The sequence below is a fragment of the Schistocerca serialis genome, chromosome 3 (genome assembly GCF_023864345.2).
Source record: "Schistocerca serialis cubense isolate TAMUIC-IGC-003099 chromosome 3, iqSchSeri2.2, whole genome shotgun sequence".
NCBI classification, from domain to species: domain Eukaryota; kingdom Metazoa; phylum Arthropoda; class Insecta; order Orthoptera; family Acrididae; genus Schistocerca; species Schistocerca serialis.
The window spans coordinates 831,226,387-831,349,511 of NC_064640.1; the positions used below are offsets into that span (position 1 = coordinate 831,226,387).

At 41.5% G+C, this 123,125-nt stretch overlaps 1 protein-coding gene across 1 annotated transcript; it reads left to right on the plus strand.

Annotated features, from left to right (window-relative positions):
- Window positions 1-14,457: 14,457 nt before the first annotated feature.
- On the plus strand, window positions 14,458-84,407 carry LOC126469597 (ras-related protein Rab-31). Its single transcript, XM_050096718.1, has 5 exons — window positions 14,458-14,610; window positions 43,443-43,570; window positions 43,739-43,871; window positions 80,709-80,864; window positions 83,968-84,407. Exons 1-5 carry the CDS (start codon window positions 14,568-14,570, stop codon window positions 84,201-84,203), a joined length of 696 nt encoding a protein of 231 aa, XP_049952675.1. The 5' UTR covers window positions 14,458-14,567; the 3' UTR covers window positions 84,204-84,407.
- Window positions 84,408-123,125: the final 38,718 nt, after the last annotated feature.

Consider the following 123,125-nt stretch of genomic DNA (forward strand, 5'->3'; position numbering starts at 1 on the left):
TTCAAGCATTACAATAATCTGTCTTTCATCTCGAAGTTACTTCTGATCTCTTTTCGAGTGCGACTACCTCTCTCAGTAACATATTTTGCTTCTCTGTTTTGTCTCGTATCAACACTAATAGCTTGTCATACGATGCAGAACTCATCAGAACATAATTTATGAAATCCTTCAGGTTCGTGAGTCCGATTTAAGTCGCTAAATTAACGTGTGACCAGTCGCTCCTTTTTTCAACCAGTCTCGGACCCATTTTTCTCTTTTTCGTTGTTTTCTTTTGCTTGCTAGCTACAGCTAATATAATTGCAGCATGCGCTTTCTTTGGGTGCCGACACCTAAACCTTGTAAAAACTCTTTGTCAACTGACAATTTTTGTCAATGTTATTGAAAGTATGCGGTCGCTTTCAATACACTGAAAGTTTGACAAACTAGTATTGTCATAAAATACTGAGTATTTTGATGTATATTAAGTATGTAGGTGTGCGAAATATGCAAGCCTATACAGCTTTTATCCAGTGTGCTACTACCTAGGTATGTAAAATGCATGTCACTCACACCACATTATCGCAGAATGTAAACAGAAAATAGTATTTATTATCTGAATATATTCTTGTAGGGCAGATATAAGTGCTTCACAGGGTTCCATAAAAATTTTGCTGATTGTGTTTGCTGACATTACAGCAATAAATTTCAAATACTCAAATGATCTCCCTGTCGCTAGGAATCTCAAAGTCACTCCCGGTCTCTCTTCGACTGAAACTGCCTCCCTCATTAACGTATTTCTCTTCTCTATCTTATCTCGGGAAAGGACGCATCCGAAAATAGTTCATGATGTCTATCAGGTCTGTGGTTCTGAATTCACTTAGTAAATTCACATGTGACCAGTTGCTCCCTTTTTTCAACCATTCCCTGACCAATTTTCTCTTTATCGATGCTTTCTGTTGCTTGTAAACTATAGATAATACACTCCTGGAAATTGAAATAAGAACACCGTGAATTCATTGTCCCAGGAAGGGGAAACTTTATTGACACATTCCTGGGGTCAGATACATCACATGATCACACTGACAGAACCACAGGCACATAGACACAGGCAACAGAGCATGCACAATGTCGGCACTAGTACAGTGTATATCAACCTTTCGCAGCAATGCAGGCTGCTATTCTCCCATGGAGACGATCGTAGAGATGCTGGATGTAGTCCTGTGGAACGGCTTGCCATGCCATTTCCACCTGGCGCCTCAGTTGGACCAGCGTTCGTGCTGGACGTGCGGACCGCGTGAGACGACGCTTCATCCAGTCCCAAACATGCTCAATGGGGGACAGATCCGGAGATCTTGCTGGCCAAGGTAGTTGACTTACACCTTCTAGAGCACGTTGGGTGGCACGGGATACATGCGGACGTGCATTGTCCTGTTGGAACAGCAAGTTCCCTTGCCGGTCTAGGAATGGTAGAACGATGGGATCGATGACGGTTGGATGTACCGTGAACTATTCAGTGTCCCCTCGACGATCACCAGTGGTGTACGGCCAGTGTAAGAGATCGCTCCCCACACCATGATGCCGGGTGTTGGCCCTGTGTGCCTCGGTCGTATGCAGTCCTGATTGTGGCGCTCACCTGCACGGCGCCAAACACGCATACGACCATCATTGGCACCAAGGCAGAAGCGACTCTCATCGCTGAAGACGACACGTCTCCATTCGTCCCTCCATTCACGCCTGTCGCGACACCACTGGAGGCGGGCTGCACGATGTTGGGGCGTGAGCGGAAGATGGCCTAACGGTGTGCGGGACCGTAGCCCAGCTTCATGGAGACGGTTGCGAATGGTCCTCGCCGATACCCCAGGAGCAACAGTGTCCCTAATTTGCTGGGAAGTGGCGGTGCGGTCCCCTACGGCACTGCGTAGGATCCTACGGTCTTGGCGTGCATCCGTGCGTCGCTGCGGTCCGGTCCCAGGTCGACGGGCACGTGCACCTTCCGCCGACCACTGGCGACAACATCGATGTACTGTGGAGACCTCACGCCCCACGTGTTGAGCAATTCGGCGGTACGTCCACCCGGCCTCCCGCATGCCCACTATACGCCCTCGCTCAAAGTCCGTCAACTGCACATACGGTTCACGTCCACGCTGTCGCGGCATGCTACCAGTGTTAAAGACTGCGATGGAGCTCCGTATGCCACGGCAAACTGGCTGACACTGACGGCGGCGATGCACAAATGCTGCGCAAGTAGCGCCATTCGACGGCCAACACCGCGGTTCCTGGTGTGTCCGCTGTGCCGTGCGTGTGATCATTGCTTGTACAGCCCTCTCGCAGTGTCCAGAGCAAGTATGGTGGGTCTGACACACCGGTGTCAATGTGTTCTTTTTTCCATTTCCAGGAGTGTATAATTGCAGCACACGCATTCTTACGAGCATTCGACATCTAACCCTCGTGAAATCGCGTTTCCAGCTGACACATTTTGCCAATATTATTGGTGGAGTAAGACCGCTTCGATATATTGATGATTTGTAAAACTCGTATTGTCAATACATATTGAACGTGTGCAGGCCCAGTTAATAGCTGCAGTGAAGTAATTTGGTCAAAGAAGTTTGACGAAATGCTTGACAAAGTTTATTGTCAAAGAGCTACTGTGTAATGTGGGCCACACACTGACGTGCATTTAGGCCTGTATTTGGCGTTTGCCATGTCACATGCCATAATGATGACACAGAGAAGGGTTACCGAGGTGCATCTAGTGTCTCGCTGATGACAGTGTGAATTTGCTTTGAAGCTGCTGATTCTCTTCACCTGCTAGAATGGCTGTCGACACGTGCCTTTATTTGTATATTCATCACGAGAGAAACTGTGACTGCGCTCCTTTCAAAGATGTACTTTGGCTGTAGCACCTGGATGAGGCCATATTGGATTTCATAAAAATCATATTTGGTGTGTTTTATATCACAATCAATTTATAATTTATTTCCAGTAAATAAATGCTGTTACAAAATACTAGCACACTGAGGACCTCTCAAAAAGGTACAATTTTTTGATACTGAATGCATAAGCAGCATTCAAAGGTTTCAGTAATCACATGATACAAAACAAAGCCACTGATTGTTAGTAACCACTGTTGTGTAGCGGGTGAGTAGACACAGTTACAATGCTTGTGCGGAAATTTTGGTTCACGTCCTGCCATCCGCAAAAATTTTGATATTCAGCTTCACGTTTCTGACAGCTTCTGTGACCAGTGGCGGATTTAAAAATTTTGGGCCCCTAGGCACACCATATTATATGCGCCCCTCCCTCCCCGCCCCCCCCCCCAAAAAACATATTTTAAATAATAACTATTACCTGATCACTTGACGATTGCCGTTTTGGGTGGGAGTGCTGTGAGCTGTTGCCGTACTCCGCTATTCGTTGTTCCGAAGGACGCGTCAGCGGTCTAGTCACGCTCTTAATCAAAATGTAATGTGGTTCCTGAACAGTACTTGGTGTACGACAGTGAATAAAACAAACTTAGAATTGCATTGTGTTAACACATTCTTCTGTCGAAAGACAATAGAAACGAACACAGGAAAAATAAATTTTCTTTTATGGCCTAAAAATTCAGTAGAGCGATTAGGAGACAACGGATTTTTGTTATACATTCACTATTAATATGTGTTTTACACGAAACCGTTGAAAATGAAAATAAAAAAGTTGTGTTACGATCTAAAAATTGAAGCGAACGTGTCATACATTGGAAATTAATGCGTACTTTTAAAGAGATGCGTTCAAAATTCAAATATAACTGTCGTTTTACGATATAATAACTTGAATGTGTAGCAGATAAAAAAAAGTGAATCTATAGGAAGGCATAAGAAATGAAAATGAAATAGGGATTTCGATGCACGAACTAATAACTAAACACAGACAAACAAACACAGAACTGGATTTGCTATTACATAATTTTGCAGACTAGTGTGGAAAAGTCAAATTTGTTTTATAATCTAATAGTTAATGTATAAAGCATTTTGGTCTGTCTAGTTAGATGCTGCATAATAAGTGTACACAATACCTTTAATCCATGTAAGGGCGGAACATTTTTGTACTGCAGCTACTGTTCTCACCATAGCTCTTTCCTACGGTATTACCAAAGCTTTTGCGTATTTATCGACAGAACTGAACGACGTTATTTACTAACAGTTTTTCGTCTGAGCGTACTCTCCGGTAACGTATATGTCCGCAATAACTATACATTCAGCAAACATCAACAATACGCATCAGTTGCAATACACTACAGTATCAGTATGAGTTGACTGTACAGCGCCGAGCGGCTTGGGTCATTTGGGTATTGTTCAGTATTGTCGGGCGCCTTCGGCCACGTCTGCACGTAAAAGAGGTTTAGTTCCGCTTTCTGCCATCGGCAATTGTAAAACAAACAGATAATACATAGCTTGTAAATCCAATGAATCTTCCGTAAGTTATAATAAAAATCACATTATAATATTAAATTTTTTAAAACTAATATGAATAAATAAACAAACTCATCAGTCAGCAAAGTTTGCGTCTGGCTTTGAATGGCAGAAAACTCGTTGATCATATCTTCATAGCTCACACGGTTATCAGTTAGGAGGTCGGCTTCGATGTGAAGAATGGGCAATGCGTTCAATCTCTCCTCAGACATCGTATGACGTAGGTACGATTACAGTCTTTTAAGAGCCGGAAACGAGCGTTCTGCTGAACAAGTTGTAAGTGCCATACATAGAAGTACTCGTATTCTAAGAGCAATGTCAACAACATTCGGAAACACGGACTGTAACCTCCCTTTTCGTAAAAATTTACTCATTTCGACTGGTATAACACTAGTCTCAAAAGATTTCCAAAGTTCCGCGAGATGTACACTTTCATTAGGGAAAGAGGGCTCTAAATCTGTCATATGACGCTAGGAGTTTTGCTGCACGTTCACCAATATCGTCAGGTGAACGGTTCTTAAGGTTACTGAAAACTGTGAAGGAGTCCAGCAGTGTCCTACAGCTTTCCTTCCTCCTCACTAATTCGACGTACAAGTTGTCGAATACTGGAAAAAATGTTTCGAATCTAAATTTTTCTCTTCCAGTCAGAAAAACTTCTTCAGAGTCCGCTTCTTCGTCATCATGAAGATTGCGTTTTCGTGATCTTTTATAGGTACATTCAGAGTCTATATAAGTCACCATCTCCATGGATTTATTTTCATAATAGTCGAACATGCCACGAACAGATGCAATAAATTCAACAAGGGATTCATATAATTCATACGCTATTTTAGTTTCAATATTTACACTTTGCAATTTCAGATTTACACTATTGAATCCCTGGAGTATGTCCTTCCAAACTGTCATCATGAATACTGTTTATAGTCTGCTGAGTTGATTCAAAAAAGCTGAAGCCTCATTTCGCAGAAGTGGTTTTTCAAACGTATTATTGGCAATATGTGTGAGGGCATTGATAACGCCCTTCCAGTTTTCATATAGACTTACACACGCTTCCTCTCGTGCTGGTCAACATGTTTTTGATAAACTTTTTACCATTTTTCTTCCTGGCTTCATAAAAGAAGAAGTTTATCCCAATGCTGTGTGGAAGCAGAGAAAAAATTGTAAAGGTTTTGCACTACATTGAAATATGAACATGCTTCCTGACAATAGCTTGCAGCACTAGTGCCGACTAAATTCAAAGAATGTGCTGCACAAGGCACATAATGCCCTTTCGGATTTCGTTCTTTAATGTATGCCTGCAAACCTGTGTAGCTTCCTGACATATTGCTTGCATTGTCATATGACTGGCCTCTACTGTCAGTAATATCAATGGAATTTGTAGACAGGACTTTTAGCAAGACCTCAGCTAAGTTTCTGGGTTTGGTAAAAACAGAAGGAAACGTTCAACAGGCTCACCATTCTCGTTCACATATCCTAATATGAAAGATAATCTGTGAAATGTCAGCCGTAAAATCTACTATTATAGAGAAATATTTGGCCTCTGTATTCCTTCAGAAAGAAGCTCTATTATTTCATCACAGATTGTTGAAGAAAGATAACTTTTATGTCCCCCCCCCCCCCCCTGGATTTCCATATCGTTCAATGTACTCTGCGAGAAAAGGATCAAACTCGGCTATAAGTTCAAGAGACCTATAAATTGACCATTATGTAGTGAATGGAATCTTTCAACGTGTCCACGTAGGGGAAGTCCACGACTTGTTAGCTTCTTCACTACTGCAAACACCCTTTTCAACACAGTGCGCCAGTACAATTTTTCTGTCTCAACATATGACTCAAAATGTTACGAGTGACAACTCAGAATTTTTGTGTTCAAGTGAATTCTCATGATGAGATAAAACATTAGAAAAATTTTTATGGGGTCTGCAATACCATTAGGAGCAGTCGCGGCTTTACCTCCGAACAATTTACATGGTGCACAAAAAATGCAAAGTTGATTCCCCATTTAAAAGTTTACGCTAAAATACATTTTTTGTTCAAATATCTGGTTTTATCGCCTATTGATCTTCTTGAATTAGAAAAATCACCGGTGCAATTTTGATTAATGCCACGTAGTAGGAGAATGTCGATTGTTCATTCATTGACACACCATTCTGCAGGATCATCACTAACGAGATTATTTCTTTTTGTCATGTCTGAATCGACACTTAGTTTTTCGTGAAACTCGAAATCAGGAACAGTTTGCTTTTCTTCATTTTTAACTTTTTTCCGTCTGGATTTATTTCTTTTACAACGGCTGTAGTGCCAGAAATATCATCCATACTACCTGAACTCTAAGTCGAACCAGCAACATTTTTTGCAAAAAATTGATATACTCTGCCAAGCCTTTTTAGAGCATTGGCTTCTCGTTCTCGATAATTTCCGAAATGCCACCCAACTTCATTTTGCATGTTTGCTTTTTTCACCGTTACTCATGTTAAGGCACTTACAAAATTGTCAACCAACAGCCAAAACAAAAGAAAAAAATTGTAAAAGGAAAGAAAGAAAGGCCGTGTCCAGTTCCAATCGTACTACACCACACATGAGCACAAAGCTTTTTATTTTAAACATGGCACACTAGCTCAAAGATTTTTCCTTTAAACACAGAGTTATGAACTGACCAACTCGAATCACTCGACGTAACTGTGCTATGAATTCATCTCGTAAAGAAATTGGGGCAGTCCCTTTTTTGGCTTCTGTTTCTCGCGTCGCCGGAATTTAACTGGGACGCAAATATTTTCTGAATATTCTTGACACTGTCTTTCTAATTTAAAAAGCAAATAATTTTTGCAATTTCTTGCAGTGAGGTGTGTTGGATCGACTCTTATTCCATTAATTCTTGTAACATTTTGGCGGTTTCTGTGGACAGAGAAGAAAGACTACAAAGTTTAAGTAGTCTTCTTGGCAGTTGATGTTGTGTTGCAGTTGATGCAGTGTGAACACTGCTGTTATGTCTACACGCAAATGCACCTTTTGCTCCAACATAATATATAAATATCCTTTCCTCGAAGAAAAAATCTTAATAAGAAGTTTAATATAAAATTTGCAATGCCATGTACTATTCGATTAAACAGAATGGGAACTTCGGTATCTTGCAGGCTGCAGCACACTAAATGAGACAAACGAAGGTTGGTTTCTTCTTCTTTTTTTGCCTAGTAAAGTAAACAAATAAATAAAATTTTTAAATTGTCGTGAAGTGTATTTCATACATTATTAGATATTCTGCTTATGTTCTTTGAGTGTAAATGTGTTTAAAAATGTAAAACATTCCTAGTATCAACATGTTTTGCTAAATGGGTGTCATTAAATCAAAGCTCAGATATTGAAGACCACAGAGCTTTCCCATTAATTACAGTAACGGAGGGATGACTTGATACTGCCCCGTAGTTTCTAAAAGAAATTTAAGTACAGTCAGCTTTTACATACTGAGCCGACACATGTTACAGTATTTAAGACTCTGCTGATTAGTTTATCACAGCTTTTCAGGGGTCCCGGTATTTTCACGGGGAAAATATGGAAGGGTTAAGTAGAAACCAACAACATTATCTGAATAATAACGTTTCAAACATTGTATTGTAGATTGCCGTCCTGACAGCTTACTTCAAAATATTTTGAACAATCGTGAAGATGATAACAGATTTCCAATCAGTCACCAAGTAAACTATGTATATTTCCAAGCTTGTATTGTCGAATTTCGTTCTCAAGGCTTATATAAACTGGCTAGTTGTTTAACAATATTACAAATTTTTGTCGTTTGTAAGCGCACTTATTTTCAAATGTAAAAGGTTAAAATGAGTATAGAGCAAAAAGTGCCGTCCCCATAAGGTGCTGCCCCTAGGCCCGTGCCTAATGGGACTATATGTAAAGCTGCCACTGTCTGTGACTTGTAATTATCAATCATTTAGAAATTAAGCATGAAACACGGAAGTGAGGGTGAATATTAAAAACACATTGATTATGTGGTAAATACAAACTACCACACATTGTCAGAACAAAAAACATAAACAAGACTGACATACGTGAGAAAGAATTGAAAAATGACTTAGTCTCACTGTCAGCCACCTATAAAGCATAAAAGAAAATTTACAAGCTAGTTATTTTAGGAGACTTCTTTCTCAAACAAGAACATCTTCAAGTTAAGCACATACATGTACGAAATAATTCTAGTAATGATGCAGCTAGTTGTTTAAGTTACTTTCCTGGCACTGGATTGTAATTTTTTGTGCATAATATTAGAACATTCTTCACACAAGCATCACATTTATTTGGCAGTTGGGGAGCTTCTCCATACATGACTTTTGTAGTAAATGTCGTTACATAAATAACTAGTATGTAATCAATAAAATTTTCCTTTGTTTGTAACCGCACTGTCAATATGTCAGACTACCGACGTTTCGATCACTATTGCAAGTGATATTCTTCAGGATGTTTTTGTTTACTGCTTTGTGGCCAATAGCGACCCCATCTCATGCTAGGGGAAGGGGGTGCTGAATGAGTATGTTTTTTTCCCTTTATAGAATTTTGATTCCCATGCAAAGGGGGGGAGGGTGGCCTGGCAGCAGATTAATATGCCGTCTTCAGCCTACAAGAGAGTTAAAAAAACGTAATCAGAAGATAACACACAATAAAAACAGGCAATAAAACGGTGACATTTAAAACCTGCAAAATGGCAAAAAATTGTGGAAGTTAAAACATAAAAACACATGGTTGACGATGCTAATTAAGACACACAGTAAGTAGACAGACACAATTAAAAAACGTGGCGACAGTCTGGTTTCTGTTTGCAACAATTAAAAAAGTGGATGCATAACGCTGAACACTCACATAAACACTGCACTATAGAGTAGACATGAAGATGACACACCACAGCCTAAGGCCAATGTGGGGAGGGGGTTGAGTACCTGGACAGATGAGGGGGAAAAGGGGGGAAGAGAGGAAAAAGCAAAAAGGGGGGAGCTGATGGAGGGAGAGGACACATAAAAAGGGGGCAGGGTGGATGTGAGAAGGAGTGGGAAAGGCAGAGGAGGGGAAAGCAAAAGGACTCGGGGGAGAGAATGGGGACAAAGAGAGGGTAGTCAGGGAAAACACGATGGAAGGAGTGGGTCAAGAGGGAGCCCGGGAAAAGGACAGAGGTAGGGAGGGGGAGATGAGGATCAGAGTTGATAGGAGGGATTAATGGGGGGAGAGAGGGCATCATCTAGGAGGTAGAGTTGATAGAAGCCACCTTGGGAAAGGAGATGAAGGGTGTAAAGGTGGAGAGTGTGTGGGATGCAACAGTGAAGGCACGGCAGTGGGCATGGGTTGGAGAGGAGAGGAGCAACCAGGGGATGGGTGGGTTCAAGTCTGTGGGAGGTGTAGAGGACTTGGATATGTTCAAGGAAAAGGGGCAGATGGGGGAACGGAATCAGGTCATAGAGGATTCATGTGGTGGATGGGAAGCATACATGGAAGGTGAGGCGGAGTGCATGGTACTCGAGGATCTGGAGGGACTTATAGAATTTGAGGGGGGCAGATATCCAGATGGGACTGGCATAACAGAGGATGGGACGGATCAAGGATTTGTAGGTGTGGAGGATGGTAGAGGGGTTCAACTCCCATATCCAACCAGAGAGGAGATTACGGCGACAGAGGCAGTTGTGGGCTTTGGATTGGATAGAGCAGAGATGAGGATCCAGGAGAGGTGACGGTCAATGATGAGTTCAAGGTAGGTGAGGGTGGAGGAAAGGCGGACAGGACAGGCACAAGTGGTAAGGGAAAAATCTAAGAGCCAGAAGGAGTGAGTGGTAGGAACTACAATGATTGCCTGGGTCTTCAAAGGACTGATTTTTAGGAGCTACTGGTTATACGATGTGACAAAAAGGTCAAGGTGATTCTGGAGAAGGCGTTGTGACTGTTGAAGGGTAGGAGTGAGGGTAAGGAAGGTGGTGTCATCGGCATACTGCATTAGATGGACTGGAGGGAGGGAGTTGGGGCATATCTGCTGTGTACAGGATGTAGAGGAGAGGAGAAAGGAGAGAGGACAGAGCCCTGGGGTACACCCATGGAGGGGTAGAAGGAGAAGGATGGCCTGTGGGGGCATGGCTGGGTGGTGAGGGTGGATGGCTCTGGTAGGGATATGGGTAGCTATAGCATCAGTCAAGGTCTGGTGGAGGAAGGTAGCAGCTTGGGAGATGTTGATGGGAGATTGGAGGGTAGGGTTGTGGCGTTCGAGCTGGGTGTGTATGGAGTCCTGGTAGGTATCATAGTTTGCGTGGAAGTAATTGTGGACAACCTTAGGAGGAATCTCAGGGCAAGAAGCAGGGTGGGGATGGTGACCATCAGAGATAATAAGAAGGATGGTGCTTGGTCACTGCCAATTAGGTCAAGGACTTCTGCAGTGATGCACCCAAGAAGGTTGGGACAGGCTAGGATCACATCAGAAGTGGTGTTGGATTCAGTTGGATGTGTTGGGGGAGGGGAACCAGGTCTTCCTGAAGGGTGGTGATAAAACGATACCACCACTGGAGATCAGCAGGCTGTGTATATTGAGGTCTGCAGCTACCACATACGTGGTCAATGTGGTCCAGGAAATTGTATGAGATGGGGATGCAATGGCAGTTGTAGATGGTGGCACATGTGACGATAATGGTGGGGAAGAAGAGGCTGAGGGTGAGATGCTCGGCGGGATTGTTAAGGAGAGGTTGGAGCCGAACAGGCAGGTGTATAAGGTAGCTGATAGCAACCCCACCATGTGTTAGGGGGTATCGGTTATTGGTGTGGTGGAGGGTGTAAGGGGCTGAGGAGACTGAGAGACAGGGTTGCAGGAACGTTTCATTTAGGATGAGGCATCTACGAAGTGTTGATTGAGGGTGTGGTGGAAGAGGAGTTTGTGGATGGGCAGGGAGCAGATATTATGGTAAATGATACTGTAATGTTGTCGGGTCATGGTAAGGGAGATTTAGATGAGGGTGGTGAGGGGGGTAAAGGTGAAGTAGGCCTGGTTGTGGGAGTAGATGGCATAGATGGTGAGGTGAAAGATGGAACGGGCAGCAAGGACGATTTGAGAAAGGGTGTGGGGGCATAGGAAGGGGTGGATGTTTTGTAGGACAATTTTGATGAAGCAGATGATGTCCTCTACAGTAGAGGCAGGGCAGAGCGAGTTGTTGAGGTGGATGGTATCATCTACAGAGCGGATGGGGACAATGAGCTCTGGGGTGACAGGAGGAGGATTACAGGAGGGGGGGGGGGGGGAGTCGAGGTTGGGGCAGTTCTTCAGGAAGTGGGAATCTTTGCAGTGGGAACAGGTAGGGGGCCTCTTGCAAGCAGCAGTGACATGGTCGTTATACTTAAGGCAGAGTTTGCAGCGATAGGATTGGAGGGGGGAACGGGAGGGGTCAACTTTGTGGCGTCTATTATACATGAGGGCTCTCTCTGTAAGGAGGCGGTCGATGGAGGAGGAGGATTCCGACAATAGTTGCATAAGGTAAGTTGGCACAGCATCACTAAAGATTCAATGGGCTGAGTGGATTTCAATGTCGGGATGGGAATTGAGTTCTGCCAACACCTCAGCCTCCGTGATCATGGCAGTGAAGGTTGGCAGACGGCAGGGAGGTTGAAGCTGTCAGGGAGAGGAGGTGTGTTGTAGGGGATAAGGCTGGCCTGTGGGCCAAATTGGATACGTGGGGTTTTGGAGAGGAGAACCACATTCTTGCAAGGAATGAGAAGGGAGATAGGGGCATTGGGGAAGCATTTACAGATGATAAGGGTGAAGGTGCAGGCATCGAGGAACTGAGGGTCAGTATTGGAGAGGATGAAGGTCTGGGTTGAAGGAGATGTAGGAGTGGGGGATGAGGTCGCGTCCATGGGGGTGGGTGTGTCATGGGGATCAGGGGTTTTCTTTGTGGAGAGGGTGGGGACAGGGTCAACATTAGGGCGTTTAGTAGCTTTCTTGGACAGGAAACGTTGGGAAGGGGGCTGGGGGATGGGTTGGAAGGGGAGGTGTTGGGGGGCAGGTACACCCTGAGAGGCAGGTGATGCAGCGGGTGGGGGCATGGGTGTGGCAGAAACTGTGGCGTGGCAGGCTGAGATCCGTGCTGGCTGGGCGGCTGAAGTAAGTGGTGCAGTGAGTGGTGGAAATTCTGAAGATGGTGACAGCTAAGGGTGAAGGAGAGTCGAGAGAGGTGACAGCTGAAAACGGCACAGGTAGGGGAGACTGTGAGGGAAGGGAGAACAGGCTGATGAGCTCCATGTGATGGTGGTTGCAGCAACTGAGGGGGAGGTGAAAATGGTGAAGGTGGTAGGGTGGGCCATGGTGGTAGTGAGCAAGTGGGGGGAGGGGTGAAGATAGTGATGGTGGTGATGGCGACAGCAACGGTGACAGGGGCAGGGACGAGTAACAGGGGCAGCAGCAAGGACAGTGGCGGGGACAGAAGACTATGGTGATGACGGCAGCAGCAGGTGCGACGATGAGGCAGCCCTCAGCGAGGGGATGGGGGGCAGCGGCGACTCGAACAGGGCAGGGTGGCAGCCACCCCAACAGATGGTGAAGACGGTCTGGCGAATCCCTCCGGACAGCAGCTTTACAATGATGGTAACAGGGGTGACCCGGTATCCTTGGCTTGGAAGCGAGGGGATCCAGTCCTCGAGATGCTGAATGAGAAAATTTCGTTTCTTATATACCTGCAGACGTGGGTGTTATCTGTTAAAGATGAACGAAAAGGATGTTAGAAGTTCTTTATTGGTGTTTTTATTATTTCTTCTCATTGGTAGAGACCCGACGTTTTGATTGGTGTTTGCATTACTACTTGTGATTAGTGGAAATTGATGAGTGGGTAACCAGGCAGCGGTTGTCACGTGGCGTTGTTTTCCTGCAGTCTAGCGCCGGCTGAAGTGCGCCAGTACTCTTTGTACCTTCCGCCGCCGCTGCTGTCTCCCGAACTCCTGTGTGTATTGCTTCACGTGAGCTGTCGTCCCGTAATGCTGTTATTGTTGGCACCCAACACGTCGGAAGTCGATACTCGCCTTCTCTGTTCATGTTAGCGGATCGCCTGGCTATTTCTATTGCCTCTCTAACCTTCCCCCTGAAAGTAAGAGGTTGTTTCACCAGCACACGAGCTTCGCCAAAATCAATCTGTTTGCCGTACCAATCCTGGTGTTCCGCCACCACTGACTTGGTGTCTTATCATAGTTGGATATATCTTTCGTGTTCAGATAACCATGTGCTAATGGGTCCTCCCTTCTCGCCTACGTGCACTAATCCGCATTCGCACCTGATTTCGGGAACTCGTGCAGCATGTAGTTTGGTAACTGCATCTTTTGTTGTGTGAAGGGAATCTCTTATTCTGCTGCTGCTTCGGAAAATCGGCTTGATGCCTGCTCAGTGGAGAATTTTGTCCACCCGTTCAGTGACATCTTGAACATATGGTAATAGAGCGATGTTTTGTGCTTCCTTCTGCTCTCCCCTATAGCCTTCATTCTTCGCCATAGTTTTATCTGCTAGTTTCAGTCTATAACCATCAGCACCAAAAATGGACTTGAGGTTGTGTAGTTCACCCTTCACACGTTTCTTATCGCTTATTCTGTGAGCACTTTTGGCTAAAGTGTGCAGGGCGGTTTTCTTCTGCGTAGGGTAATGATGCTTTATTTCGTCTGCTAGGATGACAGTCACGACGATAGCTTGACAACAGAGACATCTATCGTTATCTTCAAGCAAACCAAAGTATATATTTGAAAGGAGTGAGTCACGGTACCTCTCGCGATATAAAGGCACATGCTGTGGGCATACTGACCCCAGAGAGACCTATCGGTTTATGCACGACCAAACTCACATGCTATGCTAGTAATCCGAATACCCGATGCTAGTCTGCCCCGAAATGTATCTCACATCGCTGTCTCACACAAGGAGGTTACAATTCTAATAACATTGTGAATTATTATCGCTGGCTCATGGATTATCGTTGATGCGTATCAACTAGCAACTTTGACATTGACTTGTTTACCAGTAGCGGCAAGACTGTGCCCGTATGTCAAATTTGTTGTGTATGTCAAAATGTAATTGCGTTGTACAGCTGTTATCAATTAACAATAACCAGAGGTTGAAGGGCAGTGTGTCAGCTTTCCAAAATGAAAACCATCGAGGCGAAAATCGTGGTTTTGGGCGCTCAAGGTAACATGATATAGCCTTGTGCTTATGTAAGACAGTGGGATAAGAGCATTAATGCCTGAAATGTCTTTGGAATTTTCTCGAAGTCCGTGATATTCGTATTACCCGCGACATATGTTAACTAACTGCACAGCTACTAATAGATGACTCGTTTCTTCGTGGTTAGAAATTAGAAATACTTGTTGCAGTTAAACTGTACGTTGGCCACTATAAGAATATATGGAACTGATTGTTAAATTTATCATATATAAATCTGAGACATTTCATTGTTCGTGCGTTTGCTGATACAGTAACCATCAAATCGTACCACATTTTGACGTAACTACCGTTTGCACGTAGATTGAGATTCATGGAACTAACCTTGAGAGCAATAATTTGATAGTATTCCCTCATCTCGCTTCTTCATCTTTTAGGATTTCGTAGATATTTTCTTTTGCTGATCTTCCAGTACACTGTACCTTGTGTGTTTCGTTTCTTTCAGTTGTTCATGACATGCGAATTGTCCCCACTTTCTTTTCTGTGGCATTGTGGAGAACTAATGGTGTGATGTAACTGCCAACAAAGCTAAATACTATGCCAGCTATTATTATTTCCTGTTGTACAAGATTTCAGTTTTAATGTGATAGCTATGTGTACAGGAAGTATATAAGTTCATTTGGCTTTTTATCCAAACTCCATATGGACTGAGGGGCACACTTCCCAACTGGGAGAATTTTGTAAGCTTCTGGGTGTAATCAGTGAAAAGTACTGAGAGAGGTGGCACACTTATTGGGACAAACGTGTCATATTCAGGAGGACAATGGTTCAAAGCTGCATATGGGCATCTAGGTTTTTCGTGAGTTCCCTAAATCACTCCAGTAGAATGCCAGGATAGTTCCCTTGAAGGGGCATGGACGATTTCCTTCCACATCCTTGAACCATTAAGAGCTGGTGCTCAGTCTCTATTAATGTCAATGAGATGTTGAATCCTGATCTTCCTTTCTTCATGACAGGTGCCTATGACTCTCACCTGAGGAATCTAAGGATAACAACAAACAGGTTGAGCTATGTTGGTGCATATACTAGGGGAGCTGACAGGTCCTGTCTTCCTGTTCTGTGTGAAATATATGTGCCAAGTTTGGAGACCATCCCTTACAATATGCTATCGTTCCTTATGCCAAGGCCTATGTTGATAGTGCTATTAGTGCCATTGTTTATACAATTCATGATTATTCATGCCACTATTGATAGGTTGTTTAAAATCAAAGCATGCAGCACCGCTGTTCAGGAAGAATGTATAATAATTCTTGATGTAACAGGTACAGAAATTAGTAGCCAGGCATGTAACCACTATTTTAGCTGGCAACTTTACAAGCCCTGGTTTATTTTACCTGTTGTACCAAGATTACACTATTAAAGTTGTCTTTATTTTTAAGTAAATATTATTTTATTAGTACAGATTCACAGATCCAAGTAAGGAAATGCGTTTTTGAGCAAGTAGTGAACAATATCATGCAACCTGTCAGTTATGCTATGTGACACTGTTAACAGCTTTTCGTGAGCTCTGCATCTTCATTACAACTATAATGCTATGTAATAACACATATTTTAAGTATCAAAAATATTGGAGCCTCCATGGAAATATGAGGGTTTTGGACAGGGACATTGTTATTAATGCCATGAAACAGAACTTATTGGTCAGTGGTTGGAAAATAGGGTGTTTTTCAGCAGGGACATAAAGTACAGAATGTGGAATGTATAGAAAATAGTTTGCCATGACACATTTATTGTCTTATCAACTCAAAAACTGTCAACTTCCAGTGTGACTTACAGGTTAGTGTGTCATCCCAAGCTTCATTTCAAAAAAAATTAGGGATATAAGTGGTCAGAGTGAGATGACAGTAAGCAAACTTTGCCACATCCCTCTGCTGCTTTGTAACTTCTCCTACAGTGTCTTCAGTTTTTTTACTGCGTACATTCACATGTATGACATTGAATTGGCTCTAATGCAGAAATTTCTGGAGAAAATAGGGAAACGCAAAGAGATGCTGATCATCTGCTCTGATTTCATTGGTGCTGTAGAAGTAATAACATAAACAAAACAGAGAGAATAATTCTGAGCTTTTGAGACCATTTTTTTAATTTATGGACCAAATGGGTATGGGTTGGTGGGTAAGTGTCAGATTAAAAATCCAAACATACAGGATTGGATCTCCAGTCCTTTTTTGGATTTTTTCAATTTTTTTGTGTCTAGTATAGCTTTTTCATCTTTGGCAATGATTTATAATATTAAAAATGCCAAGTGGCATCATGGTTTGAAATCCACAGTAAACTGTAGATCTGCCTTTATAGAATATTCCATAATCTTTTGGGTGTGCATCCAGGACAGTAACATTTCATCTTGCAATTTTTGGCTGTTGACCATACAGCTGTCCTCAAGGTGCCTCACCTCAAAGATTACTGTACGATTGACACATGAAATTTCAGGCGATGAAATATTGTTGTTCTGTATGTATAACCAAAAGATCATTGAATAAGGCAAAGATCACTTCAAAGTGGACCACACCTAGTAAAGCACTTTTGCTTCTGAGGCAACCTTTGTGGTGATAACAATTTTACATTTATAAGAGTAAGGGGTATCATTCAGGTGAGCATGAGGATATTTAAGGGTACAAAGAAGAAATGTTTTATCGCCACTGGATACTAACGATGTGAATACTGATTGTGCTGACGTGCCGCCCCCAAACCCTCCTGACACACACACACACACACACACACACACACACACACACACACACACACACACACACACACAGCAAAAACTGGAACAAGAAAATATGTCTGCTAAACTTCATACCCCAACCATGTCTAACTTGTGGAATCAGATATTGGCGTGATGCTCTAGTCTAGCTCAAAATGTGTCATTTCCCATGGACACAGTTTTGTTTTGCAGGAAGACCACTCCAAAGTGTGTGTTTATCATATGTCACTTTTGGGATACTAAATTTTAAGATTGTTTTATTTGCTGAGTAGGTCAGTTCCATATTTACTTAGGGATATAACTCGATTTAGCTGGAAGAGGAATACATGTAGTCCTTATATAATCAGGCCACCTTTATAAATAACCGAAGAGAGATTTTACTGTGTGTAAAGGCTTTAGTTTTAGATTTGAAATTAGACACATAATGCAACAGAGAGACCTCTCCTCCTGCAGCCCTCCCAATAAGTTACTGAAGTTTGTGTATCCAGTAGCTGCCACACTGTATTTTTGCTCCGTAAATGCTCAGTGGAGTCACTCAGTTTGTCATTACATATTCATCATTGGATTCATAAAAAACCCCGTTTGTGTTGGAGTGCCTATCAGTAATCAGTGTGTACAAGAGATGAGAATAAATAATGGATTGGTTTTTATATGCACCCTTTTTGCTATTGCAGTCAGTGGGATGCTACCTGTTGCCACTGATTCGTGGTTTTCATTCCTCTCTTTCATAAACCCATGTAATGCATTTCTGTAAGACAGGTCTTCAGGACTGGACAGAATCCATAACCTGATGTACAAGCATATTTGCAAAGAGTTAAATTATACACATTCTTGTGAACTGCATTCCTAAATGACTGCAAAGAGAATATCCTTGAAATAGGAAGCTAATTTAATCATTTCTGTCTTGAATGGGATTTGTTTTATGGGTGTTGAATACTAGTCTGCCTTGCAAATAGCTGTAAAATCTTACTCATGTAAAACACTACTTGGCACCACCACATCTACGTAGTGTTTGTGTTGGAGTGCCTATCAGTAATCAGTGTGTACAAGAGATCAGAATACATAATGGATTGGTTTTTATATGCACCCTTTTTGCCATTGCAGTCAGTGGGATGCTACCTGCTACCTGTTGTCACTTATTCGTGGTTTTCAGTCCCCTAAGCTCAGGACCGTATATCCTCATCCTGAAATGAATTTAGATCATAATTCTGACTTGTTGATCAATTCCAGTCCCTGTCTCTTCTACTTGATAATGTGTATAGGTGTCACACATTCAGTAGCTGAAAAATTACTGTTACAGTTAATGCTCTCCAGTTCCTCTGTAGTCACATGTGCGGACCTGATTGCACAATTATTTTATATTTTTAAAAATTTTTTAACTTATCCTGACTAGATTACAAGGGAAATATTGACCTTGCTGACACCATGCATATGCTTTGATTTGATATCATGAAATTAGCAGTCATAAACTGCTCACTTAAATACAGTATGCAGAAAATATGTGCTGCAACAAGAAATCACATTTGTTGGCTTCACTAATTCACAACCAGACTGCATTATTTCATTCTAACATATATGTCAGTCTGTGTGAGAGATCAGTGTCCCAATCCCTACATTTCCAAAAATTAGTGCCTAAGGAAGCAAAATAAATATTTAAAGTATTCTGTTTTGGCTCTGTGCATGTACAATGTCACTCACTGCATCGTTATATCTGTTCATGTCTGGTATCAGTAAGTTCACTGCACATGTTACAGATGTACATTATGTACATCTGCGTAGATACTCCACAAGCCAGCATGAGGTGCATTGTGGAGGGCACCCTGTAGATGGAAGCATGTAAACGTGTAACACTTTTTCTCTCTCTCAGTTTAATATAGGGTTAGACGAAACACTTTGTCAAAAAAAAAAAAAACAGTATACAATAATAAAGGATCAGCTGAACCTGCTGACAACAGATGTCAGCTTCGTCCCATAACATAATCAGGTGACATATGACATCGTGTGTACACAAACAAAAAGAGAACATAAGACTAACAATAATTCTTTTCCATCTATATTACTTTTTGGAATGTAGGTTATGTGGCATACTGATCTGTAATGCAGCGTGAGGTCTACGTTGCACTAATAGTTGACAGTTTAGTTTAGTTGAGTTGAAGTGGTATCAAACACTTCAGTTAATTCAAAATAAACAGCTTGTTTCTATTGAGGTATGTTAGATCACTGTTAAATGAGGTCAGGGTTTTGTGGTTCTAGGTCTGCTTGCAGCTGTTTGTCACTGGCAAGAGGACAGTCATAGTTATGTGAAAAAGAGTGGCTCAAATCAAGTAAAATAAACTTTGAATGTATGTGTAAACTGACCACTCAACAGTGGCATGTTTCCATCCAATCATTCAGACAAATTAAGATAATTTTCTTTAGTTTAGCCTCATATGAATCGTAACCCTTTCACACATGACTATTCCCTACATCATGAAGACACTGTATTGTAACATAGTTGTTTGTATACTGACCTGAGTATATTCAATGGTTTGACTGGAGATATGCGCTCTATTTTGAGCAACAGTTGGGTGAATATACCACAGGTTTTAAAATTTGGTGGGGAAATATGACTTACTCTCGCATACATAAAAATTCTATGTGTGGATTGCACTTTAATTCTTCAAATGGTTAACACATTTCGGCAGACTGCCATCATCAGGTATGTCGTAAGACAAAAGGGAATAAACATGGGATACACATTACGGAAATACGGAAGCGTCCGATCCCGCCCGTCTGCTTTGACCCATGACGTCACAAATATGGCGGAAATGACCATAAACAATGATTCCAACATGGCGCGTATGAAGTCGATACATACACATTAGGAGGACGAAAATACATCGAAAAACAAAGACACACACTTTCCACAAAAAGCCTGACGACACTAACAGGACAAGTGCGGGAAAATGGGGTGTTTTTGGGTGGGGGCAAACTAAATACAAACAAATTTTAGACACCCACGCCTATACAAAACGACGAAAAACACCGAAATCACAAAACTCCCCAAATACCACTAAACACAGTAATCATCTGGAATCGGACACTTCCCTTGACCTATATAGCTCAACAGCAGTTCCCAATCCCATAAATTAGGATCAAACACTTCACTTGGCCTATATAGCACAAAAACATCTCCCGATACCAATATCACACAGCCACACATTGGGATCGAACACTTCCCTTGACGTGTGTACTGTTAATTTTATCCGCCATATCCATTCCTGAACAAAACCAACAACCGATTAATTTCATTAAAATTACCACACGATCTACAGTGAACAACACTAAATTAACCTTCACACAAAATCGTTAACTCACTGAAACGAATTCCACTACAAACACAGCCGACACTCGAACAATTCTGGATACTGAGCAAAAGCAAATTGAGCCTATTACACCACACAAATGAAAGCCTTGAACATACCACCAGAGAGCACAACTAACCACAACACGACATCTACAAACACGCCACACTCACAAGCCAAACTCCGCACTGTCATGACGTCACACACGACAACACCTGTACGTCACGGGTCAAAGCAGACGCATGGGATCGGACGCTTCTGTCGACCCCACATTACTTCACATATTATAAGAAAGAAGCTATACTCACTGACTGATGAAAGACACTTGCAATGTACATACGTGACATGTGCACACCGAAAAATTGTATTATGTCTAGTAGTACACGGTCATACCAGGTATAAGAACATGCTGGCGGTAATGATGTCACAGATGAGATATTAAACTGTACATTGTGTTTGTAACACAGGGAAAGTGCACTATAATTTGAATATAAGACGCTCAAACAGAAGTAAAATACAATTTTCATCAAAATATATTTTAAGTTCGTGTTTCCAAACTTCAGTAAACAATAAATAATACATCCGTATAGATTAATTCATATACATGTACTTAGACTTTGTAAAAAGTTGACAAATGAATTTATGTATGGATTAAATAACATGAGACACCTTTACAATAAAGAAATAAAACGTTTTTCGTACAAAACAAAATATCTGTACTTCTGTACTGCACTGAGCCCTTGAGTCAAATTGAGGCGCTACTCACAAGTGTAGGTAACGGTTAGTTTCCTTTTTTCACCCTTAATTTTATTTTGACACTGTCTACTAAATACAACTTTCCTTGTTAAAATGTGTTTGGTTTCCCCTCCGTGCTTTTAATGTCTCTTATTTTGTTTCATTTTGTATGACATTTCATTTTGTATGTTCATAGTAAAGCTGTCTCATATTTGTGTAATCCTTATGTAAACTAATGTTTAAAGTTTTGTGTCTATGAATATATCCATATCAATGTGTTACTTATTGTTTAATAAGTATGTAAAATCAAATGTAAAATACATATTTAATCTAATTTGTATTTTACTTATGTTTTAGCTTGTTAATCTTGTAATAAAATATAGTGCACTTTTATGTGTTAAGAGTGCCACCTATGACTTTGTTATGGCAAATGTGCGCCTGTACTCTGTATGATCATTTTCTGTTTTATGTAATATGATGTACTGATTTTTTGAAAGTTTTTGGTATACTGTAAGTTTCTCTCATCAGTTAGTGAGTACATCTTCTTTTTAGTGATATGCGAAATAATGTTTATTCTGTGTTTTTTGTTTTTTATGACAGACCTGATGATGGCAGTCTGCTGAAGCATGTAATCCATTTGAAGAAATAAGATATAATCTAGACAAACATGTTTGTGTCAGTGCATCATGGTCGCTGATCTGTTGATAGGCTTCCTGTCTTCCGCCTTATTCCCATATCATTGGGGCTCACTCCTTACTATTTTTTTTCATACTGGCAGTCAGCCTGCCACATGTCTGTGGAAAGCTACAATGCTTTTATCCAGTTAATCTTTATTTCATGTAGTACTCTTTCTCTCATCCCCCTCCCTCCCTCCCTTCCCCCAAGATTCAAATTATAACATACTATTCAAAAAATTACTAATGTATTTCTGTGGTACCCTACCACAGTAACATTATTTGTAAGGGAAGGCTTCTTTCATCAATTCACAGACTACATAAGCCACATTCAGCGAGGGCTCTAATAACAAAGCAGTTGTGTGCCCTAAATTATCATATATCCAAAAGGATGCTAGTGCAGTGTTACAAAAGTGCTTTACAATGAAAGAAAATTACACTGAAGAGCTAAAGGTGCAGCTGCCTAATATCGTGTAGGGCCCCCGCGAGCACACAGAAGAGCCTCAACACGTGGCATGGACTTCACTATTGTGTGAATTACTGCTGTCAGGAACTGACACCATGAATCCGACAGGGTTGTCAATAAATCCATATGAGTACAAGGGGGTGGAGATGTCTTCTGAACAACGTGTTGCAAGACATCCCAGATATGCTCAATAATGTTCGTGTCTGGGGAGTTTGGTAGCCAGTGGAAGTTTTTAAACTCAGAAATGTGGTCCTGGAGCCACTCTGTAGCAATTCTGGTTGCATTGGCCTGCTTTAATTGCCCAAGTTGGACAGAATACACAATGGGCATGAATGGATGCAGGTGATCAGACAGGATGCTAACGTACGTATCACCTCTCAGTCATATCTAGATGTTTCAGGGGTCCCATATCACTCCAACTGCACTCGCCCTACCCCATTACAGAGCCTCCACCAACTTGAACAGTCTCCTGCTGACATGCAGTGTCCATCAGTTTGTGAGGTTGTCTCCATACCCATACATGTCCATCTGCTCAATACAATTTGAAATGAGACTCATCTGACCCGGCAACATTTCTCCAGTCATCAGCAGGGATTAGTTCTTGCTCCACTTTAGCCTCTACATTTGCAGAAATGCCAGAAACAAAGTTAAACAGTCAGAAGAAATCCTGTTGAGGGACCGAGATGTATTGGGAAAGTACACTGGTGTGCAAAACTTGTGAACAAAAGTAACTTTTGCATGTTGTCTCTGCCAAGTAACAGAGTAACATAGCTCTATGAAACTTGGACTTACACAGAAGAACTGCCTCAGTATATCACAGAAACTGATAGAAATACGCAATGAGATGAATATAAATGACCCTTTCATTAAAAAAAAAAAAAAAAAGAAGAAGGTAACTACACTTAAGTGATGAGGCAAGACATGGTTCTTAATAGGGTGAGAGTCCACTACAGGTAGAAGCACATGGTTTGCTTCATGCTACCATGTTGACCACAAAGTTAGCAAGGAGTTCTTGTGGCAGGGCATTCCATTCCTCCATCAACATGGTTGACAGGTTGACAACTGCTGGATGGACATTGGTGCATGTGGACGTGCTATAGCATATCTCCCAATGCATACAAACATGCTCAGTGGGATTGAAGTCAGGAAAATGGGCTGACCAGCCACAAAAATGAAGTCAGGCCTAAATGTGACCCTGAAAAGATGCACATGTTCAAAGATTTGGCTGTCAGTATGCCCATGCAACATTATGCTTCCCCTCACCATAACACCTGCACCAACAAAACAATGTTCCTGGGTGTATTAAGTGTTCACACTTCTTGCAATATGAAGGTATATGCAGAATCACTACTCAGACTGAATATGCTCTCATCCGAGGACATGAGACGTCACTCCTTGAGAGCCCAGTCCATTTGTCCGTAGCACATTTGCAAACAATGGTACGCAACATACTGGTCACTGGGTGAAGGAACCACCCCGTGCAGTTACCATGTCACTGTGGAGTGAGAGATTGCATGCCTTGCGGTCCTGTTGAATGTGGTCGCAGTTGCACCCACTGTTCCACGTGCCTTGCACAACATAGCAGTCATCTCCTCCCAGGGATTTGCCACTATTTGGCAAGTTCGTGCTTGGCTACCACAGGGCCCCAACCATTGTAGCACTTTTTCCCTTCCGTGCTGCATGTCTATCTTCTTGCTATTCTTTTTCCCCTCCCTTGGGGAAAGGTGTCTGGGATATTATTGGAAATGTTCTGCATTCTGTTGCTGACCTGCAAACAGTCTCAACTTTCTTTTTTTCCTTTCTTTGCTTCCCTTCTCCTCTCATTCCTCCGCTTCGGTGTTTGAGGATCCTCTTCTTTCTTCTTCCTCGCTTTGCTCTCCTGAATGCCGACCTACTTGTCTAACATGAGAAAGATAACTGGGTAACACGTAATTCCCAGCCCCGGGTCAACAGGTAGCGTTCACATATACCCTCTGGTACAGGCCAGGCCCAGGGAGGGGTGATTGCCTCAGCTGTAACCTTCCCAGATTGCCCATTGGTCCCTTTGTCAGGTGATCTGGAGGTGTGAACAATCGCGTAAGGTGGGTGTGACCCCTTGTATAGAGGACCCCCAGTTGGAAGGAGCATGCCGTTGGAGATGCTGGCAATCGTGGGGGATTTCCTCATGATGAGTCACTCATCCTCTCCATCGATGTCGATGAAACGAAAACATATGAGGCTACCAACTTGAAGACGCTTCCCACTGCACCACGGTTCCTTGTGGTATCACGTACTGAAGACGGCCAGTCCTTCGGCACGTGAAGTACTCCCAGTCCTTTCTTATTCAGAAAGGTGTTGATGCCATTGCTGGCCCTGTGAAATCCTACTCTCATTTACAGAATGGCACTTTGATTTTGGAGACGACTTCTGATGCTCAAGCACAACTACTACTTGCTGCCTCGCTTCTCTACGGCTACCCTGTTTGTGTCGAGGCACATAGAACTTTGAATTCTTCCTGTGGTGTAATTTACACCAGGCTGCTTGACGGTCTAAGCGAGGCTGAAATACAACCCTACCTCTCTGATCAGGGTGTCACTGTCGTTCGTCTCATGTAAAAGGTCGATTCCTCCTTGGTGCCTCACCTGTGACAGGGTGATGCTGCTGTCCAAGATTAAAGCAGGCTACCAAATCATCACAGTCTGGCCATACACTCTGAATCTGATGTGTTGTTACCATTGTCATCGGTTCAATCACACTAGAGCGTCTTGTTGACACCCGGGCAAATGCGTAACCTGCGGCAGGTATGCACATGAGGGCAATGTCTGCTGCCTCCTTCCCGTTGTATCAACTGCAATGGCACCCATGCTGTTCCTCCCAGGATTGCCCCGTGTATCTAGATGAGCGAGTTGTTAAAGAGATTCTGGGAAAGGAAAAAGTGCCTTACCCAGTAGCTTGCAAGGTACTGGCTAATCACAAACCCTGTGTTCTCCCGTCTGCCACTTATAGTTCAGTTCTTGTTACCTCTCGCTCCATGAGGGACATGGGTACGCAGACATGTGACCTCAAATTTGGCTCTGAGGTTGTGAAGTCGTCTAGTGTCAAGGTGGCATCACCATCCCCCCGTCCCACTGTGCAACAAACTGTCAAACTCTCGCCTCAAGGGGTGAAGCTACCCACTACACAACTGGCAGGCAGGAAAGGCCAGAAGAATTACTCCCGAGAAGACTTCCTCTGTCCCTCCAGCCAAACACCACCCAAGTCTTCCTCTACCCAGAAGGGCTTTAAGAAGCTCGCTGAAGACAAACGGTCTTTCCCTTCACCAACTCGAAGTTCCTGCTCGACGGTGTCGCCACGTGGTCGCTTAGCCTGGCCGGCCTCTCTCTCGCCGGTACGCACCACCAACTGTTTTTCGTTGTTGGACTCCACCGACTGACTGCACAAGCATGCCAGTGCTTGTGTGGATCATCATCCTGCTACTGTGACCTGTAGTAGCGACTCTGCACTGGCTGTCCCTCAGGGGACACTGAGTTGACACCTACATCTCTTCCTCCTCATGACTGCCCTCCAATGGAACGTTTGCGGCCTTCGGTCCCACAAAGAGGATTTATGGCTGCTTCTAGCATCCCATCGTCCCCTTGTACTTTGCCTTCAGGAAACGAAATTGTGCCCTCAAGACTGCTTTGAGCTTCCACATTACTTACTGATTCATTTTGACCTTCCCCTGAGGTCGGCATCCCATCTCATGGGGGCAGCATGCTGCTTGTACGGGATGACCTTCATAGTCAACCCATCTCCGTGAATACCTCTCTTCAAGCTGTTGCCATTCGCCTCTTCCTTCCCCACCTGACTTTCTCCTTCTGTGCCATTTATGTACCCCCGTCCTTCGATGTCACCAGGTCCAACTTACTTCGGCTTATTGGGCAGCTACCTCCACTGTTTTTGCTACTCGGTGACTTTAATGTGCATCATCCCCTTTGGGGTTCTCCCAGGACCTGCCAGAGAGGTGCCCTCTTGGCTGACATTCTAAACCAACTCAACCTCTTCTGCCTTAAAACTGGTGCACCCACTTTCCTTTCTGACTCCTCACACACCTATTCCCATTTGGACCTATCCTTTTGCACTGCTCAGCTTGACCATCGTCTTGAGTCGTCCGTTCTTTCTGATGCCTACTCAAGCGACCATTTCCTGTGTGCTTTCTGTCTGCTAACTCCTACCTCATCCCCATGCATGCCCAAGTGGTAGCTTACTAAGGCTGACTGGCAGCTTTACTCCTGCCTGGCAACCTTTGCAGAACAAGATTTCCTCAGTTGTGATGACCAGGTGGACTATTTCACAAACGCTATCCTTACTGCTGCAGGAAGTTCCATTCCTCATTGCCACGTCGTGTTCCAGTCCCTTGGTGGAGCCCCCTGCAGGTTTGGGGGTGGGAATAGGCCCGCGGTATTCTTGCCTGTCGTAAGAGGCAACTAAAAGGAGTCTCAAATGTTTCGGCCTATACGTGATGGTCCCCTCTCAGGTTTGACCTCCATATTTTCAAATTCTTCTGAAGAGCGAGCCAATTGGGGAAGGGCGCCTTACATGGTGCATTGTGTCCATCGTGCATTGAGACCTTTAGCCAGCTTTCTCGTCGTCTCATTGCCATCCTGCTCGTTCTCCATCTGTTGGTCGAGGATACATTCCTGGGTGCGATTTCCACCATGCACTTTGCAGTGTTGCTTTTTGCGGAGACGACGACCATAGACTTCCTTGCACCTAATATCGAGCACGGTAGCCAGTTCGTTGTGGTGAGGCCGCCATGTACCCTGTTGGTTGTAGCCCCCTGAAAACACAGGGATCGCTCTGCTGATGCCTGCACCGTTAACTCCCCATGTATGCCAAGGAGTAGATGCCTATCTCCATGGGGCATCGGGACTCCCGGCAATGGCCATCCTGCCAGGTGGCCATTGCTGAGGCTAGGTGGCGCCTGTGGGGAGGGCCCTTGGTTGGAGTGGGTGGCATCAGGGCAGATGACCCGCAATGAAGCGTAGTACAGCATCTCTTGCTGGTGGCCATCCGCCAGCAGTCTCTGAGTGTTCTTGGGCTCAATTCAATGCTCAGAAATATGATCCCAAATCTTTCCCCTCCCTGGCCACACTGTGGGAGGAGTGTAAGGTTCAGGATGACAGTGACACTTATTCGCCCCGGTTCCTAGTTTGTACGAGAGCTGACGGGGAGTCTTTCATGTCAAAATAGCCTCAATTCTTTGTAGAGCATTTAGAGAACAAGTTTGGGGTGGTGGAAGGCTTGTCCAAAATGCGCTCTGGGTTAGTATTAATAAAAACGGTGTCCTCTGCCCAGTCACGAAGGTTACTTGCTTGTGACAAGTTGGGAGGTGTTTCAGTTACCATCACACCCCATAAGAGTTTAAATCTTGTCCAGGGTATTGTTTTCCATAGGGACCTTCTTTTGCAGTCTGATGACGAGCTGTGCGCCAATTAAAACATCGAGGTGTTCATTACGTCCAACGTGTTCATCGGGGTCCGAAGGATAATCAGATTGCTACTGGTGCCTTCATCTTGGTCTTCGAGGGTGATACATTACCAGAGAAGGTCAAGGTGATGATCTACCGCTGTGATGTCAAGCGCTATATCCCTCCCCCAATGCAGTGCTTTAAGTGCTGGAAGTTTCACCATATGTCTTCCCGCTGTACTTCCAGCCTCACATGTCAAGATTGTGGATGCCGATCACATCCCAGTACTCTATGTGCCCCGCCTCCCATCTGTGTAAACTGCGGAGACCATCATTCACCTTGCTCGCCAGACTGCAGGATCTTACAGAAAGAATGGAAAATCATGGAATATAAGACCCTGGACTGACGGACCTATACTGAGGCTAAGAGGAAATATGAACAGCTCCATCCTGTGAGAATGACTTCCTCATATGCTGCCGCTACGACAACTGTGATAGCCCCCTCAGTTCAGCGAATTCCAGTTAGCTCACCGCGCCCCCCACCCCACCCCTCCCCCCCGCCCTCCCCTCCCACCCACCCACCCACCCACCCACCCACCCACCCACCCATCGGTGACGTCTGTCTTCACTTCTAAGCTGGAGAAGTGTCCAAATTCTTCGGATCCTCTCGCTTGCAAGGGATCCCTTGGGTCCCTCCCTTCCCAGATTTCCAGGATGTCGCTCGGCAGTGGCATAAGTGCCCACAAGAAGCTGGTTGTAGGGCTTCGTGATCCTCTTCCGTTCCAGAAACTGAACCAGTGAAGCCCTCCCAGCCAGTGAAATCCAAGGAGCAGCGAGAAAAGTCTAAGAAGAAGACTTCTAAGACGAAGGAACTTGCGGTGGCACCCACCCCACCGCAACCAGAAGCTCTGCGTTTGAGGGTGAGGTAGAGATTCTGGCATCTGCTGAGTACCTAGATCTTGCCGGACTCTGACACAATGGATGTCACTCACACAAGTACTCAATCGGTGGCAGCAGGTGACCCAGCGGCATAATCTGCCTCCTCAGTCCCTTCACGCCTTTCTCGGTCATGGACACTGTCATTCTCCAGTGGAACTGCAGTGGTTTTTTCCATCAACCTGCTGAGCTCTGACAACTTCTCAGCCTTCACCCTTTCCTCTGCATTGCTCTTCAGGAAACTTGGTTTCCGGCGATGGGAACCCCCGCCCTCCGTGGCTATCAGGGTTATTATAGGAACCAGGCAGCTTATGAGAGGGTATCTGGTGGCCTCTGCATCTACGTCCTTCACTCCCTTTACAGCGAGTCTGTCCCTGTACACACACCTTTAGAGGCTGTCGCTGTTCAGGTGTGGACGCCTCAGGCTGTTACTGTCTGCAGTCTCTATCTTCCACTGGATGGTGATGTCCCGCAGCATGTCCTGGCTGCACTGATAGCCCAATTGCCACCATGTGTTTTGTGGGGTGGATCACTGGCAATAGGCTAAGGCAGCATCGTTGAGCAAGTATTGGCCCAGCTCGACCTTTCTCTTTTAAATAATGGTGCCTTCACACATTTCAGTGTGGCACATGGCACGTACTCAGCCATCGACCTTTCGATCTGCAGCCCTAACCTATTACCATCTATCCAATGGAGTGTGCGTGACAACTTGTGCGGTAGTGACCACTTTCTGTCGCTTCCACGGCATCACTCTCCTGGGCGCCCCTGCAGATAGGCTACGAATAAGGCTGACTGGGACTTGTTCACCTCCATTGCCACTATTGAGCCTCTTTCCAATGATGCCATTGATGCGGTGGTTCATTCGGTCACGACCGATATCATTACTGCCACAGAATCTGCCATTCCCTGTTCTTCTGTGTCCCTTCGGCGGAGGACTGTGCCTTGGTGGTCGTCCGAGATCACTGAGGCAATTAAAGATCGCAGGCGGGCTCTCCAGTATCACAAGCAGCATCCCTCATTGAAACACCTCATTTGCCAATGCTAGCAGGAGTGCTGGGAAAGGTATGTCTCCACCATTGGCCTCCATACCTCTCCATCACAGGTTTGGGCCAAGATTAGGCGACTCTATGGCTATTGGACCCCCGTCAGTGTACCTGTGCTTTCACTGAATGGAGCAGTCTGTACTGACTCCGATACAATTGCAAACCACTTAGGGGAGCATTTTGCTCATAGCTCCGCTTCTGCAAATTACCCACTGGCCTTCTGCTACCTGAAAGTGCGGTTGGAACGTTGGAGCCTTTCATTTCACATGCGCCACCCTGAATCGTACAATGCTCCATTCAGTGAGTGAGAATTCCAAAGTGCCCTAGCCACTTGCCCTGGTACGGCTCCCGGGCCAGATCGCATCCACTATCAGATCTCAAACACCTCTCGGTGGACTGCCAGTGACGCCTCCTAGACCTTTTCAACCGTATCTGGGTTGAGGGTGAATTCTCATCGCAATAGTGAGAAAGCATCGTAATCCTCATGTTGAAACCTGGCAAGAACCCACTGGAGGTGGACAGCTACCGCCCCATTAGCCTCACCAACGTTCTTTGCAAGTTGCTGAAATGCATGGTGAGCTGGAGGTTGAGTTGGCTACTTGAGTCTTGGGGCCTTCTGGCTCCATCTTAGGGTGGTTCCGTAAGGGCCGTTCCGTCACCAATAATCTGGTGTGCCTGGAGACTGTCATCTGTATGGCCTTTGCCCACTGTCAGCATCTGGTTGCCGTCTTTTTTGACATGCTGAAGGCATACGAAAGGCGCAGTCTTCGGCTGTTGCGCATGGCTTCCAGTTTTCGGCTGCCAAGACCTGTGTTACGCATTTCTGCCGGTGACGCACTGTTCACCCTGAACCGACGCTTTATCTTGATGGCGAACCTCTTGCTGTGGTGGAAACACATTGGTTTTTGATACCTGGTTGACTTGGCTGCCTCATATTCGGCAGCTTAAACAAACGTGCTCGCGGCATCTTAATGCTCTTCATTGCTTGAGTCACACCAGCTGGGGTGCTGATCGGTCTATCCTTCTACATTCGTATCGGGCGTTAATTCAGTCCCATGTAGATTATGGGCGCCTGGCTTATGGTTCGGCATCCCCTTCCGCATTGTGGTTGCTGGACCCCATCCTTCACAGCGGGATCTGTTTCGCCATGGAGCTTTCCAGACAAGCCCTGTCAACAGCGTACTTGTGGAGGCAGGTGTCCCTCCATTGCGGTTCTGGCGCCAACGATTACTGGCCACTTATGCTACACATGTTTGTAGCTTGCCCAGGCATCTCAATTATCGTCTCCTGTTCCCTCAGTCGGTTGTCCATCTTCTGGAATGGCGGCCCCGGTCAGGGTGTACAATCGCAGTTTGCGTCTGAGCCCTTCTCTTTGGGCTTGAGGTTTTCCATCTTCCACTTCTTTTCTGGGCCCCTCTGTGTATACCCCTGTGGTGTGTGCCCCGCCCATGCCTTCGGCTTGATTTGGCCCAGAGCCCGAAGGACTCAGTCCCTCCTGAGGCCCTCCGCCACTGCTTTCTATCAATCCTTGCCGCGTTTCAAGGCTCTGACATTGTCTATACTTACGGTTCGATGGTTGCTGGTCATGTTGGTTATGCTCTTACTCTGGGGAATCATTATGAACAACTCATTGCCGGCTGGCTACAGTGTTTTCACTGCTGAGCTGGTCGCCATCTCTCGCGCTGTAGAGTATATCCGCTCCTGCGCAGGTGAGTCCTTCGTTATCTGTATTGATTCCCTGAGTGGCTTACAAGCTATCGACCAGTGTTTCCCTCGCTCTCGTCTGGTGATGGCTATCCAGGGGTCCCTCCATACTCTTGCCCATTGCGGCCGCTCTGTGGTCTTTGTGTGGACCCCAGGTCATGTAAGCATCCCGGGAAATGAACGTGTTGACACGCTGGCCAAACAGGCTGTCAGTGCACCAGCCTTGGAGACTGGCTCTTCAGAGAGTGACCTCAGGTCAGTTTTGCAGCAGAAGATACTTCGCACCTGGGGTGAAGAATGGCATGCCCTTCCTTCACCCAACAAACTTCGGGCCATCAAGGAGACTACCGGTGCATGGCGCTCCTCCATGCGGGTCTCTCCCTAGGACACTGTTGTCCTCTGCCGGCTGTGCATTGGCCACACCTGGATGATGTACAGCTATTTATTGTGCCCCGAGGACCCACCTTTATGTCGCTGCGGGCAGCTTTGACTGTGATCCACATCTTGTTGGAATGCCCACATTTAACTCTGCTCAGGCAGACATTTGCACTGTCTGATTCGCTTCCTGCACCTTTCACAGAGGACGTTGCGATGGCAGATTTAGTTCTGAGTTTTATTTGTACGGGGGGGGGGTTATTGCTTGATCTAAGTGTTTATCCTTTTTGTGTGTTGAGTCTGGCCTTTGGCCTACGATTTTAGACTGGGGTTTTTAGTGCGTTTCTTGGTGGCTGGCTTTTCCTTTTTTATTTCTATGGTCGGCCAACCACTGCCACACTCTGTGTGATTTCAATTCCTTTTGTCTGGTCTCTGTCTGTGTCTTTCTTGTCCTGCGTCATCTCTTGTCATCTCCATTGCTTGTTTTTATTCCTTGCGGGTGTTTCAAGTTAATGGAAAAAGGGACCTATGGCCCTAGTAGTTTGGTCCCTTCATTCCCACAAACCAACCAACCGACCCTTGGTGGACTGAGGCATGCCACAACGCAATTTGCGCACAGAGACATGCTCTCTGCATTTTTAACTGCCACCCTACACTAGAAAACTGCATTCATTATAAATAGATGCTTGCAAAGTGTCGTCGAGTTCTTCGGGATAGCAAAAGATCTAGTTGGATTTCGTTCTCTAGTTCTTTCAACAATTCCACACCTTCCTCTGTTGTGTGGGCCAACCTCCAACAGCTCTCTGGAACGAAGATCCATTCCCCCATTTCCGGCCTGACAGTAGGTGCCGATATCATCGTGGATCCTGTTGCTATCTCCAACACCTTGGGCCGCCATTTTGCGGAAGTTTAGATTCCTTCCCACTATCACCCTGTCTGTATACATAGGAAATGAGTGGAGGAGGCTTGGGTGATACCCTTCTCTTCTCTGAATCGTGAGTGCTACAATGCCGCCTTCACTATGAGGGAGCTAGATCATGCTCTCAGTTCATCCTGGTCCTCCACCCCAGGGCCAGATGCTATCCACATTCAGATGTTGCAGCACCTCTCTCTTGCAGGCAAGCACTTTCTGCTTAATGCATACAACTGCATCTGGGCTGAGCGCACATCTCCTGGATACTGGCATGAAGCCACAGTCATACCCATGCCTAAGCCTGGTAAGGACAAAAACCTTCCTTCTAGCTACTGCCCCATCTCTCTTACCTGCTTTGTTTGCAAGATGATGGAACATATGATTCATGCCCAGCTGATGTGGTGGCTCAAATCTCGCCATTTACTCATGAATGCACAGTGTGGATTTCGAGTGCGGCGTTCTGCAGTTGACCATCTTGCTACTTTGTCTACCCATGTCCTGAACGGTTTTCTGTGGAAATCCCTGGCTGTGGCTGTTTTTCAATTTGGAGAAGGCCCACGACACCTGCTGTAGAACTAGTATTCTTCATACTCTTTACACGTGGGGCTTCCGTGGGCACCTGCCCTATTTTCTTTGGGCATTTTTACAAGACGGAGTTTTCAAGGTGCGTGTGGGTTGTGCTTTGTCAGACACCTTTATTCAGGAAAATGGTGTGCCTCAGGGTTCCATCCTGAGCACCATCCTCATTGCTATTGCCATTAGCCCTATCATGGCCTGTCTCCCACTGGGCGTCTCCGCCTCCCTTTTTGTCGATGATTTTGCGTTTATTGCAGTTCTCCACAGACCTGTCTCACTGAGCACCATCTTCAGTGCTGTCTTGATCATCTTCACTCCTGGAGCATCGCCAACGGCTTTCGCTCTTCCAATGACAAAACCGTCTGTATGAATTTCTGGTGTCGCAAATGATTTCTCCCACCATCTCTACATCTTGGGCCTGTTGCCCTTCTGTTCATTGACACTACGAAATTCCTGGGTCTCTTGCTTGATAGGAAACACTCTTGGTCCTCCCATGTCTCTTACCTGGCAGCCCGCTGTAAACAGTCCCTCAATGTCCTACGTGTTCTCAATGGTACTTCTTGGGGTGCCGATAGAACCACCCTCCTCCATTTGTACCGGTCCCTTGTCTGTTCGAAACTCGACTATGGGTGCTTTGTTTATGCATCTGCATACCCACCCCTTCATGCCATCTCAACACTATCCATCATCGCAATGTCCGTTGGGCCACGGGTGCCTTTTACACCAGCCTGGTTGAGAGTCTGTATGCTGAAGCTGCTGAACTACCATTGTCCTACCGCTGTGACTTCCTCCTCAGCAGATATGCATGCCGTTTGTCTGTCATGCGTGGCCACCCTTCCCATGCCTCCTTCTTTGATGATTCCTTAGATCATCAATATGTGGCTCATCCCTCTTCCCTGTTACCTCCTGGCGTCCACTTTCGCCACTTGCTACGGCGGCTTAACTTCACACTGCCTGCAACTTTCCCCTTGGGTGTGAACCCTTCACCACCTTGGCTTTGTGAAGCGGCCCATGTTAACCTTGACCTTCATTTGCTTCCTAAGGACACTACTGTAGCCTCGGTCTATCGCCTCCAGTTTCATGACCTTCACATGGAACTTAGCGGTAGTACCTTTGTATACACTGATGGCTCTCGGACTGACTGTGGGATTTGGTGTTCATTTGTCACTGGAACCAGTGTCTTTTGATATCGGCTTCCGGCCCACTTCTTATTAATTACAGCCGAGCTTTTTGCCTTGTATCAGGCCATGGAGTACATCTGGCAACACAGCCTTCCCAATTGTGGCCTCTGCTCAGACTCACTCAGCAAAAGGTGGTGTCACTTTGGCACCGCCAATGGTCCTCCCTTCACGGGAATAAGCTTTGGCTTATTAAGCCTCTCCAGGTGCCTTGGACAACCTCAACTCAGCCCTCCCTCCGAGAGGAGATTATTTTAACTCGGCTGCATATTGGGCACTGCCTTTTTAGCCATCGTCATTTGCTCAGTTGCGCCCAAATTTTAACTGTCTGCCACTACCTGCTGGAATGCCCTTTTTTTTTTTTTTTACTAATGTATGTTCCATCTTGGGTTTCCCATCTGATTTATCAGCTGTTTTAACAAGTGACACCCATGCTGTCGCCCACATTTTCCTTTTTATCCGCCGAAGCAATATGGTGAAGGCCATTTAATTTTTAGTTTTAGATCTCCATTTTTGTATAGTGTCATTTTTAGCCCTTTTTCCACATGCCTTGTTTAGATGTATCCTATTCTTTCCATTGGGACTGACGCATAGTCATTTCCCTTGTCTCTGTTTGTGTTCTGTAGTTTCGACTTCGGCATGTATGGCCTCAGTTGTTTTTCGCGCCCTAAAACAAAACAAACGAACCATAGCAGTCATCTGCTACTGTAGTTGACCAAGGTCAACTGCCTCGGGTTACTTTCATCACACATTGCTCTTCTTCCAGTCTCCTAATGATTCTTTCCTGTTTGAAGTCGTCCACATGTTGTTTCTGGGCCATTTTGTAACGAAGAACACCAGCACAGTGCACTATAACTGCACGCTGATTGACACACACTGTCTTTTCCCATTTGCCCCCTGCGGGTCTGGCGGTTAGAATAGGCCAGAGGTATACCTGCATGTCATAAGAGGTGACTAAAAGGAGTCTCACACAATTCGGCCTTTATGTGATGGCACCCTGTCATGTTTGACCTTCATCTTTCTAAATTTTTCCGAAGAGCAAGCCAATTGGGAAAAGGTGCCTTACATGGTGCATTGTGTCCATTGTGCATTGAGATCTTTAGCCCAGTTTCTCATCGTGGCATTGCAGTCCGGCTCATTCTCCCACTCTTGGGTGAGGACACCTTCCTGGGTGTGTTTTCCATCATGCACTATGCAGTGTCGCTTTGTGCGCCGATGATGACCGTGGACTTTGTAGCACCTCATATGCAGCATGGTAGGCATTCCGTTGTGATGTGACCTCCATGTACCCTGTTGGTTGTAGCCCCATGGCAACACAAGGATCGCTTTGCTGATGCCTGCGCTGTTAACTACCTACATATGCCATGGAGTAGATGCCCATCTCCCTGAGGCAGCGAGACTCCTGGCAATGGCCATCCTGCCACGTGGCCCTCACTGAGGGTGGGTGATGCCTGTGGGGAGGGCACCTGGTCGGAGTGGGTGGCATTAGTGTGGATGACCCACCATAAAGCGTAGTACGTCATCTCTTGCTGGTGGTGTGCCGCAAGCAGTCTCTAAGTGGGCAAAGTATAACTCCAATGCTAAGAAATATGACCCCAAATCGTTCCCCTCCATGGCCACATCATGGGAGGAACACCAGGCTAAGGATGACAGTGTAGCTTATTCGCCCAGATACCTCGTATATACGAGAGTTGATGGGAAATCTTTCATGTCCATGAAGCCTCAGTTTTTTGTGGAGCATTTGGAGGACATGTTTGGGGAAGTAGAGGGCTTGTCCAAAATACGTTCTGGGGATGTTTCTGTTACCATCACGCCCCATAAGAGATTAAATATGGTCCAGGGTATTATATTCACAGGGACCTTCTTTTGCAGTCTGACGATGAGCTGCACGCCAGTATAGAGCAGCGAGGTGTTCATTTGGTCCAGCAGGGTCCAAAGGATGATGTGGTTGCCACTGGTGCCTTTGTCTTGACCTTCGAGGGTGACACATTGCCCGAGAAGGTCAAGGTGATGGTCTACCGCTGTGACGTCAAGCCATATATCCCTCCCCCGAAGTGGTGATTTAAGTGCGGGAAGTTCGGCCATGTCTTCCTGCTATACATCCAGCATCACATGTCGAGATTGTGGATGTCCATCACATCCAAATACTCCATGTACCCCGCCTCCCATCTGTGTCAACTGTGGAGGGCATCACTCGCCTTGCTCGCTAGACTGCAGGATTTTACAGTGAGAAAAGAAAATAATGGAATACAAGACCCTGGACCGACTGACCTACACTACAGCTAAGAGGAAATTTGAGTGCCTACATCCTGTGGTCACCCCATCAGTTCCTCACATTCCTGTCGCCTCTCAGAACCAGAAGACTATACCTGCCCCCTTGATGGTGGGGGGGGGGGGGGGAGGGGGGGCACTTCCCTCCCTGTTGCTCCTGCACCACCTACTTCTGGAGCAACATCACACCTCCCCCCCCCCCCCCCCCCCCCTCAGCCGTCAGGGATATCAATCTCCACTTCTGTGCCAGAGAAGTGTAAGTCTTCTTCGGCTCCTCTTGCTAGCAAGGGGTCCCTTGAGTCACTCCCTTCCCAGGTTTCTGCTAGTGAGAAAGTTGACACCCACTAGTGGCTGAAGTTCCTAAAAACAGCTGATCATAGGGCTTCACACTCATCCTCAGCCCTGGAGACTGAATCAGTGAAGTCCTCCAGCCAGGGAAACCCAAGGAGCAACAAGTGAAATCCAAAAATAATGTCCCCAAGACCAAGGGAATTGCAGTGCCACCCACACCACCGCTACCTACAAGCTCTGCATCTGCGGATGATGTGGAGAGTCAGGCATCTGCTGAAGACCTAGATCTTGCCAGACCCTCAGACTCAATGGATATAGAATGCTCAGGCGAATAGTCGGTAGCAGCAAGTGACCCCGAGGCATAAACTACCTCACTGAATGTTCTACGCCTTCCCAGTCTCACGATGACTTCATACTCCAGTGGAATTGTGGCGGTTTTTTCCACTGTCTGCCTGAGTTACAACTGTTAAGCTTTACACCTGCTTTCTGCACTGCCCTTTGTGGCTATAAAGGGTACTACAGGAACCGCAGCAACTATAATAGTGTCAGGTGGAGTTTGCCTTTGTCCTAAACTCAGTATGTAGTGAAATTGTGCCCCTTCACACCCCTCTTAAAACTGTGGCTGTCAGAATAAGGGCGACATAGGAAATAATTGTCTGCAATTTATATCTTCCTTCAGGTGGTGCAGTATCCCTGAATGAATTAACTGCACTGCTTGATCAACTCCGTAAATCTTTCCTACTTTTGAGAGATTTTAACACCCATAACCCCTTGTTGGGTGGCACCGTGCTTACTGGCCGAGGCAGAGGTGTTGAAACTTTACTGTATCAGTTCAACCTCTGCCTCTTAAGTACTGGGGCTGCCACACATTTCAGTGTGGCTCATGGTTGTTACTTGGCCATTGATTTATCAATTTGCAGCCCAGAACTTCTCCCATCTATTCACTGGAGAGCACATGACGACCTGTATGGTAGTGACCACTTCCCCATCTTCCTGTCACTGCCCTGGCATCAGGCCCATGGACGCCTTTCCAGAAAGGCTTAAAACAAGGCGAACTAGGAAACATTCACCTCTGCTGCCACTGTTGAATCTCCCGCAAATGGAAACATTGATATGATGATTGAGCAGTTGACTACAACAATTGTTTCTATGGCAGAAAACACGATCCCTCACTCTTTAGTGTGCCCCTAGCGAAAGGCATCCCTTGATGGTCGCTGGAAGTCGCTGAAGCAATTACGGAGTATTGGCGAGCTCTACAGCGGCATAAGCGGCACCCTTCCCTGGAGCACCTCACCTCATAGCCTTAAAACGGTTGCATGCCCGCGTATGCCAGCTTATCAAATGATGGAAGCAGGAGTGTTGGGAGAGATAAGTCTCAACCATTGAGTGCCATATGTCACCTTACCAAGTCTGGGCAAAAGATAAAATGTGTTTTTGGGTACCAGACCCCAACAGGTGTTCCTGGTGTTAACATAAATGGCGCGTTTTCTACCGACACAAACGTGATTGCCGATCACTTTGCTAAGCACTATGCTCGAGCCTCTGTGTCAGAGAATTACCCCCCCCCCCTCCTCCTCCTCCTCCTCCTCCTCCTCCTCCTCCTCCTCCTCCAGCCTTTCGCACTCTCAAATGGCGGCTGGATGGGAAAGTCATCTCATTTACTACATGCCACAGTGAATCCTATAACGCTCCATTTGGATGGAGCTCCTCAGTGCCCTTGCACATTGCCCCGACACAGCTCCTGGGCCAGATTGGATCCACAGTCGGATGATTAAACATCTCTCATCTGATTACGAGGTGACATCTCCTTGTCATCTTCAACCAGATCTGGTGCAATGGGGTCTTTCCATCGCAGTGATGGGAGAGCACCATCATTCCGGTGCTCAAACCTGGTAAAAACCCACTTGATGTTGATAGCTACTGGCCCATCAGCCACACTAATGTTCTTTGTAAGCTGCTAGAACATATGGTGTGTTGGCGGTTGGGTTGGGTCCTGGAGTCACGTGGCCTACTGGCTCCATTTAGAGCGGCTTCCGCCAGGGTCACTCTACCACTCATAATCTTGTGTCCCTCGAGTCTGCCATCTGAACAGCCTTTTCCAGATGCTAACACCTGGTTGCCATCGTTTTTGATTTACGAAAAGCGTGTGACACCACCTGGCGACATCATATCCTTGCCACATTGTACAAGTGGTGTGTCTGAGGCCTGCTCCCGATTTTTATCCAAAATTTCCTGTCACTTTGTACTTTTCATGCCCAAGTTGGCGCCTCCCATAGTCTCCCCCCCCCCCCCCTCTCCCCCCATATCCAAGATAATGGTGTCTTGCAGGGCTCTGTATTGAGTGTGTGTGTCTTTTTAGTGGCCATTAATGGTCTAGCAGCATCTGCAGGGCTGTCCATCGACCTTCTCTGTATACAGACGTCTTCTACATATTGTACTGCTCTACAAGTACTGGTGTTGCTGAACAGCGCCTACAGGGAGCCATCCACAAGGTGCAGTCATGGGCTCAAGCCCATGGTTTCCTGTGTTCGGTTGCAAAGTCATGTGTTATGCACTTCTGTTGGTGTCGTACCGTTCATCCAAAACCAGAACTTTACCTTAATGACGATCCACTCACTGTAGTGGAGACATACCCATTCTTAGGTGATGACCCACCTCAGTGTTGGTGCAGCACCCAGCTGCCAGTGGCCCATATCTTGGTGAGCTGACCTTCTTTGGCTGCCCTGCGACGGACTCTTCAGTTACCGGACTCATTGCCATTAATTTTAGCTGACAAAGCCTCATCGGCTAATTTAGGTTTACGTTTTATACGTGATGGTGGGTTTTATCATTCTATATAAATTTTATTGCCTGTCCTTTGTCCCTTTGTGTTCTGCACTCTAATGCTTTTAGGGTGGATGTTTTAATGTGTCTCAAAGTGGATGGCTTTTCCTTTTTATTCTCATGGTCAGCCAGCCATAGTCATCCGCTCTCTTGTTTTTACCTCTTCTACCTGTTTCTTGCTTCTCTCTCTAGTTTTCTTTTCCTGTTTTGTCCATAGCAGTTTTGGTTGTCCTTCTGTCGTTCTTCTGGTTCTTCCTTTCTCCTGTTATTGTGCTGTATGTCTCCTTTCTTTTCTTCTTTCCCTTGGGTAATTACTTGAAAGGAACAAGGGACCGATGACCTCTCAGTTTGGTCCCCTTCCCCCTCCCTCCCCCCATTTTTAAACCAACCAATCTTTTCCCTTTCCTGCAACTGCCTCATGTTATAGGGTTAGTCCCATTTGGCACTACAGTTACGCTGACCTTGCACCACGTGATGTCCAACTTTCTGTGCATGACTGAGAGACCTCTGTCAACATGCTCCCACATTTTCATTCATTTCTACCAAGTTGTTTGTATGTTATGTTACTTTATCTCATTCTTAAATTTTGCAGTGCAATGTACTTTCACAAATGGAGACTCATGTCGAACACCATCAAAATGAAGGTTTCCCTTTTGCATCTAAACAATAAACTCACCAGAGGAAAATTCAACATACAGTTTTAAAACACTATACTTAGAATAAAAACACCAAAGTACCTGGGAGTAACCCTTGTAGAATTCTTTCAGAGAGCATCTAACAAAAACAGCCAAAAATTTGGAAACAAGAAACATCATCATTCAAAAGCTGTGTAGTACAACTTGGGGAGCATCTGCATTACGTCTATGTTCTTCTTTTCTGGGTCTTTTCTCAGCTGCTGAATATTGTGCACCAGTTTGGCTAAACAACTCCTGTGCACAAAAGATAGGTGTCCAACTAAAGAACACCAGGAGAATAATTGCTGGTGTTACGAAGTCAACATCTACAGAATTGTTGCCAGCACTAAGCCACATTCCAGCCCCTAAACTAAAACACATAAATGCTTTCACAAATGAGCACCAAAAGATAATGGGTAGCAAAATCTATCAAGATGTCGATGAATTGGGCCATAAGACTCTGCTCTAGATGATCACTGACAATAACAGCAAGGGGCACTGTTGAATATATGTTCAGCATTACTAATGCACAGACTCAAGAATGGACGGGGCAACAAAGTGATAATATGCTGTGTAACACCCAAAAACCACTTGCATTTGACTTGCCTCATAAAACATTAATACTAAACAGAATTACAAGCCAACATAGCAGATATGCATATTTTTTACACAAATAGGGTAAGCAATCATTCCCACTTTGTGATTGTGAAGAACCACAGACCATCACAGAAGAATGCTGCACCAGATCATACAATGGTAGAACAGAAGACTTCTCACTAGCAACTCCAAAGTCGATAGAGTGCATAAATGCCCTAGATGTTTATAAGCTTTTAAATGGTATATGTTGTGCTCTTCAGTCGTATCCATTTTTTCCCCTGTGTTTCAGAAAGCCATACAATAAATAAAATAAATAATTGTCGTCTTCCAAGTGATGAGAGGTCACTTTTCAGACAGTCCCCAGCTGGAGGCAGCACCAGGACAAGCAGTGTTGGCACTGGCAGGGGTTAAGGGTTGAGGAAGAAGGCTGTGGATATTCTCAAATCTGGCTTGGAGCAGTGATGTTTTTTGCCTTATATCAAACATTGATATTGCCACACATTCTCTCAAAATTTGCTACCTGTGTTCATGGCACATGGTAACAGTAAGATTTTTTGAGAGAGAGAGAAGACGTGTCTTAATGCATGATTTCATGTTTTGTAATGGCACCATTGGCCATGCTGTTGAGTAGCGTAAACAACCACCACCATTGAAATTTTGTTCTGCTGTCCTCCCATCGCACACTATTCAGTAGTATGTGGCTGACGATCACAAGCAGCCACATCTCTATCTGAATCCACCTTCGAAAGCAGTTCTCAGGAGAAAGCTGCTGATATTTTAAGAATATGGTGAGAAAATTACAACTCACTTTTGATATGATTGCCACACCTACAGGATCTGACACACTGTATGTCCTATGGTCTGTTAGCCATAGGTCATGAAGAAAAGACAGTGCTTGGTTTGTTTCAGTTCCAAATGTGTTTCATGCAACCACAGCTTGATTATGGACATACGGTTCAGCGAAGTCTAAACATTAAGTTGGCTGAGTGAGCATTTAGCATCAGCTCTGTGCACACACTTGCTACTGAGTACAGTGATCCATCATTTGCTGTGAGATTCACAATTTGAATTTGAACTGAGCCTACGAATACCGGACATAAGCTTTCGACTCATAACATAACAATGATGTGACGCCATACCTAGACAGGCAGACAGAGAACAGAACAGTGAAAATATTTTTATTTTGCATCTAGATTATTTTTTTAGGCCATAGATTTTGGTGACAGTTTGATTTGTAGCATAGCCTATGTCTGGGTTAGCCTGAAAGATAACAGGTTGGTTTTGAGTTGGCAAAGCCAACAAATGTGAATACGGAATCATGATCTGTAGTGAGACAAACTTTTCTGTGTAGCTGAGGTGTAGGTTTGGTGGAAAGGTGACAGTCTGGTTGCGAGCTGGCAAAGTAGTGTTGAAGGCTTCAGTGAAAGCCAGTATGCTGCCTGCCTGACACTATTGCTTACTGACCAAGTGATCCTCAGGAAAACTGAACCAGTTTTGGTGTTCCTTCTTCCAGCTGTTGACATGAAGTTATTTTAACGTGCTTTCCAATAGAGATTTTTACTATAGCATAAGAGTTCCATATCCAGCAAGAAGACAAACCAGTGTCTGATACATAGATCATATGGACTTCCATATTAAACATTTTAATAACCTATATATTAAATCTTGGCTAGAGAAAACTTATGATTTACTGCTAGACGTGTCCTCTCTTTTACACGACATTGATATAAACGTGATTTGTTTTTAAGATTTTGTCCTGTCCATTGCCTCTAATGTGCTAGGAAATTTTAATGTTGTCTCAGGATGCCTAGCTCATTCTTTATTTGCCATTAATATTAGCCACATGGTCATTTTAAAATATTTTAGCAGTTCCAGAACCTTACTCAAGCCAATTTTAGATAGAACAACTGAATTTTTTCTATCATTTTTTTTTTAAATTTGCTTTATTACTGTGAGGGATGGGTGCAGAATGGATTAACCTCAAAAATATTTTGCCAAGGGCACCAACAACAGCTTTGCCAAGCACCTTAATTGCACAGTAATGTAATAATATATTTTTATGTTCCAGGTGTAGGTAAGACTAGTATGGTTGTCAGATATATTGGTAAAATGTTCAGCCATCATATCAGCCCAACAATTGGAGCATCATTCTTCACATGCAAAATAAATATTGAAGATACAAGAGTAAAGCTGCAGGTATTTATTTAAAATTCAACAATGCATACATCTTTTTTCTCAGTTTTCTAAATGTATTGAGACACAACAAATACTCCACAAACATTTTTGCAGATTTTAAACCTTTCACAGCTGCTAAAAGTTTTACTTTCTTAATTTAATTACATATTTGTTTCCCACTCTGTCAAGGTTTGGGACACTGCTGGTCAAGAGAGATTCAGATCCATGGCACCCATGTACTACCGCAATGCGAATGCTGCCCTCCTTGTGTTTGACATCACACAATATGACTCTTTCTTGTCTGTCAAATCATGGGTGAAAGGTAATTTAAACAATATAATAGAAAATATGCATTTAACTATAATATATGCATACTTCACATCACAAAATTTGAGCAGCAGGATATGTGGGTCTCACTGAATTAACTTTGCACGCAGTGCCAATATATCAGCATGGCAGTGCACACCCTTATACTAACTGACTTTGGATGTCTTCAACCTACCAACCTATGTTCATTTAATACCATCATTGTCCAAATTTTGCTCATGAAAGGAGTTTTGCTTCTGTTTCAATAAACACCTGTCAGTACTCATACAGACCTCACAATTAAAGAGTAAACTGGAAAGTTGAAGGGGGGAGGCACTGTCATGAGTGATAACATGCTAGTGGTTATAGGGTTCAGAAAAGACACTCTTTTAGGGTAGGGAGGACAGGAAGAAAACAAAGTTTTAAGAGAGGTTAGGATTGAGACAAACCTTCAGTTTGAGAAAGAAACTAAAAAACATAATTCTAGCTTATTACATCAGCATAAACAGGTGTTGGTTGAGAATTTTCAACAATCAGCATAAATTTCAACACTACCCAATTTTAACTGTCAATGTGAAATGTCAGCTATCTTTATGCATCAACATATTTGAGGACTGAGAAATAAAATTAATGAATTAATTATCTGCATAGATGAATTAGTCCTCAAACCCAGCTGACATAATCTGCCTCTATGTACATCATGCGACCACTGGTGTAGAACTTTTAAGTGGTACAGGATTTAGGTTAGCATCTCACTTTTGTAGAGCAGAAATGGAGAAAGGAAGAGTTGCCACATTCATCAGTAACGGTCATAAATTTAAGAACATAGAAAGATAAGTTTTGCCTAGAACAGCATATGGAAGCATGTGCAACAGAAGTAGAATTTCATAAAAAATCCTTCATAACATTAAGTGTATATTGAGCACTTGCAAGTAACTTAAATCTGTTCATAAACCACCTTGAAGCTGTACTGGCCCATTTAACAACCAGAAACAAAGAAATAGTGGTTGCTAGTGACTTCAGTGTAGATTTCCTTAAAGACTCTCCCAATAAGAACTTATCTGAGTGAGTAACACTATCATTCAACTTAATTCCCACTGTAAAGTTCCCAACTAGGGCAGCCAATTGCTGACAAACAGCCATTGATAATATCTTTATAGAAAAGTACAATGAACAAAATTAGATTACAAAACCAATAGTCAATGGCCTCTCAGACCATGACATGCAGTTCCTTCTGTTAAATGTTAATGCTGAAAATGGTATAAAATCTGTTAAATCTGAACTCAAGAGGGTAATCAATAAGCCAGAAATTGATTATTTTAGGACACTCCTCAGAGACATTCACTGGAGTGATGGTTACAGTGCTCATGGCATAAATGGAAAATATAACACTTTTGCTAATAAAGTGCATACCTTATTCAAACACAAAGAAGCCGTAAATTACTCAAGGAATAGAGGTGTTTGGTAAAACAAAAAGAAAACTATCTGTCAATCTGAAACAGTTCTGACGTTGATGCTATAGCACATTCCAAGAAATACTGCAAACTATTAAAGACTGTAATACGGATATCAAAGCAAATATATTAGATTGAAAAGATAAGTCATTCCAGATAACAAAGACAATATGGGATATAGTGAAGGAGGAGACCGCTAGAACCAGACATGAAGAGGGGCAAATTTCATTAAGAATAAATGATATATTGGTGACAGGTCTGTATAGTGTTGCAGAACATTTTAACAAACATTTCATAATTGTTATTGAAAAGATGGGATTGTCAGGTTCTGTATATGCTGCCTTGGGATACCTCAGACCAGACATTTCAAGTAACTTTCATAATATGACTTAGACCCTCACTACCCCAGCAGAAGTAATGTCCATCATAAAATCTTAAAAATCGAAAACATCTAATAGGTATGATGAAATATCAGCAAAGTTAATTAACAAATGTGATTCTGTGTTAAGTGACATATTAAGCTATCTGTGTAACCAGTCATTTATCAGTGGAATATTTCCTGAATGGTTGAAATACGCTGAAGTTAAGCCACTGTTTGAGAAGGGAGATAAAGATATAGCATCAAATTTCTATCCAATTTCACTTTTGCCAGCATTCTCAAAAATTTTAGAAAAGGTAATGTACAGTCAGCTTTATAACCATATTATCACAAAGAACATACTGTCAAAGTCACAGTTCGGATTCCTAGAGAGTTGTGAAGTTGAGAAGGCTATCTACACTTACAGTGAAAATGTACTTAATTCATTAGACAAAAAATTGCAGGCAACTGGTATATTTTGCGGTCTGTCAAAGGCATTTGACTGTGTAAATCACAATATCCTTTTAAGTAAATTAGAATATTATGGTGTAACAGGAAATGCAGCAAAATGTTTCAAATCTTATATCTCTGGTAGGAAACAAAGGATGTTATTAGGAAAGAGACCTGTATTAAGCTATCAGGCATCATCCAAATCATCCAACTGGGAACTAATTACATGTGGGGTCCTACAAGGTTCCATCTTAGGGCCCTTACCTTTTCTTGTGAATATCAGTGACTTTTCATCAGTAACATTACCAGATGCCAAGTTTTTTTTTAATACAAACACTGTAATAAATAGCCAATCAAGTGTAGTCTTGGAAAGATTGAGTAATAAAATATTTGTGGACATTAATCACTGGTTCCTAGCTAATTCTTTGTCACTAAACTTTGAAAAAAACACACTACATGCAGTTCAGAACTCGTAAGGGGTGTCCCACGAGTATGTGTCTAACGTATGACGACAAGCAGATAGAAGTAGTGGACAGTGTTAAATTCTTGGGATTACATCTTGATAATAAATTCAACTGGGAAGAGCACACCACAGACCTGCTGAAGCATCTAAACATATTTCTATTTGCAATGTGAATTCTGTCAGACATAGGGGATACTTTCACTGTATAATGTCATGTGGTATTATTTTTTTGGGGTAATTCATCAAGACAGGCTAAAGTTTATCGGCTCAGTTCATGGTATCAATACTAGAAATAAGAATAATCTTCAGAAGGATTTAAAGTCACTTACTCTTGTACAAAAAGGTGTGCATTATTCAGGAACACACATTTTCAATAATTTGCCAGCAGCCATAAAAAGCTTAACAACCAATGAAATCCAGTTTAAGAGAAGACTAGAGGATTTATTGGTGGCCAACTCTTTCTACTCCATTGATGAATATTTCTCAGTAGAACCTCGCGCGCGCGCTCGTGTGTGTGTGTGTGTGTGTGTGTGTGTGTGTGTGTGTGTGTGTGTGTGTGTGTGTGTGTGTGTAAATTTTTAAAAATTTAAGTTCAGTGCATTAATGCAATCTTAGTAAATGAGTGTTGGAAAATGATCCTTTCATATAGTGTTCATTAAAAAGATAGATAGATAGAGAGAGAGAGAGAGAGAGAGAGAGAGAGAGAGAGACGATCATTCCACTTGGGACCAGTGGAAGATACATTAGCTTATTTGTTTTAGTTGTAAATATTTGTCATGTATTATTGTTTTCTGACATGCTCTACATCCTGGAGGTCCTCCTCATTACGGATCAATTGGAATGAAAGTTAATCTAATCTAATCTGTCATTGAGACTGTCCAGCTTCTTTCAGCAGTTGCTTCTGAAACACCAGTCTTACGCATGTTGTTTCTTCATTTTGATTAAATTTATTTTTAATTATTGTGTTGAAATTTCTTTGTTTTCTTTCATAACAATTGCTGTAAATTGTGAGACATCCTAAAATTATAGTAAGTGAATGTGAACATTAACACAAGTGAAGCAATGCACAATATGTAACTCATCAATTAAGAAACAACGTTGCAAAATCACCAGAGCCTTTTGTAATGAATATTTGTTTCCAGATAACAAGTTTTGGTCTAGAAACCATCACCACCACATGCATATACCTAAAAATACATCAGAAGCATTGTTTGGCAAATTATTTCGGTGAACTACGGTGTGTGACACATCTGAACATTTTCAAAGATATATAAAATGTACATGCTACAAAATTCATTATTGTCGTATTTGTGCATGATGTGAACAAAATTTCTCAAATTTTTCATAAAACAGACATGAAAAAATATTTCCAAACAGAATATAAGCTGCACATGAACGCTACACTTTAGCAATAAAACCACACTTTTCAACAGAGGAGATGTATAAATTGTTCAGTGTGGAGATCATACTTGTCACTGTATTGGTCAAACAGAACAAAAAATTGGAATTAGGTATGATTAGCAGTGTAGGGCAGGTAGTGGCCAATGCATCTGGACATACATAATGTTTATTTGCCTCATTAAATCTGTTTGTTCACATGCTCTTGGGGGACTGGTCTTACTAGCAGTTGTATCACACCATATCCCATATCAACTGGTGTGAAATAAATATGTGCAACCACCAGTGAGGTCCTACAAGACAACTATCAATGTACTGACATCTGCATCTGCGTCAACTAATTTACAAAATAAGGATGGCACAAGGAAAACATGAGCTAACTCTGATTGTAGTAAATCATTTTAAGACAGAGCATTAGACTTTACAATGAGTATTACATATTCACATACCAAATAACCTTTTGTCACCTTCTGTGCCTCCCACTACTGCTGCCACCTCCACCACCACAATCACACTGTTTGGGCTTTGCACAAAAACACACTACTTACACTTCATTTGGGGCAAACTGCTGTCCTCTCCCATAGCTCGAGTAGTTTACAACAACAAAATTCTTAAGAAGTGCATGAGAGAGCAGCACATGTAAAATGATCACATTCATTTGTCATTACTTTTTCTTCTTTACTTTGCTGTAGATGATTCCTGTGTTCCACCATTTTTTTCTTCTGTATATGAGAACAGTATCATCGTAAATAAGTCATTTATGTATTTGGGTTGTCATATTCTCAGCCTTCTACTCTTAAGATTGTGGTAACAATTTATTATCCCATGGTGAGTATAACAAGAAGAAAAAGTTAAGAGCTGTTATTTCATATATTTTTATCTTCATTCAAAGATGTATTTATTGAGTTTATAATTGCCATATTGTATATGCTTGGAATAGTAGTGTCCTCTCCTGCAGGCCTGGGGGTTAGAATAGGCCCGAGGTATTCCTGCTTGTCGTAAGAGGCGACTAAAAGGAGTGTCACACCTTTCGCCTTTTATGTGATGGCCCCCTCTAGGGTTTGACCTCAATTTTTCAAAATTTTCCTGAAGAGCAAGCCAATTGGCGAAGGGTGCCTTACATGGTGCATTGTGTCCATCGTGCATTGAGATCTTTAGCCCAGTTTCTCGTCGTGGCATTGCATTCCCACTCATCCTCCATCTCTTGAGTGAGGACACCTTCCTGGGTGCGTTTTCCTCCACCCACTATACAGTGTTGTTTCCTACGCGGACGAGAACCATGGACTTCTTAGCACCTCATATCCAGCATGGTAGCCAGTCCTTTGCGATGTGGCAGCCAGGTACCCTGTCGGTTATAGCCCCCTGACAACACAGGGATCGCTCTGCTGATGCCTGTGCCATTAACTCCCCATGTATGCCAAGGAGTAGAAGCCCATCACCTTGGGGCATTGGGACTCCTGTCAATGGCCATCCTGCCAGGTGGCCTTTGTTGCAGCTGGGTGGCACCCATGGGGAGGGCACCTGGTCGGAGTGGGTGCCATCAGGGCGGATGACGCGTGATGAAGTGTACCACGTCATCACTTGCTGGTGAACAAACGCCAGCAGTCTCTAAGCGTTCAAAGTCTCAGTACAAAGTAAGGAAGTATGATTGTAAATCGTTCCCCTCCCTGACCACACTATGGGAGGAATGCCAGGCTAAGGATGACAGCGAATCTTATTCACCCCAGTACCTCATATGTATGAGAGCTGATGGGGCTCCTTAGTCTTGACGAAGCCTCAGTTTTTTTGTAGTGCATTTAGAGGATGAGTTTGGGGAGGTGGAGGGCTTGTCCAAACTGCAGTGAGGGTCAGTCTTGATAAAAACGGCATCCTCTGCCCAGTCATGGGCATTACTCGCTTGTGACACACTGGGGGATGTTTTTGTTACCATCACGCCTCATAATAGTGTAAATATGGTCCAGGGTATTATATTTACAGGGACCTTCTTTTGCAGTCTGAGTTGCACGCCAACTTCGAGCAATGAGGAGTTCATTTCATCCAGCGCGTCCATCGGGATCTGAAGGATAATCAGGATGCCACCAGTGCTTTCATCTTGACCTTCGACGGTGACACATTATCCTGGAAGGTCAAGGTGATGGTCTACCACTGTGTTGTCAAGCCATATATCTCTCTCCCAATGCTGTGCTTTAAGTGCTGGAAGCTCAGCAGTATGTCTTCCCACTATACTTCCAGCATCACATGTCGAGATTGTGGATGTCCATCACATACCAATACTCCATGTGACCTGCCTCTGCTGGAGAGCATCATTCCTCTTTCTCACCAGACTGCAGCATTTTACAGCAAGAAAAGAAAATCATGGAATAAAAGACCCTGGACCGACTGACGTACACTGAGGCCAAGAGGAAATTTGTGTGCCTACATCCTGTGGCTATGACCTCCTTCTATACCTCTGCTACAAGAGCAATTGTAGCACCATCTGTTCTGTGAGTTCCAGTCAGCTCTCAGAGATGGAAGACTACACCTGTCCCCTTGATGGTGGGGGGCACTTGTCTCCCTGTTGCTCCCGCACCACCTACCTCGGGAGCACTCCCAACCATTGGGGACACCAGTCCCCACTTCTGAGCCGGAAAAGTGTAAGTCTTCTTTGGCTCCTCTCGATAGGAAGGGGTCCCTTGGGTCTCTCCCTTCCCAGGTTTCTGCTAGTGGGAAAGATGACACCTGCCAGTAGCTGAAGTGCCCAACAGCAGCTGCTCGTAGAGCTTCACATTCATCCTCAATGCCGAAGACTGAATCAGTGAAGTCCTCCCAGCCAGAGAAACCCAAGGATCAGTGAGAGAAATCCAGAAAAAAGACCCCCAAGACCAAGAGAATTGTGGTGACACCTACACCACCACTACCTACAAGCTCTGCGTCTGAGGATGAGGTGAAGATTCTGGCATCTGTTGAGGACCTAGATCTTGCCAGACCCTCAGAGACAATGGATGTAGCCTGTTCAGGAAATAAGTCGGTGGCAGCAAGAGACAGAGGTGTAGACTACCTCATTGAGTGCTTCATGATTTCCCAGTCTCACGATCACGTCATCCTCCAGTGAAATTGCGGCAGTTTTTTCCACCACGTGGCTGAGCTATGGCAACTGTTAAGCTTTACACCTGCTTTCTGCATTCCCCTCCAGGAAACCTGGTTCCCGGCAATGCAGACCCTTGCGCTTCATGGCTACACGGGATACTACAAGAACCGTAGCGAATATAATAGTGTCAGGTGGAGTTTGCGTTTATGTCCTGAACTCGGTATGTAGTGAACCTGGGCCCGTTCAAAATCCTCTTGAAGCTGTGGCTGTCAGGATACGGATGACCCAGGAGATCACTATCTGCAGTGTATATCTCCCTCCAGATGTTGCGGTACCCCTGAATGTATTGGCTGCACTGATTGATCAACTCCCTAAACTTTTCCTACTTTTGGGAGATTTTAACCCCTTGTGGGGTAGCACCATGCTTACTGGCCGTGGCAGAGATGTCAAAACTTTACTGCCTCACTTCCTCTGCCTCTTAATTACTGCGGCCACCACACATTTCAATGTCCATTGATTTATCAGTTTGCAGCCCAGAACTTCTCCCATCTATCCACTGGAGATCAGGTGATGACCTGTGTGGTAGTGACCACTTCCCCATCTTCCTGTCACTCCCCCAGCATGATACCCACGGACGCCTACCCAGATGGGCTTTAAACAAGGCAGACTGGGTAGCCTTCACCACTGCTGTCACCATCGAATCTCTCCCGCGTGGTGTCATCAATGTTGTGATTGAGCAGGTATGTACAACAATAATTTCTGTGGTGGAAAATGCAATCCCTCTTTCTCTAGGGTGCCCCTGGCGAAAGACAGTCCCTTGGTGGTCGCTGGAAGTTGCTGAGGCAGTTAAAGAGCATCGGTGAGCTCTGCAGTGACATAAGTGGCACCCTTCCCTAGAGCACCTAATAGCCTTTAAGTGGCTCCATGCCCACGTTCACCTGCGTATAAAATGATGGAAACAGTAGTGTTGGGAGAGGTATGTGTCTACCATTGGGTGCCATATGTCACCTTCCCAAGTCTGGACAAAGATCAGACATCCTTTTGGGTACCAGACCACAACAGGTGTCCCTGGTGTTAACATCCATGGTGTTCTCTCTACCGACACAAACGCGATTGCCGAGCACTTTACTGAGCACTATGCTCGAGCCTCTGCGTCAGAGAACTACCCCCTAGCCTTTCGCACCCTCAAATGGCGGATGGAAAGGAATGTCCTCTCGTTCACTACAGGCCACAGTGAACCATATAATGCCCCATCTACAGAGTGGGAGCTCCTCAGTGCCCTTGCAGATTGCCCCGACACGGCTCCTGGGCCAGATCGGATCTACAGTCAGATGATTAAACATCTCTTGTCAGATTACAAGCAACATCTCCTCATCACCTTCAACCGGATCTTTTGCGATGGCATCTTTCCATCCCAATGGTGGAAGAGCACCTTCATTCCAGTGCTAAAACCCGATAAAAATCTGCTTGGTGTGAATAGCTACCAGCCCATCACCCTCACAAACGTTGTCTGTAAGCTGCTGGAGCGAATGGTGTCGGTGGTTGGGTTGGGTCCTGGAGTCGTGGCCTACTGGCTCCACTTCAGGGCGGCTTCCGCCAGTGTCGTTCTACCACTGATAGTCTTGTGTCCCTCGAGTCTGCCATCCAAACAGCCTTTTCCAGCCACCAACGTGTGGTTGCCATATTTTTTTACTTATGTAAGACATATGACACGGCCTGACGACATCATATCCTTGCCATACTGAATGAGTGGGGTCTCCGGGGTCCGCTCCCGATTTTTATCCAAAACTTCTTGTCACTCCGTACTTTCCATGTCCAAGTTGTTGCCTTTCATAGTTCCCCTCATATGGCATTCCACAGGGTTCCATATTGAGTGTATCTCTATATTTAGCGGCCATCAACGGCCTAGCAGCAGCTGTAGGGCCATCAGTCTCCCCTTCTCTATATGCGGATGACTTCTGCCTTTCGTGTTGCTCCTCTAGTACTGGTGTTGCTGAGCGGCACCTACAGAGAGCCATTCACAAGGTGCAGTCATGGGCTCTAGCCCATGGCTTCCAGTTTTCAGCCGCGAAGTATTGTGTCATGCACTTTTGTCGGCATTGTACTGTTCATCTGGACCCCGAACTTAATCTTAATGGCTATTCACTCACTGTAGTGGAAACGTATTGAATCTTATGACTGGTTTTCGTTTTTGATGCCCGATTGATGTGGCTACCTCACTGTCGTCAGCTTAAGGGGGAGTTCTGACAGCACCTCAATGCTCTCTGCTGCCTGTGCAACACCAATTGGGGTGCAGATAGCTCTACACTGCTGCAGCTCGATAGAGCCCTTGTTCAATCCAGCCTTTACCATAGGAGTCTGGTTTACAGTTTGGTGGTGCCCTCAGCATTGCGTTTCCTCAACCCAGTGCACCACTGTGGTGTTCGCCTAGCGATGGGAGCTTTTAGAACGAGTCCGGTGACCAGCATCATGGAGGCTGGAGTCCCTCCATTGTGGATCCAACGTGCACAACTGCTCGCCAGTTATGTTGCACACATTAATAGTTCTCCTGAGAATCTGAAGTACCATGTTCTTGTCCCACCCACGGCAGTTCATCTCCCGCAACAGCAGCCCAGGTCAGGGCTCCCGATTGCGGTTTGCATGCGCTCCTTTCTCTCGGAACTGGAGTCCATCCCTTTACCACCTCTACTTGAGGTCCATTCACGTACACCTCCATGGTTTACACCTCAGCCTAAACTTCGTCTGGACCTTTTGCATGGCTCTAAGGACTTAGTTAACCCTGCTGCCCTCCACTGTCACTTCCTCTTGATTCTTGACGTGTTCCGGGGTTCTGAAGTTTTTACACCAACGGCTCAATGGCTGAAGGTAATATTGGCTTCACCTATGTCCACAGAGGCCACATTGGACAGCATTTCTTGTCCGCTGGCTGCAGTGTATTCACTGCAGAGCTTGTGGTCTTATCTCGTGCACGTCAGTCCATTCGTTCCTGTTCTGGTGAGTCATTTCTTCCTTGTTCTGACTCCCTTAGTAGCTTACAAGCTGTCGACCAGTGCTATCCTTGCCATTATTTGGTAGCGAACATCCAGGAGTCCATCTCTGCCCTGAAATGGTGCAGTCGTTCAGTGGTGTTTGTGTGGATCCCAGGACACTTTGGAATCCCAGGCAACAAACTTGCTGACAGGCTGGCCAAACAGGCTACGCAGAAACCTGTCCTGGAGATGGGCATCTCTGAAACTGACCTACGTTCTGTCTTATGCCGCATGGTTTTTCTGCTTTGGGAGATGGAGTGGCATAACAGTATGCACAACAAACTGTGTGTCATGAAGGAGACTGTGAATGTGTAGAAGTCTTCCCTGCAGGGTTCTCGCAGGGAAGCAGTTGTCCTTTGTCGACTCCGCATCGGCTATAGGTGGCTCACACATGGTTACCTCCACCATCGTGAGGGCCCACCTCAGTGTCGCTGTGGCTCCCAAATGACAGTCGTCCAGCTCTGGCTGGACTGCCCACTTTAAGCCGCTCTGCGGTGGACTTTTAATTTTCCCAGCACCCTACCTTCAGTGTTGGGTGACAATGCCTCAACAGCAGCTTTATTTTCACGTTTTGTTTGTGGAGGTGGGTTTTTATCGTTTGATGCGAGTTTCAGCACATGCCCCTTGTCCCTCTGTGTCCTCCACCCTAGGGCTTTTAGGGTAGAGGTTTTAAGGTTTTAACGTGTTACATAATGGCTGGCTTCTCCTTTTTTTATTCTTACGGTCGGCTAGCCATAGTAATTTCCTCTCCCTGTTTCTTGCATCTCTCTCTGGTTTTCTTGACCTGTTTCGTCCATTGTAGTGTTTGTTGTCCTTCTGTCGTTCTTCAGGTTCTCCCTTTCTCCTGTTATTGTGCCGTACATCTTCTTTGTTTTCTTCTTTCCCTTAGGTAATTGTTCTTCTACTGGGAACAAGGGACCGATGACCTCACAGTTTGGTCTACATCTACATGGTTACACTGCGGCTCACACTTAAGTGCCTGGCAAATGGCTTATCAAACCATTTTCATACTACTTCTCTACCATTCCACTCTCCAATGGTGCATGGGAAAAAGGAACACCTAAATCTTTCCCTTCAAGCTCTGATTTCTCTTATTTTATTATGATGATCATTTCTCCCTACGTAGGTGGGTGTCAACAAAATATTTTCGCATTCGGAAGAGAAAGTTGGTGATCGAAATTTTGTAAATAGATCTCGCCGCAAAGAAAACCACCATTGTTTCAGTGACTGCCACCCAACTCGCGTATCATGTCAGTGACACTCTCACCCCTATTGCACAATAACACGAAATGAGCTGCCCTTCTTTGCACTTTTTCGACGTCCTCAGTCAGTCCCACCCCGTAAGGATCCCATACCACTCAGCAATATTCCAGCAGAGGACAGACAAGTGTAATGTAGACTGTCTCTTTAGTGGGTTTGTCACATCTTCTAAGTGTTTTGCCAACAAAGCACAGTCTTTGTTTCGCCTTCTCCACAATATTATCTATGTGGTCTTTCCAATTTAAGTTGCTCATAATTATAATTCCTAGGTATTTAGTCTTATTGACAGCCCTTAGATTTATGTGATTTATCGTATACCCAAAATTTGTTGGATTTCTTTTAGTACCCATGTGGATGACCTTGCAGTTTTCTTTGTTTAGTGCCAGTTGCCATTTTTTGCACAATACAGAAATTCTCTCTAGATCATTTTGTAATTGTAATTGATGGTCTGATGATTTTAGTAGACAGTAAATTACTGCATCATTTGGAAACAATCTAAAGGGGCTGCTCAGATTATCACCTAGATCATTTATATAAATGAGGAACAGCAGAGGGCCTATGACTCTACCTTGCGGAATGCCAGATATCACTTCTGTTCTATTCGATGATTTACTGTCTATCACTACGAATTATGACCTCTCTGAGAGGAAATCATGAATCCAGTCACACAACTGAGACGATACTCCATACGCACGCAATTTGATTAATAGTCGCTTGTGAGGAACAGTATCAAAAGCCTTCTGGAAATCTGCACTCATGCTCAAAAATTAAGGATAATTGCAGAATGTGGTGCCATGCAACATGGCACTACACAAAACTGGTGCGGATAGCATAGGCACATAGGGAACACACATGACACAGATCTGTAAGTCCACAGTATTGGTGATAAGTTAAGAAAACTATCCCGAAACATGTGGGCTACAAAACGCCACTGTTTTCTGCACATGTACCCCGACATCGATATGGGATATGATCATCATGCACACATACACAGGCCGCAAAACTTGTTGGCATACTCTAGATGAGGTGGTCGAGCAGCTGCTGGGGTATAGCCTCCCATTCTTGCACCAGTGCCTGTCGGAGCTCCTGAAGTGTCCTAGGGGTTTGAAGACGTGCAGCGATAAGTTGACCAAGAGCATCCCAGACGTGCTCGATAGTGTTTAGGTCGGGAGAATAGGTGGGCCACTCCATTCGACCTGATATCTTCTGTATCAAGGTACTCTTTCATGATGGCAGCTCAGCGGGGCCACGTGTTATCATCCATCAGGAGGAAGGTGGGACCCACTGCACTCCTGGAAAGGTGGACATATTGGTGCAAAATGACGTCCCGACACATCTGACCTGTTACAGTTCCTCTGTCAAAAACATGCAGGGGTGTATGTGCACCAATCAAAATCTCACCCCACACCATCAAACCACGACCTCCATACAGGTCCCTTTCAAGGATATTAAGGATTTGGCATCTGGTTCCTGGTTCATGCCACATGAAAACTCGTCAAGAATCTGTTCAGACTATACCTGGACTTGTCCGTGAACATAACCTGGGACCACTGTTCCAATGACTATGTACCGTGTTCTTGACACCAGGCTTTACGGGCTCTCCTGTGACCAGGGGTCAGCGGAATGCAGGGCGAATAAACCATGTCTGGTCTGTTGTCTGTAGACTGTGTGTCTGGAAACAACTGTTCCAGTGGCTGCGGTAAGGTCCCGAGCAAGGCTATCTGCAGTACTCTGTGGCCGTCTGCAGACACTGGTGGTGAGATATCGGTCTTCTCGTGGTGTTGTACACTGTGGACGTCCCGTACTGTAGCGCCTGGACACGTTTCCTGTCTGCTGGAATTTTTGCCATAATCTTGAGATCACACTTTGTGGTACACGGAGGCCCCATGCTACGAACTGCTGTGTTTGACCAGCCTCCAGTCGCTCTAGTATTCTACCCCTCATAACGTCATCAATATGTGTTCTTTGAGCCATTTTCAACACACAGTCACCGTTTGCACGTCTGAAAATGTCTGCGCACTTACTCACTGCACTGTACTCTGACATGCACCAACACACCTCTGCGTATGTGGACTGCTGCCAGCACCACCGTGCGACGACCACAAGTCAAATTTCTTTCGTGAAGGAATTACAGAAAACTGTATTTAACTTTAGTGGCACCATCATCAGTAACATTTCCATCGCTATCGCGCAGTGGCTGTATTGACTGTTTTTTGCCACTGGTGTACTTTACATACGACCAGAATATCTTTGAGTTTTCTACCATATTTTGAGACAATGTTTCATTGTGGAAACTATTAAAAGCATCTCGCATTGACGTCCGCACTAAATTTTGAGCTTCCGTGAAACTTAGCCAGTCTTGGGGATTTTGCGTTCTTCTGAATGTAACATGCTTTTTTCGTTGCTTCTGCAACAGTGTTCTGACGTGTTTTGTGTACCATGGTGGATCAGTCCCGTCTCTTATTAACTTATGTGGTATGAATCTATCTACTGCTGTTGATATTGTACTTGAACCATATCTGGTCTACACTTACATAATTAGCTTGGAAGAAATGGAGACTCTCTCTTAGGAAGGCATCAGGTGAATTTTTATCTGCTGTTTTAAATAGATATATTTTGCATTTATTTTTCAGTTGTTTTGGTTGATATGGATTTGAGCCTCATTACAATGACCTTGTGTTCACTAATCCCTGTATCCGTCATGACGCTCTCTATTAGATCAGGATTCTTTGTGGCTAAGAGGTCAAGTTTGCTTTTGCAACCATTTACAATTTGTGTGGGCCCATGAACTAATTGTTCAAAGCAATTCTCAGAGAAAGCATTTAGTACAGTTTCGAAAGATGTTTTCCATCTACCACCGGCTTTGAACATGTATTGTTGTCAACAAATCGAGGGTAGATTGAAGTCTCCACCAATTATAACTGTATGAGTGGGGTACTTATTTGTAATGAGATTCAAGTTTTCTTTGAAGTGTTCAGCTATTATATCATCTGAGTTGGGGTCAGTAGGAGGAGCCAATTATTACTCTGGTACGGCTGTTGAGTATAACCTCTACCCATAGTAATTCGCAGGAACTATTCATTTCAACTTCACTACAAGATAAACTACTACCAACAGACACACACAAACACACCACCACCTACTTTATTTAATCTATCCTTTCTGAACACAGTTTGTGTCTAAAAAAATTTCAGCAGAATTTATCTCTGGCTTTAGCCAGCTTTCTGTTCCTGTAATGATTTCAGCTTCAGTGCTTTCTATCAGCGCTTGAAGCTCTGGTACTTTTCCAACACAGCTACGACAATTTACGACTGCAATACCATCTGGAGCTCTTTTTGATCTTTCCCAAGACTGTCTAACCTAAAAACCAGTCCATGCCACGTGTCCCTGCTACCCGTGTAGCCGCCTCCTGTGTGTAGTGGACACATGACATATTTAGCGGAACCCGAAACCCCACCACCCTATGGCGCAAGTCAAGGAATCCCCCCTTTCTAAACAAACAAACAAACCAACCAATCCACCTTCCAGTGATGTCATGAGTCACAGCAGAAGGGTGGAATCAGAACTTCTGGTACCGACGCTTGTCAATGATTTGTATTTACTTTGACATAATCGGATGAGAAAGGGGTCAGTCAGGATCAAACTGTGAGCTCCCTTTGCTGCAGCCACTAGAAGGATAACATCAAGGGTGAGTCAAATGAAAACCTTAAATTTGTAATAACAAATCAAAATTTCGCGCTGTTATCCTGTAAGTTGGCAAGCATGCTGCAAACAGCGTGCAGAATGGCCTGTAGGTGGCAGCATAGTGCAGATGCACACATACCATCGCAGTATCAGTATAAACATGGCCGCCCCACTTGTGACTTGCACCAGGGAAGAATGGCGTTCTGTTATTCAGTTTTTGCATAGTGAAGGTGTGAAACCTATTGAAATTTATCAACGAATGAAGGGTCAGTACGGTGATGGATGTTTGTCACAGCAGCAAGTCTATGAATGGAGTAGGAAGTTACAAATGGTGTGACTTCAGTGGAAGATGCTCCTCGTCCAGGTCAGGCACAACGAATTGTGACTCCACAGAACATTGCAGCAGTTGAAGCCATAGTGAAGGAAAACTGCTAAGTGACACTGAATGACATTGCAGCATGTTTACAGATTAGTCATGGGTCAGCACACCACATTGTGCATGATGTGCTCCAGTTTCACAAAGTATCTGCAAGATGGATGCCACAGCAGCTGACTCCTGAAATGAGAGAATGACATGTTGATGCTTGTGAAGAACTTCTTCAGCACTTTGAACGAGAAGGTGATGGCTTTCTTGCAAGAATCATTACTGGGGTCGAAACCTGGGTTCACTTCTACCAACCGGAAATGAAGAGAGTGAGCAAGGAATGGCGCAAATCCTCGTCACCAAAACCAAAGAAGTTCTGAACAGAACCATCAGCAGGGAAGGTTATGCTTACTCTCTTTTGGGATGAGAAAGACGTCACTTTGGAGCATTACATGCCTAGAGGGACCACTGTCACCAGTGCATCATACACAGTTCTCCTAAAAAATCATCTGCGGCCTGCAATCAAATCAAAGCGACGTGGATGGCTGTCAGCAGGTGTCCTTTTGCAACAATCGCAGACCTGCATTTTGAGTGTCTTTCTCATCCACCATACTCACCAGACCTTGCCCCCAAGTGATTTCCATATGTTTGGACCACTCAAAGGCACAATGGGCGGAAAGTAGTTCTGTTCTGATGAAGAGGTACACCACACGGTGCATGAGTGGTTGCGCGGACTACCAAAAGAATTTTTTTCTAAAGGAATTTATGCACTTGGTAAGTGGTGGAGGACTTGCATTGAGTGTGGGGGAGATTATGTTGAAAAGTGATACAGCTTTGTACCACTTCTGCACAATAAATAATATTTAAAACAATATTTAAGGTTTTCATTTGACTCACACTCGTAATACTGTGCATATGCTTATCTGCCCGAATAGCTATGCATCTTAGTGTGCAGCTTTTGGGATTCTAGAAGGCATTCCAGTCCCCGATTGACTGTGCCCAGTAGATTAACAGCAAGGACACCTAGCCACCCTCTGGCCCTAACATTGCCAAATCCAAACAGTTAACATGCTAACCCAATGAAGATATGGAATAATGCCCAGGAAAAAGAAGAGTGTGCGCATGCCTTACGAAGGGGAGATATATGCGAGATGTGACTACATTACAGTCAGAGAGAGATGAACCCCTGGCAGCTGGTAATGCTTTCAGCCGTGAAGCATAAATGACTTGGTGAAAACAATAGTCACCTATAGAGCAGCAACTACACTGAGGCATTTCCACAGAGATGTGTACAAAATAATTAAGTTAGAGAGATCCGCTTCAGTTATAGTAATATTTTTTCAAACCATGACCGGTTTTGAGATTTTAATATTCCATCTTCAGTTTTATGGAATTACAGTATGTGGTAACACATAATGCGCAGTCAGGCCAGTCAGTGGCTTCTACACCATTACACACTGTTGGCGCATGCACCACAATGCATTTCCAGATCTCCTGTGTAGCCCTCCACACAGTAGTGGTTGGCATTCCTACCATGCAGCTGCCCGACAGTGGACAGTTTCTGCCAACATGCAATGACTGGAGCTCTTGCACTGGCTGGCCCGACTGCATGTTATGTGTTACCAATTACTGTAATTTCATATGCCTGAAGATGGGATTTTAAAATCCTGGATCCAGTCATGGTTTGAATAAATATTACAATTACTAAAGCGGATCCCTCTAAATTAATTATCATGCCTCTCAGTCACAGGTGTCGTACATAACAAACCTTGTGTATACAGAATAGTGTTAGGTGGTTGGTTGAGGTAGACAGGCGAAGCAGCTGTGCCGAGCCCACTGCAACTCTCGGGGGCCTTCTTTAGCTGACTCTACTATACATGCATGTACAGCTCACAGCTTTTAATGTGTAAACTTTCACATCCAGAAACTTCACACTCATTAATATATTTCAGGCAGTTATGTTGTGGTCAGATGAATTTTTTTACTTAAACTCAGTGCTTAATGAGGTGTTCGAACAGTTGAATTGGATTTTTTTCCTTCTGATATTGCAGAACTATTTAAATATTGTCTCACGACCATGTGCTTCAAGTGAACATACGGATAGCGTGGCTAAGGGGAGCCACCTTAAGCCAGGTGATAACAAATTGCTTTATGGAAAAAGTCAAAGAACAAGCATTAGGCACCCTTGTGATGTTCGGATGCTGGAATAGATCTGTGGTTATCTCTTGCCTGTCTTAAGAGACAACTAAAAGGAGTCTTGTATGTAATGAAACTTTCTTGTTGATGTCTTGGCCTTTATTAGGACACACATCAGTTTTAGCTCATTTCACAATCCTTCCTGCAACTTTTCTTCATGATTACTTATGGCCCCATTTTAGTGTTTGAATTCCACCTTTCAAAATTTCTCAGAAGTGTGAGGCATTTAAGGAAGGACTCCTTATGTAATGCATAATCTGTCCACTGTGCGCTGTGATCTTCTGCACTTCCTATTGAGAGTATTGGTTGTATTTTTGCACCCAAAATGCAGCATAGCAGCCAATCTATCATCTAGAGTCATCCTGTACCCTCAAAATTGTAGCACTCTGACAGTGCAGGATTTGATAGCTGAGCTGTAACCTCACCATGTGTGTCAAGAATTAGGTGCCTGTCTAATCAGGCCACTGGAACTTTAAGTTCAGTGGCTGAGTGGCACCTGTGGGGAGTGCATCAGATCAGAGTTTGTGGCATCAGGATGAATGATCGACAATGAAACTGATCCAAGAAAGATTTTAATCCAGAGACTTACAGCCTCATGGTGTTTCTGTCTTTGGCCACACTATGGGATGAAAGTCAGGCAGGGAGTAATGGGGGTGGACAGTTTGCCTAGTTCTTGGTATGCTCCAGAACTCTCAAACAGTATTTTGCAACAACAAAGTACTGTTTTCTCATTGAAAATATTGAGAATTGGATTGGAGAAGATGCTGTAATAGAAAAGCCAAAAAATGGATCTTTGTTGACGCAACATTGAATGCTAACCAATCACCGGCAGCACTTCAAGTCTGTGACAAGCTCAGTGAAACACTAGTTACCATCTTTCCTCACAACAAACTCCACAGGATTCAAGGTATCATCCTCTATTGGGATCTGACACTCCAGAATTGTGTGGTGGTCATTTTATTAGTCACATCCAGAGAGTACCTAAGGATGGTAGGGTGGACACACGAGCTTCCTTCCTAGCCTTTGATGGAAATGTTTTGCCTGACAAAGTTAAGGTCATGGTGTATAGGTTGATGTCAGACCTTATTTTCCTCCTGCTATGAGATGTTTTAGGTGCCAGAGGTTTGGACACATGTCCTCCCACTGCACCAATGAGGCTACTTGTGGGGCAAGTGGAAGGTAATGCATGAGGGCTGCACTTGAGAACAAATCCTTCCTCATTCGCCAACATGTTCTGTCTTAAAGAGCAAGAAGAAAATCCAGGAATATAAGAGACTTGATTGCTGTCTTGCCAAGATACTAAGGAAAAGTTTGAATGACTCCATCTGATCGGTATAATGTCTAACTTTGCAAGTATTATGCCAAAATCCACACCTAACAAGATGACAAGGTCTCAAACTGCAACTCCTGTCCCTAGCCACATGTCAGTTCCCGTTTTTCAGTTAGGGTAGGGGACATTAGCTCCCAATACCCCTAAACCCACAGCAGCAGTGGTAACAACCCCATTAGTGCAGCAGAAGATGCCTTATCCTCCTCTGACATCATCAGAGCACCTGTCAAGGTGCCTCCCTCTCCCCACAAAATAGACCAGTAGTCTATCACGAACCAGTGGTTGATGGAACCTGAGGCTGTGTGGGTGTACAAAACAGCTGTTCTCATCTGTCTCAGAAGTCAAGACAGGAAAATCCTCATAGACATAGAAACCTCACAGGGGCAAGGATAAGTCAAAAGTGAAGACTCCCACATTCTGATGGAACATGAGTCAGCAGCAAAGTAATGCCTGCTTCAATTTGCTGTTGGCTGCTTTCTCAGATCCCTGTCTGACATTCCTTCAGTGGAACCTGGTTGAACTCTGTCAATTAATGGCTATTTACTGTGCAGTTGGTGTGACACTTCAGGAAACTCGGGTCTTAGAAATCCAACACCCTATGATTTTCAGCTACAGACCCTACAGTGAAAATCACATTTATGCGTAGAAAGCACCTGGAGGAGTCTGCACGCTCATACGCTCACACTATTAGTGAGCAGGTGCTGCTGACCACTGCAAAGCTGTGGCTGTTTGTGTCTGCCTGTCAGTTAGGTTAACAGTCTGTAATATCTGTTTACTCCCAGACAGATCTAGACCCTATCACGAGTTGGTGGAGTCGGTAGAACAGCTGCCTCGATCTTTCTTCCTACTGGGGGACTTCAGTGCTCACAGTCCTCTGTGGGGGCAGTGAAACTACATCTAGCAGGTGCCAAGTAATAAAGCAATTAATTTCAGAACTGGAGGTCTGCCTACTTAACAATGGCACTGCAGTACATTTCAGTACAGTCCATGGAACATACCAAGCCATAGATCTGTCTGCAGCCCTAGCATCTTCACCCTTCATTCAATGGTCCACCTGTGGCGACGTCTGCAACAGTGACCACTTTACTATTACTCAGACACATGACCAATGGAACATGCACCACGTTGGCCCTTTTGGACAGCCAACGGGCAAGCTTTCACGTCCAAAGCAACTTTTGAAACCACTTGAGAGAAGGATATCGAAGGAGTGGTACAAAATACTATTGACACAATTATGCATCCTGCAGAACCTATGGTACCCTGTTCTATCCTGCCAGTAACCTGTGCCATAATGTATGAAGAAATAGCTGCAGCTATCAGAGAGCATCGAAGGGCAATCAAGTGACAACCTTCTGCAGAACATTTAATAGCATTGAAGAGACTTTGGGTGCAGGCATGGTTTTTAATACAAAAGCACACCCATCATCTCAGGTATGGACTAAATGCCTCCACATTTTTGGCCACCCATTGTACCCAGTCATTCCTGACATCTCTCTCAATGGCAACATTTCTGCAGATCCCATAATCATTGTTGAATGTTTGGTGGCACACTTTGCCAAAGTGTCCTCGTGCAGTAACTACCATCCTAACTTCTGGAAGTTCCTAGCAGAGTAAAACTACTTATTGTCCTGTGCACATGGCCTTGAAGCATATAATGTTTCATTAGTGGATGGAAGTTCCATATGACCTTAGCAGTATGTGTCAACACAGCCCCTGGACCCAATAAAGTACATTATCAAATTCTTAAACACATTAGCAACAACAGCATAAAACACATCCTTCAATTTTTCAGTCTAATTTTGCAGGAAGGGGATTCCCCCCCCCCATGCACACACACACACACACACACACACACACACACCCTTCCTCAATGGCAGGAGAGTATTATTATCCCTATTCTGAAACCAGGAAAAAGACCCTCAGATCCTGACTAATCGTCAACCTGTCTCTCTAAGGAATGGACTGTGTAGATTATTCAAAAGGATGGTCAACCAGTGACTGTGTTCATGCCTGGAAACCAGAGGGCCTTATTGCAATTTCATAATGTCTTTAGGACACTCTGCTCCCCCACAGACCAATTGATTCATCTATAATCTCCAGAGCACAATGCTTTCACACATTGCGAACATCTGCTTGCTGTGTTCTTTGCCTTGCAGAAGGCATACAATAGCATGTAGCACAGACCACATGGCTCTGGACTTTATCCTGCCTGGGCTACAGCTGCATTGCTTACGGGTTGGCAGCTCCATCAGTACTGAGCATGTTATACCCTGTACAGTGCAGTGGTTTGTGGTTGGCAAATGGGGCTTTCCGTACAAGCCATGTTGACAATCTATTGGGGAAAGCTGATATCCCACCATTGAGGATTCGATGCTAGCAATGTTTGGAGAACTATGTGGTCACAATCTGTCAATGCCTACCTGTCGTGGTTGTTCAAACCTTGTTTCACAACCAACAATCCAGACTGCTTACTAGTTTCCCAAAAATGTGTTGGCAGATAGGGTATGGTTAGAAGCTCTATGCTAGGACCCATAATTGCCCACTCTTTTCTGAATTCGTAGTGTTCCCTCTCAGCACTCGTTGTGGTATGTACCCTGTTCTGTGTGTCAGATGGACCTCTTTCATGGCCCTAGAAAAATGCTGATCTCACCATTTAAATATGCCTGTTCTGTTTGGTTCTCCACGATTACTCAAATTCAACATGTATCTACATGAATGAATTGAAAGTCAGTGACAGGGTCAGATTTGCTTTTGCACATGCAAGGGGCTGTAAGAAGTGTTCTCTGCCAAGTGCATGCAGTGTATACACTACAGAGTTTGGTTGCTCTGCAGCACTTTAAAACTCCCACCACAAGACTCCCTGGTTTGTAGCAATTCGATGAGCTGCTGACAAGGCATACCTCACGAGGTAATCGTCCAACCTGATATTTCGAAACCCGCCCTGAAATTTTCTATGTGGAATACAATGAAAGAAATGCACTGGCAAAATTTTAGCTGCTAAAACATACTGCAATAAGTTTTTAAAAATTGTTCAAGTTACTCATTTTTGTTCCACAAGGAACCACTTATGACAGTGGTTTGTTCAGCCCTTCCTGCCTAGTGTGTGATCAACCATGATGAGAACATAGTGCTAATGTATCTGGACTGACACAAGAGAATTTGAAGCACCCAAATCGTTCAAAAATGGCATATATCATTAATGTTTTAAATAAGAGGGAGCCGTATTGACATCTTATCTGTTGCATATGTAATTCTTACAAAAGTGACTAGCAGAGGAAAATAAATTGAGGCAGTGTTTGATGTTACATTACAGGCAACTTCTATCAATTCACTTTAATTTATTGAAATGACATATTTCTTACACACAAATCATTTTATAACAATTCTGGTAGCACAGTTCTTATGATCATTTTTGTATGATGTATATTTTAATAACAATGAAACAGTTCCTTGTTTATTCCCCATAGTAATCACAATAAAGTGAATTGTCATTTGAATGATGAAAATATTTTCCTTACACCAGGCACATCACAGTAAGTACTAATTTTATTTAGACAGAATTGTGATGGATCAAGAAATGGTCCTGGCCATTGATCTGCTTATTGTGCTGTATAACAAGCATATGTAAAGCAGTTGGTAAAATGTACCAACGCAAATGACAGAAATTGAAAGATAATGTCCTCTTGATAAACCTCAAATAATGTTGAGCATTCGGAAATCATATTGTCAGACAGTTTCCTTAAAAATACTTTCCACAGTCAAAAGAAATCCTTATATAGTCACATTGGTTGTTCTGGGTGGAATCTGAAAAAAATCATCAGTCATTTTGGCATCCTGAAGGACAGAGGTATCGTTATGTCCAGGCCAAGAGTCCAACAAAAGCAATGAATAAATTTCTGCAGCTTGTTAGAAACAGTTTTGAATAAAATGTTAAAAATTATTATTTCCTATTTGTCCAGATTTTGATAGGCTGTTTATAATACTTTCATCACTAAACAGTTTTTTTTTTATTTTTGCTCCTAATATGTCTTGAGGTCCCTGAAGACAGATATGAAGCTACATCTACAGTAATTCACTCACAGTTATCACTGTCATTGTCGTGTATGAATGTCATAGCATTCAACGATCACACAATAGGCTCTGTCTTTTTTCACATGATAAAGTAAGATTTGCTCGCAGCTCTTTTACAAAACCTGCCTGATCGGTGTTAAAACACAACAAATGTGGGGATAACAGCAATCTTCATCTTCACATTATCGAAAGATGAATGGAATGTCCTCTACAGTTTTACTTGATGTAAACGTCATTGTTTTGCGACTTCCTATACCGTATGTGAGATTTCTTGAATCTGCTTACCTAGGCCTAAGGACACTTTAAATCAGCGGTGTTTATTTCAGACGGCCAGTCTTGTAGATATGCATTGGTAATGGTGCATTGTCTCACAAGAACAGCTCTACATAGTTCATATCTCAAGAAGACTCCTCTGAAGAACTGTTGCGCCTGTTATTTATCTAAGTTTAAGGGTTGATGTTGGAGTATTAATAGGAGTAACGGGACTTTGTGGCCAACATATACTGTAGGTTTTTTGGATATTTTTATTTTTTATTTTTTCCCCAACAGTTTGCAGTTTTTCATTTTGACATGTATTTTTTACTTCATGCAAGTCTTTTTTTTCCCATTTATATGGTTCACGGTCATATTTTACGAAGAAAATCCGGGTTTCCACAATGCTTAACATTAAGGGTTAAACACAATGAATATTAACTCAGTTTAGTCTCCATTGTTAACACTTCTGCTACTGCCGAAGCAACTCGTAATTATTATGTATATTAAATGCATTGCACATGTGAGTGAACAGTAACTACTGTTTCAGAGAAACTATCAATGATAACTGAAATTCCCTGTGCAAAATATGATTACGCAGAGTCGTGTACAGTTCTCCAGTCACCTGGGCAGCTATGAATTTGGAAGTTTTCAACATAAAAAAAAAACCTTGCAGGGCATCTTAGCAGCTAAAATTTTGACAGGGTCATTATTTTGATGTCTTCTTCCTGTATAAAAAATTTCATGGCATGTTTCAACATGTCAGATTGGACCATTCCCATTTCTGTGCTACTCAAAAAACCATTTGGTGACTAACATCCAAGACCTATTAGTGGACCACCTCATCGACAGTAAAACAGTTACATTCTTCTAGATACTGAGCCATGTCAGTATTCCAGGAAATTGACTCGCTGGCAAATTAGCATAAGAAGTAACCTCAAGAGATGAACTTGAACTTAGAGTTCTGGGCACAGACTTATGGTTGCAGTTGTGACATCACTTTTCGAAAACCCTAGATATGGGATTGCAGGCTACGATAACCTTCAACAAGTAGAGAGTAATCACAGATGTGGCTTGTGACATCCAGAGCAGGTAGTTGCAGTTTCTTGATGTCCTGTACTCTTCTCTCAAAATAGTGATACCTTCCCAGGTGTCAATTTCACTCAAGCTTCTCCTGGTTTTAACTCCATGAGGTTTAGGTTTGTATAACCATAGCCACTGTACTTTGGATATGTTTAGATTTGTCGTTTTTGTATTACATTCTGATGCTTTCTTGAAATCTAAGAAGTGAGAGGCATTCATATTACTGATAAGTGGCCTCATTTGCTGTATCATGTCTTTTACATTTTCTGGAACAATACATTTGGTAACTCATGAATAAACATTTTGTTCAGTTATGGTGTAGGTTAGCAATCAATAATGATACTTGCCCGCATCTCGTGGTCGTGCGGTAGCGTTCTCGCTTCCCACGCCCGGGTTCCCGGGTTCGATTCCCGGCGGGGTCAGGGATTTTCTCTGCCTCGTGATGGCTGGGTGTTGTGTGCTGTCCTTAGGTTAGTTAGGTTTAAGTAGTTCTAAGTTCTAGGGGACTTATGACCACAGCAGTTGAGTCCCATAGTGCTCAGAGCCAATAATGATACTTACCTCCCGAGCTGGACAAGCTTTTGCAGGAATACATTTATTACATGAACTTATGTATTCGTTCCCTCCATTTTTCAGATCTTCCTCATTGCTGCCACAGTACCTTCTCCTTTAATTCGTCATTTCTTTCCACTCCAGCAGTTGTAAATGTCTGCTGCCTCCACCATTTTATCTAACACAGCAGTAAGTTTATGCAGAGGCTTTCATATGTTAAAAGCAGTAGCTGTTAAACTGTATGCCATCTGTTGATTATATTTGTTACTACATTTTCATTTGTGGCAATTTGGGCCTTTTATACATTACTGGGCTTGTCATGTAGCTCGTATTTCACACAAAAATTTACAGTTTCACATTTTGACACTTGAGCCTTTTTTATTTCAAGCCTTCAGTTTGCTCCATAGTCTGTACTGTCTGCATGTCTGCATTTGCTCACCCCCGTTTTAGTGTCTCATCCCAATGACCCTTCTTGGTGGATCCTTCAGTGACCAGCTAGAGTTTTAGCTGCCTAGATGTTATCTCACTTTTAACTCACCTGCAAAAGCTATTGTCATGCATATTTTCAAATATGGTGACATTTCTCATTTAACATCTTCCTCTGTCATTTTCCTGTGGATCAAGTGACTGATAACCAAGTAGTTTCGTCCCTTTAAACCCTTAATAATAATAATAATAATAATAATAATAATAATAATAATCCATCATAGTCAACAACAACAAAAACAACAAGCATTAGTAACTGCCAACAAGAAACTGAATACATGATTCCATTATATGGATGATAAGTTTGTGTTGTGGAGACATGGCTAGGTCATTTTCATGTACACTCTTTGACATAAAACTCGACCGGCGGCCGGCCGCTTCAGAGGCTAAGTACGCGCCGATCGCGACATGGGACAAATAAACTGGCCAACTCGCTAATTCTCTTAAGTCTGGTTATCTGCACAATCTGGCAACACTGTAGACTGTGGAACTTCCTGGAGGAAAACTTATCCCATGATAGAGAAACCATAGGCTGATTATGCCTGTGGTCTAGCGGTAGTGTCCGTTGTTTCTGTTCACAATGTCAGTGGATCGGGAGCAGCTGGTATGATATATTTTTATAGCCTCTTCTGTCTGAATGCTGAATACGTGAATGTAATGGTAGCGCAGATTCAATCTATTTCGCTTTCTGACACACCGATATCAAAATTTTATCCAGTAACCATTTTGCTGCAGATTTCCTGCAGACTGTCCTCCTCTGGACGCCGTATGCGGCAACGCTCCAGGATCCATTTGCTGGCTACCGGCAGCTGCCGTGGTGACAGCAGTGGCGATGCACTCCCCCGTTCTTTATAAAAAGCGCCTGCTACCGCTCATCGCTTTTGATGATTTAAAATGCTTTATTATTAAATGTTGCTCCACAGAAAGTTTCTACGATTTCCATTCATGCTCAAAAGCAACAGAGACAGACGCCGTGATTAGTAGGCGGGCATTATATTACATTAATCGGCAAGAGTTGAGTATGGCCCGAAATTAATTTTATAGACTGGGACGAAATTAAACCCCTTCACTACAATCGACGAATTTATAAATGCTTCATACCTCGTTTCTTTTCCTTTCAAAGTCAACTATTTGTGCAACTTTTGGTCAATGTTCGGATGTTTTCATCAAGCCAGAGTGAGCGTCCTTGGTGTAAAGTGTATTACAGTTCTTGTTTCATTCCTTATGGTAAGTCTGTGCGATAAACTGTGTGAATACCTTGCAATGTATGCTCTGTAGCAGGGCAGGAACACTGCACATTTGGAGTTCCATGTATGGATTCATGTTGATCGAAAGTGATAGTTAAGATCATCAGATTTAAACCGGAAAAATTTATCGTTTTGAAGGTTTCAGAGAGCGGAAAGGGATTGCTAACGCCGGTGTCAGAAAACGTCTACAGTTAAATGCTATTGCAAAAATTTAGAAGAGAGGAACTATATTAATCAACATGTGCACTTCATAAACAACCTCCAGACATGTTAGACCTATATGATGAACAAAGCTCAAATTTATATCGTTGACAGTCGGTTTGCATCTTTTCAGGATCTATTTTACAGTGAAGCACTTTGGCATTTGGAAAGCAGACATCCATGGTATTGACATAATTTAGTAAGTCGAAATCGGACGAAGATTGATGTTTAAAGGCATTCTTCAGATTTCATTCAAGGAATTTTTACTAGCAACTCCATTAATTAAAATGGAAAATAAAAGGTTTTATTTGGCGGCTTCCACCGATATTGAAACTGCTATGTCATATAGTATGAGCACAGCAACCGACAAGGGAACCTCTGAGCTAACGACACACTGGCGGCAACAGGTGGACTATGGTCGCTGCGATGTTGCCTGAGCCTCAAAACGCAACCTTAAACACACAAACAGGTGTTACTTATGTGAAGAACGCCATTCTTGGAGTCCAGAAATTAAATATACTTTCATAGTGTCTCATCTTACAGTGGATTATATCGTATGAGTCTTCGATGTGGAAAACGAATGTCAAGTGAATTTAGCGAGGTAATGCCGACCTACACCTGGAAGTAAATGCACTATCACAGTGTTGACAAATACTTGCTACGTCGCTGCCAACTCTCAGCTCTTTAGCGAAATGCTTGTCGTGATTGTCCAATACGGTTCTTCAGAGTGGAGACGTGCGCGCACGTTCGGTTTTTATGCGGCGTTCTCCCCTTACAGTTTCTGACGTTGCCTTGTAGGCTATGTATACATTTGAGACATTCAATTATCATTAATCCAGAATGATACAAATTTCAACTTCCGGCATGGAAGAAAGCTGTTGACGCCGACATTATATCATTTCAACGTAGGGAAAGCAAAACGGATGATTCAGTGTTTCTCATTCAGCATAAAGCATGTGAGATAATTTTCCGTAACATTATAATCATCTAAAAATACAAACGAAGTAAAAATACATCGGAAGCTCATTTGAATTGAACATAATGCAAGATATCAAACGCTTTGCACCTCGATGTCGAATGTGTCCACGTGCAATCTTTTGCTGCAACATATAGAATGTCATGATTACCATGAGAGTGAAGAAATATGTTGGTAGGGGTGGAAGAAAGAAGACACGCAGTCAACAAATATTCGATTGCTCATGGCATTAATTTCATTTGAGATGTAAGTAGAGGTAAAGTGGGATATTACTTTCATTAACACGAAAGATATGCCGCACATATTGATAACGAGGAAGTCTGCGTCTTCATAGTTTCCTTCTTGAAATCTGTATGCTCTATTACATACTAAGTAGCCTGATCATTGTTTCAGTAATGTTACCCTCTTGTTTGACCCTGTAATGATGAACAGATTCCAAATGCATGTCTCTGCATGAAAGAAGTAGTTCGAATCCTTCCTGCATTGTTTTCTGAGTTATATTGCTTGGAATTCCTGAAGCAGACCACTGTGCCTCCTCCCCTCTTGGGTTAGGTCTCAAAACGAAACCGCTTTTTATCCAATGGCATAATTTATTCAGACAGCATCAGCACAAGACTATCAAACAAAGCCTTCCATTTACAGTTGCAACACTCTAACCAGCAGCTGACCCAAGGGTAACCCACGGTCATGGACCGAAATTCGCAGCTCTCTGCTACTGTGGCAAAGTCCGTCCTGCACTTTTGATTCCGCAGCACCATTTTATCTGGTAACACTGTGTAGTTGCAGAGTTGCGCCAGCATGTCTGTCCTCACACTGTCAACTTTATGTATCTCACTTCTCCTGTAGCATTGATCAAAAATGGTTCAAATGGCTCTGAGCACTATGGAACTTAACATCTGAGGTCATCAGTCCCCTAGAACTTAGAACTACTTAAACCTAACTAACCTAAGTACAACACACCCAGCCATGCCCGAGGCAGGGTTCGAACCTGCGACCGTAGCGGTCGCGCGGTTCCCAGACTGTAGCGCCTAGAACCGCTCGGCCACTCTGGTCGGCCGATAGAGAAATAATTCCTTCATTTATTTAGGAATGGTTCAAAATGGAAGGTGTAATTTTACTATTATAAAAACTAGCCTGGATTGAGTTGATTAGTTCCAATTTTTGAATACATTACAGCCCAATAATCAATACAAATGGAATAAAATAGGAATGTAACGTCTGGAAATGAGTAAGTGAGGACGTCCTTTGTCTACATATATGCTTCGAATATAGGGTATTAAAAACAAGTAGTCCATATATTGAGAGCTGATAGGATGGACAGAAACAAGACAAACATATCCAGTAAACAAGAGCAATCAGTCTGGAATGAATATCTTAAGAGCAATGAGCATTTCTTCACCTTTACCACTGTGAAACACATCTGTTGTTCTACTTAAAACACTTCTCTTGTACTGAAGAAGTGCGTGTAGCTCTTACAATATGCACTTTGTCTTGTTTTAGTCCATACTGCCGACTCACAAAGTATGGAATACCACTTTCCTTAACACCATGTGTATATGTATTACAGAAGCAATGCAAACAACGGAACAGTTAACATTAACAGTTAAATTCAATTGTGAAAAGATACACTGCATCACATTTGTTAACAATTTCGTAATAGTTCCATATTTTGAAACAAAATGAACAACATTTTGCAGGTATTATCCTAAAATCGAGAAAATAACAACATTGGAATGTAAGAGCGTTGCCGCATACGGCGTCCAGAGGAGGACAGTCTGCAGGAAATCGGCAGCAAAATGGTCGCTGGATAAAATTTTGATATCGGTGTGTCAGAAAGCGAAATAAATTGAATCTGCGCTACCATTACATTCACGTCTTCAGCATTCGGACAGAAGAGGCTATAAAAATATTTCATGCCAGCTGCTCCCGATCCACTGACATATTCAATAGAAACAACAGACGCTACCGCTAGACCACAGGCGTAATCAGCCTATGGTTTCTCTATCATGGGATAAGTTTTCCTCCAGGAAGTGCCGCAGTCTACAGTGTTGCCAGATTGTGCAGATAACCGGACTTAGAAAATTAGCGAGTTGGCCAGTTTATTTGTCCCATGTTGCGATCGGCGTGGACTTAGCCTCTGAAGCGGCCGGCCGCCAGTTGAGTTTTATGTCAAAGAGTGTACATCTCAGTGAGATTAATCCAAAGATTCAGTTCAGTGTGGAGGAGGAGATGGCATACAGCAAATTAGATTTCCATGATGTGCTAATCTTCAAGAAAGATAATGGTAGCTTTTGCCACATGGTATATTGCTGCACACAGGTGTGACCTACACAGAGATTCAAGTCGCCACCCACAGCAGATGGGAGGTGTTATCAAAACATTAGGTGGCATCTAGGTACATATGTGAACCAGAGCTGCTAGATGTGGAGTTGGAATATCTGACCAATGTGTTGCTGAAGAATGGGTGTTTGTCTGCTGGGATAAAAAGAGCATTAAAACAGTCACAACAAGATCATAATGATGTACAGGTGTCTGCAGAGCCTTTGGTTTTCCTGCTGTTCATTAAAGACATAACTGACCACATACAAGATGCTGATGATATATATCATCACTGTAATCTTCAAACTCACTTGACAGATACAGGAACACCTAATGTTGGCCAGGGATTCTTGCAAACCACTGTAATAAGCAGGAATTTATGGAATACTGTGTAGTTGTAGATACATGTTTGTGGATACTACTAAAAAAATGGTCAAAAAATAACAGGAAGAGCACAAGGGCAATTATAGGTGGGGAGAAGTTGACAGATTAGCTGTTGCAGAACATGCTTTGCAGCCAGAAGACCAGTGGGTTCAATTTGATAAGATTTAGGTCCTGACAGTCATAAGCAGATACTATAAAAAGCTACACAGAGAGGTCATAGAGATTACTGAACACTTCAGTAACTTTAATCTTGATGAGGAGGGTTTGACACTACACAGTATCTGGACCCCAGTGCTGGAGAATGGGTACCAGTCTTCCACCATGGGGTGACAGCAATACTGGATGACAACAACTGACAGTGGCTAACTGCACTCAAGTTTTCAAAGCATGTGATGCCATGCCTTGGTGCTGTAGCACAAGGAAACAGTGTGTGCGTCAGACCTTCAAAAAAGCTAAAACTCTTCTTGGAGTTGTCATCTGCAGGCAGGGACAAACATTGTGTTTCAAGAAGAAATTCATCTGGCTACAGGTAATATCCCAGAATATTTTAATAAATCTGAGCTCACAACTTATCACAGGACTGAGCATTTTGAAGAAATATGCAGATCTATGTGGGGCTGAGGTCTTCACAAGTAAGCCCTGTTTTAACTTATGAAGTAATAACAGATAAGTATTGATTTGAAAAGAAACTGGAACCTGATGTCATGTGTGTAGTAAAGGGGTGCTTTCATTTAAGGGAGTGTCTGTGAGTAGAATAATCTATGTGTGTGTCAGTACAAAAAAACTTGTAGTGACTGATTACTTAGGCTCCACATTAGACTCCATTTGTATAGTGGTGGATTTTTTTGAGGTTAAGGTTGTTAATTTGTTAATTATCATGTAGATGCACTTGAATAAGGCATTTGCAGACTATTGTGAAAAGGATAGATTGCTACTCACCATATAGAGGATGTTTTGAGCTGCAGACAGACACTACAAAAAGACTATTTAACATGTTAAATTGTGATCAGAAAGCTAATGTGTTTTAGTAGTCATTTCGTTGTGCCCGTCTGTGATTTAACATATCCAACTATTTCCAACCAATAGCTCAAAACATAGTATTAATACTCGGAATAAGAACAATCTACATAATGACCTAAATTCACTTGTCTTTTCCAAAAAGGATCCAATATTCAGGAACACACATTTTCAATAAATTGCCAGCAACCATTAAGAAATTGGTATCAGATAAAGCATAGTTTAGAGTTTGAAAGACTTTTTGATAGGCAACTCCTTCCTCTCTATAGAAGGATATCTTGATGAGGACTGTTAGACTAGCTTAAATAAAAATGTCTGTTAGATTTCAGTTTTGACAGCACTTGGTTACAACAGACAAGATTAGGTATTTTGTGTATAGTAAATTTATTAAAACTTGCGTTACTAGGTTTCATTCTCACATTGCATTAATTCTGTAAATATTAGCTGTTCCAATTTGCTGTAATGTAGTCACATATTTTGACAATCTCCTGACAAATCATTAGGGAAGTGAGTATTATATTTAAATGTTTTATATTTTTTTGTATTATACTTTCTGACTTGTTCTACATCCACGAGAATCCTCTAATTTCTGTGTCTATGGAACGGAAACTGAATCTAATCTAAACTAATATGCTGTGTGATGAGTAGCAATCCCTCCTTTCGTGATATTCTTGTTATTCCTCCCTGCATTTTCTGTTGTTGCATTTGCATAATAATACCGAGCGAGGTGGCGCAGTGGTTAGACACTGGACTCGCATTCGGGAGGACGACGGTTCAATCCCGCGTCCGGCCATCCTGATTTAGGTTTTCCGTGATTTCCCTAAATCACTCCAGGCAAATGCCGGGATGGTTCCTCTGAAAGGGCATGGCCGACTTCCTTCCCCATCCTTCCCTAATTCGATGAGACCGATGACCACGCTGTCTGGTCTCCTTACCCAAACAACCACCCAACCACCACCACCGCAGAATAATAATAAATAAAGAGATTTGGTATGCCAGCTGTAGGAATGTAAACGGATTTATAAACAGATTCTAACACACATTTATTTTCACAAAGAAAAGACATTTTGGACCATGACTGTTAAGCTCAGTTACTCTTTCCAAATCAGTCTTGCAAAATAATTGTCTTTGCACCACTACTAATGAAATAATAATTAAAATCTCCCAGGGTATTTTTTACTTATAGTTACTAAGAAGCAAACAGAACATTGCTATAACAGAAATGCATCAGTGTTTGTCATTACCAGGTGGTGTATTCGGTAAGCAGGTGATGAGGACTTGAGAAGCTGCATACTTGGGACAAGAACATGTTAGCAGGCAACAGGTTTGTGGTCAGTGGCATGTTGGCTTGTGGTCCAGGCAGGAATGAACTTCCAGCATTAGCAGCCTCCAAGCTGTCCCATCAAGGCTAGTATTGAAGTATTTATCGTGAAGTTTAGCAGTGAAGTGTCTGCTGTCTCTACTCTGTAGTCTTGGACTGAAGCTCTACCCTAGGACGATCTCTCTTCTAGTGTTCCCCAAAGGTTTGTATGGGCTTGTCCATGTATTTGATTGACCAACTGATGTTTTTCTTTTCACTAATAGAATTATTTTAAAAACAACTTTCATAGATGTTGTATTCTACCCTCTGCATTCTACACAAAAAGGCCACACATGCTCACCAAGAATGTCTTTCTCAGAAGATATTCTTTCATTATATCAAGTTGTGCATTCTCAGCTACCTGCCAAAGAACCAAATCCTGTGACCATGTCCTTTTGTCATCTTTACATTTGAAAATGTCTGCTTTTGCTCCAACCCCTAACAGTAGAGCTGACACACACACACACACACACACACACACACACACACACACACACACACACACACACACACACACGGTTGTGGTCTAGGCTCAGAAGATGATTTAGTTTGTCGGAAAGCTTGGGAATGTTATCAGTTTTGTTCGTATCCCTCTTGATGACTCAACGCCTTGACTGTATGGCGAGTTTTACCTTCAGGATGTATTTATGCTGCCACATCAATGCTCGCCGATATTGGGTTGCAAGGATGATGATAAAAAAAAAAATACTGAACCTTAACTGCACGTATCGCCGCTTGCCATGGTTATCACCACATGATTACGTCAAACTGGTTTGTGTTTCACACTGTGACCATCACTATGTCTCATAAAGCGTTAAGCCGTGCTCGGCTGTTCCACGATTACTCTGGCAGTGCTGTGTTTCACTGTTTCTCATCACACCGATTCTTGGAAAGCGTACGTCTACATCTCAATCTACACCTAAACACCACAAACGACTGTGACGTGCATGGCATTGGACCATATATAAGGAATGGAGCATGGGAAAAATGACTTCTTAAATATCATTATGCAAGCTGTAATTAGATTACTCATACCTTCACGAACAGTGTGAGATCAATAGGTAAGGAGCTGTAGTAACTCCTAGATTCTTCATTTAATAGTGATACTTGAAATGTTGTAAGTGCTCTTTTGATAGATAGTTTTTATGCATCAGGTTTTTATGCATTTTGATGTTGATTTCTCATTATCAAACATGGGACCAGTGTTACTGCTCTTCATTTTTTACTTTCAATCTCTGCCAATAGTCTTATTTGGTATGGATCCCACACACTTGAGCTATATTTAGGATGAGTCACATGAGTGTTTTATAGGCAGTCTCCTTTGTAGATTGACTGTTTTCCCAGCATCGTACAAATGAAATCACTATATGAGGACAGTAATGTTTTGAGATTTACAAGTGATGATTTTAAAGAGGCACACATTTCGGCCATTTGTGGATGGAAAGCTATCTGGGACCAAAGGCATATGGATCATCATAACCGCTTCATTAGCTGTAATAATGTTTGGAAATTTGTTCCTCTGTTTCTCCTTACTTGTTGTTTTCTTTTTTTCATTAGAATATCAGCACAAAAATTTACATGTGTCAGATGGAGTATATGAAGTAGATGTGGATAAGAATGGACAAAATACTACCTCAGGAGGGGTAGGTTTATGAATTTCTCTTATACAGGAATGGTGTTAATAATTTTGGGATTGAATCTTCATATCTAAAACTATTCTGGCTCAATAATAATTCAAATAAACTGGAAAATATGTTGAGACATTCATAACTGTCTGAAAAAGTGATCTGGATAATTTTTGAATTGTTGTTAGAACTTCTGAAGTAACTGCTCGCTACTGTGGATGATCTACATGTAGAGTGCATCCATACCCCTTCTTTTTTCTCATTTCAATGACCACATTTTTGGCATGAATGAACCACTACTGTTCTCATCAGATGATTCATAGAGCATGGTTTTTTGCTTCACACACTTCATGTAATCCACTCAACAAATAACATGAATTGCTGCAGGGTAAAGCTTCCCAGTGCGAAGCGAGATGCCTGTGTGACTATTGAGCAGTGATGTTACAATGGTGAGGGTTAAGTGTAAATGTAACAGGGCTCTCAGCAGCAGTGAGATGTGATGTTCCAGCAGCAAGCTGCCACCATAAAAGTAACTTTACTCCTTTCATTATTTGTATTTCACTAAGGAGTTTACATTACCATATCACATTTTTATATTTACATTTATTCAAACCTTCATATTTAAATTCATTCCCACCTTCTAATTCTTTTTATTGCTATTTCTCTGTGATTTTCTCAATTTCTTGATACTTTCTATTAACACAAAACAATACAAACATTCTGGCATTGTGTTCTATTCTATTGGCCATTTAATCATTAACAAATTTTATCATATTCTGAGACGGATCATTCCTATACTGGCACTGTCTCGGTCAGACTTTATACTTTGTCTGGAATTGCTTGTTTTGTCTCTGCACATCTCTTTTTTACAGTGACCATTGTGGTCATTATTGCGGACAAATCTTCATGTACCATTATGTTTGCCTTGGAGTGCATAAGCCATAAAATGTAACATTATAGCATTGCACCAATCTTGACCAGACATCTTTAAGTCTAGATGACCTGCAAGAATGAGTAAGTTTGAGGCATTAGGTGGCCAAAGTCAGCCTTGAATGTGCTTCATACTTTCCATGAAATATTTTAAGTGTTGCAGCTGTTTGCATGAAATGCTCCAGTTTGTTCCTTAGGACTTCTCCTTAAAATCTTGGTACACTGTATTATTTGTGAGACTGCCAACCGTGTGCATTATTCACTGTCTAAAATTGCCAAATTACCATCATCATCTATTCCTCATTGATTCCTTCAGTAAAAAAATATGCCTAGAGACCTCTTAGGAACACTTTTGGATTGACGTTTCTGTTACACTTGTATCTCGGCAGAAGCATTTCAGCTGCTGACGTGTGAAGAAGTGTGTACCTATTTTCAAGACTGTGGTTACCGTTTGTTCAGAATACTATCTTTTATCACAGATGTCTCCTGTTTCTGGCTTCTGATCACCTTATTTCATGTTACATTAATTAGTGCAAAAGCATTGTTCAGTTGACTTACATTGGCTGCAGTTTGCATATTTATATCACTTGCTTCTGTCATCACCCTCTACCCTTTTCAACTCCCAAGATGTGCTCACTTTCTCATCATCGGATTTGCTTTATTCCGAACATGCCTTTTGGGAGCTGGTGGTGGTGGTGGTGGTGGTGGTGGTGGTTGTTGTTGTTTCCAGAATGAAGACTGGTTTGCTTCAGTCCTCCGTGCTAGTTTATAATGTCCAACCCATGTGCTTCGCCCTGACAACATGTTTCCTCATGTATAAATTGCGTACTTTCATGCATTCTATAATTTTGGTACAGTTATGGTATAATGGTGACCAAGATAAAATTGATCATGCTTGGTTGTATGACCTGTAATTGATATTATTCTTAACTCATGAGGATGGTGTGTTCTTGACCTAAACTGGTAGTTTAATAAAGAAGGGTCATACAATTATTGTCATATCATGATTTTCTAAAACACTTGTGTTCATTTCTGTGCAACAATGATAATTATTAGGTTAATGACAAAGTCTCCAAAATAGTGTTTTCTTTTTATATGTACTATTCTAATATGGATGATGATAAGAAAAGTTATGATTATTGTTGTTGTCTGTCAAATACTGGATTTGTAATTACTTATATCAGTCCACATGTCAGCAACAAAATCTCAGCATATATCCACAGAATATGTACAAACTTTAATAGTAATTTTTTGTGGTTTATGAAAATTGACCAAAATTTGCCCATTCTATGTCCAGAATTGCAGAGGAATGTTGATGAACCAATGGTGTTGAGTGTTGTTGGAAACAAAATTGATCTGTCAGATGGGAGGAAGGTATCTAAAGAAGAGGCCTCAGCATATGCAGAGTCTATAGGTGCACGGTACTTTGAGTCATCTGCTTTACAGGATGAAGGTAATATTTTGTAAAATTTTCACTACATTAAATTACTTCTAATCCAAATAATTATAAATAAGTTGCCCAAATTTATTTAAATATCTTAATTTACAGTAATCATTCTTGAAATTGGCAATGCTTTCTTATATTTTATTAATTGTAATACATGATTCTTCTAATTTTTAAAATTTTTGTGCAATAATGTAGGAAAAGTACAAAACTGCAGTTTTAAATTTTCTAGATCAAAATGTGAGTTGCATGTTGAGAAATATACATGTTGAGAATTTTCCACAAATTTCTATTTGTCCCTTCAAAATTTCACAATAAAATTTTAATAAAATATTTCATAGTCACATACGACATTCCTGAAAATTTTGGTTTGCATAAAAAGAATATACACTGCTACCCACCATCTGCTGCTGAGAACACACATTAAAGAATTTTAAGTTTGTTAAGTTTGTTTGTAAAATAACTCATAAATATTAATATTGCTAATCAAATTGTTTAAACTATCAACTACATTGCTTCAAAGGGAAGTGAGGGAGGACAGTGACATGGTACAATACGTAGTTAATTGTTCATGGATTGCTTTCCTAGCTTTTTAATTTCCCATGGCAGAGTCTCTCTCAATGCATACATAGAATTTATAATGTTGTTAGCACTTTTAAGACTGAGAAAGTCTTAATAGATCTCATGCATAGGTATCAGGCATGCAGTTTTTGAGCTTACACTGTTGTGGTGTGATATCAGACAGTTGTAACACTTGTGCCATCATTGTCAGTTTATAGGTACTATCCATCTTCTAAAAACTTTCAGTTAGTACTTCAGGTACACAAATAACTCCATGCTCTTGCAATATAACTTCATATGCCCAGGCTAAGGTAGTTGAGCACAGCACTATTGAACATGTTGTCTGCAGTTCAGTGAAAGTCAATGTTCAACCTTATGTCATTATACTTGGACAGTATCCTCAGGACTGGTTCTCTTAGAAATGAGAAAAAATGAGATAATAAGTACATAGTTTTTCATATTAGTGTGTTATGTGTTTTTTTTTTTTTTTTTTCATTTCTGGTTTGTTTCCAGCAGACATTGTGATTTTAAACATTTTTGTGTTTGTTTGTATATGAAAATTAACTACCACATGAGCCAACCCAAAACTTTGTTAATCAGTAAGCTATAACACACTTTTGACATAAAACAGACTTTGTGTACTTCCATGAAAGGATGGAAATCTGTCAGTGTAGGTACACAAAGAAATTCTATTAAATTATTTGCTATCTCACAGCAATAAATCAGACTGTGTATTTGAAACAGTGCTTCAGGGACACACAATGATCAGTCTTATGATGGCTGTCTGTTATGGTAGTAATGCAGTGATCACATTGTGAAATACTTGACAACTTTCTACTAGCAATAAACATTGGTTATGTCTTGCAGTGTGCTTTATACCACTTGCATTAGAAACTATAATATAGAGATAATTATTCAACTGGAGATGTTATCTAAATGTTTCTTTTATATTGTGATCAAGACACATTTATAGTGAGCTAACAGAGATTGTGTCTGCTTAACTGGCTATTTCAAGTTTGACAAAGAATAAAAAGCGTTCACAAATTGCTTAATGAATGTTATTTTTATATGTAGAAAGGAGAACAAGAATTTCTCCTAATATACAAGTAGCTAAACTTCAAATTTCATTAAACTATAAACTTGTCTTGGGTTGGCCATTCAAGAGTTTGTTCCATACCTGCTGTCCTTTGAGCAGAGATGATGATGATTCTATAATCTTTTTTTAGTTGTGATGAATGAAAAGTTAGAATAGCTGTATACTTCTCCCATTATGTAGAACAGTTTCTAAGCTCTTTCAGCAATTTTAAATGTTATCAATTGCTTGTATTATTGGGGACACTTTCTCCATTAGTTGCCCAACATTGTCAGTAGCACAGGGTGAATAAGTGAGTGTCTTTCTGGTGCATCATTCTCTTGGATATCGCATCACTTTCGTCCATCGCCCTCGGTATCTCAATGTTAATACCTCCTCATTTCATTTATTTAAATTTCATTTATTTAAATTTCATTTATTTGAATTTCATTTATTTGAATTTCATTTATTTGAATTTCATTTATTTGAATTTCATTTATTTAAATTTCATTTATTTAATATTGGATCTTATATTAAGTTGTATTTGAAAGTGAAATGTTACGTTCTGTGTGCCCTTATAAAAGTGGTTGTGATCAGTGTTCTCATCACATTTCACTGTAAGGCATCATGTTTTGTAGTGTATGGCACAGGAACCTTGTTAATATGTGCAGCAATCCTTCAAGTTAATGGAAGACCAGGTTAGTCAGAAACACATTTTCTTCCCTTAATGGTGGTGAGGCACACTGATGACATAAAATATTAATTTTTAAAGTGATTTACTTGTTCACACTAGATCTGAGGGAGACCCAACTTTTTTTTTTATGCTCCTCTGCATCATGCCTCAGTAGTACACCTGCAGATTTCACAAATGACCTGAAGTGCCCATTTTTGCCTTGGTAAATGACATGTGTGCCAAAATATTTCTTGTAGGTTCAACAGAAAACGTTTACTTCCTGACTTCTGTGTTTAACTACTTTGCTGAGGAATGTTTGAGGAATTGAGAAATTGTCATTATTTTGACTCTGGGACAAAAGATGAAATGTGTATAACTGTAATTACTTAAAATGAAAATTTCATTGCTGTATATACTAAATGAAAGTATTTTTTTGAATTTCAAACTGTCATCTTTTGAGAACAGTGCAACTTGTAAATATTTATAGTTACTTTGCATTTTAAGACCAGCAGAATTGTTAATTTTGGAAAAAAGCTTAAAATATATTTGATGCACAGTGTAATGTTTGATGTATTACACTCTTTATAAAATAGGGCTAAATATAAAATGTTTACAGAAAAAGAATTAAGTACATGTCCACACTATTGTTCGTTTTAAGGTCAGAAAGTATTACACATTGTGGTGTTCTATTCTTGCACATTAAATTTCGAAGGAAATTAATGGAGATGAATAGGGTTCAGTTCTCGTGTACACTTTTAATATACTGTACGTACATTTTTTAGGAAGATTTTTGTTTTTTGTTTCAGGTATTGAGGAAGTATTTTTGAATACGGCAGTGGGTCTCATACGTCTTTGTGAAGACTCCTCATGTTCCAGCCTCAGAGTGTACGACTCCTCAGAAAGAATGAGCCCACGGACCAATGTTTTTCATGATCCTGCTTCTCCACCTTCACCACCAACTGTTACTCAACCGGTAGTTCATACAGATGTGCCTTTTGTACCAGCACAAGCTGAAGTAGAACGTTCTCCTTTCTGTTGTTGAATGGCTTCAGTCATGTTGCATTTTATTGTAATCAAAATGACTGATTCCACATGGTTACCCTAACATTTCACAAGTACGAAATATTAGTGAAAACTGTGAAGCAAAAAACATTACAAGTATGTTGGTTAATTATTGGAGTAAATATTGAATGGCATAATTATATTACTGTGAATATAATTATCCCCATGACAGGTATTTTGTATAGTGACACAATGATCAATAGGGAAGGAGAATTATTCATGTGTACATGAATTTACATTTACACTTGTATTCCACAAGATACTGTGCAGTGTGTGGTGGTGATACATACTGTACCAGTATATTGTTGAAGTAGATGAAAATTTGGGTTCTGATGTTTAATTTAGTGTTCATAATATTTTATGAACTTTTGAAGATTCAGTATTGAAAATGCTGTTTGAAACAATATTTTTATAAAATTTAAGAAATACTGCATTTAAAATGCTTTTTTATGACTATTTTATGAGATTACTAGATTGTTACTACATACATAGAGTGAACATTTGCCCGATTGCTGTTTTGATCAGTCTTTAAACATTAACAACAAGTCTTATGATGATAAAACTAGTGCCAGATTTTTTTATAGATATTACAGAAAAGGGATCATAGCTGTTTCTGACAAAATGACATACTTTGAATTCTTACTGCCTGTGATGTTATTATTTGAACTCTTCAGTTTTCCTGTTTGCAGAAACAGACCTGTTATTTGAGAGTGGGCTTTTATCATCACATAATGTTTCAGTGCCTCTTGTAAACAACTATCTAACTTTTTTTTTTCTTTTTTTTTTCTCCTCATATATTATTAAATAAACTTGGCAGCTATATTTGTGATATGTAAGGTAATTGGTTGCTGAATTCAATTGGTCAGTTGATGATCATTCTTTGAACAGTGTTTAAGAATAATATATCGAAATGTGTAAGCGTATATATTGGGATAATGGAATCAAATGTAATTGAATCAATAAGGTATATAGGTAACATAAATATATGAAAGAAATGTTTGCACATCCTGTGACCACTGTAAATGTCTGGGATAACACACAAACTTTCCTTTCCCTTCAGTTTTTGTTTTAAAGTCTCTTAGGGAGAACATTCCAGCTCATGTCTCCATTTTAGTAGTGTTTCCTATTCAACAGTGTAAAGTCTACCGGATAGTCAAGAAAGACAGTTGATTGTTGAATCTCTTTCGATATACAGATTAAGAGAGATAATGCATGCTTTACATTATGTCAGATAACATAATATTGCTTACAAAGTTTTCTTAAATTATGAGGTATTTACAGTAACAACAAAGACTTCAAATTTAGCATTTCAGTTTTGGCATATGGATATCTATCATTAAACACTGTTTTGTTAATTCTTTTTCATCATGCATTTCATGTTAACATTATTATGTTTTATATATCTAAAAACAAAGATGATGTGACTTACCAAACGAAAGCGCTGGCACGTCGATAGACACACAAACAAACACAAATATACACACAAAATTCTAGCTTTCGCAACCAACGGTTGCTTCGTCAGGAAAGAGGGAAGGAGAGGGAAAGACGAAAGGATGTGGGTTTTAAAGGAGAGGGTAAGGAGTCATTCCAATCCCGGGAGCGGAAAGACTTACCTTAGGGGGAAAAAAGGACAGGTATACAATCGCACACATGTCTGCTTGTGTCTGTATATGTGTGTGTGTGTGTGTGTGTGTGTGTGTGTGTGTGTGTGTGTGTGTGTGCGCGCGCGAGTGTATACCCGTCCTTTTTTCCCCCTAAGGTAAGTCTTTCCGCTCCCGGGATTGGAATGACTCCTTACCCTCTCCTTTAAAACCCACATCCTTTCGTCTTTCCCTCTCCTTCCCTCTTTCCTGACGAAGCAACCGTTGGTTGCGAAAGCTAGAATTTTGTGTGTATATTTGTGTTTGTTTGTGTGTCTATCGACGTGCCAGTGCTTTCGTTTGGTAAGTCACATCATCTTTGTTTTTAGACTTATTATGTTTTATTGTTGAAATAGTAAACCTTATTTCTTAGCTGTACACCAGAGGTGATTCTCAAAGAAGCTAATATTGTGTAGTTGTACTAGGAGATGTCCTTGATTTATGTGACAGTTTAGTTACATATTTTTTTATCCTTGCCTGTGTTTTATGGTAGCAACAAATTGTGTAAATCATTATTCCACCCAGATACTGAAAAAATCCTTAATTAACTCTGTTAACAGTCATAGTTACTGGGGACGTATTTTGGTAATAACCCTTTCTTGCCATGTGAAGTTGTGATAGTCATTATAATGCAGTTTGATTTTAATGTATGATGTCCACAGCTCATAGTCTAGTGGCTAGCATTGCTGCCTATGGATCTCAGAGTCCCAGGTTTGATTCTCGGCTGGGTCAGGAATTTTCTCCTCCCAGGGACTGGGTGTTTGTGTGTTAATCATCATTTGGGAAAATGGTGAGGCTGGACTGTGAAAAGATTAGGGATATGTATGGGTGCTGATAACCGCACTGTTGAGCCCCCCACAAACCAAACGTCATCAGACAACTTAATGCATGATGGTTGAAGTTAGATATGCAGTGATTATTCGTATTCTGGTCTTCCTTGTTACGCCAATGATAAGAACCAGTCCAGACTGATATGCTAAGAATAAATCTCCATGCAGAAATGAAACTTGATTTTAGTATTTAAAGTAGTTACCAATTAAATATTCAGCTTAGAATTGGAAAGACACAGCTATTGTTGTGTTTCACAATTTCATGAATCATTGTTTGATTCATTGCCTGAGTAATATAGAAACAGAGTGTGAAATTACCATCATACCATCATTTCTCTAATGCTATGGTAGGAGACAATTATTGAACACTAACCTATTCCAGAGGGACTTCTGCAGCTTGACCATATTTCTTCACTTTTATGTTAGTTGGCATTGCAACTTAACATGATCTTTTTCAGCTGCTTTATGATGCTATATGCTCATTGTGTAAGGATTGAATTCATGTTGCAGCATTTTTGAAGAGAAATATTCAGTTGTCTGCTTTTTCAGTTGGCACATTGGTTACACATTATGTAGTTGTAAGTATTGGCCATGGAAAAGGGTTAGAGTGGTGCAGTATAATGATTAAATTCATCTGAGTCTGAAAGTGCATATTTGGACATTTGTATTTTGTGTGTTGTAGATTGTAGTCTTTGCTTTTATTAGCTCGTGTGGCATTCATGGAGTTCAGTCTCCACTGTTCCTCTCTGAGTAACCTGGCAGATTTGTGTGTGTGTGTGTGTGTGTGTGTGTGTGTGTGTGTGTGTGTGTGTGTGTGTGTGTGATGAATGTTAGAATGAAGCACTTCTGGGTGAGTGAGTGATCATATCATCATATTTTAACTTTTTGGCCACTACTGTTATTTGTGACTTTCATCACAGTCGTGTTTTTCCTGTAAGAATATTGCTAAAAATGTTGAATTGTGTAGGGAAAGGATACTAAAAGATATAGTCATAAGTATGACCATTTGTTTGCGACTGTTATATAAAGCCTTGCTCAGAATCTGTGATATTTTTGAGAAACATGACTTTCACTGTTTTGACCACATTGTGAACCACTAGTTACTACTAAGGCAACAGAACATATCAGTGTATTCTCCATTTTAAAGTAACATGCAAAAAATCTTTACAGAATCATACATTATGTAAGTGGTCAGAACATTCGATTAGTTGTGTCCCTGGGAAATTTTCCAGTGCCAGTATTCTTTCACTTTCTGATCAGGATTTGTTCTTATATTTTTATAGAAACTACACATATAGGTAGAAAAGTTGCTAGATATTTGTAGTGTCAGTCCCATTTGAGATTGGCAGAGTTTCATTGTAGAAATAAAATACGTTAATGGAGACCCACCTTTACAAAATACAGTTATATTTTTAGAAAAAAGGTTTTATCATAAGAAGATAACTGCAATTTATAGAAATATTATATACGTTTTAACTGCCACTACTGTCTTCCATTTAGAAACTGGTTACTGGTTCTCATTGAAGCCCATCTTCAGACCTGACACAATAACAAATAATGAAAAACTGAAAGACAGTCATAAGTAAAACTTTCAACAACTTCAAGGTTAGTTTCAACACTGCAACACTGGACTCGCATTCAGGATGACGATGGTTCAATCCCGCGTCCGGCTGTCCTGATTTAGGTTTTCCGTGATTTCCCTAAATCATTTCAGGCAACTGCCAGGATGGATCCTTTGAAAGGGCATGGCCGATTTCCTTCCCCATCCTTCCCTAATCAGACCTGATGCTCCGTCTCTAATGACCTCGCTGGTGACGAGACATTAAACACTAATCTCCTCCTCCTCCTCCTCCTCCTCCTCCTCCTCCTCAACACTGCATTGCTTTACAGTGTTTGGTCCAATTGGAAGTGGTATGCCCTTGTCTTCTTCCAAAATTTGAACTGACTTAAAAAGTTAGTTTTAGGATGATTTGCAAATTAATGTTGTCTCCAGACCACAGTAAAACTTGAAATTATTCACATTTGCGAATTGTGAGTAGATATGGGGGTGGGAGTGGGACCCAGCACCAACTGAGGATCGACCTCTGGAACTTATAATTTGTAGTCTGGTACTTGCCCACTGAGCCACACTTAACAATGTTACAAGAACCTTCAATTACGTAATCTATAACAATAAAAAGTCCTATCATAATTATGTGAACACATCAATAGTTATAGTAAGTAGCCAGGTACGACACTTTGTCATACATGTGGTTCGAGGCAGTTGCACTAATACTAGTGGATGTTATATATTTAATACTTTTCAACCTTCGTAATGTTTGCCACACTATGTCAACTGTCCCACTATTTTCTTTAATAGGTCTAAACAGCAAGTCAGCCGGCGATATCTTTGGTGATTGCTTTGATTGGAAAATGCTGATTTTAAACGATTCTGTATTCTTTTCTTTCATATTTGTTTTTAGTTATGTTCCATTCTCTACTTCTGTTTCCTGGCATTATATATATAGCATTGTGTGCTGAAATATTTCCTTTAAACTCAACAAGTGATGTTTTGATTGACTGTGTACCAACACTGGTTTTATTTCTTTTCAAGAGTCTTACATGCCATGATAGACATTTTATATTCTTGCCTTCACTTGCTTTGTCACTATTTTCTGACACTGTATTCGATGTATTCCTAGTATAACACTGTTATTTGTATGTGGAACACAAACAGATCAAAGTATGACATTAACAGTATTGGTTGCGAAAAAATAACTATTTCATTGTTACCCTGTAAAATGTTTTCAGTTCAGAGTCAACACAAAAAGGTTTCCATATTTACATATTTACACCTGGGATGTACTGACTTATGCTGTCAGTCCCAATGGGAGAAACATAGTAAGTTCTCTCTCTCTCTCTCTCTCTCTCTCTCTCTCTCTCTCTCTCTCTCTCTCTCTCTCTCTCTCTCTCTCACCCCCCCATCTCCTGTCCCTCCCCACCTCTCCTGTCCACACACACACACACACACACACACACACACACACACACACACACACACACACACACACACACACACATAATAATACTGTAAGTAAGGTTCACTTTTGCCTCACACTAATTACATAAAATGGTATCACTCTTTTAAGGTATTCATACAATAACTTATTTTGGCCATTCTTTCTGCTTACCGGTTTAGATGTATAGGATGGTTATAATTCAGCTTTTGCCATTTGGGAGGGCCTTCCATGAAAACTGAGTGATGGTAGGGCAATGAAATTTTGTGGAAACATTTGTAAAGACACGTGGAAAAGAATTCATGAATAAACCATTGAATGAAACGCACAATTTTCACATGAAGTGGTAACATCTGTTCATTACCTACCATGTGTACATTCCAGGTGACAAACATTGCTCATTGTGATGACAGTAGATATTCACAAAAGTATGGAACAGCATTAGAGATACCATTTTATAATTGTTCATAGCACCTTCTGAGCAGTGGACCTAAGAATGTGCAGCTGTCTTGGCACTTCTTGAAGATCAGATTGTGTCCAGCATTCTCAGCCATGGCAACAGTCAACTTCAACAATTTATGGTTTAATTTGCCTTTGGCCCCTCCCAGTGGCAATTCCCAAACCGCTAGTTAATTCGAACTTCTGAGTGGTGATCTTCAATCCCTGTGTGGAAAGAGGACCTCTCTGTATTCCTTCAATGCATTTATACTCGTAAAGTGCAGCAGTGCTATTGCTGCTGTTTCAGTAAAACTGTTTTATGAGTAAAGCCCTGCTTGTCTTGTCAGACCCACATTGACTGACTGCAGCTGATGCTTGTGTTTCAACCCTGCTTCACCATAGTACCAGTACCAGCACCTCATGTGATGTGACACTGAATCTGCCATCAACACAATTCCTGCAGTGCACAGTCATTCCTATAAAGTTTGGTAATCACATGCTAAATAGTTTTCCAACTACAGCAGCTCAAGTAGTGAAAGTTTAATTACGCTGTCCAGTCTCATTAATGTGACCACCTGTCAAAAGCCTGAATAACTACCTTTTGCAGCATAGATCACAGCGAGATGTGCATGATGAGTCATGGAGATTCTGGAAGATACTGACTCAAATGGTGTGGCTAGCTTCATTAGGTTTCTGAGTTGACGATCTCTGGCACGAACAGCCTGATTAAGATGTCCCACAGTTTCTCAATTGGGTTCAGTTCTGGATTGTTCGGTGGTCAGAGGAGTATGGTAAACTCATCCTGCTGCTCTTCAAACCATGCATATAAACTGAAAGCAGTGTGACATGTTGCATTGACCTGCTGGTAGATGGCATTGTGCCGAGGGAAAGCAAACTGCATGTAAGGGTGGACATGGTCCCCAAAGATAGAAGCATGTGTGTGTTGCTCCCTTGTGCCCTCTGGAATGACAAGATCATTCAGGGAATGCCACAGAAACATTTCCCAGATCATAACACTCCCTTCTCCAGCCTGGACCCTTTGCTTTCAGACGTTTCATACCATTCATACCATCGGCCATCTGCCTGATGGAGCATTAAATTTCATTAGTCTGAAAAGGCCACCTGTCACCACTTAGTGGACGTCCAGTTGAAGTATTAGCATGCAAATTCCAGCCTTAATGGCTGACAAAGAGCAGTCAGCATGGATGCATGAGCCAGGTGCCTGTTGTGGAGGCCCATATACAGCAGTGTTCGCGTAATGGCCATTGAGGAGATACTATTGGCAGCCCCTTGGTTCGCCTGGGTGGTCAGTTGTTCAACAGTTGCCTGTCTATTTGCCCATACACATTTCTGCAGCTGTCTTTTCACCCCATCAGCTATGGCCCATGGTGCACCACAGTTGCATTGGCACCAGTTTTCGATAGAGCCATTTTTCCATACGTGGTATTCTTTAACCACAGTGGCATGTGAACAGTTTACAAACTTAGCCATTTCGGAAATGCTTCCACCCTTGGACTGTCAGCCAATGATCATGCCCCATTGGACATCAGATAAATTGTTCCATTTTGGCATTACGACAACAGCTGCACTGTTTCCTGTCCCCCCCCCCCCCCTCTCCCCCTCATGCACTTTATGTACCCTCCACTGCTAGTGCTGCCACCTGCTGTCTGTGAGTGGTTATAGCATATTGACATCAAAAATAGGTGGCGGTCACATTAATGTGTCTGGACCATGTATAACCACTGTGTACTGTTGCCGTGTGACAAAGGTGTTGAGAAATTTATGTTGTGAATGGATCAAAAGTTATGAGAAAAGGGGGGGGGGGGGGGCGTTTGTTGACAACAATTTTAAGTTTTTTTTTTTTTTACTAGCCAATATTCACAGATCAGGTTTTAGTTGCTTCAGTGAGGTAACCCTTCAGCTTTGATCCCCACTTGTGGTTAAGCCTTGTTAGTGCATCATTATCCTACATGGCAACAAAGCAGAATGTAAGTGTGGGTGGCTTGCTGATTTGAGACGTGCAGGACCGACACTGTGCATTTGTGCAGTTTAGAGGAACTGCTGTTGGAAAGATTCTGTATTGAGTCAAGAAATTGTTGTTATACTTGACCTAATTGTGACAAGTAGTTTGTTTTGCAAATATTAGGCACCATTGCTACAGAATTTAACACAGTCCTGTTGATGATGTTGTAATAATTAAATGTACCAGTCACAGGACTTGTGTGGGAAGGGATAAACATTTTACTTCAGGGTTACTTGCTGGTATAGTACTTACATGATCCAAGGTACTAAGCAGTGGTGATTTGAAGTGTTGATGACACTGTTAAACTGGCTGTGTGGCAGGATGACACATAGAAAAGAGAGGTTTGTGACTAGTACCCATTGTCTTAGATACAACTCTGTCCTTACCACAAAAAGAATTAGTCAAATCTGTTGGGGAGACATGATGAAGCTGTTAAAGTCTATTGTGGTACTTCATTGTAGATACCTTTTTGTGTTTTGTTGATAGTGTTGTAGGAGCTACTAAGTTAATTGGGAGGGGGGGGGGTGGTTATTATTGGGAGATGATTCTCTCTACATTGCGTCATGTGAGTCTAAAATTCTCCTAGGTTTGAACCTTCACCAGTTCCTTGCTGGCTGCTCTTTCCACTCCTGTATCCTTGCTCCTATACTGCATTATTTTACTTTACAGATTACACTTTTTGATCTTGCTGTAAGCTCTACATAATTTTAGTCCTTTTTCATCATCTTTTATTGTTTACATTCTGACTGATACCACTTCCTCTCATCCTTAGACCTCTTTCCATTCACTGTTTTGTTCATGTTTTTCGTGTGGTTCTCTTTCTGTATGTGTGTTTAAAAGTGCCACTTTCTTCCCCTCCTATTGCCAGCTGCCTCTTTATTCCTGTCTCATCCTGCTTTCTCTTCTTTCTGTGATAATTCTAAGTAACTTCTCACACTCCAGCATACCTCCCTCCTCCCTTTCTCCTTTTACTTGTCCCAACTTCCACCCTTGTTGGCTTAGACTGGAACATGTAATTTATCATTTTCAGGAGTGGGAGTACATTTACAGGTTTAAACTTCCTGGTATTAAAAAGAATTGAAATCTGAAGCTTTGGCAGTGATCATTACTTGCATTTGTATCTCCCGGTGAGCACTGTCTTCCAGATAAGTGGTACTTTTCCATTGTCAGTTACATTCCACCTAACATTTCCTTATACTGTAGTAGGTATTTTGTGACTTATTTGTTGTCCTAAATAATTCATAAAGTGCAGTATTAAAGTGTTTTTATCTAATATTGTTTTTTGAATTTTTAATTCTTCTCATTTTGTGGCTGTTACACTATAATATAGCATTATATATAAGGAGAATTATTGTTGGTGAACGAAAACTGTTGTGGGCGAATTAAATGTAATACTGGGCAAGTATATGCTACAGCAAGAAACTTTTAAAGAAATCTGAGAAATTAAGTTATAATTTGTTTTAGTGTATCTCATTCCCTTTGTTGCTGGTTTTTGTAACAGTCAGAACTTCTATGAATAATTTATCTTTTTTATGAAAATTGTTTGTAGATCGATACAGAAATAAATTGTGTAGTTTACCTTGCATGTCTCTATTGATGAGTGAAGTCTTAGCACTCGTTTTCCTTTAAATGGTATGTCTTTGTTTTTGTGTGACAGGTGTAGTATGTACAGTGTCTGAGACTAGCTCTATGTAAAGTCATTCGAAAAAGTCAGTTGTTTGAAGAAACTTGTACCTTGTATTTGTTGATCTTCAGCTCAGGTTTTTTATTTTAACCCAGGATGCATTGTAGGAATTCAAACAAAATGTGAATGACATAGTGCAAAACTACTTTGGGCAGCTGTTTCATTGTTTCTCGGCCAATGCAAATGCGTGTTAGTAAATAGGCAAATGGACCACTTTATAACAGTTCAATGTATGTAATTTAAATTCCAGATATTTTTAACACTGTCTACTGTTAGCAAACACTGTAATGGCTGTTGAATGATTAAGATGTCAAGACATATTTGGCAGCTGGTAGTTGTTAAATCTTGTGGCTAGGATTGCACATTTATCTGTAAATAAATAAAATTTACAATTGAGTTACTGGTAAATTAGCCAAAAAACATATTTAAAAAACCATTTTGTTTGCTTGTGGTTTATACTTACGTAGACAACATGTTGCAAGTTATTAGTTTTACTGTGAGTTTATGCATGCTGTTAGCTCCTGTGGACTTTTTATCTTGTTGTTACACCAGTTTTTGTGTGTGTGTGTGTGTGTGTGTGTGTGTGTGTGTGTGTGTGTGTGTGTGTGAGAGAGAGAGAGAGAGAGAGAGAGAGAGAGAGAGAGAGATTTACCACACCTGTCTGAGGACTTAAGGCAGTTGGTCCATAATTTATATATTTCACATAGGCCATTATTATTCAATTAAATTCATTTTTAGATACTGTAATCATATTTTGTCTCAGTTGTTCAAAAGGTTTAAATGTTTTTGTGTGGTGTACAGTCTGTTTGCTGCTGCTCAAGTACCACATACCCGTATATTTCCCAAACATTTTATGTTTCGGATCTTTCACTGAGAAAAATACTACTGCAGTGCTCTCATAGATCGGACAAAGGTCACTGATGTAAAGCAAATCGTAGCCGGTATGGGGGAAAAGGCATCAGCTATTTTCAGCACAAGATTTAACAACATGCTTGCTGGTCTAGTTGTATACTGTTTCTTAATAGCTTCCATTTGCTGTGACTGGAAACTGAAAGTTGACTCCTGTTAGGTAGGATGTCACTGTAGTTTTTTTAATGTTAGCAACTACCATAGCATGTAACTGATGTGATTTATGAGACTTAATGCCTATTTACAGGTGTCAGATCTGAAGTTAGAGAAAGCTATTACAGTCAAATGTTATAGTAATTAAAAAAAAACTATTTGAAGGCTCTGGCTCACATTTGTAATTTTGTGAATTGTAAGGTACAGAGCTACTATATATTTTCATACAGTAGTTTAGGAAAAAGAATGTAAAGAAAGCTGCAGTCTCAGAGACTGAAAAAGTCCTTGTTTTCAAGGTTGAAGAATCTGTATAAAATTTAGTCCAGTGTAATATTTTTGTGTTTTTTATAAGTGAAATGTATAATACTCGAGGCTTTGGCCATCCACTTGTGAAGAGTTTTTGAATAGATATTCACACTATATTATAGAATTTATAACAGTACAAATGTTAAATACACTAAACATAATTTGTATTTTATACTTTTTTATGTGACTGAGGTTAATGAATAATATTTAACTGAAAAACTGTTGGTGAATATTGTTGCTTGTTAGTGGATGTATGTTCTAATATCTTATTGTTTGTCCTCCACTTGAAGGAAATAAAAAGTTATTTCTCCTTGCATAATTGGTCTTTTTATAAAAGCAAATTTCATAGTTACTGTTGTCCCTTACAATTTTGATCTGGAAGGTTGTAAGATGGAGAACAAATTCCGCATTTTTTAAAACTGAAATTAAACTGTGTTGCATTACTTATTGAACACTCATTTTTTGCATCTATTTCCTCCACCAATCCTATCTGCTATGAATCACAGACTGAAATGCAAGATTCAAGAATTGCCTTACCTGCAATTAGTTTTATGTAGTTGTTCCATTTAAATTGCTCAGTACACATAGCCATAGATATTAAGGTGGATTCCAGTGATTGTCCTGCAATTGTGTAATCATACAATAATTGGTATTTCTGCCTATTTATGTACAATAATTACATTTGTTTGTGTTAAGCTCAACTGTCAATCTGTGCACCAAACATTGATTTTCTGCTGGTCTCTCTCAATTTCATTACAGTTTTCTAGCATTGCACCTTTGTGTATAATGGCAAAAAGCCTCATGGTACTTCCAATGCTATCAACTATGCCAGTTATATGTATATTGTGAAAAATAATGGCCCTGAAACTATCACTTCATGCTGAGAGAATGCTTATTAAGCTCACATAAAAGTACACATGGAAATGAAATTCCCACCTTAAGTGTGTGCTCACAATTATTTGTACATGAGATTTATGGAAACCACAAATGTTAAATAATTGCTGAAGACAGGAAATGAACAAATGATCTAATCATAGCCAGCCACCGACTGACTACAATGTGATTGTAGACTGTGCTGAACGTTCGCTATTCTCTACTCCTCACAAAACAACCACCTCCTGTTCCTGAGTGGACAATAGCTTCCTGGATCCAAATCCAGTCATTGCTCCTTTGTATGGTGGGACCAGTAAATCCTGGCATATTCTGATCATGTTGTCATGTCATTGTTACTACAACATTCAAATGGAGTGTACAGACGACACTCAACATGGAGGTGGCCTGTATCAAGGATGGGAGAGGGATGGGTTGTGAGTGCCTGAAGGAAGTCTGGTTTGATGTGAAAACAGATGATTAAAATAAACTTGTGGTATATTCTGAAACTTACAGAGCACATGAGGGCTCATCCAGGATGGACTGTAGAGGCGTCCACCAGTCTGGATGTTTGCAAAGTACGGAAATAGGAAGGAGAGAGAAAACTGGTTCATTTGAACTAATTGGTGGCTGGTCAGTGACAGCAGGGACGGAGGCAGATGGCACGAGGCCGTCTGCTCTGTCAGAAAGCCGGAAAGAAACTGAGGACTTGTGCTCTGTCTGGAAGCTGGACCACAAGAGAGCAAAGTGACTGCATTCTGCTCCCCAGAAGGCAGCCAGTAGCAACCACATGACAGCTTTCTCAGGCCTCCCATTGGCTGATCGGTGGCATTGGCACCTTTAGTGCATCCAGCAGAGGGCTAGAAGCATACCCGGTCAATGGCTTTTACCAGAAAGAACCACTTGTGTCCTGAAGGGACAGGCCTGTTGGTCACATAGGCTCTGCGAGAACTAATACTATGTTTCAAGCCTGTAGTGTGGTTGCAGCTACATACATGAAAGAAAATTTTTAAGCCTGAATAAATTTGCAATAAATTACACCTGATAACCCTAACTGGCTCGGTGCCCTGTACAATCCTTCCCTCTTTCATAACATCCAGGATAGTGAGGGTGTGACTCTTGTGGGGGCTTAATGCTCTGGGAGTGATCTTTTACAATTGTTTTCATTTAGTGTGAGAGATGACTTACGTGTAATCATGTTTATCATATTTCATCAAATATGTAAATAGCAAAATATTAAATATTCAAATTTTGTGCAGTGATGTAATATGATTAGTAAATCAGATTGTTCATAGCAATTGAAATCGGCATAGGATTGTAAAATAATGATTACAGTAAAATAATGCAATAAATGTTGATACCGAGCGAGGTGGCGCAGTGGTTAACACACTGGACTCGCATTCGGGAGGACGACGGTTCAATCCCGTCTCCGGCCATCCTGATTTAGGTTTTCCGTGATTTCCCTAAATCGCTTCAGGCAAATGCCGGGATGGTTCCTTTGAAAGGGCACGGCCGATTTTGTTTCTCATCCTTCCCTCACCCGAGCTTGCGCTCCGTCTCTAATGACCTCGTTGTCGACGGGACGTTAAACACTAATATCCTCCTCCTCCTCCTCCTCCTAAATGTTGATGAATCAAAACAATTTCTCTTAATAGTTTATGGTTATAGTGCTAAGCTTGGTGTAGTAAGAGTAGGTGCTGATGGATCTTAATCAGCATGATCTTTAAAGAGATTTGCAGATGCCCTTAGAAGTGTATAGTTGATTGTGCTGTCTGGCAAATATTAATCTCATTGCCACATTATGCCAAAATATAAAATGGATTATTAACACAACAGAATACTTAATTCTATGATAATCAATGTATTTAGATGACAGACACAATAAATCAGCCTTCTGCAAATCTTTTGACACCTGGCTTGAATTAGAACTGGATTAAATACATTTGAAAATATTAACACAGTAAAATCTTGCTACATCCTCCATCTATTATTTACAGCTAGCAGTTTCACGGAGTTCCACAGGGTACAAAATACTAATACAATTTCAGTAACGTGCAGAATTCAGTTAGCAAGTTGAAGAGATAGTGTATCATAAAACACATGGAAACCTTATCTATGTCAACCTGTGTGAAATAAAGAAGTACAAAATCTTTTCTTATGCTACATGGCACATCTCCATTCAGAATAATAGAAAAAATTCTAATTGCTGGGTACAAGGTGGTGATTAATGGCATTTGAATGCCAGGAACTTATACTCTAAAATAATAGTGGTTAAGTACAGCTATAATAAAATAACTTACGAGGAATAAATAGATTTCCCTATATGAGGGGGCAGTTTTGGTTTTAACATTAAAAGACAGGGCAAATAGATCCCAAGGTAAACACAATTCAAAATAGTAAGTTTAGTGGCTTTTTTATTAAAGGAGTTCAACAGCAAGACTACAAGACAAGCGTACTAACCGGACACTGCAGCAAGTGAGGAGTGATACACTAAAATTTTGGGTGTAAAGATGAGACAGCAGAACTGGTACAGCCAGAAGGGTTTAGCATAAACTACCCTTCTTAGGGAGAAGAATAGCATTGATGACAACAGAAGGATAAGAATCAGATGGGGGTGGCAAAAATATGAACTATGCAGCCATGGATGGTGGTTGTGCACCAATATTGGCACAACAGACGATTGTGCTTTGGGCTTCTTAATAGCATGAAGAAACTGTGCCATCATAAATTGTCCAACCACTTTCCTGTTTGGCACAGGGAAACAACACAAAATTAAAATAAAGTAATATAAAAGAATGTAACAACTGTCAAAAGGATAGGTAAAGAAGGTAAAACAGCTTTTCTCAGCTAACTGTACCACACTGTTACATGATAGAAAGATCAAGGGTTTAGTGGAATTAGTCTGTACAGTAAATTCACAAATTTCTAATTAGACTGGTTACAGGTGATAGTTTGTATAGCTTGGTTAATTGTTAAAAATGACATTCTGTAAGAGAAATGATTTTAAAATGAAATAATCGTCTCAGTATATAACTCTGATGAACAAAATGTTGGGTAATCAAAACACAAATAGGGAATGGAGTAGCTCCCAATCAGTTCTGAAAGCACAGAACATTCTAAAGCTTGTCAAAGTATTGTCACAATTAAGATAATGAGAAACCACTAAAGAGTGTGCTACCAATAATAATTGTAAAAATAAAAATAGTAGTTTTCTAAGTACTTGGTATGAAAATGTTGTTAAGGATGGTTTGTGTTTTGAGGCTAACATTTTTGGGCTTTGCACATTGGAGAAATATCTTCACTTAGGTATATTGATCCATGTCACTCAAATTTACTGTCTTCAATTGCCCTAAAATAACCCATTTGTTTGGAAATGGCAGAGGTATCTCTAATTGTTCCAAACAGTTGTCAGGACTGAAGGTCCACTGTTGCCTTAATAACTGTCTGCCTCTGGAAATATTTTGGAATTTAAAATCTGATTTTGAAATCTCTGTCTTATCATGGTGTACATTATTTGAAAAACTCCTGTGGGGTCTCTTTCCTGTATGCCACTTCCTTTCATGATTTTAAATCAAATATTAGCAATGATCAAATTAAGCTTTGTGCAAAATTCTACCAGGCAGCTTCCACTTTCATTCCTTTTCCACAGTCCATGCTCTACTATTTTCTTTCTCTTTCTTTTCCTAATATCAAATTCCAGTCACCCATTCCTATTAAATTTTTTTCCCCTTAATTATCTGAATAATTTCTTTTACATCATCAAACCTTCTTTCAATCTCTTCATCATCTGTAAAGCTAGCTGGCATATAAACTTTACTACTGTGCTGGGCATTGGCTTTGTGTCTATCATGATTGTAGTAATGCATTCACTAGGCTGTTCATAGTAGCTTACCTGCCACCACACTTCACTAATTCTCACAGTATCTAACTTCTACCTATCAGTTTTCCTTTTTAAATTCTCTAGCATACATACCTGATTAAGGGAGCTAATATTCTACACTCCAACCTGTAAAATGCCAGTATTTTCTCTCCTGATGACAACATTCTCTTAAGTAGTCCCCACTCGGATATCATAATGGGGGACTATTTAACTCCAGAATACTTCATCGAAGAAGATGCCATCATTAAACCATACAGGTAGAGCTTCATGTCCGCGGGAAAAATCATGGCTGTAGTTTCCCCTTGCTTACAGCTGTTTATAGAACCAGCACAACAAAGCCATATTGGCTAATGCTGCAAGGCCAAATCCACACTGTTGCCTTTACAACTACTGAAGAGGCTGCTGCCCCTCTTCAGTAACCACATGTTTGTTTGGCCCCTCCACAGATACTCCTGTTTTGTGGTTCCATGTACAGTATGGGTTTTGTTGAGTATTGTTGAAGCATGCAAGGGCCACCCCACCTCAGCCAGGTACGTGGTTCATGGGGGACATTAGAGTAATAGAGAATGAAGTTGCAATTTAATTATATTATTTGATATGTCATCATGACACGATGTGCGACCAGTACAAAAGGCATTATTGTTGCACTATACATACATAGAATATTACTAAATTATAGTGACTACAGGATTACATACCAGACTGCAACATATTGGAATTTTGAAGTGTATACATGGGAAGCTTGGGAGAAATCGTTCATTTCAGTTTGATTTACATCACTGAGGTTCAGTGTCTTTAGGGACACTGAAAGAGAGAGCTGCAACTGAGAAATGTTTCTAATGTGTGGTTACTTGCTTTCAATTTACCCAGTAGAACTGTTAATAGGGGAAACACATTTTTCGGGCATGTTGCATTCTTATTTTTAAAAACATGGTTGCACATGCACAAACATCCAATTGCCTGTGAACTTTATCACCTAGCACAAGGTGGGAAATGCAGAAAAAGGTTAAACACATTCACACAATTGCATTCTAAAGAGGAGCATGAAGGCTTCAAATTGTAAGCAACGCATTTTATAGATATTTGCGGTCTCACTGCAGAAAAGTGGGCCTCAAACATTCAGCTAGATATCCAGTTATGATTTTCCACAGTTTTCTCATATAATTTATGCCAAATGGTTTCTTTGAAAAAGACATGGCCTGGTGTCTTCTCTCATTCTTGCCGTACATAGGAATGAACTCAGTCTCTGTTGACTGTGACGCTGATAGAATATTAAACACAAACCACCTTTCCTCTAGATGAAAGTGGTGCTTCTGACAACCTCAGACCACACTACCAAATTCTGAAAATGTGAAATTTGCATATCTGCATTACACACTAATCTAATATTGCACAAAACTATAAAAAAATCAAATTAAAAATTAATATAGCTTCACGGGGAAGAAAGATGTAACTAAATGGGATGCAATGAAACAACCAAATGACTGAGAACTGATATTGCATCTATTGAAGTAACTATGGTGTCAGGCAGTAGGAAACTCCACTTCATCTACCAATGTGGGAAAATATTATCTACTGCTAACAGTGCTCAGAAGCAAATAAGTAGTTCTGATTGTCTCAGAGTGTTTTTCTGTACCTATCTGCCTCTATACTATATATTGTAGTAAATTCAGGGCAATTCAGATACACATCCAAGTCACTTGTGTTAAACTGAACTTGTTCCAAGCTTGGTTGTTTCCTCACATAGGGGACAGTGGTGCCGTTACAGGAGAAGAAACCCTTTTTATTCTTTTAGATTATTACTACTTTGTGACAGCAAACTCAGGTGGAAATGCATTTGTGCAGAAGGGTTCCATTTGATATCTATCATTGTTTTCATTGTCCACAGCATTTAGATTTCCTAAAAATTTATTGCTGTTAAAATGAATGTGACAAATGATTATTGCTATGATGGCTTGTTTTCTGTCCCCACTTCAATCACCCTGATTTCCTGCATTATTTCTTCCATGACAGAGACTCAACTTTCTGTCACAAGTAGATAGTAGCCATTGCTATTGACAAACTCTTCACTGTTGTTCATGATCCATGATCCGTGATCTGTTGGTCCTTCCTCAAACACCCTCCCCCCCCCCCATATATATATATATATATATATATATATATATATATATATATAGTGTGAAAACAATGGAGTAGCTGACTGCGCAGAAACCATTCTGTATTGTTCTAGTAAAAGTTCCATTTGAAATAATCTCATTGTTGATGGCATGTGAAACCATAATCTTTCTTCCTTTAAAAAAGAACTGGGCATGAAAAGAATATGTAATTTGTTCAGAAAATGTAAGTCACTGTTTGAAGAGGGGCTTATATCTCAAACTAGTTGTGTCTAAGTAAATTGTTAATTCAACAAAACCCTACCATGTGAAGTAACACAATGGTTAAGATAATGGACTCCCACTCTGGAGAACAGCTGTTAAAGTCCTTGTCTGGCCATCCAGAGTTAGGTCTCTTATGCTTTCCTTACAATAGCTCAAAGAGAATGCTGGGATGGATACAGCAGATTTACTTATCCACTCATACAAAATCTGAGCTTGTGCTCCATCTCTTACTAGCTCATCATTGATAGAATATTGAATACCAATATTCTTTCCAACAAACTGTATAAATTAAGAGGAGGAATCATAAATAAAGTCAACACACCTGTCTCAGTTGATAAATACACATTTTTCCCAACCAAATTCTTTAAAAATAACTGTAGTTGATGACAGTGTTAAGGCTGTACATAGAACAGAAAAATTGACAAAACTGTAAACACATTAAAGACATTGCATAATGATCCTCATTGGATGATACAATGTTGAAAAACATTAGAAAACTCTCATGCAAGGAACCATTCACTGAAGGAGACACTGGACTAAAGGCAATGTGCACTGAAAAGGGCTCCTAGGACAATGGAGAGGCTGCAATATTTAGGCAACACTTAACACTTCATAAACTTTCTGTATACAGATGCTGTGGGGGGTGGGGGGAGGTTTGCATTTGTTTGGTGTGCGCACTCCACATCCAGATCCCACACTCATTGACCTACTATGAATTTCCATTAAGTGTGAACTGGTTTTCTGGCTTTTGATATTAGTCTAAGAACACAGAGCAGCAGGGATATTTACAGAATACTTGTGACCAGGAACTAAATGAAAGGGTTATAACAAAAGGCATCTGATTGGGTAGTGTCCAGTAGAAATTACTACTATTAAACTAATTCATAAAATGTTCTGTGTTAAGCAATGAATGGGAAGGGTAAGAAATACCATGGAATCAAAGTTGCCACAACAACTACTAATGCGTTAGGTGTAATATCACACCTTTTGTATTTTAATTCTGGAAGTGGTGGTGTGTATAGAAATTCCCTAAGTCATAGAAAGGGTGTTGGTCAATCATTAGACAACCATGTGTGAGCAGGCAGTTATAGCCCAGCTTCTGATTAGATGTTCTCCTCTGTGGGCTGATCATACCAATTCAGCTGATTTCATTTCTGAAAGAATGGCTGCTGTCCATATCCCTTCATAAGAGCCAGATTTCAGGTTTGCTACCTACAACTATGACAGGATCATTGCCAGAAGAGTAGCAACATAGGTGAGATACTCATAAACCTAAACACTGACCAATGTGACTCGTCCCAAGAAAGTGTCTCCCAGCTACAAACTAAGCACAAGCGACCTTAACATAAGGTGAGGTGCTGTGTTCAGTAAGCTAGGATTGCATAGATGACGTTACAAGACTACCGAGCCAAGCAAACCTCCATTAGTATGAGTGGTGAAGCATGTATAATCATAATTTAAAGTTGTGGCTGTGTGCTATTGACAATACTCTTGTTATGGGAGGGAGAGTAGGCCCAGTAGTATGCAATGTAGTGCTGTTGGTGAGTAATTGTTGAGTTTGACAGTGGTACAAGTTGGGTGTAAGTTCAGAATGTGCACGTATAAACCTAATGCAGAGATGTGTTTCATTAATAATGGAAAGAAACATGCGAGACTTGTACCTCTGGTATTACAACATATAAAAATATAAAATAGTATAAGTCATGACAGACTTGTAAGTTCATAATGAGTTCTGACTTCTAATAATCAGCCACATCATGAAATAGTTAGGTAGAATTCAGTAGTTAAATTCTACAGTGTCTATGAAGTATTGCTATACTGGCACTGAAAATCATTACACTGATGTGCTATACATCCAAGCATTCACGCAAAGTATAAAAACTTTAATTATGGAAGTGTGACAATGAACCAGCAAGCTCACCATATCTGACAGTATAATGGGAAATATTTCAATGAAAGTAATAAGTTTTTGAAAACATAATGTAATTGCATAGATAAAAAATCTACTCACCAAGAAGGTGCAGGAAAACACACTTGTAAAACTTATTATGTATGCAAGCTTTTGGAGCCACTGGCTCCTTCTTCTGACAGCAGGGTTGAAGGGGAAGGGAGAGGGGTGAAACAAAAGGACTGGTGAGGTATAGAATAAAGGGCAGAGTTCAGAAAAGTCACTCAGAACCCCAGATCAGAGGAGATGTACCGGATGGGATGAGAAGGAAAGACTGATTGTTGGAGACTGTACTGGGCAAAATTTGAAAACCTGAGAGCTTAAAGGTGGAAGAAAAGGTAATATGCAAGACAGAGATTACTGCTAAAACATTGCACATGAGTTCATGAGAGTGAAAAGCTAACTGCATTGTACGTGATGGAGGTAGGAGGAGAATGGCGAAAAATGGACAGGTCAGAAAATGAAAGATGTAGAAAACTAACATGGTCTGAAGAAAGGAATAGTTCCTATGAAGAAATGCTGAGACCAAAGAAATTAACATTAATTAAGGCCAGGTAGGTGGCGAGAACCAAGGATATGTCATAACATCATTTTGCATCTGCGGAATTCTGAGAAACTGGTGTCTGGGTGAAGAATCCAGATTGCACGAATGGTGAAATAGGCACCAAAGTCATGACTGTCATGTTATAGTTCATGATCTGCAACAGGATATTGTGTGTTGCCAGTATAAACCCTCTGCCTATGCCCACTCATCCTAACTGATAATTTGGCGATATGAAACTTCCTGGCAGATTAAAACTGTGTGCCCGACCGAGACTCGAACTCGGGACCTTTGCCTTTCGCGGGCAAGTGCTCTACCATCTGAGCTACCGAAGCACGACTCACACCCGGTACTCACAGCTTTACTTCTGCCAGTATCTCATCTCCCACCTATTCTGGAAATTTGGCGACAGTCATGCTGATGTAACAGGCCAACCTGTGTTTACATAATAGCTGATACATGACGTGTTGTTTCACAGGTGGCTCTCCTTTGTATTCTTCCTGCTCACCTCAACCAACTTTATTCTTAACAGTTACTTCACCTTTGAGGGTCAGACATACAAACAGATCAGGGGTATGGCTCTGGGTAACCAGGATGGCTCCTTCCTATGCTAATCTTGTCATGGGTCACCTGGAGGGGGCTTTACTGGGATCCATAAGCCTTCAGCCCCTGGTTTGGTTTAGATACATTGATGACATTTTTGCCATTTGACTCATGGTGAGGCTGACGCATTCTCTCAATTAAATTTCACATGATCCTATTCTGAATCCTATGCCACTTTCCTTGATGTTGATCTCATCCTCACCTAAGGCCAGCAACACACTTCTGTCCACATTAAACCTACTAATGAACAACAGTACTTACATTTTGACAATTTCCATCCTTTCCATGTCAAACATTCCCTGCCATACAGCTTTGGTATTTGAGGCAAACATATTTGTTCAGATGCAGACCACCATTATCACCTCAGCCTTCACCGGACATAATTATCCCACCAGCCTAGTTCAAAAGCAGAGTTCTGGAGCCATCACATCCAATCCTAGTACTGTTGATTCCGCCAAAAAAAAAAAAAGACATCGTAGGAGTACACCACTTGTCACCCTGCATTATCCTGGTCTTGAATGTATTAATCAGCCACTTCGAAAAGGCCATGACTTCCTTAAATCATTCCCTGAAATCAGGTCCATTCTGTCTGAGATTTTGTCCACCACACCTAGAATAGCTTTTTGTCACCCTCCCAATCTCTACAATATCCTTGATAGACTCTATGCTCCTTCTGCACCCATTTCCCTAGCCTATGGCTCCTACTGCTATGACTGTCCCCACTGCAAGGTCTTCTCTATGCACCCTCCTACCACCACCTATACCAGCCCTGCAACTGGAAAACATACTTGTGTATTATCAAAGGGAGAGTCACCTGTGAAATGACACATCGTACACTAGCTCTTATGTAAACATTGTTTGGCCTTTCACATTGGCATGATTACTATCAAGTTATCAATTAGGATGAATGGGCATAGACAGAGGGTGTATACTGGCAACACACAATATCCTGTTGCAGATGATGCACGACAACATGACAGTCATGACCTTTGTGCCTGTTTCACCATATGTCTAACCTGGATTCTTCCCCAGTTTGTCAGAACTCCACAGGTGGGAACTGACAACATATCCTTGATTCTTGCCACCCACATAGCCTTAATTTACATTAATTTCTTCTGTCAGCATTCCTTCACAGTAACTACTCCTTTCTTCACTCGATTTTAGTTTTCTACATCTTCCATTTTCTGATCTGTCTGTTTTCACTGTCCCCCCTGCCACCTGTATTATATATAATACATTTGCTTTTCACTCTTATTAACTCATGCATGATGTCTTACCAGTAAGCTCTGCCTTGCATATTACCCTTTCTTTCATCTTTAAGTTCTCAGGTTTTCAAATCTCACCTGGTGCCATCTCCAACAGTCAGTCTTTCCTTCTTAACTCATCTGGTAGGTCTCTCCTGACCTGGGGTTCTGAGTGACTTTTCTGAACTCTGTCTCTTTTTTCTAAACCTCGCCAGTCCTTTTCCTTCACCCCTCTTCCTTCTCCTTCAACCCTTCTGCCAGAAGAATGAGCCACTGACTCCAACAGCTTGCATATGTAATACCTTTTGTATGTGTGTTTTCCTGCCCCCACTTGGTGAGTAAATTTTTTTATCCATCCAATTACATTATGTATAATGTGAAATGGCTTATGCTGTGAACAATCCAGTTAGAAGAGTGTAATTTTCCTCCAGAATAGGTTTACAATATTTGCCACAATTAGTGACAATTATTTGTGAGTATATTTCATGCCATAGTGAGTAGCTATGTATGGAGTCTGAGTTGCAATGCATTTGATTGTACCAGTGATGTATCAGAATGTTAAATGAAGCTGGAAGCTTAAAATATGTGCTCGGAAATGACCCATGATTGAAATTGGCCAATTGCATGGGTAATAAAAAGAATACAGCCTACTAGGACCATGTTTTCATTCTCAAAACATGTTAAGGCTGTGGACCCCTACAAAAATAAAATTTTGAAATGTTTGTAGGCAATTTCAACTCACTGTCAACATCTGTAGACAATATACAGGGTGAACCAGAGCTCCACCAATAAACTTTCAGAGGTCATTCAGAGATACCATTTGAGTATTTTGGTATAAGGGCCCTACAGTCTCTAGTGGCTCATTATAGAGTACTTGCATTTTGTTTGGCTGCTTGCCCAGATTAGCTTCAGATCTGTATTGCATTGAAAATAATGCCTAACAATGCAAATGTCCATGATGTGTGCTTTGCGTCTTCTTTGTAATCAAACTTGTTCCATTCACTTATAGCACTTATTTTTGACAACAGTAATGCTCGCTTTATTCTTGTTCCTCAAACTTGCATTCAGTAGGCCTGCTCAGTTCTGTCTTGGGTTTGTTTTTCAAGTTGTGTCAGTTTTATGTAACAGTGATTCATAGCATTATGGATAGGTTTAGTGATGAAGAGTTGGCTGATATGCTCCTCACATATGGGATCATTGAATGCGATGGAAGAGTAGTACATAGACAATATTTTGAGTTGTTCCCATAACAACAGCTACTGTATCACAGTACTTTGGCATCTGAGGGTTATTTCACTGTTTTGAATTGTACATTTTGGTGTTTGCATATTACATGATTTTTCACTGTTGTGGAGGTCTTTTCACAAGAAAAGAAAAGAAAAGAAAAATGTTATTGCAGTAAGAAACTGAATAAATCATAATTACAGTCTTACTCTGTAACGAGCCACCAAAGACCATAGGTCCCTTATACCAAAATACTCAGGAGGTACTCGTGAACAACCTCTGAAAGTTTGTCAGTGAAAATGCAGATGTGGCTCTGTAACACTTGCAGTGTGGTGGCAGAAACAAGTACTACTTCACCACATCTCCACTGTTATGCCATCCAGAAATTTACAGGAGACAGTGCTGTGATTTTATAATTTCATAAAAATTAGTGTTGATAATAATGACATTAGAGGTGTTGTGTGTGCAGGTCATTGCAAAGATCATATACAAAAGATTATGCCACTTGCACCAACAGCCAGAACATAACATGTTGAAGAAAGTAGATAAAATATAGTGGATAATCATAACTTCTGGAGGGTTCCACTAGTAACCCCCAACCAGCATGGAGGTAGCAGTGCAGTGTTGATACAGCTTACCAACAAACTATGATATGGCAATGCTGTACCTGAACAACACAGGATGATGTCAGCAATTTATTTGCCATCTAGCATTTGGCCAACAAAAATCAAGGAGACTGTGAAACGTAAGTTATGAGTTTTTTCCTTATTTAGGGCCAGCAGTGTAATATATGTCTGATAATGACATGGTTGTTAGAGTAGATACACCAAATAGCTGCTTATAATAAGTAATCTTAATTTACGATAGACTGTTTTGGCTTAATCGCCATTTTCAAATACGTCTAGATTAATGTGATATCCGTACTGCATTGTTAGTGGACTGTTTTGTAACTGTCACTGCTTTAATAAGATCGTAAATGTTGTCAAGATTTTGAAATTAAATGTTAATTACAATGTGACAGCAGTTTGACAACATTTGTTATCTTATTAAAGCAGTGAAAGTTACAAAACAGTCCACAAATGATGCAATACGGACGTCACATCAATCTAAGACATACTTGAGAGTGGTGATTAAGTTGAAACAGTCTGTCGTAAATAAAGATTACTTATTATAAGCAGCTATTTGGTGTATCTACTCAACAATAAGTTATGAGCTGTAGCACTGCATTAGTATTTCTGACTAACGGCCCTCAGAGTGAAATTAACAGACATTGCTTGACTTAATGAAATGTGCTTTCCTGTAAGCAATAACAGATAAAATTTATTATGCATTGTTGGTGCATATTTATCATTTTTAAAGAGCAATAGCACAGCAGTGGTTGCCCTTTCTTCAAAAGAAACTGTTAATAAGCTACCTGCCTAGTAGGTTTAGGAAATGTTATAGTAGGCACACTGAACAGCCAGAACATTATGACCACTGATGTACTAGTGGTATAAACCCATTCAGGTGATAGCAGTGTCACCTGATGAGGAATAACAGCTACTCAGACACAAGCACGGTGCATGTAGTATCAGTGCGTGTGCTGTCTGTGTGTAGAATGGGGAAGGTGTGCAATATATCTGAGTTTGACTGAGGGCAGACTGTGATGGCCTGGAGGCTCCGCATGAGCATTCTGGAAACTGCACAACTTGTCAAGTTTTCAGAGAGTCCTGTGGTGACTGTCTTCAACACATGGAAAAACCAAAGTGAAACCACATCCAGATGTTGTGGGGTTGGCCAGCCACCACTCATTACAGATGTCAGACTTATAGGCTGGGCAGATTGGTAAGTGAGCTGTGGCAGAACTAACATCAGATTTTAATGCTGGGCACAGTGCACTGAACACTCCTAATGATGGGCTTCCACAGACGTCGACCCATGATTGCGACAATGTTAACATCGCAACATTGGCACCTACTGCTGATATGGTCACATGGCCATGAGCACTGGATGTTGGTGCAGTGGCAGTGTTGCATGCTCTGATGAATCCCAATACCTTCTTCATCATGCCAATGGGAGGGCATGAATCCATTGTTTTCCAGGGGAACAGCTCTTTGACACCAGTACTGAGAGATGGAGACGAACTGGCGGTGGCTCCACTATGTTCTGGGGAACATTCACCTGGGCACCTATGGGTACAGTGGAGCTCATGCTAGGCACAATGATGGCCAAGGAGTATCATATCTTGGTTGCAGACCACATACATCCCTTCATGATGATCATATTTTGCAACAGCTGTGGCATTTTTCAAACGATAAAGCACCATGTCACAAGGCCAGGAGTGTGATGATGTGGATCAAGGAACACAGTGGCAAGTTCCAGATCTGAACACAAGGCATCAGAGCTCATGACCCATTTCCACAGAATTTATGGGAATTGGGTGAGTTGTGTATGCAGATGTGGTACCAACACCCTCCAGCAACCTACCAAGGCTTCATTGCTTCCATGCCATGACACATCACCACTTTTATCTGTGCCTAAATGGGACATACCAGTTATTAGGTAGGTGGTCATAATTTTTCTAGCTGATCAGTGCATATCCGCATATTATGTAACTGTATCACTTGTTTTACCCTAATGAAATGGAATTTAGGCATCACAGCTCTGTCAGTGTTGAAGTTTTTATTGTTTTCTTGTGTAGTAAGTGTCAATAATAGACTGTTTTATGTTAACTGTTCAAGATGGCAACTAATGAAGTAAGTGCAGTGAGTAGATCAGTTGACAGTAAAAACAGAATGTATGCCTTTTTGAATATGTTTCCATTCATTCTGGAAGCATTTTTTTTTTTCCATTTTGGTGTTGGTATCTCAAAAACATGCTTTTGAAAGGATTATTCAGCTTCATGAAGTGATGAAAAAATGCTGTCCATAAATTTGTTGTTTGACATAAAAAAAACAAAGAAGCTAGTAGACAATAAATCAGAAGAATATGGGCAATGAGGTATTAATTTGAAGTTGTTATCTGTAACATAATCAATTGTTTGATGTGCTGTGTGACAGCTGGAATTATCGCAAAGAAGAATGATGCAACATTTCAATCGTTTTTCTGATTTCATTGACGACTTGTGGCAAGCAAATTGTTGTGTGTTAGTCTGCATTATCTGCTCTTTGATCCTCTAAAGCAGAGGTGTACAGACTTGCTAGTACCGCAGGCCGCAAACCCCTTGCTGTGACTATGTAAGGGCTGCAAGTTCAAAAATATCATGCGATGAGACAAGTCATTAATCTGAATTGGGATTCACTGTCCCAGTGCTCAGCTCAAAAGAACAAAGTTCTACAAGTTCTTTCCATTTTGGCAAGGAGTGAAAGATGAGTAAAAAAAGTGACAAGAACAAATGGCGAGGGGTGGGCCACCATGACTTCAATGCTGGGTCACATGCGGCATTGGTCCGTGGATCCCTGATCTAGTTGTGGGTCTAGCTTTGCTTCATCTGGAGGGAGTGGTGGGGAGGGGGGAGGGGGGGTGGGCAAGAAAATCACTATTGTACCCACCAGTGATTTGCATTTCTTTCCAACTGGTCTTTTTCTTTGCACTTGGCCAGGATATTGCCTTTGATACCGATTGACTTTCTTTTTAAAGGATGTCAGCCAGCTGTTATGACAAAGTGCAGTGACTGTAAATGTATTGTATCTATTTCCTGCAATAGCTTTTATATTAGCAGAGTTTCTCATAAAAAGTAACTGTTGGTACATCTATTTTCAGCAGACAAATTTAATTCTCTTTTAAGAGCTAGCAGATCTTGAGATCTTAGGCTGTAGTGAGAACTCTGCACAGCAGATTTTTAGTGTTTATTTATTCTCCTTGTTCATATTTTGCATACATTCCAACCTCAGTAGCACCACAGCTGGGTGATTTCCTCTTCTGTGGGCATCTGTTTGTACTTCCTCAGTTACTCCTCACTGTTTTGTTCATGTTTTTGAGACCTTATTCAGACTTTTTACACAGTACGATATGGGTAGAGACTGTGCTCATTGTGAGCAGACACATGGAGGATTGGTTGCTGTCTGTGAACAGCTGGAGGCTGCTTTGACCATGGTCAACAGAGTTTTGGCTACTGCTGAAAGCTGTGATGCCATCACAGTGCCAGTGATGAGACCTGCAGGTTGTTGCTGCATCTTTGGATATGCAGCATCTGAGAAATTCATCTTCACACAGGAGTGAGTGGCACACAGAGGCAGGTTTGCATGTCACTGGGTGGAAGGTGAAAGTGGAAATGGGCCACACAGCTGGCTCCTTACATCTTAGCAACAGCAGGTATGAAGTACTACCCAGTGTTGACAATACTTCTGAGCAGGCACAGAATGCATCTCCTGTTGGGCCAATGGCTGATTTTCCTGCCCAGTCCGGACAAGCACAGAGAGCATGTATGATAGTCAGTCATTGGGAGCACCAATGTTAGGCAGATCATGGAACCCCTCAAGGAAGTAGCATGCAGGGCAGGAAAAATTGGCTGTGTGCACTCAGTATGTTTGCCAGGAGGAGGGGGGAGGGCGGTGTCTTGTCTGTCATGTGGAAGAGGCTGTGCCAGCAGCTATCGATTGCACTGGGTGCAACAGGCTGCAAATAGTGGCACATGACATCACAAATTATGCCTGCCGTCTGGGTTCTGAGGCAATCTTTGGTCCCGTTCAGTGAATGGCTGATTTGGTGAAGGCAGCTAGTATCACAAGTGGGGTGCAAACTAAGCTTACTATTTGTAGTGCATGCCCAGGGTCAATCATGGTTCTCTGGTTTGGAGCAGAGTGGAACGTCTAAACCAGAGGCTCAGATGACTCTGCAACAGTATCAGAAAATTGTCTATGATAGCAAATGTGACTAGAAGTTTTACAGGGAATGTTAAGAAAGGCAGGAAAATAGTTTTGCTTAGCAAGAGTCACAGGATACAAATTACAGAATATCTGAGTAATCAGGATCAGATACTCAATGCTGAGGGTACAGACGTGGAGCACAAATGGAAAAATTTGAAAGCATCATTTAATATGCCTTAAACAAGAATGTTCTGGGCAAGGCCTTAAGGGATATGAAAGACCCACTGTGGTTTAATAGCCATGTTAGGAAACTGCTGCATAAACAAAGAGAATTTCATCACAGATTCAAGAGAAGTCAAAACCTAGCTGACAATCAAAAGCTGAACAAAGTGAAAATGAACATAAGGAGAGCAATGACAGAAGCGTTCAATGACTTAGAAAGTAAAATTTTGTCAACCCATATGAGTAAAAACCCTAAGTGGTTTTGGTCTTACATAAAATAATAAGTGGTTCAAAATCCTCTAGACATTCACTCAGTGACCATACTGGCACCAAAATGGAAGGTAACAGAGAGAAGTCCGAAATACTGAATTTGATCTTTCAAAATAGTAAAACACTGCCTCCTTTCAATCATCATACGAACATAAAAATGGCAGATATTGAGATAAGCAATCATGGAATGGAAAAGCAAGTATAATCGCTTACTAATGGAAAGATTATGCGAAATAACTTACTCCCCTTCAAGCAGCAGTTTACTATAGATTGCTGGAGCAACAAAGGGTACGTAGCAACTGGAAACAAGCGCACATGATTCCTGTTTTCAAGAAGGATTGTAGGACAGCTGCACATAACTATAGTTCTATATCATTGATGTCTATATATTGTAGAATTTTGGAACATGTTTTATGCTCAAGAATTATGATATTTTTGAGAATCAACATGGATTCTACAAACAGAGATGTTGCCAAACTCGGTTCACTCTGTTCCTCCATGAGATCCATTGTGCTGTAGACAATGGTGCACAGGTTGATGCCATGTTTCTTGACTTCAGAAAGATGTTTGACATCATATTGTACTGCCATTTGGTGAAAAAATACAAGCTTACAGAGTATTGGACCAGATTTGTGAGTGGATTCAAGACTTTCTTGAAGACAGAACTCAACACTTCACTCTTAAGGGAACAAAATCGACAGATGTAAAGGTAATTTCTGGAGTACCCCAGCAGGTGTGATAGGACCATTACCATTTGCAGTGTATATTAACGATTAGTAGAAAAGATCAGAAGCTCTTTAAGACTGTTTGTCTATAAGAAAGTAGCAATGCCAGAAGACAGTATCAATTTGCAGAATGACCTGCAGAGAACTGATGAATGGTACAGGCTCTGACAGTTGACCCTGAATGTAAATAAATGTAACATTTTAAGCATACATAGGAAAAGAAAGCCACTACTGTTCAACTACACTAATGGTGACAAACTGCTGGAAACAGTATCTACCATAAAATATCTAGGTAGAATGGCCACATGAAAGAAATAGTATGAAAAACAGATGCCAGACTGATATTCATAAGAAGAATTTTAAAGAAATGTAAATCATCCATGAATGAAGTGGCTTATAAGGCACTTGTTCAACCAATTCTTAAGTGTTGTTGATCAATATGGAATCCTTAGCAGGTAAGAATGATAGAAGAGATAGAGAAGATCTAACAAAAAGCAGCATGTTTCGTCAGAGGATAGTTTAGTTGGTGCAAGAGCGTTATTGAGATGCTCAGCATACTCCAATGACAGACATTACAAGAGGGGCATTGTGCATCATGGAGAGGTTTACTATTGAAATTTCAAGAGAGCTCTTTCCGGGAAGAGTCAGATGACATATTACTTCCTCCTCATATATCTCACGAAATGATAATAATGAGAATATTTGAGAAATTAGAGCTAATAGAGAGGCATACCAAGAATCATTCTTCCCACACACTATTCTTAGTTGGAACACAGAAGGGGGGGGTCAGTTAGTGGAATCAGAAGTACCCTCTGCTGCACACTGTTAAGTGGTTTGTGGGGTATGATGTAGATGTCTTTAAAGAATATACGCACTCTTTAAAGGTTCTCAGTAATTCATTTATTTTACTTAAAGAAATATGTAACTCTGTTATTTCTTCTTTTTATTTAATTACAGAGTGTGAAGTGTCTATTGTTAACTGATGCAAGAAGCTAGGGCCAGTGTTTGGCTCAGAGTATTATTTGCCTTTCTTTTGCCCTCACCCAGAGCAGTGGAACTTGACCATCGCAGCTGTACACTGTCAGACACTAAATTCAGGACCCCTGTCATGAATATCATGCTGGAACATTTATAATATTAGGGGATAGTATATGCTTTCTCTGCAGCTATAAGGTGTATACAAAAAGCAAGGGCCATTCAGCGATAAAGAAAAATTATGCTCTGGAAAGAGCTGTTATTTGCAGTTTAAGTTTTGTTCAAATCTATGTAGCTTTTCCAATTGCCATTGACTTCGAAGCACATTTTGTAAAGTTGCAGAAACTTCTTCAACCCTCTGCACAGAAGTATTGTGACCAGGCAGTGATCAGTTAACAACAGTGGTATTCCGTGTCTCGTCACCATCAAACTGTAGTTCACTAACTCACTGTTTCCAAGTTCAAGATTAGGTAATAGTTACTGGGTGTGAGGTGAGGAATGTAGGGTGGATGGTCACAAAGTCCACATATAAATGGTAAATCTTATCCTCAGTACAGGCAGCAGTGTTTGAATGTGCATTATCATAGAAAAGGATTATCCCGTGTGATAATTTCCTGCACACTCAATTTTGGTGAGCATCACACAGTACATATCAGATGTTATTGTTGACCCACATTTCACGAAAACAATCAAAGACCACTCTTTTAATGCCAGAAAATAACGTGCTTGTGTATTGTATGACAGCAGGCACAAATGAGGAGCTCTGAAAGTACAAATGTTAACATTTCCACCATTTACTGCTGTCCATAGAGCACGTTTGAATACATGTGTCATAAGGTAATGTAAAATTCTTACAGGAAATCACATGTTGAATAGTACATGTGTTTTCTTATCACTGATGTACTGTGTGTATGTTTGAAATGTATGATAAAACATCAACATAATCATGAAAAAAAAAAGTCTGCCTTCTCTGTCAATTAATTCAACACATAAAGCCGCATATCTGTAGATTTGAATACTTCTCTTTGCCTCTCTATTTGTTGCATAATTTCATTGGTTGGGTGCTGGGCTTGCCACTCTGCTCTTCATCATGTACATTTGCATTTCCACTTTTAAAGTCACTACACCATTGCCTAATCTTCCCGTTACTCATTGCTGCAGGCCCATAAACTAGGCATACTTCCAGATGAATTTGAGCAGCTGCAGATCTTGTTGCATACAAAAATCCGAGATATAGCATGCATTTTAGAACTGGCAGAGTAACAATTTTTGAAACCATTGCTGTTTGCTTTCACCCACAGTCAAATGACTTCTGTGGCTTTGTAAACAATCAGTATGCCTGCCAATGATGAATTTATTTATGAGAAATGGTAAACATCCCCTCCTTCAGCAGATCATCTGTAATTTCATGAGACATAAGGGGCTCAGTTTTCTAAATTCCAACATCATTTGAAATAGTCTTTATGTGGAAGTAAGCATAATATAAACTTGGTGCCTTATGTGAGGCCAGACAGATGGATTGTTTAGTGCAGTTGGCAAGTGGCAACTGGTAAGTGTAGCAAGTGGGGAAGTGGTACGTGTCAGATGCAAATTCATGTTTGCACAGCACATGAACATATCAACACAGATGAGAACTGTGCTGTATTTGTAGAGAAGAGAAATGTTTGAGATAAATTAACTACGGTGCTACATCAGTTTAATAAACACAAGTGAACACAAGTGATGCATAAGTTTATTACAAGTTCTGATAAATGGCACTACTGTGGAACAGTGAAATACTATTCAGTATTTAAATTCTGTAATACCACCAATTTACTCTTATGCCACTGATGAAAACCAATACACAGTCATTCTTGATTGAGCATTCCCAAAACCAGTAAGAACATGAACTATAGAAATGTTACAACAATGAGCCATAAGATTTGGCTATATCCTGAGAGATGGTTGACTCTACATAGCACAATTATACCAGTGTAATTTCGTTCCCAAAACATACATGCAACATATTCCAGAATTAGTGACGATTCATTCTGTAGTGAGTAGCCAATTACAGATACTGGGTTGCAGTACACACAGGATTGTCAGTGATTTCAGTTGTATGTAATGTATACCCTCCAACCCTGGTGCCAAGTTTTATTTTTGAGCATAAACATATATTTCTTATAATATAAGGCAGAATTTACTCATAGAATTACTGTATGATAGCATTCACATCAATTTGTGACAATTTTAGAACAGATTTTCAGCTGAAACAATGGCCTACACTGAAACAATGGCCTACCTGGAAGAAAATGACATCCTGCATGGATACCGAAATCATAAATCATGCAAAACACAACGGTCACTCTTAACTGATTTCTTCTTTCCGAGCACCACAACCTTGATAAATAATATTACTCATTCCAAACAATACTTCATTCAGGAGGTTTGGTCAATTTCAAATAAAGGTGGGCTTGAAAATTATCTAAGGTTGAAACTATAGAATAGTGTAAAATAAATTACTTATATCAATACCACATTTTACAGATGATATCTTGATACGCATGGATAGAGCTGGCCAGATGAACTGCACAGTAATGGTATAGTCGAAAGTATAAGTAACAATATGAGACTTTTTGCAGCAGGTGATGATATTCATGAGGAAGTTTATAGGACATCAATTATAGTAATGTCCAGTTGTATCTTGGTAAGTATCAGTTGCATTTACTTGAATGTTTGGACAAAAAGATATTAATGACAATTGACAGCCATCTGAAATTAATTTGAAATAACAGGTGATATATCTATACCTAACACAGCTGAAGGCTAGATATTCGCAGTCGCCAAATTTATTCTGAAGCACCAGTTAGAAACAGAGACTAACAACTAAATCTACATTTTGATAATTGTTAAACTGTGCATATGTATAAATGTACTAGCATTTTAATTAATAATAATGTGTAAACTATAGTTAGTCACACCACCTCAATACTTTGGAGTAACATATGAGATACAAAATGCAATAATCACGAACTCAGTTGTAGGTAAAGCAAATGACAACAACTTGGTAGGATACTGCAGTTTGTCTACAAAACACTTGTAAAGATCACACTGGAATACTGTTGAACAGTCTAGGATTCATAAAATTTTGGATTAAAGAGGATATTGAGGTATGAAAGAGGGAGCCATGGTCACAGGCATATCTGAATTACGAGAGAGTAACAGAAGTGTTGAAAACTCGCAACAGGACACACACACTAGGAACGGAGCCGTAAGTCTCATTAAAGCATGCTTCAAAAATTTCAGGGGTTTGCTTTCAGGGCAGAAACTGCACATATTCTTTATTTCCCTTTGTTTTAACCCTGCAGAGGTCATGAAGATAAAATTGGATTTACAAGCATAGATTACTTCTACACTTCATCATACGATAAACAGGTATGAAAATGTACACCCAATAGTAAGTTTTAAGTCCCTTGTAATACCACAACAGTACTTTGTCAGACTCCATTTGGAATTGTTGACAAAAACTGTCTCAAGTGTAGAGGCACCACCCAATGTCACTAAGAAAGTTGAGTAGTTGGTGCAACATTAATGTCAATTACTGTGGTGCTTTTCACCAGGAACACCCTCCGAGGCCATGCCTGCCAGAATCCTCCATAGAAGCCAACACTGGAAGTGCATGCCTGTCAGTCTGTTTGTTTGATTGTCTTTACGTAAGTTAGCTGATATATACCTGCTTTGTTGAATTTATCTATGGTGGTGTTAGGTGTTTTTAGTCTTTCCTGCAAAGTGTTGTTTTATATGATACATTTATGTAGGTCACACGGGATGTGGTGGTCGGCAATGACAGAACTGACACGCATCCACTGCAATCTTTCTCAAATGATTTTACAGAAACTATTTGGTAAAACCTTTCATTTTTGCTTTACTTGTAGCTTTATATGTCAGGTTCATTATGATAGGCCCATCATTTTGTTCATGTTCATAGTTATTGTGATATTGACGTGGATATAAGGCACTGTGCAAAATTCAAAAAAGTTTGCAATGAAAATATGGGTTGCTATGATTTTGCATTTGGTGCATATTACATAATATGTTGCTACGTGTGGAATTTATTGAATTTTTCTTTAGACTTGGAGGAAGGCCTCTACCTGTCACCAATCTCGAGAAATTTGATCTGATGTAGTGCACTCATTTGCGATCGCACCACGCCAGCGATAAAGTCAGAGAGAAATATCCACAACATTCCTCATGTTTCGTAAGTGGTTTGAGCTATCGAAATGAGATTTTGCAAATGATAGTAAACAAAGAGGAGAGTATTTTGCTACATGGTTATTATGCAAAACTTCATTGTCTACCATGTTATTCCACAAACTACAGACTTTCCCAAAGAAACAATGTACATTTTAAGGGCCATCAATAGTTGGTGAAATGAGAAAAACTAAGGGTTTTTGGAACAACATGAGTGAAATTATTACACGTGTATTTTGTACCGAGGATACGATTTTTCGTAAGACGCTGAATTTACTTTTCCTCAGTGCCTCACTTCATAAACCACTGTTTCAGAATTCCCTTGCAATTGCGTCTGCACAATATGTTAGTGAGGTGAGACTGTAAACACCACTGAGTTTTGTCAAAAGAAGCAAATTTGAACATGACAAAAAGAGAAATGAGTAGGTTTTACTCAAAATTCCTCACTCGTGACACTTCTCTGGAAGCTACAAATGGTTAACAAACCAGGCAAAAATAAATCACTGCATTTTAAGTGGGATTCTTTTTATATACTAACCAAAGAAGTGACAGATCTCTCTGAATGGTCACCATGCAAGTGTGGGCATGAAGGGGCCCCAATCAATATTTGCAAAAAATATAAGTGTAGGCTTCAGTTTAGAATGGCACTTCCACTCCAACGTTTGGCATTTCTCCTACAGTGCCTGCCTATAGCCCCCACAACTATCGCTCTCCCCACTGTGCCCTGCCGTTTGCACATCTAGCGGCCATGGTACTCTGTGTGCACTACAGTTTGCTCATGTTGCTTCCTATTCTGTGTGTTATTTTGTTGTAAAATGTCAGGGTGTGCCATGTTTCTAGTGTTTTTTGTGGTTTATTAATTTTCTGTGCCCTGTGTGTTCCCTGTTGTGTGGTTGTCGCTGGTGTGTTGTATGTGTTCTGGATCAGATGTGTTTGCATTTTATTGTTTAGTTTGTCAACAACAATTTATTGTGCTAGGTTAAAAAAATAAGTGTTGTTGACATGCTAAACCATACAATAAAAACACAACTGATACTGAACACACACAACAGTATCACATCATAGCACACCAGCAACAACCACACAACAGAGAACAAACAAGGCACAGATGATGATGAACCCACAACAACAATAAAGCAATGCACACCCTGATATTTGACATCAAAATAACACACAGAAGAGGAAACATCATGAGGAAACAAGCTACAAATGTGGCATATAAAACAACACACTGCAGGAAAGACTAAACCACCAAACACCACCACAGATAAATTTAACAAAGTGGGTATATACCAGCTGACCTGCGTAAAGACTGTGATTCAGTATACATCAAACAGATATGTAGAAATTTCAAGATAAGATACTCAAAACATTTCAGAGCAGTGAAAAGTTCAGCACACATTGCACATTTGCAGTACACCTCATTAAAAACAACCATCATCCCAGTGGCAAAGAAACGACTCCAAATTCTAAAACTCAGTAACCACCTGTAAAAATTTTTAACAATACAAGAAAATTACCACATCCAAAAAGCTATCACAAAGGGCCAAAAGTTATCAATAACCAAACAGTACTATGTGACAAAACACCATTCAAGACTCTAAACGAACTAACAGACAACACAAAATAAACCCGAACAGATTCTGCAAGGCATTTGGGACTACAATCTTGCTAGTTCTTGGGCTGCTATTTATCACAGCTGGATCACAAAAGCTTCTGTATCTACAAATGCTATACATCAAAGGTGACTTGTGAAGGAAGTTTGAGCACAGATCACAAAGTCCCAGCACTCAGTCCTGAACGCTAAAATATCTTTGGCAGACACTTTTACCTTCTCCTGCTCGGACCGTACATCATGACCCAAGTTTATTTTCTTTCCCAGTAATAAGACTTGCCTCAACAAGTTTCATATCGCATACCAATTTTGTGGTAGATAAAACATCAGACTTAACTAATATGCACATCACATCAGCATGAATAGAAGAGAAAGCACAGTACAGGATAGATGCCTTAGGGGCTACACACTGAAATTCCCTCAAAAAGGGTGTGACCTGCTCCAGAAAAAAATAAATAAATAATTAAATCTTTAGTTGGCAGCAGAGGATCTGAGGTACTTCACCACTATTCACTAGCTGTAAGTATTTTAACCTTGTGCTCCCTTACTTCGTCTGTGTAAGTCTTTAGTAAGGGGATCATTTTTACACGCCGATTGGCCACATCTGCTTTTCCATTCAGCGCGTGAAGCAAGGTAAGGGCGGATTTTTGGGCTTATTAAATCTTTTATAATCAGCTCTATGTGCAGGAACATTCTTCAACTAATTATAAATCAATTTCAGAAAAGATACAATGCCCCAGTTACTCCTTAAGGCTGCATTCTTGAAAAACTGGTGAACTGTATGGAGACCACAAGATTCCATATCAATCAAAGTTGCTGCACAGTCCCAATTAATACTCTTCAGATCATGATAACAGTGCTTCAAGAATGCCCAGTTGACATTTGGCCCATCCTTTGATACTTTAAGCATGTTGGTAAGATTCAGGTCAGAAGTTTCTTTCTTAAAACCTCCAGCATATTGTCAGCAGTGGTGTGGCCCGAAAATGCAGATGCAAAGTAGTGCATTTCAACCTCTTTGTTAACTTTGTATCAATATCTGACGACAACATCCATTTGCTGCAACTCAGCCACCTGGTTAAGGCTCTTGTCGAATGTGATTACAAATTGAACATCCCTTTCAGAATCTGCGAGAAAATTTTTCCTTAAGTGCAGAGTTAAACCATACATGATACCATATGTTGTCTAGGGCCCCACAAGCTGCACATTACTAGCTACATTATCATTAGAGAACATGACCTGAAACAAAGCAGTCTGCGTGCCTGCAGTAGGAAAAGATACACTGTTTTCAACGGCCTGCAGAGTACATAATATTTTTGCCCTAGTAATTTCATCCTCGATCAGGTACTTTGAAATACGACTGTTAGCCAACACACCATAGTGGCAGTGGTGGAGCCGACACTGAGACTTGCTGGGAGGATGACAAACTGGCCATCAACTTCGAGACCCCCTATTCACACCACCATCTCATCGAGCATCAAGAGATCATCTTTATTACCCCCATGTAATCTTGCTAGAGGACACTGAGCATGATCCAGAATTACCAGCAGTGTGAAGACAATCAAATATTCCAATAAGACAATGACATCACCCATGTGATACTATCAGGGGAAGAACAGTAGTCTTCAACAGATGGGTTTCAGTGCACACCTGAAATAAAGAATGGGATTAATGAAAGCAACCCCTGTATCTAATGAGGAAGCAAGACAAACAAATATGGCAGGGAATAGGGCTGGCGGGGCATTTACGTCTGGTCCTCCCTCTTCACTCCAAAACCAATGGCGATTTTCCATAATGTCAAAACTCGGCATTATGAAAGGAAAGGGTAGGTTACATCTAGCCGCACACAGGTAGGTCAAAAATAACACAGTCTGACTGTCACTTTCAAGTGCCACCTTGTTTGCAAGGGTTCTCAGCTCAATTGACATTCCTGTTCTCCTCGTTTACATTTTAAAGCATTATTGGAATACCCTTTTAATGATATAACGTATCATCAAAGTGGCACGATAAAAACTACAAAATCATTGAAAATAAAATACCATTAAGGTCAGCAAGGAGAATAAAGACAGGCTCTCAGCTGGTTTAAAAAACCCTTGGACAGATTGGTTGATTTAGGTGAGGGGACCAAACAGCAAGGTCATCGGTCCCATCAGATTAGGGACGGAAGTCGGCTGTGCCTTTTCAAAGGAACCATCCTGGCATTTGTCAGAAATGATTTAGGGAAATCACGGAAAACCCAAATCAGGATGGCCAAATGTCTGTCTGAACCATCGTCCTACCTAATGCAACTCCAGTGTGCTAACCACTGTACCATCTCGCTCGGTCCTTGAACTGAGGGACTACATAAATATGGGGCAACAAGAGGTGACAGCCTTATTCAACACATGTCCCCAAATGTTGGTTCTGGGTTCAAA

What these genes read in the sequence shown, in the direction of transcription:
- LOC126469597 (XM_050096718.1), top strand. Translation starts at nt 14,568, where the DNA reads ATGAAAACCATCGAGGCGAAAATCGTGGTTTTGGGCGCTCAAG. An exon ending in CGTGGTTTTGGGCGCTCAAG is followed by an intron (nt 14,611 to 43,442) that starts GTAACATGATAT and finishes TTTATGTTCCAG; the next exon opens with GTGTAGGTAAGACTAGTATG. An exon ending in TGTCAAATCATGGGTGAAAG is followed by an intron (nt 43,872 to 80,708) that starts GTAATTTAAACA and finishes TTCTATGTCCAG; the next exon opens with AATTGCAGAGGAATGTTGAT.